We start from the raw sequence: 143957 nt of genomic DNA, 5'->3' as shown, positions 1-143957 counted from the left end.
CTTCTTATGAACATTGATAAATCAACCTAGATTGTCTTCGTCTTATGAAGAATAATGAATTACAATTACACAAGAGAAAACCGCTTCTCTTTTATAATTGCCTTTAGAAAATTTGCAACAAAACGTAATAACTACATAATATCAAACCCTATGTGCATTAGGTTAGCCCATATTGATCAGACCACAAACATCTTAAGTTATATGCTACAAATCTGTATAGCTTGGGAGTACAAGAAACTACTGTGAAAATTGGAGCGGGGCTAAATCAGATTGAGTTGACGGATCGCACTCCAATTTTAACAGTAGCTTCTGGGGTTCTAAATGAAACAATTCGGAGTGCAACTAACGTGAGATTTTTACAATTTCATTTTTTGACGTTAACTACGTCTTACGGCAATATACTGGGTGTCAATCGAAAATCTAAAATTTTGCGACCGTCACGAAATTATGAAAGATTTTGAACGCTAATAACTCAGTCATTTATCTATAGATTTTAAAAATTTTCCCACCAATCGGTCGGAAGTGTATACAGCAATTTTCTCGAATGAAGAAAACTATTGAATATCGACAATAAACTATTGAAAATTTGGAAAATGTCGACCCCTTTCTTACGCAACCAATCACGTGCAAGCAGTTTTCCACGCTTCTTTTGCGTTCCGCTTCGCACTATAAAACCAGACCGATTCCTGCTTCTTCGCTCATTCTTCTTTTTGCCGTCAGACTGTGAACATGGTCGGCGAGCAAGTCTCGAGTGCCTTTCGCATTCTCAGCTCAGTTTTCAATGGAACGCGAATGGAACAACAACACGCCGCCACGACTGAAGCCGCTTGTTGAAGCGCACATCGTCATCGCCACCGCAAACCTCATCGGGCGAGGAGGATTTCTACCAGTGCGCCGTCAAAATGGGTCCGTGTTACGCAAATTCAACAATTCAATCGGCACTTTTCAGATCCAACAAATGTGTTTTAAAGAGTTGATTGTGTAATATTCTTTAATTTGTTCGAGATGGCTGAAGCAAATTGACCAAAGCCGCCAAAATGTGTCCGTGTTACGCAAATTCAACAATTCAATCGGCCCTTTCCGGAGCCAACAAATGTGTTTTAAAGAGTTAATTGTGTAATATTCCCTAATGTGTTTACCACATGCTTGCTATAATTTCTTAATTCATCTCATAGCAGCATACAATAATTGATTTATTACGAATAATTGACAATACGGCAATTTGAGGATGTTTCCGAAGACGCTGCTGCAGTGCCGTCGGGATGCAATAACAGCATAATGCTAATCTTGTAATTCCCTTACCCAGACATCAGTTTCATATAGCCTATTTCCCAGATAAGAAAACGAAGAATTTGAAAGGAGGAGCATCACCTGCTATTCTAAGGGTATAAAGCATCCCTTCTTCGTTGAATTCGGTTTCATTCTGTTTTCGCTTTCGAGCTGGTAAGAGCTCCTCCAAACCTGCTCAGCTCCTCGCTACCAGAGGCAAGCTGTTTGTACGAGATGGTTGAAGAAAATCGACCAAAGCCGCTTGTTGAAGCGCACATCGTCATCAGCACCGCAAATCTCATCGGGCGAGGAGGATCACAACCAGTGCGCCGTCAAAGTGTGTCCGATCACCAAGCGGCGGCAAGTTTGTTCGAGATGGCTGAAGAAAATCGACCAAAGCCGCTTGTTGAAGCGCACATCGTCATCCGCACCGCAAATCTCATCGGGCGAGGAGGACGCCAGCAGTGTGCCGTCAAAATGTGTCCGTATTACGCAAATTCAACAATTCAATCGGCCCTTTTCAGAGCCAACAAATGTGTTTTAAAGAGTAGATTGTGTAATATTCCTTAATTTGTTCGAGATGGCTGAAGAAAATTAACTAAAGCCTCCGAAATGTGTCCGTGTTACGCAAATTCAACAAATCAATTGGCCCTTTCCAGAGCCAACAAATGTGTTTTAAAGAGTTAATTGTGTAATATTCCCTAATGTGTTTACCACATACTTGCTATAATTTCTTAATTCATCTCATAGCAGCATACAATAATGATGTATTACGAATAATTGACAATACGGCAATTTGAGGATGTTTCCGAGGACGCTGCTGCAGTGCCGTCGGGATGCAATAACAGCATAATGCCATTCTTGTACATCCCTTACCCAGACATCAGTTTCATATAGCCTATTTCCCAGATAAGAAAACGAAGAATTTGAAAGGAGGAGCATCACCTGCTATGCTAAGGGTATAAAGCATCCCTTCTTCGTTGAATTTGGTTTCATTCTGTTTTCGCTTTCGAGCTGGTAAGAGCTCCTCCAAACCTGCTCAGCTCCTCGCTACCAGAGGCAAGCTGTTTGTACGAGATGGCTGAAGAAAATCGACCAAAGCCGCTTGTTGAAGCGCACATCGTCATCAGCACCGCAAATCTCATCGGGCGAGGAGGATTGCAACCAGTGCACCGTCAAAATGTGTCCGTGTTACGCAAAATCAACAATTCAATCGGCACTTTCCAGAGCCAACAAATGTGTTTAAAAGAGTTGATTGTGTAATATTCCCTAAGGTGTTTACCACATCTCTTTATTCATCTCTTAGCATCATTCATTAACTGATTTATTACGAATAATTGACAATACGGCAAATTAAGGATGCTTTAGAGGACGCTGCTGCAGTGCCGTTGGGATGAGTGCTCAACATTTCACAACGATTGTAAAATAGAGTTGCATTTCAAACAGCGTCTTTGTTTTCCCATATTTCATGGGACAACTTCGATGACGAAAATTATCACATGTAACAAAATTGCACAGTCGAATCTAGTACACGACACTGAAGACGGCCTTACAGTTGAGGTCGAAATACGCGTATCTGTCAAAGGATACAAACTCTAGTGGAATTTAATGATATTGTAGTAAATTCAGTTTTATAATCTACTTCAAATTGCACAATTAAAATAATTTTGGAAATTGTAATAATGGATCAGAAATTTACCTTCATAATAAATAAAACTAATGATTATCAATAGCTAATTATTGAATATTTAGTAAATGTCAACTCTTCCAACAAATCATTCATTTCTTACGCATTAGCATTTTCTGAGATTTTCAAGTAATTCTCAGCCCAACACATCATTGGCACATGCCCATTTCCTTGATTGGACTATCAGAAAGAGAAGAACACGAAAGGGAGGAGCATCATTTGCTATTCTAAGGTAATAAAACATGCTTTCTACGTCAGATTCGGTTTCATTCCATTTTCGCTTTCGAGCTGGTAAGTGCTCCGAACCTGCTCAGCGCAATCGCAATTTTGGCAAAGAAAGCTTTTAGTTAATAACTGTGGAAGTGCTCATTGAACACTAAGCTGAGATGTAGGCTCTGTCACAGTGGGGACGTTATGCCAAGAAGAAGAATAATTGACAATACGACAAATTGAAATTTACGTTGGCGATGACGATATCGATAACTGGAGCACTTTTCCGAACGAAGAGCTTCTCACTGTTCTTAAATTCACAAACCGTTACATTCTGGAAGGTTGCTAATATGACAATTGACTTAAATTCAAATGCAGCAAATCACATGGCGTAGTTAACGTCATGCGGTCGTGTCTTGTACACAACCCCCACTGATTTTTTCTAAATAAAAATGGCCCATTCTAATTGGCACATTATCCACGTCTTGTATTGATTCCAGTTAAATGCTGTTGTGTCCCTTTACCTGAGTGTTAGCAGCGCTAGAATCTTTTATTTTATTTCTTTTCTGGGGAACGTCATTTTGGGCAATGGATTTCTGTGAAATGTCATACAATCTTCAAAATTTGTATTCCTTAATTGAGTAAAACTTTTTTTTAATTTCTTTTTGCAAATCCTGCCATATAATTTTCATGGCAGGATCGCGAGTGCATTAAAATTGCCTTCTCTTCAAACGGATCAAGAGTTTAAGATCATCGTCTATAATCACGGGTTTGAACTTAACATAACATTTTTGTATTGAATGCCCCTTGCTTCAACAATGGAATATGTTAAAGCTTGAAAAACATTTTTAGTATTAAGTTTTGTTTGCAAAGAAATGTTAACATCAAGTTTACTATCGACGAATGTTTCATATGTATTCCAGTCGGCTCGTATAGCAATTTGCAAACTTTTTTGCAATATGAACCACCCTAATGGAGGAGCTCTATGACGAATTGTGATTTTACCATTATGACGTCGGTGAAATTCCCCCTGGATCATCATTCAGATTTGATTGATGAAATGTAGAAAGGTTTCTACTTGATCCGATCATGCCCAAATAAGTGTATGACGATCATTCCCCAGTCCGCTAAGCTTCTAAGACACTTGCTCAGCTCTCGTATGGAAATTACGCAAGCAAAATTACTTGACGCGCCATAACTAAATATCGACGGTAGGTAAATAGAGGGTACCGAGAGAGACACACCGCACACATAGGTAGAGGAGGTACTGGTCAGCTGAATGATTGCCGTTGTGGTGCTGTAAGGTCAGTCTTCCACCAGGCGATACTTGTTAGGTGAGATTTCTTCGGTATATCTACGTGGAATCCAGTTCAACATACGAGTTGCGACCAATATGCAATTAGCTCAGTGCGATGCAGTCTTGCATTTGTACCGAACATTATGGATTTTGATGAAAGTAGAATTATCAATATTTTCTTGGTGTATTCAAAAGAACTGATTATCATTACATAAGAACCCTTGGAATGCATTACAACTAACACGACACACCTACATAGCATAGCATAGCAAAGCATAGACTGACTGTACATGTCACTGGTTGCTGTTTTGTGATTGATCGGAACTGGTAAGAGAATTCGAGTAAACGAAGGTACGGTGCTGCCATCTGGGAAAAGTTTGCTCGATGCGTGAAGCGCCGAAAATTTTACCCGGCAAGGTATAGGAAGCGAAATTTCAAATGCTCATATAAAATTAACTACAATAGTTATTTAAAATCTTTTCAGTATACGTTGATATACTTTTGATGGGCTACATTATAGGCATATAATTTTAAGTTTTATATTTTTTTCTCAATATGCTGCTGATTCTATAGTTGATCAATAGTCTAACCCCGTACACTTTACAGAATTTAATTAAAAAGTATTTTGAATTTTTTAGAAGCATTTGAAAATTGACTTCCTATGCTTTGCCATGTAAAATAATCGGAGCTTCACGCATAGGGTCAACTGTGGTAATTACCTTCGTAGACGCGAATTGCACTTCAATCCAAATGAATAAGGGATGGGATGGGACTTTCCGCTTACTCTCGAGGAGCACATTTTGGCCGGCGCCGGTCAAGTTCTTACAGTCAGTTGGGATGGGGAAGGAATGTTGGTGTGTAATGATTGTTGCTTCTAGAGACCGAGATGCATCTACATCTCCACAATTACCACGAGAAGGGTGTTGATTAATGAGGTAGGAAAAAACTGGGATCCATTGATAAAGGCGAAAAATACGATTCTAATTGAAACTTTTTTTGGAAGATGTACTAATAAGTAGAATTTGCATTTTATGTGCAACACTTGAATGCAAAACACTGTATATTACTGTATTCAGCATTCCAGCGTTATATATGTAAGAGATCAATGGCAGACGGTCATCAATGGAAATTCGAATATCTATCATCACTGTGGGAATCAAACCAGTTCCAGAATTGAACATCTGTCTATATTTCGCGTCCGCAATATGATGACATAATTGAAAGCTGGATGCAAAGCGTGGCATTGACCGATCAACATAGCTAAGAATGTGTGCCGATTTTATGGTTTAAAATCAAGATCAAGTATCGAATATCAATATGTTTTTGATCCTCCTCTAAGAGCAGCAGCTGTCGAAAACAAGTTTTAGTTTAGTTCTACTTATACAATTCGTTCGTGCACTATCGGGAAATATTTGCCTCCCCCAGAACCGCACGAGACCATATTTGCATTTCCTACTTTCGTATGTATCGCGTGCGGCACCAGAATCTGTGTAAACTGCAAATAGGAACAACTAACGCAGAAAAATCCCTGAAATGCACAGCGCGTAATAGATTGATCTCAAATTACTATCAACCGCCATTTCCGCCACAACAGCTTGTAGCATGCTTTTGATTAAGTGTAAGGAACGCTCGTAATGCGGAAAAAGAGCTGAAACAAAAAGTATTTGAGTGGCAATTGGCCATCATCAGTCAGTCGGATAGATGAAGTTTGGAAGAGCGTTTTCAAGTGCGTCGTAGACATCAGCCATCATCGCACAGAGGTCCAGGTTTGCACGCAACTGTCAGAAGCCAAATTCTAAACAATATCAGATAGTGTGAATTTAAAACGAACAATTTTTTATCAAGTATGGAATTTAAATAGATGCACATGTCCAAAAACTTCAATATTTGCTTTAAATCACAACAAATTCATCTTTTGCAAAATCCGTGCATATTTGGATATCAGCTTGATACACTTGCAAATTAAAAAAAAGTTCTACATAAACCAAGATATTGTCACTATGCCCAAAAAAGAGAATTAAACCTTCTTAGTATGTTCCAAAACACGTTTTATAAATAGCCTAAAATAGTAATATATTGGGAATGTGGATTTTAGCAATGAATTTTGAAATCCGAACCACTGTGCACCGGAGAGGTACGCGAATACGTTTTTGGTAACGCGGCCATTACCATGACTGTGAGGAACTATGCTACCGATGCCGGACACTCTCTAATGCCTTGGAATCGTCCATCGGCCGTTGTTGTTAGTCCACTACTGGGGGTCCGAATAGCACTCACCCCGGTTGAGGTACATCGAAGTGTTTAATTGAACCCGGTCGAGGGGTGACTGGTGCGGAAAATTAACCGCCGAGAGACCCCTGAAGGTTAAGGATAAATCGACGACGACGTCGTTGATCATTTGATCATAGAGTTTTTGTTGATGATGATGAGATGAGAGCGATTGATTCGATTCGAAGGGGGTAAGTTATGTGGAGGAGACTGCTTCAGAACACGAATGTATTGTTGCGATCGATATAATCATTTAACTCATTCGCATATTTCATATAAATAAATTTGCATTAAAATACATTTGATTTACCAACATATCTTAGTGTGAATGAATTTATCAGCTTCTTTTCTATAAGGGAGCGAAAATGTGTAAAATATTAAATCGAGTTGTTAGGAATATTGTCATATTTTGAACCTAGTAATTTATGCACGAGTCGTAGATTTATCCTGAGAGGCTTTCCAAGATGATGGCTTTAAACACTCTAGACATAATAAACAGTCACAAATTATTCAGTACACTGAGGTAAAAATACTTAGGTTTTCCATAAATCAAGACTTATGAACCAGCTATATTATGGTTCATTGCACGCTTAAACATTTCGAAAATGGAATCACAAATGAGTGAGAGCTTTGATTTTTTTAACAATAATTTCTTGAAATAATTATCATACAAGTCGCTAGAAGAACTACTCCGCTTTCGATGTTGACTACAAGTTAATCGAAAGCAGATCACGTGTTATATTGATTGATAATTCGAATTAAGATATTATCATTGCGTTATTATCGAATTTCATTAATTGGTTTATGACATTTATTACTAAAAATCTTCACGAAAATCATAAGTAAAACTTAAAAATTTCAACAAAAATCGTTGTGGCGCCAAATCGTAATTATTCGTATTAAGAAATTATTAAGTTTTTTTGCTTTAGTGTAGGTCATTAACTGACATCCAGTGGAACAGAAGGATTGAATTTATGCCAGTAAGAGGCGCAGCCAGTCCTTGACCTACTGCAGAAGCCATCTGTCTAAGATAGTGTTTCGCCGAACCACATTTCAGTCCTGGACACACTGGTCAGAATTCTGATATTGATGGGAAATGTTGCTTGAAAAATCATTTAGAACAGTGAACTTTTTAAACCAAATATGGAAGTTAAACGCATTTTTTCGGTTAGCGCGTTTTACGGCAGTGTTGCGTCTGCGTGATGGCGATGCTAGTTCATTTTTGCGGCTCTGACTGTCGATTTTTTATGGACATTGTTTGAGAAGATGGCGATAAATTGCATACGGAGTTTGAAAAAGGGAATTTGGTGAGTTTGTTCCTATCTAAAGTCAATTGGCAAATAACATCTTTATACTTTCCTGAACGTCTGTCAAACGTACACACCAAATTTTCATTCCTCCTTCCAGCAAAATGAATTGCTGGAATGGCCTCAGCAAATTATGTTTTACTGGATATTCAGTAACATCAACATTGTTTACTGAATCGTCCAGTAAATCTTGCGAGTACTGAAACAATCAGTAAAGCAAGTGTCAAACACTCATTATTTCTTAAACTATAACCTGCTTTACATTAATACCGGATCGTTGTGATTTTTTACTATTTCTTTTCAAAATCGTGCTCGAAAGTATATTATATTACTAGCAGTATTAGTATTAAACATTTCGTCATAATTGTAGAAACAAATTATTCAAAATAACTCATTACTCGTGGTAAAGATGGATAAATTATGGGTGAAATTATGAAAAAAAATCCACGTGCTCGGCTGGGATTTGAACCCAGGACTCTTGTATGCTAGACGAGCGCTTTAACAACTTGGTCAGTCGATGTGGGGTATAAAAATAAATAAATAAATGAATAGAGATGTGGTTGAACATCAAATTAGTATTTGTAATAACATCAGTTTTGAAGTGGTAGTTGTGCAATGCCAATTTCGGCAAGCCACGAAGTAGCCGAAGATGACGTCATGTTTGGAAAGCTGCGAACAAAATTTTTTCGCAGACTTGTCGTCACCATCAGCTGATCGTTTTGTTTATATCTTTTTGTCATCAATACCGTTTTGTCTCAAATTATTGATATATCAAACAAAATTCCGAACTGACTCAATTTCCGAACACTCGGTATTTGTATGGCGATTCGATTGAAATGTTTCGCTGAAATATATCACCAAATAACAAGGAAATGGCAGTCAATTTCAATTCAACTTTAACGTCTCCAATATAATTTATACCGCGAGAGTAGTGATGATTATCTAGTTTGAGACCAGTTGAACAAGCTCAAATTAACTTATTTGCGAAATTATGTATTTGAATACGATTTATTCTTGCTGTCCGGAATTTGAATCAAGGTGTTCGGAATATGAGACAGAATAAACACAGTGTTCGGCATTTGAATCAAAATGTTGTTCCACACTTTTACGTAAAAACAATACTAAAACTAATAAAATCAACATTATTATTGATACATCCAACAGCTTACAGTTAGACTTTGTAAAGAAATCAAAATTTACATACTATCAGCCAATTTATGCCAATCAGATGCATTTGAAGCCACTGTTGACCTTAAGTGTTCGGAGTATGAGTCTAAACAGTACATGGAAACGCATACTAAGAGTCAGATCTGTTATGTATGACATTGAGCGTTAGTAAAGTTGATATTGTATGTGTAAGTGAAACATGGTTAAATGAAAACGTTCATAATTCTATTATTGGTTATATTGGTTATATTGGTCATCTATGAGGCGGAGTGTTAATTTATATCAACACAGGTATATCACAAGTATGATAACCAGAGTGGTGTTGCTATTACAGAATTTTTAACCGTTGAAATAATTCTACAAAATGAAAAACTAAACTCTTGATTTTGGATGAAAAGTGCATCCGATGAAAGTTGATGACAATGCCATTAGAACTGATTGACTGGTGAAGTAATTTCATTCAGCAGACTGGAGAAGTTTCTATCGCTCAAATGATTTTAATCAACACTTAAAAATTTTAATGCGAACTACTGGCTCCAACAAAAACTTCAATCCGTTATTCAATCATGAAATTGGCGAAGCTATTGTAGATCAAGATTTACTGTACAAAAATGGAAGAATACTTTCAATCCAAATCATTTACAAGCTTTCATAAAAGCTTAATTCAAATCATCCAGCAAGAAACTGTGGAAGAATACAAAAAATACTGGGATAAACCCGCCTAGTGTGCTAACAACTAATTATTTAATGAAATCAATCATATGTTTTGCCAAAATTTTAAAGACAATTTCTCTTTGGATCAATCAAATCTTATAAATTATGTTGATCATGAACCATTTTACTTCGACAGAATAGATGAAACTGACATCAGTGTGTGCTATGAACTCAATCAAATGCTGTTGGTTCAGATATGTTACCTACCAATGAAGTTTTGAAGGCTATTTGTCCGATATTAATAAAACTGTTCACTAATTTGTTCAATTTTATTATTATCTCGAGTGATTTTCCAGATGCATGGAAGAAAGTTAAACATTATAACAATAAAAAAATCAAATTTGAATTCAATGGATAATTTTAGACCTATAAACATGCTTTGTGCACAATCAACAGTGTTTGAAAAAATAATCAAGTCAAATATTTCTTGCCATATAAGAAGATTTAGTTTGTTGAGTCGGGATATCGATCGAAACATAGCACAAAAACTGCAATGCTCAAAAAAATTGACTGTATTGGCAGAGCCGTAGCGTGGTCTCATGGCGCCCTTGGCGAACCGGCATTTCAGCGCCCCTTGTTTGAAGCTAGTTTTTTTTTTATATATATATTAAGATAAGGCATTCTTCTCTTAACTACAATACTCCAAATTCTAGCGCGACTTCTGAAAAAATGGTTCATTGAAACCCTCAAGGGTCATGATAATGCTGTTTATTAAAACTTTGAATACATACGTTTTGGATCAAGTTTTGTAAGAAATCATATACAAATATATCAAATTTTATTCTTGGAAGGACTGTTTGCCCGGAGGTTATTAATATATTTCTGATACATTTACTGTTATATGGCTAGGCATAAATTTGCAGAAATCACTGGGATCTATCAATATAGTGTATATTCCCAAAGAAATGTTTATAGACAAATGCTTTACCATGCATTTTTGTTTAGGTTTCGTAAATTATTGTCCATGGCATTGAATAAATTCCATCAATACAATTTATAGGGCATATTTTGCTGCATAAATTTTTAAGGACATTCTCAGAGGGATGAAAAGCCCACTTAAAAGTAAATTTTACTAAGATATCTCCATAAATCTCTATAAAAATGACAGCATGGAATTAATTGGTAAATTCTAGCATTATGCAATGAAAGATTCATTGTGATTCAATGTGAGAATTGTTTTGAAAATACGATCAGATTCTTGGATGAGATTCAATGAACATTCGAGAATCACGTGAGGACACCCTCCAGAACTGACAAGAAATGCTACTTAAAATGTTGTCAAAAGCTGGTATTCTGTCAAAATCCCTATGTGGAAATTTAAACCAAGATTTTATAATGGACATTGTGTCCTGGTTTGTGTGAGAATATAAGTAATGAATATGTGGAATCTTTTTATTTTAATGTGAATCAGATCAGAAACCAAATATGGCCAAAATCTAACACAATAGTTAAATTAAAATTTCACTATTTTCGAGGCTTTCTTCAAATGATTTTTGCCCTAAAAGTTTAAGTACAACATTCAATTAGTCTTTTTAACTGTTTTATAATTTCTTTGAATTATTGAGCCCTAATCTTATTAATCGGTTGGTTGATATTTTATAGATATCGAAATCCGGGCAAACATTGATCGTTTTTTTTGCATGTTTATAAATAATCCAATTTGAAAACGCAAATGGTGCAATTTTGTATTCTTATATTTTTAAAACAAGTACTGACACCTACTGCTCGGAACTATATACTGTATTTTGTGTTTTGAACGATTTAAGCATGTTCAAAAAAATGTTTCAAGTGAATTTTTTATTCTTCTGATGTGGGGTAAAATTGATCACCCATGTGAAAAACGTTCGAAAATATCGAAAATGCCATTACTTACCTAAACCAGGCCCCCTGATGCCAAATATGAAAGCCAAACTCTTACAAATCATTTACTTTATGAGTAGTTTAAAAATTAAATATACATTGAACTGCGGATTACGCCTAGAAAAGGAAATTCTACTTTCCTCTTAGTATTTTCATTTGCCCAATTTAACATACTTATAAACAACAGAATTGTTTTTGGCTGTGACTACCTAGGTCCCATAATTTGTATGTTATGTTTTCTTTTTGTCTTAAAACTGTCTTTGATAGACGGCTTTATAAAATATGTTTCTTCTAAAACTTCACCAAGTGCATTTTGGCGCCCCCTGAAGGCTGGCGCCCTTGGCGGGGGCCAACCTGGCCAATAGCACGCTACGGCACTGTGTATTGGTATTGTTGTGGATAAGGGACGACCTGTGGTACTTATTGTTCTTGATTTTTCAAAGCCCGTCGACACCATATCACACGCCACATTTTTTTAGTTAAATATAGAGGTTTTAAACCACGCGGTTCAATCACCCATGCCGGCCGTGTCTCGTGAAATCGGCAATAATGATAACGAAATAGAAGCAGAAAGAATAGTTCATACGAGTACAGACTCTGACTCAGGTTCAGATCCAGAACCAGATGATGTAGCCGGGTGGAGAATTAAATTCGACAAGCGGTCAAAACGGCAAGACAAATTTATTGCTAAGTATTGTAAATGAATTGATTTTTTTATGTATGAAATTGAATTGTGAATTATTGATTTTTACTCTGACACGAATGCTCCTGTTTGGTGTAAAGTGTCGTTAATAAAACAAACAAACAAACAACCTCTGTTTAACACGCCATGCTGTATCGTAAACTTAAAACAAATTTCTCTTTTTCAGATCATGCCGCAAATCTAATTGAATGTTCAAGGCCACAGTCTGTCTTTAATACTAGGGTTCTATCTAGCTCCCTACATGTTACTTCTTCCCAGCCAACAAATATTTTCACATAACTGAGACTGCAACTAAATAAAGTGAACACTTATACTGTAAAACCAGTTTGAAAAAAAAAAATGCACAAATTTCCTCTATTCGCACACAACTGGAAGCCATTTTAGACAATTCATTCTGATTGATACAACTCCCAACACTATGTTTACATCCAAACACGGTGTTTACTATAACTTCATGTATGACTGTGTGTTGCAGTTTATTTGACTTGATTTTTAAAAACAAAAACAAAATCGTCAGACAAGCCTCGAATTCCGACTTTTAGCTTACTCATCAGACACGCTACCATTACACCGTGCATTTGCTGTTGCAGAATCTGGTCTTTTATTTTTAGGTACCGTAAAACGGGGTAACTTTGATAATGTGGGTAACTTTGATAGTGCGTAACCCACCACATAGTAACCGAAATGTCATCATTTCTGTTAATCAGTTAAGCAAAACGAATGCAAAACTAAAGAACATTAGTATGACACTTCATGTAAGAGCGGTTTTCATTTAAATCAAGAACATTTTAGGCTTTTTATACAAATTTAAAAAAAATTACACAATTTTAGCATTTTCGAAACGCTTACAAACAATCTGTTCTACGATCACTATTTGATGTAGTTTTGAATAGTTGGCCACTTATCTTTGACAGCCTAGTTATCATAGAACTTGAATACGGTCTCAAATCTCTTAGCGGAAAGCATTTTCACAAACTGGGACCATTTTTGTAATCTAAGTCAGAAATTTCCATATAACGTTAAACGCCTAGAGGTATGCAATGCCCTACAAATGTTCGTAATTCATTCAATTTTGTTCGAATCATACTCCATTATCAAAGTTACCCCAAAACAGAAAACCAACTTTCGATTATATGAAAAATTATATATCCAATCAAAATAAATCTTTTGTCATTTTATCGACTGTAATCGATAGCTAGGATGCCAGTACTTGTTTTAAAAATATAAATTGTAAATCTTCGAAACAACATGCAAAAATATTCAAGTTTTCTTCAAAAAAACTATCAAAGTTACCCCGTTTTACGGTAGTGTTTGGTTCTTTAACTGTTGCTAAGGGTGCAATCGATAGAATGTGTATCACAATGCTTTGTGTATTGATGCGTTTATCGACTACTTGAAATATGTAAGGCGCATATATATATTGGAGCGTATCATGAATCAATGGGGACTGCACATTTCACATAGGGTAGAAGCACCGGTTTTGGCCATACGCCAGTTGTAGCCATAGTGGATTATACACCGTTTTACATAGCCAATCAGCATGAAACCTTTTGTGTGCAGTAGATCACATTCATATGATAGAGCTACATTCATTTACTTTTCCAAATTGATTCAAAACATAAGAAAAACAATTAATGTTCCTTATAGTTTTAACTCCCATGCACCTAATTTGGCCAGGGCACTCCTAATTTGGCCACTCTCATGAGAAATCAATGCAATTGGCCAATTTGGGAACCGAAGTTAAATCTCTGGCCGAAACTGGTTCCGTTGGCCTATATTGACCAACGGGATTTTCAAAGCGAAAAAATAGTTTTGGTTGATATTATACACATACAATATGGATTGAAAGCTTGCATTGGACATATTTGTTGTATAAATACGGCTTCCCATTCAGTTTATATTGACATTTTCTCTTAGGCTGGCCAAAACCGGTGCTTTTACCCTATCACTATTTTAATTGTAAGAATAGCAAGGAAGATATGGGAGAAACGATATTCATTTTTTTTTTTAATGTTGAACCGCTGATGCTCAAGCTGTCATGCTCAAAGACAAATAATTTTCTGACGAATTTAAGTTATTTACTTAAGTTGAAGATAAATCGACGTAGCGTTATGCGATTGCCGTGCGTATTGTAGAGCTCCATCTTCGTCGGTCTTGGGCAAAACTTCTCCAGTTGCCCCGAACCTTTAGGGTCGCCAGGTCCTTTTCTACTGCGTACAGCCAGCGTATTCGTGGTCTTCTCCGAAGCCGCCGACCTTTACATGGTTCCCTGCTGAATATTATTTTCGCAAATCTTTCTTCCGACATTCGCACTAAGTGACCATCCCACTGAAGTCTGTCGTATTTTACACGCATGATGATATTCGCATCTTTGTGCACTTGATACAACTCGTGATTCATGCGTCTGCGCCACACCATTTTCGAGTTTCCCACCGAGTATTGTCCACAGCACTTTACGCTCGAAAACATCGAAAGCTTTTTGGTCTGCTTCTTTCAACTTCCATTCTCCGTGTCCGTAGAGAGCCACCGGAAGAATCAATGTTTTATACAGGGCGTTGCAAGCCGCGGGACCTAAGCTGGTTACGTAGTTCGTAAAAGGCCCTATTCGTAGCCGCATCAGGTCTTTTCACTTCGCGGGAAACGACGTGTCACATGTCACAAGTGTTCCAATGTAAACAAATTCTTCAACAACTTCAAACACATTCCCATCAAATACTACCTCAGCTTCTACACCACCAAGCCTGAATCTATCTCTATCTGCAACTATGTACTTCGTTTTGGTAGAATTAATGGTCAGGCCTGTCCTAGCTGTCTCCCTCTTCAGACGCACGAGCATCTTCCACTGACCTGCGATCGATTTCAATTAGGTCTATATCGTCCGCAAAGCCAAGGAGCATGTGCGACCTTGTGATAATAGTGCCATTTCACTGCACGACAGATCTCCTAATAGCACCCTCGAGTGCAATGTTATACAGTAAATTCGAAAGTGCGTCTCCCTGCTTTAACCCGTCTAATGTCACGATCGAGGTTGACACCTCGTCTGCGACCCGAACAGCCATCCAGCGTAGCACGTATCAGCCTTATTAGTTTCGCCGGAAAACCATGTTCCCACATTATCTGCCACAGCTCATTTCTTTTTTCACTGAGTCGTACGCCGCCTTGAAATCAATAAACAGATGGTGAGTCTGCAAGTTATACTCAGGGAATTTATCTAGGATCATTCGCAAGGTAAACATCTGGTCTGTTGTCGAACGGCCCTCACGAAAACCAGCTTGGTATTCGCTAACGAAGGACTCCTCGAGCGGCCTCAGTCTGTTAAACAGGATGCGCGACAGAATTTTGTACACCGAATTCAACAACGTAACTGCACTATAATTGGAACACTTCAGTCTGTGTCCTTTCTTGTAGATTAGGCGTATGAGGCCATCCAACCAGCCGGTGATCAATTCTTCGTCCTCCCATACCTTCAGAAGTACTCGGTGGATCGATTGATAAAGCTGCTCACTTCCGTGCTCGAGAAGCTCGACCGGAATCTCGTCCTCCCAGCAGCCTTACAGTTCTTCAGCTCGCTGACAGTTTTTCTAACCTCTCCTATGATCGGTAGGTTCACAGCTTGATCGTCATCATCAATGTTAATCCTGTTCCTCGCTACATTTCCATTTTCACCGTTCAACAATTGCTGAAAGTGCTCCTTCCACGTGGCTGCCACCGCCGTTTTATCGGTCAGCAAACTCCCTTCTCGATCATTGCAAATGGTGGGCACTGGTACGGTACTGTGCCGCGCACCATTGCATTGACCGTTGCATAGAATCTCCGTATATCATTCCGGTTCTTGCTTTCTTGTGCTTCAGTTAGGTAACCACGCTTTCTTCGTGCTGCCTTTTCTTTATGTGGTGGATTCGCTTTTCTTCGGCTCTCGCTGCGCTGCACCGTTCTCTCTTCTGTCGGGTACCGGCCACAAGCATACGGCTTCTGGATGCATCCAATATTATCCAAATTTCATAAAGTTATAAGCATTTGAGTTTAGGCAAAATTGTGTCTATCTCAATCATTTTGCCTATCCCCTTTAATACCGCATCTCTGACGGTGATTTTCAAAATACCTAAAGCATTTGCAGCTTTCGGGAATTATTAGCGTTAGCGTTAGCGTTAGCGTTAGCGTAGTTGCGGTATACTTCGTAGATTGGATACTAGCAACATTCTGTTTTAATAATCTCGTCCAGATTGCTTTCAGGAACAAGGCAGGGGAGTGACCCTTGATCCAATCTTGAACAATAATATTAAAAGCATGAATATCACTATTCCCGGCCACGCCCATCTTTACCGTAACTTGGGATAGGGGAAGGATATGTTGATGCAGCACTTACTTAATGAGAGGCCACCGACTCAGCGACACCCTCGTAAGTGCTACGGAGTTGGAGGTTGGGAGAGGTATAACGTCAGGATTCGCCTTGAAAGCTGGCGATAGACTAAGAGCATTGATGTTTAGGTGTTTTAAACGACCCATAAGTGGAAAACGCATCGATCGTTTTGGATGAAATGGATCCCAAGCTACACCCTGATGAAGCTGCAAAGACAATCACTCTTCGTATGATTGATGATTTCGCTTATTTCAGCATTGGTATGAATCTTACGTGCCGTTACTGGCTCTCTGAAAAGAAAAGTAAAATGTCGCTTTCCCGTTATGTTGAAATTTTCTGGAGTTGCAGCATGAAAAAAAATCAAACATTTAAAAATTAAAAAATGAAAAAAAAACAGCAGCGTTCACAAGGATCGAAACTTTTAAATCCAAATCCTGGTTGCGCTACTGTCTATATAAAAATGTAATTGAGTGGAAAAATAATACTATTAAAATGTGAAATGCATGAAATTTTCAATGACATCTCTCTCAAATATCTTCGTTGGCATTTCAAATTCAGAACAATACACCAAAAAGAAAAGTACTGCACAGTGTCACACATGCAATAGAAACCCAGAATCCTCTCTTTCAAGCTTTGCAGCTTTCGGGAATTATTGGCCTGTTACTCGGCCGATCGGGGGGACCTAGCTCAAATATAGAGACTCTTAGGGTTGGCGTAAGCTCGTCAAGGGTTCAAGTAAAACGCACTATGTAACATTTAATTCTTTTATTAGACTGGTGTGGGTGTGAGGTGTGTCGAAGCGGCCGGCCGGAAGTGGAGCTGAACGCGAAGTCTACGGGGCTTGGATGGCTTGGTGTGGCCTAACGGTCTCCGTGTTGGAGTTAATAACGGTCCCTTAACGGGTTGCGCCAGCTTCCTAGGGCGTCGGGGTTTCCATATGGTCGGCTTCAGGTATCCTTGGACCTTAGGCGGGCCTTCAGGGCAGCTACAGGGGTTTACCACGGGCCATAGTGGTTCCCTATTTCGCCATACGTGATATCTTGAACGCCTTCATATTTTGAAAAATCTTTTGTGTTTTAGCAGTGAAATAAAGGATAAATCTTGATGTTCAAACATTCAAAAAGATTAAAAATGTAAAAGTTATCCAAATATTGCATATGGCCAAATAGGGAACCACTATGGCGATAACTGGTACACTTTCCCTAGTCATCATCTGATTCAACGGACTACATTTAGCGTAGTTCGTGCGATGATGACCTACTGTGAACAAGTAACGATTGCACAAGTGACGAGTTGCAGTATAAAAATTCAGTTTTGAAAGTATATCAGCAGAATCAATGCGCTGTGAAACAATATCGTTAACAAAAGAAACCATAGCATAATCACGACACACTTTCAGAGATTTCATATTGATAAGCATGCATCGTGATTCATATGACGGTGGAGGAAGTGCTGACCAGCCTAAATTACGTTGTGCGTATAATAAAAACTACTTTTGTATCGATTCTATACGTTCTTCTTGTTTTTTTGTGTAAGGTGATCAAACAATACTACAATATTCTAATATTGATCTAATATATGCAACATAAAGTATTTTTAATGTGTAAGCATCACGAAAGTGTTGGCCAAATCGTTTTATGAAATTGAGCATATTTCCTGCTCTATGAATTATTGCATTATAGTGATCTACAAATGATAGTTTTAAGTCTAAAATAACTCCCAAGTCTCTTATTTTATCGCATTTTTTACATGTTCGTTTCCTAAAACAATAGAAATATTTGGTGTGGTTCATTTTCTACTATAACTTATGAGGTTACATTTTTTATATTCAATTCCAATAAACTTTTGCAGCACCACGTGTAGAAAATTTGTATCTCATTTTTAAAAACATTATGATCGTCATCATTCTTTATTTCTAAAAATAGCTTCATGTCGTCAGCATATAAAAGGACCCTCAGTTTGTTTAGAATATAAGAAACGTCATTAGCATATAAAATAAAAAGAAGAGGGCCTAAGTGTGACCCTTGAGGTACTCCAGACGTAACATGTATTGGATTTTACTATTTGCTGACGGTCATTTAAATAGGACTTGATCCACTTAAGGAGACTCATTTCGATTCCCATTTTTTCAAGCTTGGAAGTCAACATTGAAATGTCAAGTTTATCAAATGCTTTACTAAAGTCGGTGTAAAGAGCTTCTACGAAGTAACCTTTATCCATTGCAGTCAGTGAGTAACTTACAAATTCCAGAAGGTTCGTAGAGGTTGAACGACCTTCGAAAAATCCGTGTTGAGCGTTTGTTATACGATTTTTTTTATTTGGGCAAACATATTGATGTTTACAATTGATTCGAAAAGCTTTTCAATACATGACCTGATAGCAATACCAGGATAATTTCGAATGTCCGATTTCTTACCTGATTTATATAAAGGTATAATGAATGATTTTTTCCATACCTTTAGAAATTAACCAGTTTGTTGTATGCTATTATTCACCACATAATGCACGTAAATCGCCTCCACATTTGTAGGTAGAAGGCCTTTTCGCGACATCTTATAAGTGAAATTTTGCACATGCAAAGCCTCCAGGTGATTTCGTTATACAGTGAAACCTCCATGAGTCGATATTGAAGGGACCATCGACTCATGGAAATTTCGAGTCATGGAACAGCAATCCTTTGGAAAGCAGTTTCTAGGGTCCTTCATAGTAACCATGTAATTTGGTTTCTAGTATGGTTCCATGAGTCGATATCGAGTCATGGAACATCGACTCATGGAGGTTTTACTGCACATACATTTTATGTGTCTGGGTAATTACACCCGATTCTGTTTTTGCAAAAAAAGTTTCCATACATTTTTTTTCCGCCAAAACCTTATGTTTGCATGAAACGTGGGGAAATGGTTTTACTTTTTTTGCACGGTTTTTGAAATTTTGAACTGAAAACTTTTTTTGCACGGTACGCATCCCCCGTGCAAAAACAGAATCGGGTGTACTGAGACGTTCGATTTGAAAACGATCTTCGGCAAAGTTGTAGCTGGTGAATATATGTATCTTACATTACCAACGTAGCTCCAATTCCCAAGAGCACATGGACAAACACTATGGCCGATTGAATGATTTGCTTGCTTTTCTCATAGTAATTGCCATATAAACTTTGAAGGGCTTGTGTAGTCTTAATTTTCATCCGAATCTGCTCAAAATTTTGGAAGAACACTCAGAATTTGATCTTGAATGGAATGAGCGGTGTGGAGCTAAAAGGATTTTTTGAACCACTCTAATACTTATGTTTTAAATCAGTGGTCACCAAACTGCGGCCCACTCGATTGTTTTATCAACTAAGTTTACGGAAAATTTGTCTTTCAAATAAGCCTGAGCTGTGTTATCCATGTTGAAAATTCAAATGATTATCTGGCATTTACATATAAGCTTTTATATATCAGCTCAGGAATAGCTTGCAGTTTTGAAATTTTCTGGAATCGGTAGTGCGGTTTGGTAGTGCAAGGACTTCAGATTTTTTAAGAATCTCTAAATATTACTTGGATTTGCAAAAACTGTTACATTAAGGTACCCCGGGGCAAGTGAGACATAAAAAGAAACGATAGTTCAAACAGATTAATCAATAAAATTTTCGAATGTCAATATTTCTCAAATCCAACAACACAATCACATTTAGCAACATATTTGCTAATGTGTGCATAAATTTGATCGAATAATTTCGAAATTGTGAAAACTTTAGAAGAAAGTTTTAGAATGAGCCATTAGAGGCAGTCACCTCGCTAAACGGGGCAAGTGGGACACATCCAGTTTCATGCGTCAATCCACATCAGTAAGTCAACCGTTATAATCATATGATTGATAAATCATACATTTTTAATTTTGAGTACATTTTTGATGTACATAAGGGATCAACCATAAAATACGTAACGCTATATAAAGAAAACGTTTGTTTAATAGTATGTCACATCGCATCTAATATTAACTGGAAATTCTTTAATAAAAGCGTAAAAGGAATAAATCATGTTCGAAATATATCATTTATAAGTTATTAATTAAAAGAAGCATATAAACTTTCAATAATTGACAAACTAAAAAATATGTTCTGTTATATTTTATATGCATGGCAGAAAACCTCTTAATGGGGTGGAATTGCTTTCCGTAACGACTAAATTTGGTAGAAATAACAAATAAAGTTCAATTGAAATAGAAATGTAATTGTTCTCATGATGCATTTCAAATTTCATCTCTGTTTTTGTTCAATTTTGAATTCGTATTTCAAAAATAAAAAATAAATTAAATTATGCAATTGAAACTGATCTTTTTTGATAAAAATAATTTGTTTGAATGCTTCAATGCTACTCTATAAGAAAATGTTTGAAACTTGTAGGAAAAGTTTTGTTTCTGGTGGTTGTTCTGATTGGTCTCACTTACCCCGGGTATAAAGATATTTTGGGGTAAGTTAGACAACCAAAAATTTCATATGAAATTAAAACAAAATACCGGTTTATCGTTAGCAGCTTGTAATAATACTTAAAATTGTAGCTTACTGATGGATATTCGATTTGTAACACATTTATTTTTTGCGAGTCATTGCGCGACGTGAAACGTGTAACAATTTATCATACAAGTTGAAAATGGTGCTGAATTGACAACTGTTACAAGAACCACATGGTAATATATACCTTGTCATTGTATCTTAAACTTTCTAGAAGAATACCCCCATGAACAACTTTTCGTAAGTGAGCTATGACGGATCGTCCCATTTACCCCGGATTCTCACTTGCCACGGGGTACCTTATGCTTGTTGATGTTATTTAATTTCTACCGAAAAAACGTTTTTCATAGTGCCCAGAAATCTAGTCAAAAATTTTCGAGGCGGGGGCCTTGGAAACCTAAGTTAAACCGGTTTGAATGTCACCATGATTTTCAACATACATTTTTGTGTTATTTATTAATTACGAGTGCAACAGTAATAGTAATTTGACTAAAAAGATTTTTTTAACGAAAAATTAGAAATTTCTTATCTGATTTTATATATGGAAGCACTACAATAAAAAATGTCTTTAACAAGCTCAATTAAAACTACAATTTTGTTGAAGGTATCATAAGGCTATTCCCTAATTCTTTTAAGTTATATTAATTAAAAAAATATATATTAATTATTTATGCAACACGAGTCGTACATGGATAAATATGACTAGTGCCGAAAAAATCGAGTTTTGCAACGCGTTGCATACAACATTTTTTGCAATTACGAAATATGCTGGTTGAGTTAGATCATTTTTAGGAACACAATCTTGTTTCAAGAGCATTCATATGGCGGCATCCACAAATTACGTAACGCTCTAGGGGGAGGGGGGGAGTAGGCTCAAGCGTTACGGTCCATGCAAAAATTTGAAATTTTTCATACAAAAAGCGTTATGGAGGGGGGGGTGTGAGGGGGTCAAAAATTTCAAATTTTAGCGTTACGTACTGACTCAATTCGGTTTGTCATACGGATGTAGCACTTTTCAGCACTGTTTTTTTTTTTTTTGTAGGAAAAGTAGGCCGTTGTGCTTTCCATTCTCTTAATTAAAAGTAGGGTGATTTACAACGGAATTGCAAAAAAATAATTTTAGTCAAACCGTTATTGCTTTTGAATCCGAATATGGAAAAATCGCTTTGATATAAATGTTGAAATTCATGTTATGTCTAGAGAGCTGTGAAAATTTCATTCAAATCAGTCCATAAATAACTGAGATATAACGCTCTAAAATATAATGTATGGAAAATTGAAAAAGTTTCAAATATATTGTCCAATACTTTACGTAAAGGAATGATCACTCACAAGATACGAAAACGATTTGAAAAACTGCAAAAATCTAAAAGTGTTTTCAAAGATATCCGGCACGAAATTTTTATTTTTTTGCAATGGTATTGGAAATTGTTCAAATAAATCATACGGCCCGCGCTATGTTTTAAGAGCATTCAGGTGTCCCGTATAATCAGTTAAGGTGAGGACCATTGTTTAAATAGTAACCCGATCTGTAGTTTATATGTTCTAAGGAAAAATATTAGAGATTGCAAAAATACTTTGCATTGTTCTGGCAAGTGGCTGAACATATAATAGATATTCGATGTATGTTTAGTAAAACGGTGTGATAATAAATGATTTATTAAAAAGTTGCAAAAAGATAGAAAATTAATAATTTTAGACAAAACTCGTTGACATCTTTTATTGCCACCAATTATAGGTTAAGTCAATTGGAAGCGTTTTTTTCTCTTATAAGCAGATGAAATTAAGAACTGCTACGCCATTCGAATGTGATGTGTTGTTAGCAAAATGTTAATCAAGACCTAATTGAGTTCTACTAAATTAGGATCATAGTGATGCCCAACACAAAACACCTAGATATAAGAAATGAATGTAATGTTTGAAATGATACTAAAGAAGGAATTAAAAAACAGCAGGTCCTTGAATGAAAGCGTGCAGTGTAAGGATTTGGCCCGCTGAAATTCTACGTTATCGCAACCGCCGGTCAAACAATGAGAACGTCTACCTGGATTTTTTATTCGAAGAATTCCACTATATTAAGCAAACTAAGTAATTGTCGCTACCCGAAACTCTTTGATGTACATACACCATTCGTTTGCGGCACATGATTTCAAACCCGCGCATGATGCAGATCCTGCACGGTTACCATCATAAGTCGCGCACATTACCTATCACCGAAAGAAAAAGAGCTATTGCCCACATTACAAGCATATCAAGCTGCTACCACCAACCACCGAGCACGCTCAGTTGAGTCTAATTGTACGCGCAAGTAAGCAACACTGGTTCACCAGGTAATGAGCGGATCAATACACCTATCGGTGAAGATGGCGCGGTGGCGTTTTTGCGACGGGGAGGCTCGCGGGTGGGAGACGCATGTGTGAGTTACTTACTGTGAGTGACGACGGCGAGTAAGTACTTGGGCAGGCTGCGGGTGTTCGCGCGCCTCAGCCACCGCAAGTGCTTGACAATGAAAATAGAATTACTCGCGTTGCTTAGTTTCGTCAATCAGCTCGAACAGTTCGCACGCACATTCGGAGTTACGGTCCTGTGTTCCGTCCTAGTTGACTAGGTAAATCGCGAGATCACGAGAAACAGTGAGGTGGATTGCAAGGTGTGGAAGAGTTGGATGGATTCCGTTTTTCTTAGTGGGAAGGATCAAAGTGACTTAAGGATGAACAGTTGTGGGGTGGTTTTCCGGTGAAGTGCTGGGGTTCAATCTAGGACCCTGAAGGAGTTACGTGACCCAAGGGATATTTGTTCAAGTGACATTCACTGCGGCGAGTGAAACCGTGTTTGAAGAACGTAGCGATTTTCCTTATTTAGTTAGCCATTCAATTTCCCCTCTTCGAGAGGACCCAGCGAGACGACGAAAGCGAATAGTTTTTAATTGTTGAAAGTGTTTGATTTAAATAAACAAATCGCGGCGCGGTCTTCGGACGGAGGGGACACCAAGTGGCCAAAAGACATCGTATGCGACACACCGACCCCAGTAAGAGTGTGAGGCAACATTAGGTGACTCTATTTACCCATATCATCAGCGTGCTTTTCGTTTGTCGTCGACGGGCAGGCATTTCTTCTTCGGCTGTGGCCACATATTGCACAGTGCTTCCTGAGGTTTGAGTTCGTGATCGAAATTGTTTTGCGCCAGAAAAGTTGGTTTCTCGAGGTATGACATGTGCAGAGAAGTTGTTTGGGATGTAGAGACGCTTCCTAAGAAGATATGATTTTTTTGTGTAATCCCCCTAGCAGAGAGAAGCAGATTTTACATTTTTACAGAAATGAAGATACAGCAATTTTCTGGAAAAGCTTTGAATCTATCTATAGAATTTTAAGAGATATCCCAAGTAACAATTTCAAATTTTTGCATTCTGCTCTTATATGTTATCTATTGAGGTTTATTCGAGGTATATTTAATCATAGTAGATTCAATTAAGTGCTTAACATTCTTTGCAGTAAACACAATTTAAAATGTTTTGTAGATACCTACAAGGGCTACTGTTAAAATTTTCAAGCCAAGGTTGTTTATACTAAATTGTATTTTCAAAAACTGTGTAGTATCTATTACGATTAATCCTTTAAACCTCACCTTGCTTGTCTTACAATGCTAATGATGAAACTCCTAAGATTGCAGTCATTCGAAAGTCATCTCATATATGAACTGTCTGATACATGTTATTGTAATGCAGTTATCCAATATCATTATGTCGGTAATCATAATCTTGTAAAACGGATAATTTAGCACCTTACAAGAAGCACAGTAAAATAGAAATAGCAAATAAACCTCTCGTAGAATTATCTGACTACCGTATGTAGAATATTTGTTCCATGCTTACTTGAACTTCCCGTTCTAGTGTGATAACTATGCTTCACACAACAGACGAGCTATATAAAAACTAGAATTCGTTTATAAGATACTCCTATCTCTTACCGTTTGCTGCAGCTAACATCTGATCAATAACGGTCTTCAGCATAACAGTTAGTTATTGATTCTAGTACTAACAGTATTTCAAAATATATGAACAAATTTAGTTCATAAAGTTGCTTCACAAAATAATTTAATTTTTTTTATTCTTTTTGACAGTGAAAGTTCATCAAGGCGCACTAATTGATCTTAAACAAGGCCAGCAAGATTTAGTTGGATGGAACACATTTTTATTGTCGAAGTTATGAGTTCTTCATTACAACATGTCTGTTAAATTTCAATTTTCGATTGATATGAGCATGAATATGCAATGGCATCAAAACGCTACAAAACTAAGAAGTAAGAAACGATTAAAGGAATTGTTTTAACAACCTCTTATTGTGTAAACCTTTAAGTGGTTTACCGAAGGTTCCTTAAAAATTAATTTGGTGCCAATTTCTTCACCTTCGCTTAGGCCGTAATCCATATTTACTCATATGGTTAAACTAGGTTTAAGGCATAAGCAGTGGTGAAGGAACCGCTTATAAGACTTATAAGTACAAAAACAAGTTTTATTGATATGGTAGTAACAGCCGCTTAGAGTAAGTGAAAAAAAAGAATAAAAAAGATATTTGAATGGACTTCATTTTGTAAAAATAAAAAGAACAAGAAGTTTTTTAGCCCTGGGTTAGTTCATCTTGGGATCAACGGCTTTACTTCCCTTCCGAAGGAAGTCGTCACTGAATTTATTTGTGACTATCTCGGGGATGGGATTCGATCCCAGGTCCTCGGCGTGAGAAAGAACAAGAAGTTGTTTAAACCAAATACTTGCCATTTAATTAAGAGAATAGTAGTTAATTTTAGTTAAAAATTCGTTTATGGCTAAATGTCATCCTAATAAAGCTAATGATGATAATGCAAAGGATTTTTTTTTTCTGTTTTGGTATTTACTTTTCTTAGGAATAACAAGAATATATTAGGCCGATACAAGTTTATTTTTTAACATGTTGTCCCATTGACCTCCGAGTCGATTTTTGAATTATTTTTTAACAGTTTCCTATTTTTAAAGACATCTTCTGATAATCTTTAGATTTTGATATTTTTTTTTAAACTGCAACCTCACAAATTTGGACCAAAAATGTTGAAGGAGGGGAAGAGACAGAAAAGTCACAAAATGTATATTATCTGTTACCATGAAAGGAACTTACTTTTTTGCAGTTAGTTGCATTCATATACCTACAGTAATGGACCAAACATTCGCAACGTTTTAGATTTTTCATACTAAATAGTCAATTTCAATGGGTAAGATTCATTATCCATGGGTTTGAGTAATTAGTGTTTGATCTTGTAACTTGTTTCTGTGGATAAACACTTGGATGGTAATCATTTATCAAAACGAATCCTTTTCCCAACTTATTTTCATATCCAAACTCCTAGTGTTTACTTGTGGAAGTGCAAAGGACTCCTCGGCTTCCATAAAGTAAGTAACACGTTAACATTTCCCTCCCATCCCAAATTTTCCTGCATTCGGACGCAGCCGGTTCCGTTTTTTTTATAATTACCCTCTTTCTTGTTTACGACGGATTCAACTTTCATCGAATACTAATCGTTAGAATCCACGGTTCACTTGATTTTCCTGGTGTAAACGGGAATACTAAACGGTTTTCGATCGAAAGAGCGTTCGAACGTAAACAAGAATAGGGGTGAATAATGAGAGCACCAGTACTTGCACATTGCAGATATACTGATCCTGAGTAGCATCTGTTGATTCCCTGTGTAAGTACAGTTGTTCTTGCAATAATGGAGTAGGAACTGCGGGCGGTCAATCAGTAACAATTTTGAGTAACTTTTCCAATCAGTTCAAAAGCAATAACGGTTTAACTAAAGCGAATTTCATCGACGAATTTTAATGATTGACATAACTAAAAAAAATCAAGCAAACAAGCTATTGCTGAAAACAGTTTTTGCGTAGAACATGTAGATTTAAGACTTTTAGCCGATAGGACTTTTCATGGTGAACACGAGTTAGAACCTCGTTAGGAGCCGGATCCCATTCTCGGCACTTTCAATTCACTTCGACAATGAGATTTTTTAAAAGCTACTGAGCGCATATTCGGCCATTATATATGTCGTATTGAAGTGCTTCATTTTGCAAGGTTCCATACAATTTGGCTGAGAAAACCCCCCATGCAAAAGTAAATCATTTATATGAAGTAGTTCTGCACTATGGTGTCCCAAAATTGCACTTTGTCAGAAAATTTAGGGGCTCAACCTCCAAATGGCTAAGGATATTGCAATCAAATTTTTGTATGGGAGGAACTCTGAGAAATGACGTTTAGAAATTGTCCCATGTATGTTTTGTACGAAAATCTTGCGCACTGTTTCTTTAATGTTCGAAAATCATGATTTTTTCAACAATTTTTTATTTTATACCGTCAAAAGTGGGTATCAACCTTTACGCTTGTATTCTTCAATTAAAGAAAAATTAGATTTTTCATAGGGAAAACCGCATATTCCTTATTTTATGCGGTTTGGAATAATTTACTGTAGACAGAAATACGACTTTTTTTAGTATTTATTACAGAATGTCAGACATATGTGATCCAATTTACAACATATGTTCCCATAAACCGAAGGAATTCGAGTGGCATACCAAATATCGCAAATATTTGTTGTTAAAGCAGGATATAATATCAAGTAGACATGTTTCACCTATTTAGAAGATTATTTTCTTCGTCATTTCACTCACTACACGCTCGATTTTTTTTTACAATAGTGTTGTTATGCTGTTAGCACGAAAACTGATAATATTATTATAGATCAACCAAACGGATTGAATGTTTTGACTAATTTCGCGAGAAAACCACATAATTCAATAATTTGTAAGATTTAATTTGATTTTCATTTTTCGAAGTTAGGTTTTGAATAATATTTGCTCAAGCCTCTATCTTTCATGCTGTACAGTAGCTGTAAAATTATTTCCAAAAAAATTGAAATAATTGGAACAATGCGAGGGTAATCGTTTTCGAATAAACATAATTTACATGAAAACGGTTTGTATAATACATTGGACATGGTGGACGTTTAATATGAAGTGAAATATATGATTTTTTTTCGGTTTATGGGGAAACACCTAGAAAGTCACATTTCTGTCCTCAGTAATCTTGAATAAATCTAAAACACGTTAAATTATGGGTATGATATCTTCGGCAAAGTTTTTTTTTATTACGAAGATTCCCCTACTTTCCATAGATAATGAATAATATGTGCATTAAGTTTGATCCCAACTTTGAACGATATGAAATAAAAATTCGTTCGAAAAATCAAAATTTTCTATCGATTAAGATATCAGTCTGCAAAATGTTTGTGCAAAATAAACAGTTAACCCTTTAATATCAAAATTTTTATTTTCGATCTGAATATCATTTTCACTTATCTAAAATCGTTCCTAACACGTTTTAGGCAATGATTTATTTTTATCCGCAAATCTATGAATTTTGGTTTTTGATTTTTATAATTTTTATGTTTGAACATCCCTAGCTACAGAATTTTAGCAATAATAAAAATTCAAGCTTTTACGATACTTTTTTTTTTCTTGTTTGTTTTTATTTTCCGTGTAGTTAACGGAAAAACAGGTTTGAAATTATTTTAACACCACCAAGCTTTCTTCTGTGATAGATTGATCGTTCAAAAATTTAAAAGGTACGATTTTTTTTTTATATTACACGTTGAATAAACCCCAGGCATTTGTAGGCTATATAAGAATACATTTTTTTTTTTTTCAAACAATTTTCAAAAATCCAAAAAAGTTTTAAAAGTCATTAACAACTTTTCTTACATGTGTGTTATGAGTCAAGGTTTAAGCCAAAAATAATAATCATTATTATAGCTTTATTAAGGAGATTTTCAGCCCTAGGCTGGTTCATCTCCGTAGGCGCCAAAAATAAAATCATTTTGATTTCTGAGCTACGAAAAAATACACAAAATTCCAAAGTATACTCCATTTGAAGGCGGGTTTGGGTATTAAAGGGTAAAATTTTTTTTTTTCTGAATGTGCGAAAATAAAAACAAAAACTTTTGTTTGACATTATTCACGAAAATCGTTGAGGTCCTCTAAACATCATTTCTCAGAGGAGTTTCTCCCATACAAAAGTTTGATTGTAGATTCCTAGGTACCATTCGCAGGTTGAGCCTCCAAGTTTTTACATAATGAAAAAAATTTGGCCCTACTACACCCTCTCACATAACGGATCAGAAATAACCTTTTCGTGTGTCTCAGAGAGAGGCCAAAGTGACATTTTGGTCGATTTTGAGATAAGTATACTAAATTATTATTGTTTTATGGCTATATCGGTCATGCGACTCAAAGGTAAAGGGAGTCTATAGAAGCAAATGATGGAAACGAATAGGTGCATAGGCGTCGCAAGGGAGCAACAAGATTGAAATTTAATTAGGTGGTGAAAATTGAGCAAGCCATTTAAAGTCAGTAAGCATCGAAGCGTCTTGTATTTTGCCTAGCTTCTCTACTGGAAAAGGGTTGGCTCAAAGCTTTGAGCTTTGCTACCAACGATGCTTACTGACTTTAAAAAAGTCTTTGATAGGCTGTTCATAGACTCAAAACACCTTGAATACAAAAAAACTTGAAACTTCATTATTTTTATGTTGAAAACCAGCTACTACTAGATTTGCCCTTCTTTAGATTGTCAAGTAGTAACTTAATCTGTTTATACTCTGTCCTCAACTAGGGTTCTTGTGACAAAAGCTTGTTTCACTGTGTTATTTATAGTATCGATTAGTTTTGTTTGTAATAATTCATGTGTCTCCAATTCGAATGTTGCTGAATAACAAATAACGTGAAATATATATTTGCTTGTTTTAAATAGCACATTAGTGATTTATAATTGTACAAAAATAGTAATTGATTTTTTGTTAAATAGTATCTTAAATTAATATTACAAATATTTCTCAACATTAGAAAACAATACACAGCTAGATGATAAATTCTATAACTGAGTTACCCTGCAAATGCTATTAGAAATTGTATGCCCCCTTTTAAGGTTAATAAGAATAAGGTAAGAGCAGGATTTTCCAGCCCTTTCGAGAAGTTATTCTTCATCACAATTAAGTTTAAAATAAATACTTAAATCGATCCTATAATTCCTATGAAAATCGTGAAGTAAGATTTATGTTGGCCAATCTTTCATTAAGATGAAGATCAAACCTGAAATTTTCAAAAACACAAGTCTGGATAACCAAACATTAGTTTAAGCTGAAAACTTGCAGTTTATGACTAATCGATCAAATTTTCAGCTTAAACGGGTGATTGGTTCTCCAGTTTTATGTTAAAAAAGAGATTTGGCGTTGATTAATCTCTACGTTAATTTTGATTTTACGTAACTTTTAATTCCAATCTTAAAAGATTTGTTTGATTTGGTTGAAAAACTTTTTTGCTTTAGGCTGTAACAATTAGGCATCTAAATGAAACTTAATTTGGTTTTTCGCCAAATAGGAGCCGGATTATATTCTTGGCACTTATGATTCCCTTCGGCAGTGAGGTTGTTTGAAAATAACTGTGCCCATATTTGGTCACAATATAGGTCGTATTGATGTGCTTCTTATTGCAAAGTTTCAATTTCAATTCGTCCGATAAAAACGCCCATGCCAAAGGGAATCATGGGAGTGCCCAAGTAGCTGCGCAAAAAAATCACGGTTTGAAAACGGCAGGACTGCTTTGGTCAAGAACTTTCCAAGCATTAGTTTTCAGTTCAAATATATGAGCGGTTTTCATTTCTACTACTAGAACTGTCGCATACAAAATGTATGGGAAAATATTCTCCGACAGAATATTTTCAACCAATTACAAAATACCAGCCTGAAGGTTAAACGTATAGGTAAAATTATCCAAGGTAATTTACATGAAAGTTCAATAATTAATTAATTGTGACACCGTGTGTATATGACTTGTAAAAATTATTTTATGACATCCACCATAACATAGAAACAAACTCAGCAGGGCATCCCCTAGATATGAGCCTGAGGATGAAAAAAGCACTCAAAATTTCAACTCGATTGGTAGCTCCTCCAGCTTGTTTATATCCAGCTCCAGTTTATATGAGATATTTGTTTCAAATTATTTGAAAATTGATTCTATGTTCCGTATACGAGTTAATATCGTTCAATTGAACCTAGAATGACAAATACATTAGTTGATATCCTCATGAACATTTGAATTGCAGATGGTTGTATCTGGATTGATACTAGTTTTCATTAACCTTTCAGTTGTTGAAAGTTGGGCTTAGATCAGCACTCCCATACAATCACTTATATGGATGCGCCTTGTGCCGCAGCTCGCCCAGTGCCATAGGTGGCTATGATGCGCTTAGTGGCTACCACCAAGCTATGTTGAAGAAATACTAAGCAGTATTGCATAAGCTTAACAAATCTACTTCAGATAGTTAAAACACCAGCTTTCTTAATTTTAATCATGATAAAACCTTTAACAATATTGTTTGCTATGATATCAAGTTGTGTATTTGATATTCTGGGTTCAATTGAATGCGATCAACAATTTTCCTATATCAAGCTGTTTCCCATATGTTGGAGCTGAATATCTCATATTAACCTCAATTCATATGTGCTAGCTCGACCAAATGAGCTGAATTTTCTAGGAAGTCTTCCTCTAACCCTAAGGAATAATCCTGAAGGGTGCCCTGTGGAATCATACAACTTTGTTTTTCTTACATGCTGAGCTGGACCAGTCTAGTGAAGATGAAGTGAAACTACGTCTAAATTTTCAAAGGACATATTTGAAGAACAAAACATTGGTCTTAATGTTAAACATCTCGGAATCCAAAGATGGCCATCAAAATGGCCGACTTATTACCCTACTCACGTTTTCAAAGGTACTAAACTGCAGAAAAAATTAACAAACGTAGCTGATCTTCTTATTTTAGGCTTTCTGTTAGTGCACAAAGCCGTAATAAAAAGTGCACTGTTGTTGAATGCAAAATCCAGATCTTTTATCTCTTATGTCAATGAAGTCAATGTCACATTTTGATTATCAGAACTTCGCTTCTACTCGAGTTGGCAAAAGGAAAACAGTATATCAAAGTTAAAAGTTTAGATATTTCAAAGCATTGGTGCAATTTATTTCAAAAATGTCGCAGAGCACCAGTGAAGAATTTGCGTAGCACGATGTGAAAACCAATAGGTGGAGGTGGAGGAATGTGATGTAGTCGATTCTTCGACATATATCTCACATAATTAAGACAAGCTAAATGATACGTTATTGAGATCATCTGGAGAAACATGTATTTCATCCATTCAAACATGTTTGTAAAACATATGAAAAATTTCATATGTATGAAAACAATCCATTAAAATTTGCTTTGAGAGGTCATTCATAAAGTTGACCCATATCTCGTAAAATTCAACAGATAAAGCATAAGCATGTTTGGAAAACTTCCCGACTAGCTGGAACTATCAAAATTATCAAGTTATAATTTATTCATTTAAGATCATTTTTGTAAAACCGGTTCTTCTAAATTAAATGTAGGATGTTGTTAAAACAACTAAAACTTTGCACTTCAGCATATCAAAATTGCAACATATTTTATTACAATAACCAATTAGGGTAAAAACTATATATTTGTACTATTTTTTTGGGTAAATGTTTTTGAATGTGTGAGTCTACTTTTAGGAAACGACAGTGATGAAATAAAAAATAATATAATAATAACGGGAATCGAACCGAGACATGTACCAAACCAGTAGGATAGACATGACGCCCCTGTCGTTGAGGCTATTAGCAAGACTCGTCATATCTAAATTTTATCAACTGGAGATAATTATATCTCAATGTATTATATATGTGTAATAATTTTGATATTATCTGATAGTCGGGTTCCATATCTGAAACTTTGTTGAAAAGAAAAACCTATCTCACTGCTAGAGGGATCAATCACACAAATAGGTACTTTCTGAAAAAAGGTCTCTCCATATAACATATACTAATAACTTTTCTGATCGGAGCATGCCTCTAAAATCTACTATTCTGCCTCACATAAATTTCGATCACAAATTTCGGCCTCGGGCAGCACTGTGCATACCGCTTGGAAGCGGCCGTTAGATTTACGATTCCGTCGTGCGCTCGCGTCCGTGTTTGCCGCCCCCGGTGTTACGTTGGGTGCCTTTTACAGAATTGGTGCTATTAACCGTGCAAGGAAACGGCAAACAGTTTAGCGCGGACGATCGCGTAACGCAATAAACGCTCCAAATTCATTTGGTTCAAGCTTCGAACCCAATTACCTGGACAAAAATCACCCACACCCCCACGTCTTCGTAGCTCGGTGGACTCCAACCCTACTTCCGACCTGCCGTTTCCAGCCCCAAAAACAAACAATTTCTATACTTCTACAGCGAACGAACCCCCCGTTTATCTTCGGTACAGATTAACCGCGCGGAAGGAAACGTTTCCACGTTGCGTACTCTCCCTGAACAAAAATCACACAGATAAGGCCCCAAAATGAGCACGGACGTGGCGCTCAACAATGACCTCACCCTGACGGAGGAAAAGAAGATCACCAGCACACCGGTGATGGAGTTCTACCGAGGCAAGAACGTCCTGGTCACCGGTGGAACCGGCTTCATCGGACGGCTGCTGATCGAGAAGCTACTGAGGTAAGTCGACTATAGTGTCCCGCATTTCGCAATGTTTGTTTGCGTGCGAATCGTACAAATTAACTGCATTCAGCGTGGGCGTAGCCAGAATTTCTGCCAGGGAAGGGGCGAACGTAATTCGTAATTCAAATTGTTACATTTCAAATATCCCATGAAGCCATTCTCAATCCTGTCAGCTCTATTTTCAATTATTTTCGAGCCAACTAGAATATATATGAGTCATATATCGATAGTAATCTTGATGTCATCATTTCTTTACAAACAAAACTTGATGTTGACAATGCTCTTGAAACTTTAACAAATTCCATTGTTGATGCCAGACGCATTGGAATACCAGAATGTGAAGTAAAATTTGAATTTGTGATTATAGACGATGATCTCAAACTCTTGATTCGTCTTGAAAACGTTAGGAAAAGGCAATTTCAACGCACTCGCGATCCTGCTAAGAAAATTATATGGCAGGATCTGCAGAAAGAAATTAAAAAACGATTTTCACAATTAGGAAAAAAAATTTTGAAAATAAAATTTCTCGATTGGATCCTGACTCTAAGCCCTTTTGGAAATTATCTAAAATTTTGAAACAACATCAGAAGCCGATTCCGGTCTAGATAGAGGGAAACTAACTAAATGCGAATAAGCTCAAAAACTTGCTATGCAGTATAAAAGCGCGCACAATTTAGATTTAGGACTTACTAGTCCAATAGAAAATCATGTTACTCAGGACGTTTTTTTTTTCAAATTCTATTAAAAAATAAATATTATTAAAAAATTCAAAAATATGAAAGCTCCTGGCGATGATGGAATTTTCTACATCCTGATCAAGAAACTTCCAGAAAGAAGTTTATTATTCTAAGTTGATATATTTAAAAATGTTTTTAACTATCATATTCTCCTGACAAATGGAAAAAATGCTAAGGCTGTACCAATTTCAAAACCAGACAAAATCCTGCAGAAGCTTCTAGCTATCGTCCAATCAGTTTGCTTTCCTCTATCAGTAAACTTTTTGAAAAGGTAATTTTGAACAGAATGGTGGTCCCCATCAACGAAAATCTATTTTTCCCACTCATCGCAACAAATTTGATACGTTCCAACAAATCTGAATGCGTTTTTATTGGTGTTGCTCTTCTAAACATGTATAAATGCATTCGACAAGCATGAGGACTTGATTGTAAAATTTAAAAAAATTCATTATCCCACATTAATTGTTTGAATAATTCAAAGATATCTGTCAAATCGTACACTTCAGGTTAATTATCAGAGCTCCAGGTCTGAAAGACTTCCTATAAGAGCTGGTGTTCCTGAGAGCAGCATTCTGCGACCAACATTATGCAATATTGTCACATCTGACTTATCTGAGTTTCCTCAGAGTTGTCAAAAATCTTTTTCAACGGATGACACAGGTCTCTCCGCCAAAAAGCGAAGCCTGCTTGTCATCTGTAGTGGATAACAAAAAAGTTAGGATATTCTTCCTTGAATTTCTCCAGTTCCTCGTGAATTCACCCGAAGATATTTCTTCGTGAATTCATCCAGGGTTAACGCCTGGAATCTCGCTAAGAACTATTTCAGTAATCAGTTTTTCCAATAACTTCAGCCAAAATTCATCTTATACTTATTTTGAGATATGGTCAGGATATTTGTTCAGGCATTATTCGTGACGATTCTCTTTAGGTTTTACTATGAATCACTACATGAAATCCTTATCGGGTCTCTTTCCTAAGGAGCATACCTCCAGAAATTTGTTTACAGATTTGTACATGTATTTCACAAAAATCCACAAATTTTCCCCAGAAGTTTTTGCAGGATGTTTTTAGATTTATTCCACGATTTCATGGAGTAATTTTCAATTCGATTCATTTAAATTTTAAATTTTCAATTCATTTTTAGTTTTTTATTGGATTTTTTTCCAATGAAACACAAAAGTTCCTTTATTACAATAAATATGTATCGAAGCTGTAGAATGGATCGTGAAATAAAAACTCTGTTAAATGTTAGAAAAAGGTTGGCGTAATTCCTGAATAAAGCCAATATATTTGGAGGGATATCTCAAAAAAAAATCTGAAAAAGTTACATTAAATAAGTATATGAAAAGCTTTTAATAATATCTTGAGAAACTACAGAAGCATTTTAAAGTGAAATACCAGGAAATCTTGGATGATATGCTTGCTGAATGTTCTGGTAAAATCGTTGGGAATTTTTTTAAGTAATATCTCGAGTGATTCCTGGAAAAATATTTAAGCGACATCGCTTAGACATTTTCTACCAACACCATTGAGAGAATAAAAGAAACGTTTCATGAAAAAATGTGTAGATAAATTTTTCAAGTTAAATTTCTGAAGAATTTCATGGCATTTTTTTAAGAAACTCTCCTCAAGAGAAATGCTGGAAAGTGTCGTCGGTAGAATGCCTGGTCCAATCACTAAGAAAATTCAGTAGAAATACTTCAAAAAGCTTGAAAATAACTTTGGGGTCGTCCATAATCCACGTAGTCATTTATGAGGGGAGGAGGGGGTCTGGCCAATGACTACGGTCCATACAAAAGGTCACTGCACAAAATTCATCTCCTCTCTTTCACTCTTACATAAAATTTGTAAACAACGAGTATACCCCATTAGGCATAAAGATGTTAGGCATAAGTATGCTAGGCATAATGGACGTTAGGTATAAAGACATTAGGCATAATGGATGTTAGGCATAAAATGCGTTAGGCATAAAATACGTTAGGTATAATTGACGTTTGGCATAACATAATTTGCGTGTGTGTTATTCAAAACTCTTCTTATATCGAAAATTGTTCGGGTCCATTTTCAAATTCAATTACGGTGATGAAGGTGGGTGGGTGTCCTTAAGATGTAACAGTTCATAAAAGTAATAGAAAATTAATACAAAAAGCGTTACGAGGGTGTGGGTTAGTTGATTGATTATATTCCGGTGTTATGAAACTTGACAATGAATCCACTATCGGAAGATATGGAAAAAGATTGTTATCATGGACATTGTTATCATTTTTAAGTCCAGTTAAACCCATTTTTGTAAGTATCCATTTATATTTGTGATGAGTAAGTGTTATTCATTTCTAGAGATATTTAGTTTGGTGAGTATATGACAATTTTTGTTACATTTTTCTTACATAATTGCGTTAATTATAAAGAAGGGAAATCTTCCATGTAATTTTTAGTACTTATAATGCAAATGATTAACTAGAGGACAACAATCTAGAGTCAAGTCAAAACTTCATGTTATGATAGGTGACATAATCTTCAACAATAATATTCTGGTAGTGTGACGCCAATAAAAACGTTACATTCCCACTCCGAATCTGCTCATCACTTTAATGTGATGAAAAACGTTCCTTTGCCTCTTCTGCCAACCATTTTCGACGATGTTCAAACAATTTTGATTGGCCACATACGCCGAAAGCACCTTGAGATTATTTGAAATTCGTTGAATTTGAAAAGTATACTTTGATTTCAAAATCAATTTAACAGTCAAGCTCGAACTTAGCGTTGCAGTATTCAGCATTTAGCATAGCATGCATTTTTATGAAAAAATTTACATCTACAATTAGAACAGCAAAGATCCACAAAACAGCATATTATTAAAAAAAGGTCCCTTTCTTACAGTCAATAGATTGATCGTATAAGTATAAAGAATAGCCTATGATTCAAAGAAGGTAAAATGTATGATGGAAGTATTAAGAGTAATAGTGACACAATTTTTCATATAAGTATGTCTCGAAAAAACAGTTTAATTATAAAAAAAAAAGAAAAATTTTCTGATTAAAACATTGGCAGCACTAGCTCCAACAATTTTGTAGACAGTATAACTATAAAGAACAGCCTTAAATTTAAAAAAGGGATAATCTCTGATGAAAAATTTGTCAATGTGTACAACCAAACTCAAAAAATGAGCAGCAGTCATAGTGTTGTTCATATCCTTGGAATTACGCCCCAACCCAAGCTATCAGCTTAGTGTTCTAAGAGCACTTCCACCATTATTCACCAACCAAATGTATGCTATGCCATTTTGCATTCCTATTTGCGCACGATACATGAGCACGTTTATACTTCATGGCCTAGGATCCTGGATCGACTTGAAACCGAACTTAAAATACCTTCAGAATGGCTTTACTCTATGGTCACAGAAGTTACCACAAAGCTAATGAAGGCAATTGCCAGCATTTTCATGCTAATCATTTAATCAAGTTTTGACCTAGAAATTGACCTCAAAGGACTCACAACTATGGGACGACTGATAGGCAATCGTATTTCAAAGGCCACACTTTTGATCTTTGAAGCTCTCCACAATTATCAAAAAAGTCAGCCAAACGTCGATTATGCCTATCGTATTTATGCCTATCGTACTTATGCCTAACGTCCTTATGCCTAACGTCGTGCACCCGTAAACAACAAGGCCAGTAAACTTCAAAATCCCATACAAAATCACAACAGTGCAGAGCCCTATATTTAAAAAAATTGTATGAACAAAAGACCACGAGAAGGAAGGGAGAGGGAGGGTTCTGAAACCCCGCATAATTAATGGACAATCCCTTTCCGGAATTTCTAAGAGATTTTCTTGTGAAATTGCTCACATCAATTTTAAAGCTAACCTAAGAGAAACTGCTTTAAGTTTGTAATTTGCTTTATCAAATAGAACTTTTTTTTTGCATTAAGCATATAGAAGAATTTCTTTCAAGAATATCGGATGGAACTATTGAAAACTTCTAAATCAGTGGATAATTCAGTGGGATAATTCGCCTTTTCCTAAAAGGCTAAAAATCTCTCCTATTGTTGAACAAATCGTGTATTCCTTATGACGTGTGCTACAATTAGCGAGCATTTTAGTAGTTCAACTATTGGCGAATAATTACCGTATTAGAAATTTAACCTTTTTTCAAACATAAGCTATTCTTCTTAGTTTGCAGTGTAGCGAATCATAGGTACGCCAAGATCGATGCTCATTTTCATCGGGTTGCCTTGGTATGAACTACAAACTCAAAAGAATAGCTCATGTTAGAAATAAGGTGACATTCACTAACTTCAATTTATTACTGTGCACCTATGCGTAATTCTAATTTCACAAAAAAAAAAAAGAACAATTCGGCTGCGCAATTTTGCAGGTTGATGTGTAAAGACAAGAAACATACTTCTGCCACTTCAATTTCTCCTATAGATGTAAAAATTCAAAAGATTCATATTCGTAGCTCACGGGATTCAAGACCAAATTGTACACTTGTAGTGTCTTCACTTTTCTGATGCTTTTATTATCTTGAGGCTGACTTTACTCTTGACGCACACTTTGTGACTTTTTTCTGTGCAAGAATAATAATATACTTTTAAAATAAGAAATGAGCCTCTCGTGTCTCCTTGTGCTTCACATTAAATTTAAATCATAACCAATATTCACCCCATTTTGTAGTAAAATAAACTAGCCTTAGACAAACATTTCAAACATTAAAATGAACCTTTTGGTTTTAGGAACAAAATGTCGAATGCCAAAACGTCGAAAAACGCGATTATTCTAGCAAAGGTTGTTGTTATTAAAGATAACTAGCGTTGTTAACGAAAAAATGGTGGCGATGCGAACGGCGCAGGAAACAGCAAAATTAACAATTTTCATCTAAGTAAGCATGGAGGAAATTTTCGGAAAAATGGCAATTCATTTCAGAGGAGAGTAGAAAGGGTTTTTTTTTTATTTTATTAGAGAGGTTTCAATCATCTCGTGATCATTCACCTCTAAGTAGAAGTAGTGCACTGCCTAAAAAAGCACAACTGTCCCATATTGATTTTTTGGTCGCAATATCCATGTTTTAATGTATATTTTACTAAGCCTATAAAAATTAAAACAGTTTGTTTGAAATTGTTGTGGTAAAATATGCAGTCCCATATTGAAAAATAAAGACATAACAGTCTCTATATGAACTTTCAACCCTAATAACGACTGCAAAATGGGAATTGCTTTCAAGTTCATAGTTTTCGCTAATCAAAAGAAGCAATATGAGTTATCTTAGCGATTGTGTTTAATGAATATGATGCGAAGAAATGTACAAGACAATTATGAATATTTGTATGAGAACACAAACTTCAAAGTTTGAATGCCATTTTCTCAATGCCTACTTTTTCCATATGGAACAGTTATGCCTTTATGGGCAGTGCAGCACTTCACGAAGCGAATTTAAATTGAAGTATGAAATATGTTAACTGCATCAGATGTATTGAAGACGACTAGCTTCTGGACTCACATAACGGCAAATGAAGAGAATAACAATAGCAGTGCACAATTTTCCTTCTCCCTAATAATCGTGGGTGAACAAATTTCTGTTTCCACCAGAGTAATGTGCATCAGAATGTGAGAATCTTAATATTTTTGTATTCATGGAACGTAAGCATTTCTTGATAGCTCATTATGTTTTACTTTAAAACAAGATAACCTCAATTAGTTAGAATAAATCTTAGTAAATTTTTCACCTATCGATGTAGAAACTTTTAAAAGGTGCGTTGAATCAAATACTGGTTAAGCTATCAAAAATAGTGAATTATTTATTCTTTTAAATTCACTCCATTTTTTAAAAAACTAGTGACATAAACTTCTTCAGATTCTGGCAATTAGTTGATTGATTAGTTTAAAATTTCTTTGAAAATATACTCGTTCTTTTATTGAATAAGTAAAAATGAATTGATTTGCTTTTCAGAAAATTCTTCAATATGATATCCAGCATTTTTGTTTGTAATATCTACTTTTGAATGGACTTTTATACATCGAATTTTTTTTTGCGTTGAAAATGTGATTTATCGTATAAACACCAAATAATTAGACAATACAAGTATATAAGAACAATTTGATTTTGGGATCAGCTTAAAATTATGTTATTACGGTGATAACATTGGACCCTTTTCCAATATTTTGCAATGTCATTGCAAAACATTGTTGAGTAATCTTATTTGACGTTACATTTTTATCCATTTTCTTCGTATTCATTATTAATCGAATAGGTTGCCGTCTTGTCAGATATTCACACTTTTTGTTTGTTTTCTTTGTGTCCTCTTGTTCGACGTTTTGGCTTTCGACATTCTGGCATTTGACATTTTGTCTTTCAACGTTTCGTCCTCCGACGTTTTGTTACCCAAACAACCTTTTGTAATATGAAAGAACAATAATATTTCTTAAATTATGCCAAATGGCCGCTATGTCCAATGGCTATTATAATAAATAGAATTATGCCAAACGGCATTATGCCAAATGGCTTTATGTCAAATGAGGTAGAGACTAATGTGCGATACTGTAGTTTTTAGAGAAGTTCCTGTAAAAATATTTGCAGGAATCGCTAAGAACTCTCTGCAGAAATATTACGATTATTTGCTGGAGTAATTTAAAAAAAAAAGTATTCCTGGAAAAATATTATGATAAATATTATAAATAATATTTAAAAGAACCTTTTCAGAGATTAATCACCTAATAAACTGATGAACCTAACCTGATAAACTGGCCTGAACCTAATAAACTGGCTTCGCCTGTGCCATCCAGTACGGCAATCCATTGGCAGATTTTATGAACCGTCTAACCACGTATTATGGCCTAATGGTGCCTATTGATTAACCTTGACGGCGAGAGCAACTGGCTACCAGGAGAACTGCTGCGTCTAGTGGTGGATAATTTATAATCCAACCCGAAGCCCGGATCGCAGTTGTCCGTGTGCCTCTTCCATCGATTATCGGATGAGTGCAATTAAAAGGCCGTGTTTTATGTTTGATAACTTTTACAATCTGGGACTATTCGACTGGCTTGATTGATAAATTGAATTATTTGCTTGGGTTGTGTACGTATAACTACCGATTGAAGCTGAAATGCTGCGCCATTGTTGATGAGATAAATTTACGGGCAAAAAATAGTTGACTCATTGTTCCCAGGATGTTTATGATCTCGTTTTTGTTTTGGCAAAGATCACTGACACACATCATGGTCATCTGAACCAAAGAATGGTATGACGTACGATACATATATTTTTTTGTGCATCATATTTCTCCGGCCTTCTTTAGCCGAGTGGTTAGAATCCGCGGCTTCAAAGCAAAGCCATGTTGAAGGTGTCTGGGTAATAGAACTTTCCTTGACTTCCCTGGGCATAGAGTATCATCGTAAAAATGGCAACTTTGGCAAAGGAAACTCTCAGTTAATAACTGTAGAAGTGCTCATTGAACACTAAGCTGAGAAGTAGGTTCTGTCAAACTGAGAAGGCGTAATGCCAAGAAGAAGATGAGTTTGTAGCTCCCTAAACAGTCGATACACATGGGTTCAGGAGTGATCAACGTTACCCCGAATTACGACCCCAAATTAAGTTCTACATCAGGTCTCTTGATACAGCAGTTCCTAAGTTCAATAACTCGCCATATTTTGACTACCGCATGAACGTATTTATTACGTCTTTCGTAGAACAACATAAAAACATTTAGTACTCATATTATTTTTACATCCGTAGTTAAAAAATGAAATACATTGAATAGAAGTAAGATTTATAAAAAAGAGAAAGTACAGCAAGACATTCAAACGATTCCATTAGAGCTAAAACAAAACCATTCCATCTAAAGCTGTCGAATAGCAACATTTAGAATTTAGTATTGTTTAATAAAGTGATCGAATAAGCCGAATGGGTAATCATATAACACAATTAGCTTTTATATCCAGCTATCATATTCATCCAAAAGATGACAAAGATCATGACACTGAGCAATTCCGAAAATTGCTTATTACGATCATTTCAATCCATCCTTTTGTTGTTTCCAGTCGCTACCTGCCACATAGTACTTACAAGGTACTTGACCACTGCAACCCACCTTGCCCTCTTATATAAATGAAACCGCATCTAATGCACCCTTTTATCCTTCCTTCAATCATCCCAACAATCTTCTCATCCCCGGGTTCTGATTCTCTCAGCAATAGGCAGGACATTGAATTATTGGCTTGGCACGCTGCTGCTGCTGAAGGGGGAATCCATCGCCTTAGCGTTGGCCAGAAGTCATTAGCATCGAGTGCCCGATCTCTGAACACCGTGAACGTGTGCATTCTTGAACTTGAACCACACGCTAAGCTGGGCCTCCGCGCACACAGCTGCAAAAAACTGAAACATACGTGAACACAAATCCTCAACTAATAAACGATCAAATATTGAAGATAGCTGCCGCGCCGTTCCTCCGCACAGTGGCTGCACTCCGAACAAAAGTCGGCCAAATGTACAAAGCGCACTAGGAATGTGCAAAAAAAACTTATCCATTGCCGAAACAAGATTTTCAATAATAAATCTTCGAGTGGAATACTTATAAATAAACGAAGAACCAAATTAAGTACTATATCATTTAATTCCGCTAGAGTTTATATCATTTGACAGATAGGCGTATTTCGACATAAGCTGTAAGGCCGTCGTCTGTGTCATGTACTAAACTCGACTAGTCTTGAAATTTTTTTAAGAAAATTTGATGAAAAAATACTGTTTCCAGTACATTTGCTATTTCTTGAATTTAACAAATATAATAGTACTTTTTGTGGTTTCTGAAATAACTTAGGAGCTGATGATGATACAAATGCGATCTTAAAAATAAGTCAATATGACTTGCTGTGGGGCCCAGATAGCCGTAGCGGTAAACGCGCAGCTATTCAGCATGACCAAGCTGAGGGTCGTGGGTTCGAATCCCACCGGTCGAGGATCTTTTCGGGTTGGAAATTTGCTCGACTTCCCAGGGCATAGAGTATCTTCGTACCTGCCACACGATATACACATGCAAAATATGGTTATTGGCATAGTAAGCTCTCAGTTAATAACTGTGGAAATGCTCATAAGAACACTAAGCTGAGAAGCAGGTTTTGTCTCAGTGGAGACGTAACGCCAGAAAGAAGAAGAAGAAAACTTGCTACAAAGGTTAAAATACGTTTGATTCATATTCATCAAAAATGCATCATGATAGAAATCTTGGAGTGCAATCAAAAACAGATTTCAGTTAAAGATCCTACCAGAAACTAATTAAATATGTTGTCAATAATTCGCAACGAATCCTTCACGGATCGTGCCAAAAAGTATCATTCTGGAATTACTCTTTTTTCTGTCTTATTTCTTGCCAGCTACTACTAGTAATCCAAACAAAATCATTCAGGATCGATTGATTTGTCAAGGAATCTCCCAAAAGCTTCCTTTCAACATTCTTCCAAATGTTTTCCTGGAGATTTATACACATTTTTTTTTGCAAAAAGTACATATTGAAGGCCTACTTCGCCTCAAAAGTCTCAAGTGTTCAGTACTCGTCTAGGAATTCTACTAATGGCACCTCCAGGCCATTCTTTACTAATAGTTTAGAATTTAACGTCCCCTATGGGAACGGCTTGGGTGTGTTTTGACAATGACACTACCAAGACAGCCGTCAGCCGCAAGGAAGGACGTTTCAAGTAATACTGTTTCATATGGTATGCCCTCTTCAACATCTAATCCAATTTCTCTCGCCGTTCCCTTACGGTACCTATCATATTCATTGCTTTCTTCTCCATGCTCCCTCTTACTTCGAGCAAAATAGATCGATATGCCGATAAACAAATTTAAAATATAACTATCACGGTCGATACCTTTGTATTTAAAAGTTACTTCAACAATTACTGTACAATGTTTTGAAGTCAATCTAGAAGAAATTCCAGAAAAAACTCCTGAAACAATGTTTGAAGAAATTTCTTGGAGATCTGCTAAAGATAACAACAAGTTGATTTCAAAGAATTTACTGAGTTTCTACATTTCTTATCGAACTTTTACAAGAATAAAAAGATTCTGGAAGAGAAATATAGACAACTTGACTGGATTATAGGTTATCACTGCAAACATACATAAGTATGAAGTCGCATCACCTAGTATTGCAACAACCCAGTTGAATATTGTAGCACCTCCAAAAAGTTTAGCATCAACCTAAACAACTTTATTATGTAATATCTCGGTATCCTTACTTTCTACAAAGTTGCAGTCTTCAGCAAAGTTGTTCAGAAGCCTTGTGGTGTTCATTGGATAAAATTTCTCATGTGTAGTTTTGCCGCTTCTTGGCGCTAGTGCTCGCATTTAATTTAGTCATGTTCTAGCAGGCTCTAGTTCATAATTCCGACCACGTAGAAAGATCGTGTCTTCAGCAAAGCTGTTCAAAAGCTTGAAAGCAATTTGAGGCAGCACTGTTAAGTTAGCAATTTTTCCGCTACGTGGCATTAGTGTGCTTGTAAATATGGTCATGTTTTAGAAGGCTCTAGCTCATGATCCTAGCCACCTAGAAGGTTCGTGTTCAGCAAAGTTCAAACACCTTTGAAGCTTGAAAGGAATTTGAAGCAGCTCTGTTTGGCGCAAATCCATCTAATCTAATCCATGTTCATCTAATCCAATTGCAAATTATATGTAATGTTTAGCTTTTCGGTAGTTGTTAGTACTTTCAAGTTTTTGATCAACTTTGATGAAGAAACGAACGAATGTGGACTAGATGAACTAGACTCTACTGGAATATGACCAAATTTACATGCACACTAGCTCCACGTAGCGGCAAAATTTCTAACCAAACAGTCCTGCCTCAAATTTCTTTCAACCTTCTGAACAACTTTGCTGAAGACACGAACTTTCTAGGTGGTCGGGATCATGAGCAGGAACCTGCTAGAATATGACCAAATTGTATGCTCACTAGCACCGCGTAGCGGTGAAATTGCGCACATTGTTCAATTATTGAGTTTTACGAACCCATTATCATCCCCATCGTCGTGGTTTTTTGTCCATACAATTTTTTTTATTTATATGAACCGCGGTCTTGAGCCCGATCCCGTGCTCCTATTTCTCGAGATAGTTTAACCAAAAGTTTCTTTAATAATACCGAATATTAAGGGATCAAGCGCATACAGCCCTGTAGGCAAATGCTTTTATATCGTAATTTCCATTTTATTAAAGGATTGTGCTACTTTGTCCTAAATAATGATTCCCCAAATGTCGTTTCCTCGAAAGCCAGTCCCTTGTATATCTAATCTCCGAATACCCCGTTTCACAACTTACTACATTTCAGAATAGTTGACGGACCAGTCATCTGGTATACACCCTGTCACTAAGAACTATTCTTGCACCTTTATGAACTGCGTCACTTCTCGAAGGAACAGGTTATTCGGAGAAATGGCGTTCGAAGAAAAGTAGGCAATCGTTTAGTAAAAAGTGTGGTAAAATAATATGAGACCAAATACAGATATTATAAACAACATATAAAACGGAAAGCCCAGATAGCCGTAGCGGTAAACGCGCAGCTATTCAGCAATACCAAGCTGAGGGTCGTGGGTTCGAATCCCACCGATCGAGGATCTTTTCGGGCTGGAAATTTTCTCGACTTCCCAGGGTCATTGGCATAGTAAGCTCTCAGTTAATAACTGTGGAAGTGCTCATAAGAACACTAAGCTGAGAAGCAGGCTCTGTCCCAGTGGGGACGTAACACCAGAAAGAAGAAGAAGAAGAAGATACACAATACGCTAATCAACATTGATCCTAATTGCATCGCTCGTTCCCCGCAAGAGCAGACGACGCAATGAAAGGATCAAACACTGCTCACTTGATTCACAATAATTAAGGTCATAAAGCAAACAAAATTTAATTGGTTTTATACAGGAGCGGTTCCACAGAAAATGACGACCCAAATTTCATTTTTATATTTTTTGATTTGGATGAAATTTTGCACATGCTTTCTTTATGCCCAAAAATGCCTTTTTGCATCATCGGCTCGCCATTTTGACTCTAGCCTTACTTTTGAGAAGGGCCTAAGAAAAAAATCCTTAATAATTTTCAAAATATTATAACTTAGAAACGGTTTGTCCGATCAGTTTAGTGCCTTCCGCAAAGTTTTAGGTTATTGTTGGGACTATCTGGAAAAAAATATACACTGTAAAAAAAATGTTGTAATTTTTTATATATCGAAAATAAAGCTTAAAAATCAATTTTCTCAAAAATCGTATTTTTGATTTTTATTTTTTTTATGTTAAAGTAGACAAAAAATGAAGTCTTTTGCACAGTGGGTCAAGATGGAGAAATCATGGACAAAAATGTTATGATTTTTTTGAAAAAGGTTGATTTTTCAATATGGTCTTAATAAACTTTTTGAATGCTTTTCAACCCGATTTTATGAAAGTACGCAAAATTTTCAACAAAAAAGGTATATGAGAAAATTTTGCTAATTGCTACCGAAACATTTGAAAAGTTTATTATGACCATTTTCAACAAATTCACCTTTTTTTTTAAATCATAACTTTTTTGTCCATGATTTCTCCATCTTGACCCACTGTGCAAAAGACTTCATTTTTTGTCTACTTTAACATACAATTAACTCTCCCTTACTCGATATTCCGTATCTCGATATCGAGTTAGAGAACCATAGTAAATGTTGGTTTTCATGGCTAGCTCGATGGTCCCTTGGATCGCAGTTGCTAACTCGATGGTCCCTTCAATATCGAGTAAGGGAGAGATGACTGTATAAAAAAAAACAAAAATACGATTTTTGAGAAAATTGATTTTTAAGTTTTATTTTTGATATATAAAAAATTACAACATTTTTTTTACAGTGTATATTTTTTTCCAGATAGTCCCAACAATAACCTAAAACTTTGCGGAAGAGTCCAAACTGATCGGACAAATCGTTTCTAAGTTATATTATAATGACCGAAAATTGAAAATTATATCATAATTTTGTATTAAAATCGCTGTATCTTTAAAACGGTAAAAGTCAGCCTGATTTTTCCGTATACCTTGTTTGTTGTAAATTTTGCGTACTTTCATAAAATCGAGTTGAAAAATATTTAAAAAGTTTATTATGACCATTTTTAAAAATTCACCTATTTTTAAAAAATCATAATTTTTTTGTCCATGATTTCTCCATCTTGACCCACTGTGCAAAAGACTTCATTTTTTGTCTACTTTAACATATAAAAAAATAAAAAATAAATCAAAAATACGATTTTTTTTTGGCGAGCCGATGATGCAAAGAGGCAATTTTGGGCATAAAGAAAGCATGTGCAAAATTTCATCCAAATCAAAAAATACAAAAGTAAACCGACATTCGAATTCAAATGGAACTGCTCACAGGGCGTTAAGATGCAGCTGATCACTTGGAACACGGTAAAATCACTTCAGGGCATTGATATTTACAGATAAAAAATTGATTGATTTTTCCAGGGCGTTAAGATCCAATTCATTAATGTGCACTGCAGGATGTTGAAAGAGCTTAGAATTTTGAATAAATGTCCTAAAGCGTGTTGAATTGTACCTGATCTTCATAGACTAAGGTAAAATTACTCCAGGGCACTGATATTGTTCAGAATGCATGCACATTTAACGTGCAATTGATGTCCTAAAAAGCGTTAAGATTATCCACATGAGACAAGAGCAATTATTTTACTGCTTGAATATTTCGATTGATGCCATACAGGGCATCAAGATGCACCTGATCAATGTGAAATAAGGTCAAATTACTCCAGCTTGGAATGTTCGATTCATGCCCTACAGATCGTTAAGTTGCACCTGATCTACATAAAATAAGGTAAAATTACTTCAGGGCCGTGATACAGTGTGGAATATTCAAATGTCCTAAAGGACGTTAAGATGCCCCTGATCTACATAAGATAAGCTTGAATTATTCCAAGGCGTTGAGAAAACTGGAATTTCCCATTGATGTCCTTGAGGACGTTAACATGAACCTAATATACATGAGAGAAGAATAAACTAATCCAGTAATTTGATACAACTGGACAACTTTGATGATATCAATCAAAGCGTTAAGATGCACCTGATCTTCATAGGATAAAGTAAAATTAATCCAGAGCCTTGAAACTGCTTAAACATGTTCTAGATCTCACAAAGATCAATATGGGAAAAGGTAAATAACTTCAATCCGTTGATATAGCTTGATCGATTGATGTCATACAAAGCGTTAAGATGTTTCTGAACTTCGTGAAATAAGACCAAACTACTCCAAAGCGTTGCCCAAGCTTAGATTTTTTAATTGTTGTCCTACAGGGCGTTATGATGTACCTGATCTACATGGAATGAGGTCAAATTACTCCATGGTGTTGATACAGCTTGTAATTTTTAATGCATAGAGGGCCTTAAGGTGCACCTGGTCTAGAAAGGTCGTAAGACAATTAATATCGAACAGGGCGTTTTTATGAAGTTGATTTACTTGACACAAGTCCAAATTACTACAGGACGTTGATACAGAATGCAATTTAATATGCACCTGATCTAAGATCTACGTGAGACAATGTCCAATCACTCCTGGGCGTTGATACAGCTTGGAATCACTCATGTCTTACAGGGCGTTAAGATGCAGTTGTTCTATATGAGACAAGTTCAAATTACTCTGGGGCGTCGATACATATTGTAATTTTCCATCGATGCAGGTTATTGAGGTGCTGTCTACGTAAGACAAGGTCAAATTAGCTAAGGGCGTTTATACATCTTGACATTTGTCTCACAGGGCGCTAAGATGCAGCTGTTTTACATAACATAAGACCAAATTACTCCAGGGCGTTGATAGTGCTTGTAATATTCAATTGACGTGAAGTCAAATTACTCCAAGGCGTTGATAAAGCTTGAATTTTCAATAGATGTCATACAGGATGTTAGGATGCAACGGATCTACATGGGACAAAGTAAAATTACTCCAGAGCGTTGATACAGCGTGGAGTTTTCAATATTGATCAACGTAGGATGAGGATAAATTACTCAAGGGCGTTGATACAGCTCATAAATTTTGATTGTTTTTTTACAATATGCTCCTTTTCTATATGAAGTTCTATATGAATTAGGGTAAAATTACTCCAGAGCGTTGGTACAGGTTGGAAATTTCGATTAATATCTTATGGGACGTAAGATTGTGGAAGTTTTTACACATTATTTTAATGACTTCTGGTGAAAAATTCTCGTTGACTAAGCGCGATTAAGCAGGGCGACAAGACAGCTGCTTATTAAACAAAAATGAAAACAATTCAAATTATCAAATGCATGTTAAAGGTATTATCTTTTTGTTATTCAATTTTGCTCGAGTATCGTCTAATGCTACAACTCTGATAACAGTGCATGATAAAACCCATCTGAACAAGCTTCAGGGAAGTATTGATCATCCCAGTAAAACAAAACACCTACCTCGTATGGCAAATGAGAGAGAGAAATGAGTTTTATCATCGCTCTCCTTTGGGGCTCTCGTTCGTTACTGTTCTTGATCACGCTTCTGACAACTTGCGAGACATTACTGATGATGGTCCGATACAGATAGGGTGGTTTTCTTCGCTTGCTTTAATCGAGCTTCGAAATCAAATTAGAACGAATTCTGCACTGTTTGGGGTCTCTGATTATTCGTAAGTTATGATTTTTTGGTGACATAAGTTAGAGTGGTCTCCGAAAAATCCGGTTTCTCTCGATACCTTTTCATAAAAAAAATGTCTAGCTTAAAATAGTTGTGAACATTTTTAGAGCGTTTGACTACGTTAGTTTTTTCCGAAGAAACTAATGATCCATCTCATATCATTGCAAATTTAGCAGAGATTTTCATTAAAGATTCAAAAAATATCTGACAGATCGAAAACCATTTGACGTTAGAGAGAGAAAATTCGCATTTTTTTCTGACTTTTGGCCAGCATTGGACCACTGCACACCGATTAGTGGAGGTGATGCTGCGCGGCGCACCTCACGTCGCAATTATCGGTAATTGTATTGTACACTTGTTCGGGGATATTTCACGGTTTTTTTCGTTCGGTGAGTGGCCCGGTCCAAGCGTCGCGCCGCCCGGTCGCTGAAGTGCCTCTTTCGGTTCAATCTTGGTGGAACGAGTTGCGGTTGAGTTCAGCATTTAAACATAGGGGGGCATGGGGCAAGAGCGACACCCGGGGCAATAGTGCCACCTCTAATTTCACGTAGTTCAAATCAATTGTTTGATGTTAAACTCAGGATAAAAATAAATTGAGTACTAATTAAGGGTTTTGTAAATATTACAGTTAAAAATGTTTAGTACAAAAAATTAGAAAAATGTCTTTAACTCACCAACGCAAAATATGCAAAATATTATAAGAATGTAAGACTGGAAAACAAGGTTTGACTCCCAATAAATACAAAACATATTGATTTTTCCGCACAGTATTGATGATTTACAATTGTTTAATATATCTGTGAGGATTTTTTTTTTTCGAAAAAGTCTTTTTGACATTAAGCTTTACATATATAAAAACAGTATGTCTTATGGGGCAAGAAGGACACCGCAATTTCCTCATATAAAATCAAATGAACTTTCATTTTTCTTGTTTTTTATCGCATTAAATCAATGTTTCCTACTAAATAAAATCAAAATAAGCCATTTTGGACATTCAAAATGGTTTTTGAAAATTATTACTATTATTGTTACAGTCAAATAAGATTAGAACTAAATTAATTTCGTAAAATTACTTGTTAACTATAAGTCAACTTTTATCCCTCAGTTTTATCTGTACTTACTCTAGAATTTATCGTTTAGGCGGGGAAATAATAATATACAAAATTTGTGGCATTTTGCTCTGGTGGTCTTCTTGCCCCATACGAGTGGCACTCTCGCCCCGTGCCTCGTTTAAAAACCTCATAAGAAGGGACATTTTCAAAAATCTCAAATCATCATGTATTTCTCATATTTTTAAAATCTATCGATAGCATCATTTAGAACACGAGGTGAGCTTTCCCCTACACTGCAAAAATCCTCAAAAATTGTGCTAATCAACCATGATTTGAACCTATCTATCTTAAGGTGTCCTTCTTGCCCCCAGCCCCCCTAATACGTATAGGTAGGTACGTGATCTTCCTTGTAGACGGGGTGATTTTTGGCAGGCAAACAAGTTCCCCACGCACGGATGCGGTGGGCTTAATCTGCCGAAGGTCAGCTGAAGATCGTCGGGCAATCACCGCTGCTGTGGCTTCCTCTACAACCCTCCCTTGCCCCTCTCTATTGGTACCTGTTTCTTACAGGTGGGCGACCAGTACTTTGGGCCATCTAATGATTTCGGTCTGCGTAATGGATTTCATTGAGAAGATATGTCAAGAAGTGTTCGTTCACGATTTATGACGACAAGGGCGACAAACTTCGTTTGAAGAATAGCGATCAAACTTGGCAAGTGCCAGATTATTTGGACAACAATTGCGCAAGGGCACACGGCTATTAATAACTTATTAATTTGTTGGTTTCACATCTTCTATTGGAGAAAACGTCTTTTGAATTGACGAGGTTCACGTGGAGAATACCAAAATTGAGTGCCTTTTGTAGATGTCGCACTATTCAGAGATACAATGAGACACTCAATACCATTCTCAATTCTAGGCTTGGTGATTTTTTTTTCGATTCCCATTTGTCAGGAATCTATGCCAACAGAAAACATTTGTCATATATATCAACCATCGTGCACGATTGGAAAACTACTTTCTGTGAGTATTTTTAAGTTTCCATTAGATGGATTAAGATAACATTGCAGCCGCTCATGGACATTACGGGAAGTTGGATGTTGTTAGTGGGAAGGTAATCGTTATATGATGCATTTGATCGACGTTCATGCATTTCAATATAAAGGACGGCAATCGGATTGAATTGATAACATTCTGTATAGCATGCAGAAGTGGCACACATTAGACCACAGACCCCGCCAATAAGATTTATATCAAAAACCAGGTCCACATGAACCAAATATGATCAAAATTCTATGTGAGTTGCATATTTAAACATATGCTTCATTAAATATCTCATAGAATGTTGGCCAAATTTGGTTCATTTGGATCTGATTCCTGATACCATTAGAAATTTTCAGGATTTTCATGTCTGGAAGTTTTATGAGAAAACTTAATCAACCAATTACATAAAATGCAATGGAAACTAAAGAGTTTAAACAAGTATGTTACAAAACAAGCCAGCTAATATTCTACTTCAGCAGAACATAACACACTTAAAAACATCTGGTGCTCATCTGCCACGTGCAAAATACAACCACCAAGAGGACGTGAAAATTCACACTTTGGTGCTATCTTAGCTCACCCTAAATAGTACCAGGAACCGTACTACAATTGAACGTCCCGGTTTACTGTCACTGATTGCAATTTCCATTTATTGCCCCCCTGCTGCTCCAATAATCTATTTACGCTTACCAGAACGCAAATGATCTCATCATCCCTCCCATCTAAAGTGGCAAATATTTACTTCGATTCAATAATTGAATAATTTACTTTGCGTTCGTTTAATTGACAAACCAACTGCCAATCCGCAAACCACGATCCAAGTTCATGATCACGATCAATTTCTATTGCGGTTTGGTTGGTGGTAAACCTCCGTCATACACTGCCAAAAGGATAACCACTTGGAAGTTGGTGCCTTATGGCTTCCGGTTCATTGTACTCTAAGGAAATTGAATGAGTTTTGCGAAAAAAAAATGCGATGAATGATGATGGTCAGTTTTTATGTCCGTTATACGATCATAAAAGTTGTCTCAGGGGAGGAAAACTGGCATTTTTTGTGATACTTGGTAGCTTTTAGAAGATAAATTGTTTTGCCGTTCCGTAGTCAAGACAAAACGTTCAACAAATGTACTTTTGTTCATTGAACTTTTGAGTTTATATTACGTGAGTGTTGAGCTGTGTAGTGGATCAAATTCTCATTGAAATCGACGCAAAACAAGTAACAAAGCAAGTTCTCTCACAGTCCATTATTTCTGCCTCAATAAAAAATATCATGACGAAAACAGAGGACATTGTCACGAACTTTTCAATTGTAATTAATCAGTTATTACGAACACAAAATCGAATTTGTTTTATGATAATGATTCAATAAGGTAGCAATGTTCATCAACACAAATAAACTTCTCCAAAATTGCAAAGCAATGCCGAAAAAATAGCTATGCATGCGATGACAGTTCATTGTCATATTCTGTTTGAGTTGTGATAAACTGTTGTTGCGATGAAATATTGTTGTAACCAAAATAAGAGAGGACCATGTCTTTGTTGCTGCGTGTATCTAGAACATGGATTCCCTGGCTTTTGATTGGTGGCTTGCTGTACAAAATACTCCCATTAAACTTTGCATGGTGACTGAAAGGGCTCAAGAAGATTTCTCGTAGCAAAGTGTGCTTATCTATTTGTGATTTATCATAACAAAATAAGGTCCGGTCTTCTACAATGCGCAGTCACGCAGTTTCAACTAATCACATTGTTATATTGCATCTAATGGAGCAGCATTGTTAGATCAGCAGATATCTGAGAAATTATGAAGCTAGTAATGCATTGGATTGGAACATGCTCTGGTAATAAGTGTGATATGTAATGTTCATTTTAATTTTGTATCATTATACAGTAGAAGTCTAATTGATTTATTTCGAAGTTACATCCTCTTCAAAACATACTTTGCAATTTTTAATAGTTATTATATTCCTTCCTTAGCCAAGTGGTTATAGTCCGCGGCTACTAAGCAAAGCCATGCTGAAGGTGTCTGGGTTCGATTCCCGGTCGGTCCAGGTTTTTTTTAATAATATAAAGCTGAAAATATTTACATGTCATCTTCGTAAGTTTTTTAACATTAAAGACAATGTTTTTATTAACAAAATTTTCCTGATAATTTACTTTTTTTTTATTCATTTTGACTCTCGAAAACTATATTTAACCTATATGAATTCTTTCTAACTAACTGAAATGTGTTGTCCAACGAATGATAATCTCCTCTGTGAAGTTTCTCGCCAGAGGGCATGTCAAATCAGATGCACATCTTGCTTTAGCGTGTCATTCTGACACATTAAATGAAGAGCGGTAACATTATTTTGCGGACTGCTTCATGCACTCTGTTGTCGTGCATATTAAAATTGTGTTGTCAACTTTTTGTAATCGTTCGCTAAACAAAAAAAAAGACGTAGACACTTATCTGGATCACGTCTTCAATATGAGAATATACATTGAAATTTTCCTTGCAAAACCGGTTGCTTAGAAGTTGGTTTTGAAGGAAGAGGATAAAGTTGTGCCTTTTGTTTGCAGGAGTTGATTTCATGTCGATGGCAATCTAAATGCACTCAAATAAAAGTTAATTACGGACGTATACTTTTTGCATCCAGATGATCCGCTAATGATCACAAGGCCGTTGGTTTCATAGCCGCAGATTTAGTCAAAGGCATATTTAATTAAACTCAACCCTTCTACGGCAGAAATCCCATCAATAAAAATTGGTTCAATTCAATTCCTCCTACACACATGGATGATGTGCACATCCACAAAAAATCTTCCAAAAATTCATTCTCAATAGGAATCCGGTAGAGATTCGTATCCATCAATTCGGTCATGGAACTACTTAGGTTGTCGCCAGAATTTAACATGCAAATCGCTTAATAGCTTATTAATAGATCTGACAAGCATCGCACAATAAATCAAAATCTGATCAGCAATTACAATTTTAGCAAGCATTCATAAACAATGTAACTATGGAGTCTTTTTTAGCCCACGGCTACAATGTAATAAAACTCTGTTCCAGTGGGGTCGTAATGCCAAGAATAAGAAAAAGAAGCTGTTATGATTTGATGAAAAATATTACCTGGAATATGCCAAAGATGTCTTCACGATATTAATAAATGTTTGAGCTGCTTGGTGGAATACCTATAAATAAATTAAACACCGAATTTAGTATTACATAATTTAATTCCTTTAGAGTTTGTATCATTTAACAAATACGCGTATTTCGACCTCAACTTTAAGGTCGTCTTCAGTGTCGTGTACAAGACTTGACATATTTTCAAAATATTGTTTTGACTCATAATCTGAAATCTAAACGTGAAGATAAATCTAAGTCAATCCCCAAATCTTCAAGAGTACAAATATGGAGAACCAGATAATAGTTTAACATGAAAACATGATCGATTGGCTACTTGCTGGTGGTAAGCAATCAATCAAAATTTTAAGTCAAACGATTATTTGGTTCTCCAGATAGAGCACAACTTTCCCCTTAAGGCTAACAGTGACCTTAAATGCACCTTATAGGCATCCATCAGCTGATATTTTTGTAAATTTTCTTTTCCTTGTAAAACTGAAATCTTAATTTATTTCAATGTGTTGATGAAAAATTATAGTAACCAAAGTCGACTGTTAACTTGTATGCAGAAGTATTTAACTGAACTTTGCTTTAAATTACAAACACCATGCTCTATCGTTCTCATATTCCTAATAGCACGAATAATAAACATTGAAATTAAAAAAAATCTCAAAAAAAAACTTTAGTCCTTAAGAGATTTGTTAATAACACAGCGTAACAAAAATGGCATTTTTGTGTGTCTCAAGGATGAAATTATGTGTCTCTAGTAGATTTGGGGCTGCTGAATCTAGTGCCATTCTCAGAAATGTTCCAGCACGTCACAATTTTTAGCTACAGGTCGCCAAAGTTGTATAAAACACTGGTTTTATTAATGTTTACATGAAATTTAAAGTACAATTTATCATACTTTTTTGTAATCTAATCTACCAAACTTTCCTATTTAAGTTGTTGGCTAAATTGTATTACTTTTGCTGTTGTTACCATGAAAAATTAGTTTACAACTGAAAATATAGAAAAAAAAAAAAGGAAAAATCTTTGATTGGATTGATGAAGCTAACAGTAACGAGTTGGGGTACAATAGATTTTCTAATATGTTTAGAAGAAATTTAGTTATATTAGAGGATTGTTTTTTAATAATTCGTTGTTAGGAAACAGATTTCAATGAAAATGGTCAAGATAAGATATTTGATTTGAAATGGATATTCGTCATTATTATCCAAATTCAAATCCATTTATCAATCAGGTGCCAGATGTAGAAAAGATTACACTTGTAATATTTGGAATGTTCAGAAAATCTAAGCGATTATTGTACAAGTTATTCAACTTTATTGATATTTCAGCTTAACTTCATTATCGTTCCCCATACTGAAATAATCTTACACAACCTATAACGATATAATTAAATACTAAAAAAAATCTTTCTTCAAATTACCGAGTTATTAAGAAAATTGAATGATAGAACAATTTCGATAAAACTCGAATCTGTTGTCCAAGCTTTTCCATCAAGTTTTATTCAGGCTAGTCCATCAAGAGCATTGATATATCAAAACAAATCGATGAGTTGATTGGGTGCAGATCTTTTGCAACCTTGAGAGCATAATTCACGGAATGAATATCTTGTTTGGATGTAATATTTGCCAAAACGAACATATTTTTTTTTAAGAAATAAGCTCTAACAGAATATATGAATAAAACTAAATCAATGTTTTCCAAGTCGTTAATTTAATTAATTAATTTATCTTTTAATTTATTTATTTATAAATTAATTTATTATTACATGAATATATTGCACTACAGAAAATCTTAAATTTTATTACAAGTTTATCAATCATGTCATATGAATGTTTTGAAGCTGAATCATCATTTTATAACCCAATTTAATAAGTCAAACAAGGAAAAAAGAAGTTTGATAAAAAAAAAATTGTGACATTTTTTTCAGCGCCTCTTATTTTAGCGGCGTGATCCAACATGCTACGTCCAATAGCTAGGACCCCTCTCTCCCCCTCGTCACACATCGTCACAAATTCGTGAAGCCCCCCCTCCCCCCTAAAAAGCTACGTCATTTATGGACGACCCCTAACGAAAAATGCTTGTGTTTTAATTTTCAACAGTTAAACAATATCTCTTAAGCTGAAACTGGGTTTTCTCATTTGTTAAAGCTTTGAAAAGAACTTTGCAACAATTGTCAAATCATTTTGAAACAAAAATATTTTTGCTCATATTAAAAAATATGCACAATTCAACTCGTAATTAAAACATGGTGCTTTATAAACATATGTTTTATAGAAAAAATGCATTTTCCGGCGAAAAAAATCAAATAATAATAATAATATTAATTTTTTATTGAAAAATCGTGTTTCTGGGTATATATTTTTTACTAAAACTAGTTTCGATTTTAGACAAATTTGAAGTTGTACAAAGTTTTCATAAATTTAATTTTGAAGGTAATGGTGTTAAAAATTTCAAAATTGGTTAGAAAATAACGAAGTTATGGTGACTTCACTAAACACCATTTTTTAAAACTCGAAAATTCACCTCCAAGACGCTTGCGTCACCTCTAAGTCTTAATATATTAAGCTCAAACTTTGAAGTAATATATGCGTTTTTTTGCGAATTTAATCAAAATTTAAAATTGTTATGATTGACCTTTAATAGTGAAGTTTTGTGCGAACAGCATTACAATGATACTGCAAAAAATAACGAACATGTAGTTAGTGCAATGAGGAAGAAAAAATAATTATAATCGCTAAAAACCATCTGCCAAACAATGAACCTAGCCTCAACAACTTTTATATGTTCCATAAATTCACCGGGAAAGTATGGAGAACCGAATGAAAATAAAACTAGGGAAGGTGTACCAGTTATGGCCATAGTGGTTCCCTATTTGGCCATACGGGAAATTTCGAGAGCTTTCAGATTTTAAATCTTTTTGAATGTTTAAACATCAAGATATATCTAAAATCTTACTACTACAACACAAAAAATCTTTCAAAATGTGAAAACATTCAAGTAATCCCGTATGGCGAAATAGGGAACCACTATGTCCATAACTGGTACACCTACCCTATCACTTTTATGTGAGTCTTTTCTTAGCATCATAATACAGCCTACTGGGTGACAATATTGCTGTTTGCATTTGAGAGCAATTCTTCACTAAACGTGCTCCAAATGCGGTAACATAAAACAATGAAAGGACAGCTAGCAACAATTTAATAAATCACCGCCGCCCTAGCAAGAAAAATCGATCTTTGACACCGCATATCTTGTGAAAAATCTTACCGCGTTTTGTGTTCCCGCATTTGATTTTTGCATTTCTAACGCATACAGTAATACAACGTTTAGTGCAAATCATACAGTGAATTACAGCTAGCTTCGGCCCCAGGGGGTCTTTAAATAATATAAAAAAAAACTTACGAACTTACGGTTATGCGAAATGTAGTTCAGCAACTACGAATATTTGTTTGACTTAACTAACAAAAATATAACTTTTTTCAAAAATTTCAACCTATAAAAAAAATTTCTCAGAGTTATCCTCATACAAACGTTTGATCGTAACATCCTTAGCTACCATTTGGAGGTTTGTTTTGATCGATTTTACCTGGTGCTTTACATTTTAACCGGTACAGTGAGAAATTTTTAAATTTTGTGTTAATGAAATTGAGGTTATTTGTGGTTCTCTGCCAAAATGTAATGCCGATTGCTCATAGGGAAACAAACGTACAGCATTCCAAAGTTGAGCATGTTGTATGAAAACCGGCTTTCACTACTATCATTATGATAGTATCATTATGAACACAGCTACGATACCCTTATCAAACTTTTACAACTATGTTTAGAAATGTTAAAAGATAATCTTACAGAATGGACAAAAAAACTTGAGTGTTGAACTAGTATATAAAATCACTTCAATAAATAAAAAGTGTACAAATTAATTAAGAGATTCCTCCCGATATTATTAAACGACTATTTGATAGAATCCTCGTAAAAGTGCCAAGAAGTATTTCTGGGGAAATTCCTACAGTAATTTTAGGCGTAATCAAATGAGAAACGCTCGGATGTTTTTCAAATCCTTAGGTACTTCATAAGGTAAATTTCTGGTGGAAGTGTATCGAGACCAAAGTCCCAAGATCTAGGAGAAATTGCTGTTAATGTTTCTGATAAAGTTCTTAAAAAAGTTTGTTGAGAAAATGCGGATAACTGTAAAAATTTACTAACTTATTTTATTTTGTTTTACGGCTATAGCGGTCATGCGACTCAAAGCTAAAGGGAGTCTATAGAAGCAAATGATGGAAACGAATAGGTGCATAGTTCTCCTATGTTTACTAACTTATTTCCCATACGAATATACAAAAAAAATCCAAAAGATTTAAACATGTTTGGGTTCTTAATGAAACCTTCACTAATTGCTTTTCACTCCGATATATTTACGAAAATAATTTAAAGGTTACCAAGTTATTATTAATTGTTGAGTTACACCATACGTAAATCTGTAGTGAGACTAATATGTGGCTACTTTTCATTAAGGGATAATCTGACTTGGTGTTTTTTTTTCAAATTTAACCGAACAAAATGTATTGTCTCGTTAGTGCTGTTAAGAGATTAAATAAAGATATATTGAAAACTGATGTCTCAACATCAAATCATTTTTGAAGAAAATGCAGATGCGATTCATGGCAGTGCACTTGCTTCCTTGAGGAATTTCGGAGAGTGTTTTTTTTGGGCGATGCAGTTCAATAACAAATCAAAAGCCCTTATTGCTTCAAGGACCACCATTTCAGGAGTTTCTTGTAGAAAGGATACTCTAGACCTCTCATAAATGTTAGGTTATAATAATTTAAGATATCGTTACAGATATGCTGGGAAAGCTCTTGGAAAAATTCCCTAATAATAAATTGATGTTATACGTTAGGAAGTTTTTGTGAGAATTCTTATTGGACTCTTTGATGCACCAACTGCATGCTCCAGAAAATCCTCCAGAGATTCTTACCTGAATTCTTCTAAAGATTCATCAAGAAATCCTTCAAGAAATTGTTAAGAATTCCTTAATTTCTTAAGATTAATTCCTCCATGGATACTATCGGTCAAAAAAAATCTAGAGGAAACAAATCTTGAGGAATTCTTGTACTAGATATTATAGAAAAAATATCATATAATAGAAAGAAATAGTAAGCGGTTTCGCTAGAGAATTCTTTTGGAAGTCCTTACTGCAATATAAAGGTACTTAGTGGGTTTCATTGTCTAATCTTTGCAAAAATTTTAAAGTATTTCTGTTCTTTTCCTTAATTCCTTAATTCCTTGAATTTCTAAAACTTCTGGTGGAGTTCCCAAAAAAGGGAACATTTCTTAGAGTAACTCCTAGAACAACTGCTTATATAATTCTGTAGTAATCACAGGAAAAAGTTCTAAAGTTGTTGATACATAATTTGAGACTTATAAGAAAACAAATCAAGGGTGTTGTCAGGGTAGAGTTAATTGACGAGTTTTATAAACGTTTCATGGAATAAATATTTCACGATCAAGCATGTGAAAATTCACTCACCCGAACGCTATCGATGAAAAATCTCGCGTTTAGTATCATACATACGTATCTACAGTGATCGATTTCTCCTTGTCGATTTTCTCTTTGGATAAGTACACGAAGCTCAGTAGATTTTGGTAACATTTTCCAATACAACATGGCAAAGGACGATTAGTTCTTTCCATTGAGTTTAAAATAGCAGTGGAAAACATTTGCCCGACCAAGAATTTAGTTACACTCCAAAAAAAATCTTCTGATTTACGTCTTTTGGGGTGCACATAAAAGAAAGGAGCCGAATGACGTAAAATTGTGTCGAATTTTAAATACGTTAGTGTCTGATTCGGGAAATGACGACCACAGTTCCATCGTTTTCGTGTCCTCTAACATGTAAATTTACATTTGTTGTTCAATACATCTTCAAGGACACAATTTTGTGACATTCCATCACTTACATCGGTTCTCCGACATTATCCGGAATGCAATTTACCAGAAGACCATTTATCGGAAAACCATTTACAGGAATGAACCATTAACCGAAAAACATTTACCCGGAAGGACCGTTCACCGGAAAATTATATCTCCATTTCTCGACTTTTTTTCATTAACTTCCTTTTAACCATTTTACGGTCATTCAGGTCAATTGACATAAGAATATTTAAAATGACCACCAATGATAAGGTTCTTATTTCAAAGTACATAAGCACCGGAGAAGAGTCTAAGATGTCTTCATACTTGATCATGTCAATATGCACCATGGTGATGCATGGAGATGCATCTTCATATATTTGCATTTCATAGATGATTCACCCTTCTTTTAAAAATATGCTGTCCATTCACCTTAACTTGACGTTTAACATTCGACCGTCGGTTCTCCAAATGTTAATAAATAAGCAATGATTAGAATTTTTAATACTTTTCACCGAGTGTCAATTCGCCGAATGTCGTTTCCACAAACGTCAATCAACCGATTGCAAATCCCCGCATATCCCTTTTTCTAGAATGACCTGTTTCGGGTCACCCTTCATTATTTGGATGGCGGTTCTTGCGAGTTCCACCTATCTCGGATTTTCGGCAAAATGTGTTTAGTCGAAAATAACCAAATATCTTTTTCTTTTTTTGCTTATTGTTCTTTCTTGTTATTACCCTGGCATTGAATTCGGGGTACATACACTCCCGTGCAAAAGTTTGGGTTCACCCCCTCAAAAACATACAAAAGTGTTCTGTCCATATCTCTGTGATTACACTCCAATTCAAACTCTTTCGCATTCGAAAGGCAAAGAGTTATTCTTACTTCGTATGTATTTTCCCAAGTACATTTTTTGAATTTTGTATACTAAATATCTACCTAAAGTTGTTACATTTTTCAAAAAACACACTGAATCTGAATATCTAATTTCCTCAACATTGGGTCGATCAAAATTTTGAATCAAAGTGTCATTAGAATCGTTATCATATATTCTTTGAAGAAACCCCACGAAATTTTGGCGAAAAAATCTGGAAAGTATTCAAAATCAATGAAACAGTCAGTCAAGTCATCGTGCAAAAGTTTGGGTTCACCCCTCAGTATGATGCAAATCGTGCAAAAGTTTGGGTTCATCTGAGCCGTTTTTGTCAATATCTCTGCCATTTTTCAACCGATTTTAAAAGTTTAAGCTTTTATGAGCGCAAATAATGGCGCGTACATGATTGGTTTGAGATTTCACAGATTTAAGTAAGTTCAGGTGAACCCAAACTTTTGCACGATACACCATACTGAGGGGTGAACCCAAACTTTTGCACGATGACTTGACTGACTGTTTCATTGATTTTGAAGACTTTTCAGATTTTTCCGCAAAAATTTCATGAGTGCTCTTCAAAGAATATAAGATTACGATTCTAATGACACCTTATTTTAAAATTTTGCTTTTAATCCAATGCTGAGGAAACTGCTGGGACTATTTTTGTAATGTAAGTCAGAAATTTCCATAGAACGATAAATGCCTAGAGGTATGTAATGCCCTATAAATGTTTTTGTAAATGTTTAATTCATTCAATTTGTTCGATTTATACAGGGACGCCAATTAAATTTTTCAAAAATCTGGAAGATTTAGAATATTTGTCTGGGAAAGTCTGGATCGCTTATGTTTTTTTTTTGGAGAGCCTTACAAATTATTTACAGAACCTTACAAATTCATTTCAAATTTTGTCAGTATCTTTCAGATTTTTGTAAAATGGGGCCTAAAAAATCTGGAATATTCCAGACCCCAAAACAGAAAGCCGACTTTCGATTATATGAAAAATTGTATATCCATTCAAAATAAATCTTTTGGCAATCCATCAACTGCAATCGATAGCTAGGATGCCAGTACATGTTTACAAAATATAAATTATAATTCTTTGAAACAGCATGCATAAAGTTTTCTTCGAAAAAACTATCAAAGTTACCCAGTTTTACGATACATAGAAGACTCCCCGATTATTTTTTTTAAACATCTTCTCTTAAGCTAACGGTAACCGATGCTTCTACTCAACTAGCACCGTTTTAGTATAATCTATTTCCCATTTGTGTACATAGCTTTTTTGAAATAAAATATTGAACATCTAGGTATATCAAGCAATTTCACATCAAAATAATTGAACTTGGAAAGCCGCCAATTAAACAATATGGACCTGTATTTATTGCACACTTCGGCAGAAGTCCAACTCATCGTTCGTCCGCTTATCAAATGACCAAACTCGAATGCACATAGCGAGTCGATGCCGGTTATGGACCCTTTGCGTATTATGGACCCCCTACAGAAAAACATAAAATTAACACTCAAAGCAACTTTATTCCTATGAAAATCCACCGGGGGAACTTCGATTACATTGTTATTCAACAGTTTCAGGCAAAATATTAGGTTTGAGACGCATAAATACAGATATCTTAACAGTTTTGTAAATGAAACCACACAAGAGGGTCCATAATACGCATTTCCAGGTGGGTCCATAATAGGCTCGTCGGCAGCGAGCCGGATTACATGGGAATCAAATGGAGGGTCCATAATACGCAACGTCAAATTTGTAAACAATCCTATTATGGACCCCGGGAGGGTCCATAATAGGCATTCGGACAACAGTTTTTCAAATGCATATTTCGCTGGAAAAATCGAATGATTTTGTATGTTTCAAAGACGTACTATGAAGTAAAGACATTGAATTTGTTGTTAGACTCCACAAAACGTATATGCGTCTGAGATATCATTGCGGAAAAGCGTCTAGAATGAATTTCAGCTACTAAGGGGTCCATTACTAGCATTGAAACCCTATATGTCTGCATCAATGTAACAGATCAAAAGGTGCGATTCCCACGCAAAGCGCATTCCAGAAGCTGTTCTTTGTTTCCCCGCTTGTAAATTTTCCATGCAAAACAGATACAAATCGTTCAATTCGCAACAAACGATTATTCGTCAAACAAATGTTCGGTCGGCGCGAACGCGAACGCCGCGTCGAGAACCAGTTGAACCAGTTCAGCTGATTTCAGTTTTCGTTCAGTCATGATATGTGGAGAGGTACTTAGGTAGATACCTACTGTTTTCCCCCAGGTTAACGTCGACGGGAATGACGCGGTTGTTGGTAGCGATTTGTTTACCCGGTTTGCCACTCAAAACAGTTTGCCCAACAATTACAAGTGCACATTGCGTCAGGGGTTCTGTGTTCTGGATCCATATTTGTGGACGTAGCAGAGATTGCCGTGAGGAGGGGGGAACGACCTCAGAAACATTGGACATTATTCAACAATTACTCACAAAATGGCATTTTCACATTCTTTTTTCGTCATTATCAATACCTTTTGTAGGAAGTGTAGCACTATGAAAGACATCAATACTCCCTATTTTATTACAGTCAATGGTTTTGAGAGGGTTATAAAACATCTGAAGATTTGTTCGGTGACGAATGAAGCCCGAAATCAACCTAGGGAAATCTACAGTAATAACTCCAGAATATCTGTATGCCCCTGCAAGAATCCATAAGGCTACATTTAAGATAAGAGATATTACTTGAAAAATTACTTCATAAGTACATCCAAGAGTTTCTGCAATAATTCGTCAATATTCAACGAGTTGTCTAATAATAACATGAATATTTTTTCTAAAAATTCGACTAATTACTCCTCAAGGAGTTTTTCAATAGATACTTCACGGCATTTTTGTTTTCCCTTTTTTAATTGTTTCTGGATTTACGCTATGTGAAATCCTCCTCTGCTCTTCTTCTGGCTACGCCCTTGTCCATCTTCTGCGCTGCTTTACCAATAGGATATTCCACCGTTCGCGCATAATGTGACATGCGTGATTTCTAATTTGAATTTCCAATAAATTAACATGACACGAACGCTAACTGCCACATCGCGTGATTTGTCACGATCAGAACGGAATATATCGACTGACATTTGTTGAGTTGTGATTGGGATTTATTGTCTGACGGAAAACAGAACCCCAGAAGTGCTAATGCTCTCCGTTATCTTTCCTATTGCAGAATCGACGTCCGCCAGATTATTCTGCTGTCGCGACCCAAGAAGGGCAAAACGGTAGAGCAGCGATGTGACGAGCTGTTTGGCAGTGTGGTTTTCATGAATCTGAAGAAAAACTACCCCACCTTCATGGATCGAGTCAAAATTCTAGACGCAGATCTGCAGCATCCGGGTGTCGGTCTGGCCGAAGAATCCATCGACTACATCGTCAAGAATACGCAGATTGTCTTCCACGCAGCGTCCGACGTCCGCTTCGATCAAGCTCTGAAGAAGGCCATCGAGGTCAACGTCCGGGGTACGCGGGATCTGCTGCGGATTTGCGAGAAAATCATCAATTTGGAGGTAAGGTATATTGTTCGGGGGAAATTCATACTTATCTAACGACATTATCCCCACGAATAGCTCTTCATCTACATCTCGACGGCGTATTCCAACTGTCCAGAGGAGACCATCAAGGAAGAGTTCTATCCTCCACCGTCCGACCCGGAGAAGATGATCCAGCTGGTCGAAGCCATGGATGATCACTTCGAGGATCACATCAACAAGACGATCAACGAGTTCATTCACCCATGGCCGAACACTTACGTCTACACCAAAGCCCTGACCGAAGACATTGTGCGTCAGTTCGGCGAGCTGCTCCCAATTGCCGTCGTTCGACCTTCCATTAGTGAGTTCTAATTAATATGTCATTGAATATAATCAATCCGGACATGAATATTTAAATACTCATTGGTAATTTTGCCCTTTCCCAAATCAGTCATCGCAACCAACGAGGAACCAATCGAGGGTTGGACGGACAACATTTACGGTCTGAACGGGGTCATCGCCGGAATTGCCCTCGGTATCATCCGTGTCATGCTGGTCAACGATGACAACGATGCGGACATCATTCCGGCCGACATAGTCGTGAACGGAGTGCTGGCCGCCGGCTGGCAGACCTACATTGAACGGTAATCACTCGAAACGAAACTCGATGTTGCTTCAACGAAGGAGCTCAGGTTAATATGAAGTTTTATTTATCACCACTTCAGGAAACACGACCGAGCCGTTGAGGCCAAGAACACCAGCACCGATATGAAGGCTGTGGTCCGGCCAAAGACGAAAATCTACAACTGCGTCACCGGAAACGATAACCCCATTACTTATCGTGAGTTTGATGATTTGGCGAGATTAGATTCGTTTACTTACTCTGCCAATTTCTATTTTTTCCCTTCCCAGAGAAAATTTACGACTATTCCATCCAAGTTGGTGAGCACTGTCCCCCGAAGCGATCGCTGTGGGTGGTTTGTCACAACACAACGACCAACAAGTACGTGTACGAGTACTACAAGTTTCTGTACCATATAGTGCCAGCGTTTCTGATTGACACCTATCTGCGAGCGATTCGGAGAACGCCACGGTAAGTACGGTATTTATAAGAACCTTTATAGGTCCTTCCATAAGTTAATAGGGCTTCTTGTGCAGGTTTCTGAGGGTAACCCACTATTAAAAGCTACGTTAGCTAACGTGATCTGACACTAGGTGTGAAGATACGACTTCGTTTTTATAGACATTTGACATTTATAATTTTTTAGGAAGTTTCTGTGGAATTCCTAAACAGTGTCCTTGAGGAACTGTTAAACCACTGCTGCACAACGAACGACAAGCGGCTACAGTTTGTGCGACTTGTGAGCATTTGAAGGATCTTATCATACCTGGTCCATTAACTGTTCTACTAATTCTAGGTTAAGTAGAATCAACCAAGACTAATTCTATTAGTTTTCGATTATTTTTTAATATGATTTACATTTACTTCGATAGGCGTACTGGTAAACGCGCAGCTATTCAGCAAGACGAAATTGAGAGTCATGGGTTCAAACCGCAAGGATCTTTTCATAAAGGAATTATTCTCGACATTTTCGTACCTGTCTCATTATAAACGCATGCATAAATGGTCGCTGTGCTCATGTACTTTATCAGTCTCAGCCTCTAGCTGTTCTGCTAGTTCAATGTTGGAGCTTAATGTCGTGAAAAACGCTGCTCACTACGACATTTATACGGTGTCTCTACGACTACTCATTAGACCTGTTCACTTTTTCTAAGGTACCCTTGCCATATCAAATTCTGAACTTATTTATCAAAACAAGTTATCTGTCCAAAAATAAGCCAATTTGGTAATGTTTTAGAGGTGTATCAAATCAATTTTGTGGTTTTTTGGACTTTTTCCCCAAAATTCGTTCCTGAAACCCAGGAATATCATTGAAAATGATTCGAAAATACCACTAGTCTTTTGCTAACACAATAGTCTATCACTTTGCCGAAGACACTAGGGTGTTTTGACCGCTTCTTCATTATGATTTTAATTTAATTAGTCAAAAAATCTCGAAAAAAGCAATATATTTTTTCAGTTTGCCATTTAATTTCGATAAAAATCTTATAATATTTTGTATCCAATTCAACTATCTATTTGATCTGAGTGTTACGAACATATCGTTCATATATCATTTTCATGTGAGAATTGAATTTCACTTCGAAATAATTGAAAGTGTATCACTCTATACCCTAAAATCTCATAGGGTTGCCAACACAAATACACTCTATGAAAACCACAGTTACCCATGATTTAGACGTCATGTCTTCGAACCCTACTGTCCATCATCATCGGCTCAAAATAGAGTTGATGGTAAGGTTTGGGTCTAAGGATCAGAAGATCCACGGTTCAAGTGCAAGGAATAATCTTTTTTTCCATAATCAACAGTAATCGTAGCTTACACAGTTAAAAATAATGAATGTTATACGTCATGTAAACTTCATTTATGCGATGTAAACAGTATGTCATGTAAATTTAAGTCTGAAATTATGTAAAAATGTGTTATATGTCATGTAATCACACAGAATCCTGCTGGATTACATGACATATAATTGAAGTTTACATGACATATCATGTAAATATCCATGATATTCCACGCTCCAATTATGTGCATTATATGTCTCAGAAATTTACACGTTTCGTTCAAACTGTGTATCATCACAATTTTCGGTTAACCACAACCCCCCTCGTAAAGATTTTTGTATGAATATTCTACAAGTTTTGTATGAGCCGTAATATCATGAAGTCACCCACGCCCCCTTTTCAGCGTCATGGAATTTGTGAATAAGCCCGTGCAATTCGATCATTGATGCGATGCTTGATAGATTATAACTATTAGCTTGATTTAGGTTTTCAGTACGATGTTGGTTTAATCTTCAAAGACTGGAAGACTCATTAGAGCTCTACTTCTCAAGGCTGTTGCTACGCTGATTTAACTTGAGTCATCACTTGTAGTTGCCTGCATATATTCAAAGGTAGTTCTTCCTGTAACGTGCTTTTTTAGAATGGTGCTGTATAAAGGAACAAAAGATTTCATCCCGTGTGAGTAAAATTTGAACATGAAAATGTTCCAAATTAGGTCAAATAGTTCCAAATCTTAGCTTGGTTTTAAAAAAAAAAGAAAAAAAGATTATCTCTTGCTGTTGAACCTTGAATCTTCTGATCCTCAGGCCCAAACCTTACCATCGACTCTATTTTGAGCCGATGGCGATGGACTGCAGGATTCGAAGACATGACATCTAAATCATGGGTAACTATGGTTTTCATAGAGTGTATTTGTGTTGGCAACCCTATGAGATTTTAGGGTATAGAGTGATACACTTTCAATTATTTTGCAGTGAAAATCAATTCTCACATGAAAATGATGTATGAACGACATGTTCGTAACACTCAGATCAAATAGATAGTTGAATTGGATACAAAATATTATAAGATTTTTATCGAAATTTATAAGGAAAATCAGAAAAATATATTGTTTTTTTTTTTCGAGATTTTTTGACTAATTAAGTTAATATCATAATGAAGAAGCGGTCTAAACACCCTAGTGTCTTCGGCAAAGTGATAGACTATTGTGTTAGCAAAAGGCTAGTGGTATTTTCGAATCATTTTCAATGATATTTCTGGGTTTCAGGAACGCATTTCTGGGAAAAAATCCAAAAAATCACAAAATCGATTTGATACACCTCTCAAACTTTACCAATTGGCTCATTTTTGGACAGATAACTTGTTTTGATAAATAAGTTCAGAATTTGATGTGGCACAGAGAGTCAGATAACTTTTTTCAAAAAGTGAACAGGTCTACTACTCATCTTACCCAGTTGGCGGTTAAACATCTCGCCGGGGCTTTCTGTTCGACGATGCATACTTCCCTTGGGCTGGCCTCCCGTCAGAGCCCTGTTGAACTATTACTGGACGCTCATGTGCATTTCGTTGCTCTACGACAACTCGTTTTCCGGTGCTGCTGTTCGAGCGCCAAGACGGTCCAGCAATTCCGGTTGGGGGTCGTCCATTAATTAGGTAAGGGTTTATGGGGGGAGGGGGGGTTTGAGATTTCTTACGCGCCATACAAATTATTTTTAATTTTCATACAAAAAATCTTACTATGGGGGAGGGGGGGTCTAAAAACCGCAAAAATTGTCTTACGTAATTAATGGATCGCCCCTTGGAGAATGTATTCCGATTCACTGGCGCTCCAACGACTGAAGCCAGTGATACGCTACATACTTCTCACTGAGTTCTCAGAGTAGTCCCCGGCGTTGGATATATCCTACTCCGACATAGATTTCCCGGCGGTGTAAGAACTCCTGAACCGATGCTATAAGGGCAGATGCCGAGGTCGGTCCTGCGATTCGGTTGGAGGGAAACTCCCGGTTCACAGGTGCCCCGTCGACTATTTGCCGGTGCAGTTTCGATTCCAACGACTTATTACCGATACTACGCTACGCCCGCTTTATTTGGTCTAGTCCCCGACGAAAGATTTAGCCTACTCTGATCGCGACCCGGAGCTCTTCACGCCATCTCATTTGCTGCAATGACATAATCTGTGTTATCCTCCTGTTCACCGCATTTCAAATACTTTTATACTATGGCACGATTTTGTCCGGATTTTGGACGCTTGCGGTTTCTGACATCATCTCGTATATCCCTGAATCGAGGGCTATTGAATATAACATGCTCCGGAGTCTCTTCAATATTTGGGCAGACCGGAAATTGTGGAGATTCTGCGTGTCCGAATCTGTGCAGATATTTCCGAAAACATTCTTCTTTCTGGCGTTACGTCCCAACTGGGACAAAGCCTGCTTCTCAGCTTAGTGTTGTTATGAGCACTTCCACAGTTATTAACTGAGAGCTTTCTATGCCAATTGACCATTTTTGCATGTGTATATCGTGTGGCAGGTACGATGATACTTTATGCCCTGGGAAGTCGAGAAAATTTCCAACCCGAAAAGATCCTCGACCGGTGGGATTCGAACCTACGACCCTCACAGCTTGGTCTTGCTGAATAGCTGCGCGTTTACCGCTACGGCTATCTGGGCCCCGAAAACATCCATGGCCTGACAAAAACTGGGTCTGGAAGAAGTTAACTTCTCCATGTTTTCTGGTCGCCCACTCCGACACGTTAGGAATGAGTCTGTGGGTCCACCAGTTATTGCACTGTTGCTGCCACTTGGCCATTGTATACAATCTGATGGTATTCCTCACATTCCTAGTGTCCCTTTTCTGGTAGCGTGCAATGTCCTCATTCCGGCAATAACGCACACTGCCTCCGACGATATAGTGCGGTAAGTACTCGCCACCCGTGTAGCCATGAGCCGGAACTTACCTGCCAGCTTCTCTCGGTTACGTTGGTTCCAAACGCTGCAGCCCAAGCCGGTACTCCGTATCCCAGTATGAACGATGATACGGTCGCCAGAAGACGCCTCATACTGATTCTTGGTCCTCCAATGTTGGGCATGATCCTAGCTACAGTGTTAGCTACTTTCGCTGCAGAGTCTACGTGGCTGTTGAAGTTTAGCTTGTCATCGATCATCACTCCAGGGTGCTTTAGAGAGCGCTTCGAGTTAATAACTGATAAAATGATTTTGAAGGGCAATGGCAGATTACATGTTCCGCTGAGTTGTGAACACCGCATAGTTCGCACTCTCGATGGAAGAATCTGCCATCGAAGTTGTAGGCAAAACGGGTATGTCCAGTCCAAGGGCGTGAAATATTTTGCTGGTCGCGGAGCGAGGAGAGATTTTCCTAACAATAAGTATCTCCCTTTACCTTCCGAAGCTGAGCCGAAGTTTTTTGATGCCACTCTTGGACCCAGAAGTCTCTGACAGATTTAGCAACCCAGCGTTTTACGTCTAGGGGTGGAATGGAAAGGGTAAAGCGAGACATTTGGTGTCCCGTATCAGCTAATAAGTCTGCAGCCTCATTTCTTTGGATACCGCAATGCCCAGGAACCTAGGTAAAGGTGACTGTCGCAAGAGCATGGGCTCGTATACTCTGTATCCACGGGTGGGACGGCCGCTTTTACTGTAAGACTGATAGAACGCTTGCACTGCTTCGGCAGAGAAAACCGAACACTGGGAAAGAGAGCCGTCTGTGTAATGGTGTATGAGCTCTTGGTATTCAGTTCGAAGAAATTCCAGTACGGACGTTCTAAGCACCGTAAAGTCATCGCCACTAAGGAAAGTCTGTTTTATCTGCTCGTCTATGTTTGGAGGGTTTACCTGCTCGCTCCATGACAGTTGACTCTAGCCACAGGGGGAAGGATAAAGTTGGAAACCTTACGGAGGATACGATCTGCTTGATCAAAGGGAGCCACCCTATCGTTTCCAGCTGTTTTTGAAGCGTCGCTTTGCGACAAATGGCTGCGTGTACTCGATGGCGGAACGGAAGAATACCAAACCAAAGATATTGCGGACGTGCTTGTTGAAAATCGGCGTGAGGATTTCTAGGAGATTTCGTTGGCTTAAGCAGGTGACTTCGATACCGTAAAGAAGCCTGCTATCTATGATAGCTTGTGCTACCTTGATGCGCGTAGATCTTGGATATTGTTTCAATGATGGTCAGACGGGAATGATAGTTTGTCTTGACAGCATTAAAACGCTCCTTAAATTGCAGATTACAATCAATAAATATTGCTAAAATTCGGACAGTTGTCCTGTCTGCTAACATTCGAATTTTGATTCCTGTACTCACTAGTTTTGTGCCGCGAGTCACAAACTAGGCTGCGATCGCTTTTAGCTGCGGAGAGCAAAAAAAAAACAACGAAAGAACCCTATTTGGGTACTGCCATTACTGCTGCTTGCGCTAGGAGTAGGACTAATGGCTGGTGGCAAACTTTCAAACACTCCGTTTATCGCTATGAGGAACAACGTAACCGCGATGACCGAGCCTTGTGGGACCCCAGTTTCCTCGGCAAAGGCACTAGAGCTGTGGTTCCCTGCTGCAACCCGGAAAGATCGATGTAGATGAAAGTTTTTAAGGAAGCCGATCAGGTTCCCAGACAACACCCATTCTGTCAGTTATTTTAGTACCAAAGGCGACCATGTTCTACTGAACGCCTTGGAAATGTCCGGCGTGACAAGGTCTGTATGCTGTCCTTTTGTCCGTGCATCGTGAAGGAGGTCTCCGAGGGAGGCGAAGTAAGAATCAGTGCCGTATCCCGGCCTGAAGGCATGCCGTCGATGTCCGAGGCGACTATCCGCTTGGAGCTGTTTTTTTTTACCGCCGATTAACCATTCTATCGACCACCTTTTACTTCATTACGGGACTCATGTATGTATAATATTAGACTGGCCCACCTTAGTATGGGAGAAAATAAAGTTGTATAATTCCACGGGGCACCCGTCAGGATTATTCTTTAGGGTTAGAGGAAGACTTCCTGAAAGTTTCAGCTCATTTGGTCGTTCCATGAGCTGGCGCAATTTAATTGAAGTTAATATGGGATATTCAGCTCCAACATATAGGAAACAGCACATCATCTTCTGTTTGAGACAGGAAAATTGTTGATCGCGTTCAATTGTACCCAGAATGTCAAAAACACTACTTGATACTATAGCAAACAATATTGTAGAAGGTTGTATGATGATTAAAATTGATAAAGTTGGTGTTTTAATTATCTGAAGTAGATTTGCAATATTCCTTAGTATTCCTTCAACATAGCTGGGTGGTAGCCACTAAGCGCATCATAGCCACCTATGACGCTGGGCGAGCTGCGGTACAAAGTGCATGCACATGTGTAATTGTACGGAAGTACTGATCTAAGCCTTACTTCCAACAACTGAAAGCTTAATGAAAATGAGCTTAAATCCAGATACTACCTTCGGCAACTATGTTCATTAGCGTATCAACTAGTGAATTTGTCATTCTGGGCTCAATTGAACGCGATTGACTAGTGTACGAGACGAAATAGTGACATAGGGTCAATTTTCAATATATTTCAGACGAATATTCCATACAAACTTTGAATTGAATGCGCCAGCTGGGGGAGCAACCAAATGAGTTGAATTTTTCAGAGAGCTTTTTTCTTACCCTAAGGCACATATCTAGGGGGTGCCCCGGCGAATTTTACAACTTTTTTGTTTAAGGACCAGTCTAGTATAATATCAATGCGACTGTTATACGGTTACAATTACCAATGTGACAAAACAACAATTACCAATGGGACAAAAGAACTTGGTACTTTTTTCGGATTTTCTAGAACAAACTCACAGATTTCAGTGAGCTGATCATTTGATGACTCTCCCCGGTATAAACTCGAAATGGGCAAAAATGTCCAATGTGTCAAATATACAGTTATGGCAGCAGTTAAGCAACAGGTTAGCGATATGGGACGATATTAAGATGTGTCCCGTGAGGCCTCGTTGGTTTTGGGAGTATAATTAACGAGACTTTCTCTCCATTGGTCCGGGAATAAGTGCTGGTGCCACATATCATTGATAAGCTCTAACAGTTCCGCTTTACCTCCGAGAGAAAGATTTTTAATGAGGGGTATCCGATTTTTTTTTCTGTTCGGAACATAAACCACTGCGACCAATATTTGATCTATTGTAGTATAGCCCGTGTCCTTTGTTAAGTCCATGTCGTGTTACCTTTCACTATTGAGAATTGATAAAGTATTTGGTTTTCTTACAGTTCCTAACTTGATCGCAGGAAAGGATTCTAATTGACAGGTTCCGCTATTTATACTCTTTGGAGAATGTGGTGGGTTTATTAGAAAACAAATTGTTTGTATTCGACTCATTTCCGTGTCTCAAGATCATTCTCGGCAACTACAGTATCCTGTTCTCTTCGTTTGAAGCAGTCAGAACTAGGGTTCACTGGTAGATCTTTACCCCATAACGCACCACGAAAAGGTGGGTAGCCGATTCCAGCAGGGCCAGTGGATTTACGATTTACCGAAACTAGACCCGAAGGCAAAGTGGGGCTCTCGCATGGAGAAGAAATAATTCAACGGTATGGTCCCCCGGAATCAGGGAAATTAAATGCCGAGGTTCAGGAATCAAGATATTCTTCCCGTGACAACCGCTTGGCTGTCCTGATGGTGGAACGACATTTTATGTTGACGGCTCGATAAATCCTGAATTTATCGTCTTTCTCCGGATTGTCGTTGGGGAGCCTTTGAAGTGCTGTCAGGGCTTTCCGGGGTCGCAAGTGGGATACTCCGGAGATCTTGACGAAGCAGACGGCATTGCATTTGCTGAGGTAACTTCATCGAAACTAGATGAAGGTAGCCTGGAATAAGCTTTGTATCCTGGGTGCTAGCGCCCAGAGCACTCTAACGATGAAGCGATGAAATTGGGCTTACAGCCAATATAAGAGCGGCAGAGGTTCCATCGGAGTTGATGTGTTCGGAAAAAAGGGGCCGGTTGTCCAAAGAAGATGATCCGGCGGTGCCTTATGATGATAGTAATAAAACGTTAGGCGATGGTGCCGGGGCTAAGGTGCTCAGAATACAGTGCGTTGAAGCTCCGAGGCCCTCTCATTGTAGCAGAAGGAATGGTATGTGGCAGTAAGACTTCGATGGCATCTGGATCCGAAACCTTGAGGGGCTTTGTGAATGATCCACTGAGGTTGGAGTTCTCGAGGTATCCAGATGAGGTGTAAGTACTCCGAGTTCGGACGTCCAGAAATAGATAGCCCAGGGGGCTCTAACGATTGCAGTTAAGCAAAGATAGGGTCCAGAAAAGGGTGCTAGCAATGTATTCAGCTTATGACGGGGTGGGACTTACCAGGAGTGCCCGGGGTGCCCTGGATTTTTCACGAAAGAACACTGGTTGACGATAAGGCATAAGGCAATGTGCTGGTATAGGCTACAGTATTTGATGAATAAAAACTTGACTTCCCACGTTGTCCTTCGGAGTAGCAGTAAGAGTCCGACGCATCCCATTTGCTTGAGAACCTTGATTTCCCACGTCTACTAGGGAGGTAGGCTTGGCGACTCGATTTCCTTTTTCCAGGTCTTCCTCGCAGCGCCGCAGATTGTCAGTTCCGAAGTGAGAAAGACCGCACCGACGGGGGTTTTAGCTAGGCAACGAAGTAAGTGAAGTGAGAGCTCTTCGTCCATGCCTTCGTCCAAAACGCCGGAATCGACCCTACAATTCCAATAGGAGTAAAACGTCCGGTACATTGGCGTTCAACTGTCAAAAGAAGCAGCAGGACTGTTATATTGGGCATGACGCCGGAGTCGAATAGGCGATTCTGGTTCGGCCGTTGCTTCCAGTTCGCTGGCGCTCCGACGATCAGTAGCCAAGAAAATGATGTTGCGTTGGGGATTGATTTGGGCTGCTACTAGTGGGCATCAGTACAGTGAGCGACAGATTTATGGCGTTGGGCTGGTGGTGAGACTATGGAAAGGTTGATGAGCTTACCTTTTGTTGGGAACTGCTGCATGACTGTCGGCAGATTTTATCTTCGATTCTTTTCTGTTTCTGGAATAGAGTCTCAGTACGGCTTATTGGCCTTTTACCGGGGGTTTTTGGTAAGATCAACATTGCTTCTCTACGTATTAGTTCTCAAGTTGTTCTTTTTTAATTATTCGATATAATGTTTCTGGCCTTCTGCTATGAGTACACCTAAAAATTATTCCTCTTCAGAAATTACTATCGTGATTTTTTCTTTCAAAAAATATTTATGAATCTCTCAAAGTTTCGATCAGAAATTTGTTTACAGTTTTTCAATAAGCCAAGTGGCCAGGACCCTAAGATATCTGCAAAACAAAAGTTGCAAAAATATGTTTAAAATAATGTTTGATGAACGGGCAAAGGGTTCTTCTCTAAACATTCGACTATTGCCAGGCTATATAATTTTATATAGTACAGGTTTTGAAAATATTTGGATGATAATACATGCGCATTCTACTCGGGATTACAGAACAAAATCACTCAAAAGTGATAAACTGCATTCCATTTTACGGTACTACATATTTGGACAGGTTCCGACAGGATTTCAGGAATAAATTCAACAATTCTGTCAGGTGATCCTCTAGAGATTCCTCCACATATTATTCCCGGAATTTCTGCAGGAAAATCTCTACAAGAATTCTTCTAGAGATTTTGCAAGGAGTTTCTCCGGTGATTGCTCCATAGCTTCCTCCAGTATAATCTTTACTGGAATTCACCCAGGAATTTCTTCAAGAGCTTTTCATGCTCCAGGGATTCCTCAACAGATTTCTTCAAACGTTTTTTTTGATATTCCTAAAGAGTTTCCTCCAGAAATCATTCCAGAGACTCCTCCAAAGATCCCACTAGAAAAATCTACAAAAAATTCTTGGCATTATGGCGGAATTCCTCCTGTTATTTCTCCAGTAGTAACTGCTAAAATTCCTGCAAGCATACTTGCAGAAATTGCCCCAGGTAGACCTCTCCAGATTCTGCCAGAAATTATTCCTGAGATTTTTGTTGTCATTCTCCCAGCGGATCCACCAGGAAATTCTTCATAGTTTCCGCCAGGATTTTCCCCAGGGACTGTAAAAGATTTGCTTTCAAAAATTCTCTGAGATATCTCTAAGAAAATCGCTACATGAAATACTCCAAAAATCCAGGAATTCCTCGAGATTTGTGTCTAGAGATTAGGAATTAGTAGAAATTTCTCATGAATTCCTCCAAGAATTCAATCAGAAATTACTAGAGTGTCCATTTCCCGGCCGTTTTCTCGTCCCGGGAGCAACAAAAATTGTTGCTTGTCCCGTGAAATCCCAGGATTTTTCAGATTTTCATTAAAACCAGTATTTTTTGTAAATTGAAAGTAAAATTTTATCAATCCATGTTTTTAAAAGGAAATAAAACGAGACATTTTTTTCGAAGACTAGTAGGTAATTTTAACACATTGTATTTCATATATGACTTTTTTATTGTGATGAAGTAATTAGAAGTAAGAAAATCAAAGCTTATTTTCAATAATAACGGCTTTGCTGGTGTATTTCCTTCAATTTTCTATAATATTCATGAAAATATGGTGAAAATTTATGTAAACATTAAACCATTTTCGTCAGCCAATCAAAAAGTCATCAAAACTTTGAAGAACAAAAGGAAAAATGTTATGCATTGTAGTACATCATGCTAAAAGCTAATTACTGAATAGTATTAAAGATAATTCAAAAAAGCTCCTTCAACCTAGGCTTGTTGAAGAGAAACGAAATATCCTTTTCAAACTAGAGAAATGAAAATATTTCTGACTTATTTAATGATTTTGCCTGTTCATAATATTTATGTTGAATTTATGCACTTCCCTTAATAGTGCCCTTCTTTTTTCTAATAAAACTTGAGTGTGACAAAATATGTCACTACAGTAATGTCCCGATTTTGTCAGCCCCATGCTGTATTTAAGGTTGACAAAATCGGGAAAACAAAATTCGACTGGTTTTAAGTTTTATTTTAAGACTTAAGTTTTATGATTTTGTTAATATAAATATTTTTTTTACTTCCATTTTCTAGGCACCGTAATCCAAAGTAACATTGATCAGTTTCTTGGATAACTATTAAAAAATTCAATTTCCAAAATCCTATCTTTTAGAGGATTGTATTTATTTCGGGAATCCCGGGATTCCCGGGACGTCAGATCTTATATCCCGGGAAACGGGAATCCCGAAATTCCTCAAATCCCGGGATGAACAACCTAGAAATTACAAGAATTGCTCAAGGAGATCCTTTATTGAAAAAGCCCAGGGCAAATTCCTGGAGGTATCGATGGAGACATATTTTGGGCTATCCCTGGAGCAGAAGAAAGAAAACTCTACAAAACTTCATGTAATTCATGTCATGTAATCCTAAAAGTAATATCTGAGACAATCCTTTGCAAAATCTCTGCCTAATCTCTGGAAGATTCCTTGGAAATCTCTGAAGAAATCACTAGAACTTTTTTTATAGAAACCAATATAGAGATTTTTGTGGAGTAATTCTTGGAGAAATTTTTGATTTCTGGGTAAATTTTTTAGAGAAACTCTAGAGAGATTTTTCTGGAATCCTGGAATTCCTGGATCCTTTTATGAATCAATAAAAGGGTTAAAGGTAGTTAATAGATGAAGGAATCTTTGAAGGATTAGCTAGTTGAATTGCTAAAGGAATCCCTGGAGGCATCTCAGGAGAAATCCTGCAAAGAATATAACTGGAGAAATCCATGTATCATCCTTGAAAATCCTTGAAATTGAAATTTTTTTTGGAGAAATATGTAGAAGAACCCTTATAGGGTTTTTTGTTGAGAAATCTAGGTTAAGATTTTTTCTTATGAAAGAAAATTTTTAGAGTATTTTCTGATAAAATTCCTGGAGGATGGGTTTATTTTTGGAGGAATTTCTAAGGGAATGAATTCCCAAACGAATTTTTAGATAGCTGGAACGAATCTCTGAAAAAATTTCTGAAGGAATCCATGGAAGATTACCAGGAAATTTCCTTGGAGTATCAATTTTCCAGGATGTATTCCTTAACGAATTCCTGGAGGAATCCCTCAAAAACTTCGTAAAGTAATTCATGAAGTAAGTTTTGTATTGCCTGAAGGAATTTCTGGTGGAATCTCTAGAGAAATCCGTGGAGTACTGAAGAGGACTACCTGGGGACATCCTTGCATGTATTTTTTGGTGAAATCCATGCAGAAATTTCCGATAAAAGGTTTAGCGTAATCCTGATGAGATCTGTTCTAGTGAAACCCCTGGAGAAAGACTTGGGGACATCTCTGTATGGATCCCTACAGAGTTTTTTTTTCAGAATAAATCCTTGAAGGAATCTCTGCAAGAATCTCTTTAAAGAATACCAGAATAAATCGATTGAAGAATTTTTTTTTCCTGAAGGAACTGGGGTAAAATTCCTATAGCCATATTAGAAATGATCCCAAAATTGCATTTTGCGGTCAAATATTCTTATTTGTCAGTGACAAACCGTATTTTTTCTTTCGAATGATGCCGATTCGCCGTATTGCCAAATTTTCCTGATTAAGCCAAACGGTTACGGGTATTCGAATATAATAATGTTATGTTTGTGAGGCCAATATAGCCGTAGCGGTAAACACGCAGCTTTTCAGCAAAACCAACTGAGGTCGAAGATCTGTTAGAGATGGGAATTAACTCGACTTCTCAGAAACTATCTTCGTACTTGCCACACGTTGCTGAGTATAGGCTCTGTCCCGGTTGGGACGTAACGCCATAAAAATGGAGTTTTTGAGAGCATTTCAAGTTAAGGGGTTATTTTTGACCCGTAATGCATAATGTGTAACTTTTTATTAATGCATTAGGAGGTGAGACCGACCTTTGCATTTGGTCCCATAATTCTAATAATTAACTTTTTACAAAAAAGTATATTGGAATATGATAGTATTCTGGAAAATTGTAGAAATTAATCTTCTTGGAGGAGTTTAAACAGATTTTCAAATTACTAGGGCAAAACGCTCCCTTAGTGGGAGTAGCTCCAATAGTGGAGGTAGTGTGTTTTGACATGTTCGCACTATTTATGGCTATGTGATATTTTTCTATGATGTACGATGCGAAAATAATACATGAAAATATTCATGAAATTTAACCGTTAAAACTAATTAAACAATTATTTTGCTTACATTTTTTGCTCCTTTGCACCTATAGTGGTGCATCGTACCCATAGTGGAGGGTCCCATAAGAAATCAATGGATTGCGCCACTAAAGGAACCATTTCTTAAAACATACCTCCACTAAAGGAACAGTGTTCCTATTATTGGTGCAAGGCTTTTTACAGGGGAAATTTCAAATGAATTCGTTGATTTTTATACATTGAATGATAGAAGGATTTGAAATCTATCGACTGATACGTTAAAATCATATATTTGATGATTTTATCACCGTGGTTTAGCAGTTTTCCCTTAGATGCACCACTAATGGTACATTTGCCCTAGTCATAACTCAAAGGTATTCATGAAAATATTCAACTAAAGATTTTACAGATTCTCCATGATTACATTGGGAAGATCGGATTCAGGAAACCTCTGTGGAAGTTCTTTTACGAAGATTTTCAATAATCCCTTAAAGTACTTTCCAATGAAGACCCTCAATGTATAAAGGAATGTTTTTTCATCGAAATACACAAACAGTAAACTTTCCGACCCAAAACAAAGCCAAACATACAAGTTTTGTCGAACACTGTTTCACCGGTGCAACTTTCAAGTGCCATCTGGAGATTGGGAATCCATCAGCTGTGTTTGCGGGGCGTGTTTCTGGACGATTCCGTGACTATATGCACATTGCTACTAGTCGTCTTTCAACGCACAAAAGTGCATTACTGAATGAATCGAATTCCATTCTCTAAAATTCAGTTCAAGCGCTCCAAGGTGCGCGCAACCGGTTTAACGAACGATCAGCCCAAGTTTATGTGGATGCACTATTATTTCCCACAAATTGTTTTGATATTCTATAAATGTGCGTAGGCGCTTGCCTTAAACCGGAAGCCTGTTCGTTGACATTTCGGTATCGGTAACTGAACCGAACTCAGCGCTAGGTAATAGCCCAAGGAAGCAATCAGATATCGCTGGAAATACCAGCAAGTTGAACAATCTTTCGATCGTTGACCGCGCCTACAATTTGATACCGTTTGTTCTCCATTTCAGCATCATGGACCTGTACCGGAAAGTGCACAAATTCGCTACGGTAATTTCGTACTTTGCCAACGGTCGGTGGCACTTCGAGAAGGAGAACATGCAGGCCCTGGTGAAGAAGTAAGATATGAGTTCAATGCACGTCTGCTGAAAATTCTAATGACAATTTCTCTGAATTATGTAACAGGCTGTCCCCTGATGACCAGGCCATGTTCCCGTGTGACATCGCCAAGATCAACTGGCCCCGACTACTTCTGGACGTACATCCACGGATTGCGGCGGCACATTGCCAACGAACCGATGGACAACCTGGAGGAGGCCAAGAAGCGGACACGGCAGATGCGATTCGTGCACTGGTTCATCCTGGCGGCGTATTACTTGTTCTGGATAGTGCTGCTGTTCTACATCTGCAAGTGGATACTGTTCTGAGGGCGAGTTCTCAGTCTTCAACGTCTTCAACCCAATCAATCAAGTGACCAGGCAGAGTGTGATAGATTGCAGTTAATTTTTTGAGTGTTAATGTGAGCGTTGATGTCTGTGTTTGTGAATGATTGAGTGTGCATGAGATGTTTGCGTTTGACATCATTGACTTGGGGAGATGAGCTATGCTCAGTAATCCCTCCACCACCGCTGCTCCTGCTCAAGATCACACGGGCTTTCTCTGGCTAAATCCCCCCACAGACGGCAACCAAACAGCAGAGGAACCTCCGGTGAACCATTTGTACATTGTATTTTATGGACCTTAATGAAAATGATTCTTTTTTTTGTTCTGACTAGCTTTAAGTCACCAAGGTGTATCTAAGTATGTATCTATGTATAGGTAGTATACGTATTCAAGTTAGGAAGTCTTCCAGTAAACCGGACGCATCCTACAGACAGGTGTTGATAGTCGAACGAATAAATGTTAACTTATTGACTATACTCTTACATGATCCAGTGGACCGAAATAGATCTGATTGCGATTGACAGCGTCCCTTTTTCTCTTGTTTTTTTTCGGCTAGATCTGTGCGCCGCCGTGACACGCCGCTGCCGTCGATACATTTAACACTTCAGTCGTCGCGCTGTTGTATATTGAATAGGGCGGTATTCAAAACTGAAAAAAACAATGGGTGGCGCTTTTCACTGGTAGTTAAAACAATTAACATAACGCTTCATTTTTAATCACTACTTTTTTGATCCAGTTTCCTGATTGCAAGTAATTTACGTTTTTAATTGTTTTCCATACTTTTTGACAGCTCTCGACTATCAATCTTCCATGCGCTTGCGTTGATAGTTTGAGAAATTTTAGAACCGAGAGCATAGCGTGATCTGTGAGTGGAATTCAAACATCAGTAGTGTCGCCGCTCGCGCGGCCAGTGAGAGAAACTGAATGTTCGAATGATTGTTGTCTGCACTTTTTGTTGCTGGCGCGAACTGTTTGCATTTAAGAACGCTGTAAACAGCCGTTACCCTATTTGATTTGACAGTAAACTTGATTTTATTTAAAAACAACTATTTTGCGTAAGTTAAAGTAAAAAAAACAGGATGGTAATCTCAACATAAACGAATTCTTCTCCGTGATTTTCCGCCAACGCCAAATGATAGTATCCATGAGTACCATTAAAAATTCAATCAGAAAGGGTTCCATCAGTTTATATCAACTGAATTTTAAAGGTTTTCTCATCTGTTATTTCTAGGAATTTAGCATATACAACAACACGAAATAAATTTTCCATCAACCACGCTTTAAACGATAATTTCGAATTTCCGATGTTACAAACCTCACAACCAGAGGCGCACGCCTAGTTTTCCTTCGTGTTTGACGTTTCATACTAGCGCCTTCTGTTGCACATAATCGTAATTCGTAAAACAATGCCACCAGATGATCATTTTGTGAAGTGAATGATCGATTTTAAAGGAAATTGTTGTAAGTGTTACGTCTGTTTGCATCAATAATTCCTTTACGTAACTAAGGTATTTCATCAAAACCAGTTCCACAAGTCCTCCGAAAAATTGTTTAAATATTCAACCAATAGTTTTTTCAGTAATTCTACTGGAGGTTTTAAGATTTTCACCAGGATATATCTGGACATTAGTCCAGGATTTATTTCTGATTTTTGATGGATTGTTTTTCAGTTATTGCTAGGTACATTGAAGAATTAATTGAGCGATTCTTCAGGATTCAAAAGCGTTCCAATTAAGTTTACTCACTATGAAGATCTTTTTTCTCCGAAGTGATATACTTAAGTAGTGATTTATTACCGTGTTAAGTGGCCGCACTCCAAATATAAGTCATAATCTATTGACAAAATTTCACGATTTTCAAAAAAAAACGAAAAAAAGCCAAAGCCAAAGTATATAAAATAAACATTAATGGGTAAATGATCATTTGAAAGCGTGTACTAGATCTGACACAAGCTTTGAGCAATAGGTTTTTTTCAAGAAGTTCCATGTTGTACATTTGTTGATATTAACAAATAGTAAAAACGTCAAAAAACAGTTTGAATCTCCAATTGTCATTTCAGTTGCGCGAAGAGTGAAACCAAATCTACCTATCGAACTGTCAAACCGTCTACCTATCGAGCAGCCCAGCAAAACAGATAGGGACTGTTTTCGAAGACGAAGAAGAGCAAGCATTCAAAGAAGTCTCTTCGCGCAACTTTGTGTATATAAACTCTGGTCTGCCCAAGTGCCCATGTGTTTCCTTGGTGGACTAATCGGCCCTCCATTCATTAGCACAGGATCGTTGAAAGCAGAGCCGACATACTGAGGTCTCCTTCCCACAAATGTCTAACTCAGAAATAGCTGTATAAATCTAGATCTTCATCTTCTCTCGGCATTAACGAACCCAGACACCTTCAGCATAGCTTTGCTTAGTAGCCGCGGACCTTAACCACTCGGCTAAGGAAGGTCCAAAGTGTAGAAAATGTAGATCTGGTTCGATTTGCATTGATAGTCTCGTTGGTAGAGGTAGTGCCAGGTGGTTCCAATCTTGGTCAGGTTTTTTTAGCCGGAATTCCAATTGGACTATTACCAAAGACAAATTAAAGACCTCCATGTCCCTTGCAGTTGCCCAAAATTTTATGGCTCATAAGGTAATCTAGAATGCCGTTCAAAGTGTACTGCGATCTGTCAAACTTGGGTACCTTTTGCACTACGAGGAACCAAATGCAGTACTAGAAGTGGTACCCAATCTGAGCCCGAGTGTGACGGACCTGCTATTACAATAGGCTTTTTCATGTGACAGGTCCGTCTATGCATTTGTTTACATCGGTGGAGTACCGCGGTGCATACACGAGGCTGTCATTTTCATAGAGGAACTGTCAAAGAGCATCCCGATCAGCTGTTTTGAAACGTCATGTAAATAGGCCTATAGACCAATCCAGTTGCCTGCCGTAGTAGTGCAATGTTGACAAAATTTTCTTTGTTTGCTGTGAGAACTGTCACAACATTGCTTTGTTTGCTGTGAGAATCGAAATATAAACAGAATTGCTGCAAAACAATCACTTCCTTGTTGGCCTGCTGTTGACCGAAAGCTCAATAACGGCAAACATCGATACGTTTTCATTCTGAGGAAATCGACTTGTGTAAGATTGATTGTGCGTTGGGTGTTCGTGCAGTTTGCTTGGGACCTCTATATTCTAAAACTAAAATAACACTCTAAAAAATTATACATCAAAAAGAATTGAAATGTACCCTAAATGTTATTGGTAACTAAATGTGTCATAATCTTATCAATATTAAAGTTTTTGTGCTAATTTTGTTACCAGTCAATGTATATTTTGTATTAATATTTGTTATTCCGTTACAAAAACAATGGAAATGAAAAAAACACAAGTTATTATTACACAACTTCTAATCGTGTTCCTTCGGGGAATCTTCAATATAAGCAAATGCAGAACAGCACAAATAACTGTACCAGTTCAAACATGATCAAAAATATTTCGGCGCGCTAATCTATCGTCAGTAGCGTTGGGCGTTTTTGAATCGATGTTCCGAAAATCGATGTTTCATTCCGATTAATCGATTTTTTTGAATCGATATTCGAGGCATCTAAAATTGAATGAATCGATTTTTCTTCATTCGATTTTTGATTCGATTCGTTTTTGTTGGAATCGATGAATATTTGTTAATAAGTTGATGAAGATGAAAAACGAATTTTGAGCTGGCCTTGAAGTAGTAAATCTCTTCTATTGAATTTCAGAACTGATTGATATGAAGGATGTTAAAATTTCATGCTAATTTATTTGGTTTCATTTCAACCTTCATAAATTGTAATTTGAATTCGATTCGAATCGATTCAAAAACATGGATTCAAAGGATTCGATTAAATCGAAGAATCGATTCTGCAGTTCAAATGTGAATCGATTCAGTAACATCGATGTTATAGACAAATTTTCCCAACGCTAATCGTCAGCTCAGTCTCATTACGGCCGTTAACAGGTGACACGGATAGTCATTACATTACATCACGTCGGCTGTTGTTGGCGCATAGTGCGCCTGCGTGTGTGTGGTGCCTTCAGGGTAATAATGGACGCCGCGCGAGCTGATGCATGTTTGCAAAAATGCGATAAACCAGATAACATGCCATTTTGCGGTAAGTATTGTGGATTTGTTGATGGGCAACATTCCGGTTTCAGATGCGGCAAGGTTAATTTCTGGTGAGGGCGGTTTAATAAGAGGGCAATGGAACAGTTTGACCTGGCGCAATGGATGACAATGAGTGAGTCCCCGGGATACGAGCTGTTATACATGACAAGTGCGATCAAATACAAGATATAGAGGGAGATCCCCCAGTACCGCACAGCGCACAATACCGGATAATGTTGAAAAATTGTGAAATCATGGCTCAATCAAAATGATGTAGGGTCGATGTACCAATAGCCGCATAGATAAGAACAAATATTTGTATAAAATCGAAAAATAACGCTAGCGACATTATTTTTAGATTATCTGAAAGATTTTTATCTTGGTTTTGTAGGAAAAATATGAGAACTACGAAAACTCATATGTTTGTGTTTATTTTCGCTTGTGCCACTATAGGAACACATGTGCCTATAGTAGCACTATTTCTAATTTCTGTTGCCATAGTAGCACTAGCATCACGGCTTTGGCAAAACACAAATCAAAACCGTATTTTTACAAAACTTTTTTATTTTTCCTTTAAAGTGTGCACTTAGTCAAAAATCCTATCGATATTCATTATTTTGACTTTTGTTTATTTGCCACAAGAAATCGGTAAACAATTCATTATTTCACCTTATGAATTTATCTAAATTATGCCAAAGCGATAGCTCGTTTATTTCATAGAATAGCATTATGAAAATTGATGTAAAATTGTATGAATCCAATTCATCAGCAGTATGAAGTACATTATTATTAATGGCGGAAATCATTATTCACAGATCGTTTTTCATGTATATTGAACTATATATTACATTCATGATATTATTAAACTTTTTAATGTATTCATCAGCTACAGGGTGAGAAATTGATTAGCCAATTAACGAAAATAAAATTTTCACGAACTTCACCAAGTCTTAGCATAGCAAAGTGGGTGAAAATTCTATTTTCATCTAGATTTTCACTTTTTGGACGTTTCATATTCTAATACAAAACAGACGTTGAAAAAACTGATAAAATTTATTTGGTAATGTGTAAACTTAACCATGCTTAAACATATAAGACCATTTTTTCATTTTAACAACAAATGGTGGTTCATGGTGCTCTCTGGTTTAAATATTAAATAGGGCGAGGCCCTAGCCGAACTGAAAGTATTAATGAATACGAAAGTACATCAGTGTGTGCTACAACAACTATCCTTTTTTAAATAAAATAATTCTTAATGCATTCAAAAAAAAATTAAACTTACCTCAGCAATATCAGTTGTTACACATCGTTTAACAATCAAAATCACATATAAAAAATGTCGACGTGACGATGCAGCTGTAAATGAAAACATTATCAGCGTAAGCTCTTTCAACACAATGCTCGTTATGTTTTCATAATAACAACCTTATAACTTTTTCACAGTAGTAACAGCAATGGGAATCATAAGGTGCGCAATGAAATTTGTATATTTCCATTAAGTTTAGTTTTTTCTTAATTATGATTGTCATTACAATGTTATGAATTCAATAATAGGCTTATGAAATCAGGTTTTATGTTTTTAATTGCTGAAAATCGTAAGGCGCGCAATGAAACTTGTATACAACCATTAAGCTTAGTTTCTTTCTTGATTATGATTGTCAATTCAATAATATGAAATCAATAAAAGTCTTATGAAATCATGTTTTAAGTATTTTCTAATGCTTCATAAGGGGAATTTGATAAATTTTGATAATTAATTTGCCTGAGTGTATTTTTAATGCTTCATAAGGAGGATTTGATGAATTTTGATAATCAATTTGCCTGAGTGTAGGTTTACTATAGGCGCAAGGGAGTTCAAATTTTAAGCAAAACTAATTATTTCTTAAATCTTTTGAACAAAATCAAGCTGTGTATCAATGGTACTTAGAAAAACAGCTTCTGACCTTTATGTCAAAAAATATTTTGAAAGAATTCATAGCCAAACGGCCGTAAAAAGCCACTAGTGCGACTATTGGGGACTGTCTACTAAGGGAACACCAACCCTATTATATGAAAAGAAAGCTATCATGGATAGTAAGTAATAATATAATGCGAAGGATAAAATATCTTTTAAATATGAATATCTTCTTGGAAAAGTAGATAGTGAGCCTGATTAGTAATTATTTTGGAAATGGAAAAATAGTTTGGATCACGTAACTTGTTTGTCTGATCCATAACATGAGTTGCGTGGGAATAAGGATCCTACTTTCCCACTGAACCACATCTGTGGGATGGACAATGTTTAAAATGTCCACAGAAATCGACACTTTTGTGAAAAGAACCGCATATTTTGAGGTGTATTCCCGAGAAAAAAAAACTATATTCTGCAGTGTCAGGGACCATTAGTTGATCCATAACTGTGAAATGACTGTATGAGATACTTGAAAATTCTCCTGTGAATCTATAACAAAAGTTCGACAGGCAAAACTTTGAAAAGACAAACGGCCAAAGAGGCACAGCGGTCAAAGGTCGAAAATATTCGATATGGAAAAAAATTCCAACCAAGCAAATCATGTTCGACCTTTTGACCATTGATGTCTCCAGCTAGGTAAACCACAACAAAAAAGTGTGAAACAATCTAAGCGTGCCTCTTATTATAATACATCTTAGCCTTTGCGATTTGTAGCTTTTCGCTAGTGTTGCGCGATATATCTTTCAACTATTACGAATGCGCCTACCGCTATGCATCCATCGCTACTTTGCCTAAATACCCAATAAAAGTGCAAGAAGTTTGTTGGACACTTGATTAGATGCGATATCACGAGAATGGGAACGGTTTTGTTTCAGCACACCTACAGTCACCCCACGTTTATGAGACTCACTGTTACAGCAATTTATCTGCATGATGAGTTAATGAAAGCATCTTCCATCCAAAACTATGATATGGCTTTTATTGACTCACAGCTATGAATCAACCCTTCTAGGAATATGGTTGACATTTTATTTCTCGAGGACACACCATATGTGTAAAAGCGCAATCTAATTGATTGCAGAGCTGTATAGATTAACAACTCACGTAGGGTAAATTATATTAGACAGGTTAAGGATATGTCTGGAAACGGCGATCGATTAACTGCATTAGACACCGTAAAACGGGGTAACTTTGATAAATATTTTGAAGAAAACTTCAATATTTATGCGTGCTGTTTTAAAGAATTGCAATTTATATTGCACTTGATAGATTGCCAAAAAATTTATTCCGAATGGATATATAACTTTTCATATAATCGAAAGTCGGTTTTCTGTTTTGGGGTAACTTTGATAATGGAGTAAAAATCGAACAAAATTGAATAAATTACGAAACATTTATAGGGCGTTGGATACCTCTAGGCGTTCAACGCTATATGGAAATTTCTGACTTTAATTATAAAAATGATCCCAGTTTGTGAAAATGCTTTTCGCTAAGAGATTTGAAACCATATTCAAGTTCTATGATAACTAGGCTGTCAAAGATAAGTGACCAACCATTCAAAACTACATCAAATAGTGATCGTAGAACAGATTGTATGTAAGCGTTGCAAAAATTGTAAAACCTTGTAAATTTTTAATATTTGCATATAAATTCTCAAATGTACTTGATTCCAACGAAAACAGCTTTGACATGAAGTGTCATACTAATACTCATTACTTTTGCATCCATCCTAAGCACCCGCCGTTCGAAGACTCCAAGGGCTTGCAAGTCCTCCTCGAGCAGCGACCACGTTTTGGCTTGATAACTTCCCACGAACTCGTTTACTACAGGTGACAGACGACGGAAGATGATCTGGGATAGTACTTCGTAGTCCGCATTTAGAATGGTGATCGCTCGGAAGTTCTCACAATCTAACTTGTCACCTTTCTTGTGGATGGGGCATATTACCCCTTCCTTCCACTCCTCCGGTAGCTGTTCTGTTTCCCAGATTGTGCTTATCAGCCGATGCCGACAAATGACCAGTGAGGACGTAATTCCAAGAATAAGAAATTGTAGTAGGTAAGTTGAAAAAGATGGGCAGTAAGGCTGGCAAAGTGATTCTTGTAGATATACTACATTCTAGCCAAAATTTGTAGTTCCGAACTTGTAGTATTTTCCACTGTATTGCGGTTTCAAGATTATTAGTACCGTAAAACGGGGTAACTTTGATAGTTTTTTTCGAAGAAAACTTCAATATTTATGCATGCTGATGCAAAGAATTACAATTTATATTTTTAAAACAAGTACTGCCATCCTAGCTATCGATTGCACTTGATAGATTGCTAAAATATTAATTCTGAATAGATATATTATTTTTCATATAATCGAAAGTCGGATTTCTGTTTTGGGGTAACTCTGATAGTGGAGTATAAATCGAACAAAATTGAATGGATTCCGGAACATTTATAGGGCGTTGCATACCCCTCTGGGCGTTTAACGCTATATGGAAATTTCTGACTTAGATTACAAAAATGGTCCTAGTTTGTAAAAATGGCTTTCGATAAGAGATTTGAGGCCGAATTCATGTTCTACTATAACTAGGCTGTCAAGGATAAGCGACGAACTCATTATGACTCCATCAATTAGTGATCGTAGAACAAATTGTTTGTAAGCGTTGCAAAAATGGTAAGATCTGGTAAATTTTTAATATTCGCATAAAAATCCTCAAATGCACTTGATTCAAACGAAAATATCTTTGACATAAAGTGTCATACTAATACTCATTACTTTGGCATTCGTTTTTCATAACTGATTGACAGAAACTTCGTCATTTCGTTTAATATGTTGTGGGTCTCGCACTATCAAAGTTACCCGCATTATCAAAGTTACCCCGGTTTACGGTAACTTTGATAGTTTTTTCGAAGAAAACTTGATTATTTATGTATGCTGTAATTATACTCTATATTTTTGAAACAAGTACTGGCTATCGATTGCAGTTGAAAGATTGCCAACAGATATATTTTGAATGGATATATAATTTTTCATAATCGAGAGTCGGTTTTCTGTTTTGGGGTAACTTCGATAATGGAGTATGGACCAACCAAATTGAATAAATTACGTAACATTTGTAGGGCATTGCATACCTCTAGGCGTTTACAATATGGAAATTTCTGACTTATGCAGCCCACAGACGCTCAGACGGTTTGACCAACATTGACTCCGCCCCCCAGGTTGATGCTCATGTTGGTGCTATGTTTGTCCGTGTGTGATGCTGCTTGACGAACCAATTTGACAGTTTGTGAAACCGATTTGACGGTTGACGAATCGGTCGGCCAAAATCAAACGAGTTTGATTTTGCTCAAACCACCGGTGGGCGGAGCCAAATGTTTGACGAACCGATCGTACCGTCTGTAGGGATGTTGCACGAACATCGACGTCATTATGTCAAATTGAAGCTTCGACGTCCCATGAACTACCGATGCAGATGGGTGGAAAGTCAAAATGCGTGAATTTACGCAGCGTCGGTGCCATAGTGATCTATCAAATGCGCGCTCTTGAGTTGTTTCTATATAGATGGTAAAATATCGTTTCCAACTATCTCTAACCGTTTTTTTTTTAGCAAATTCATCAAGGATTCTTTAATTATTCCTGAACCAATTTCTCCAGAAATATCTTCAGAGAATCCATCAGCAGTTTTACCTGTGATTCAAAAAACTCCATCCATGGATTGTATTTGGATTTGTACTACAGGGATTCTATCAAGAATTTTACCGGGAATTTCTCCAGGTAATTCTCTTGTTATATCTTTAGGAATTCTTCCAAAACGCCTTCATGATTCCACCAGGTGTTCCTCCAGAAATCCAATCAAGATTTTGTCTAGTGATTTAAGGCCTTTTGGTGCGTCATCACAAAATGGCTTCTTCCAAAATCAGTAACATATTGTTATGACAGTATTGGTATTTGCAACATCGATGAAATATAACTGCTTATCACCTGATTAAATGGATAATTTATGCGAAGAAAAATGCTTCAGGTGGTATTTCAATATTTAATCAACACTTTCAGATACAGCATTATCAATTTAGCGACAATATACATGAGATTTATATATTCAAAAAAAAATCTCCGATTTCATGCCGCATTTCATTGCCTCACACAACTACACTTGTAAATAGAAGGCGCTTACCTTTTCGATTGTAATTCAGCGGCAAGCATTTGTGTTTTGGATTCCATATTGCGTTCACTACACTTCCACTAAACAAATCTTTTATTCACTTTCCTTAAAGGAACACATTTCCACCGGGATTTCAATATTTATAAAGTTTTATCAACCGCATCACTCAAAACAATTATGGCGATGGTTTTCACTTGTTGCGAATCGACGCCGCCACCGCACACTGAGACATGCCTGTGTTTATAGTTTAAAATATTCAACTTTTTTTTCTGTTGTATTAATTTTCAGTGCGGAAAGGTTGGGCAAAGCATAGAAACTTATAACTCATACGTTGTTTGTTTTTCGATTCTCTCAAATTACAGAAACCATCTCTACGAAGCATAAAATCATACCAAGTGTTTATCAATTTGGACCACCCAAAATAATTGAAAAGCTCCACAGTGCGTTGCGTCGGGACGCGTCTATCGTGTGTGCACAATCATCGCGATCGTTGAGCGCAGTGATGTCAGAGTTGCTATCTGTAAAATCATAGCATTTAATGTGGATTGATCACAAAAATCATTAAAACTTTATTAAATCAGTGATCTTGTGATGGAAAACTATTTGCAAATTGATAAGTGTTTATAATATGCAGCAAATATTCCGAAAACAAGCATATAACAATTGCTAGAAAAATCTGTCACCAATAACCTGGCAACATCGTCATCCCTTGCAAACATAAACCATACCGATGCATAACAAAAATATGCGATAAATCCAATAAAAACCAGAGAAAGTCCGTTGCCTTTCATTAAATTGTAATGTTTTCTTTTGATATGTACTATTGAACAGTTGATTTTGATTTCCAATACTCGTCAATCTACTAAATTTTCCATATGTTTACATAAAAATATGCTTAACACAAATGTTATATTTTTTGTTTGTTTGTTTTGAAAATATACATGGAAAGGCGACACTACTACTGTTACATCAATGATGATTCTAATGATTCTTTGAGTTACACGCCGCTTCACCTTAACAAGAAATTTTTGTAAGAATTCCTTATACATTCCTACCGAAAGTTTAACTGAAATTCATCATGGGATTCTATCAAGAGTTCCTATAAAGATTCCATCAGTGATTCCTCTGATAATGATGAGTTCTTCTTCTTCTTGGCGTTACGTCTTCACTGAGACAGAGCCTGCTTCTCAACTTAGAGTTCTACTCTAGAGTTTCTACAATTTTTAACTGAGAGCTTCCTTTGCCAAAGTTGTCATTTGTGCATTCATATATCGTGTGGCAGGTGCGATGATACTATATGTCCAGGAAATTTCCATTACGAAAAGATTCTGGACCGACCTAAAATTTAACCCAGAAACCTTCAGCATGGTTTTGCTTTGTAGCCGCGGACTCTGATCACTCGGCTAAGGAAAGCCTCTAGAATCAGGGGTTATTCTAGGGAATTAAACACAATTTCATCCAGGCATTCCATCAGGAGAACTTCTAAAGATTTAATCATAAATTTCACGAAGGTTTCATTTAGCAGTTCCTTCAGGGTTTTTATCAGGACAAGCTCTAGGGATTCTAGTTCCTCTAGGAATACCATCAAGAATTCTTCTGAGGGTATCATCAGCTGTTCGGCTAGGGATTCCACCAGGAATTCTTTCAGGGATTCCATCTGGAATTCCTTCAGAGATTCGATCAGGAATTCTTTCAGGGATTGCACCTAGAACTCAACTTGGGAGTTCATCAGCAGTTTCTCCAGGGATTCTATCAGTAGATATTTTAGAGATTCCACCTGGAATTCCTCCATGGACTCTGTCCGTGTTGCTCTAGTTCTAGGAGTTCTTCTCGGGATTTCAACAGGAATTCCTTCAATGATTACATACAGATTTCCTTCAAGAATATCTTTACAAATTCTTCCAAGGATTCCTTCAGGAGTTCCCCAGGGATTGCATCAGGGGCTCCTGTATCTATATTATTTGTATTTATGTATCTGCATCTAGATTCTATCGGGAGTACCTTTAGGGCTTTCATCAGAGTTCTTCTGGAGATTTCATCAGGAGTTCCTCCAGGGATTCCATCAAGAGTTCCTTCTGAGATTCCACCCGGAATTTTTCAAGAGATTAAATCAAATGTTCCTCGAGGAATTCCATCAATGTTTCTTCTAGAAATATTATGAGGAGTTCCTCTAGGGATTCTATCAGGAGTTCTATCTGGAAACTTATCTGGTTTTCTACCAGGGATTTTATCAGGAGTTCCTAAAGGGATTCCATTAGAAGTCCCTCCAATGATTAGGAGTTTTTTCAAGAATATCTATAGATAGGAGTTCTTCCAAGGATTCCATCAAAAGGGATACTATCAGGAATACCAGAGTTCTTTCAGAGATTCCACCTGAATTGCCTCCAAACATTCAATCAGGATTTCCTCCAGAGATTATATCAGGAATTCCTTGTTCCATCGGAGTCCTGATTCTAAGGATATCATAAAGAATTCTTCTAGATTCTTACAGGAGTTTCATCAGAAATTTCTTCAGGGATTCCATCAGGAGTTCCTTCAGCGATTGCAACTGGAACTTCTCCAGGGATTCCATCAGGAATATATCTAGCAATTCCATTAGAAGTTTCTCCAGCAATTCCATCAGCAGTTCCTTCAGAGATTCCACCTGGAATTCTTTCAGAGATTCTATCAGGGGTTCCTCTAGGGATTCAATCACTAGTTAATCTACGAATTTCATCAGAAATTCCTCCATCACTAGCTCCTCCAATAATATATTTAGGATTTCCTCCAAGAAATTCCTCCAGGGTTTCTTCTGAGATTTCACCCGGAATTCCTCAAGAGATTCTATCAGGAGTTCCTCTATAGATTCTATCAGGAGTTAATTCAGGAAACTTATCATGAATTCCTCCAGAAATTTCATGTGGAGTTCATCTAGAGATTTCATCGGGACTCCTGATTCTATCAGGAGTTCCTCTTACAATATCTTTATATTCCTCCCAGTAACGATTCCATAACCTCAAATCTACCTGCCCCACGAATATAAATTCTAGAATTTCAGCAATAAATTTGCATGCAATGAGCAGAGATTTGTTAGAAAGGACGATTTCAATAATTTACTCTTTGATTACTTTTTGAGTTATATTCTAAATTTGTCGAAATAGTAATTTTTAGAACCAGAGAACAGGTAGAAAATGAGGTTACGATTCGCGATACGATATCAGGAATTCCTCCAGGGATTTCATCAGGAGTTCCTATAGTGATTTCATAGGGAATTCTTCAAGGGATTTCATCAGGAGTTCCTCCTATGATTTCATCTAGATTTCCTGCAAAAATTCTTCTTCTTCTTGGCATTAACGTCCCCACTGGGACAGAGCCGGCTTCTCAGCTTACTGTTCTTATGAGCACTTCCACAGTTATTAACTGAGAGCTTTCTTTGCCAAAGTTGCCATTTTCGCCATTTGTATATCGTGTGGCAGGTACGATTATACTCTATGCCCAGAGAAGTCAAGGAAATTTCCTTTACGAAAAGATCCTGGACCGACCGGGAATTGAACCCAGACACCTTCAGCATGGCGTTGCTTTGTAGCCGCGGACTCTAATCACTCGGATGGGATACCTCCAAAAATTCTTCAATGAATAAATATCTCCAATGATACTCAAAGGTTATCAGGAATTCCTCCTCCTAAGATTTCTCCGGAAATGTCTCAGGATTTTATCACCGGAATAACTCTACAGATTCCATCGGAAATTTCTCAAGGAATTTCTCACAAAATATCTTCAGAGATTCTTGGGGGTTTTCAGAAATTAATTCAGCAATTTTACCAAAAATTTCTTATAAAGATTTCACAAGTAATTAGGGAATCCATCAGTATATCCTCAAGTGACTCTGTGAGGAGTTCCTCCTAGGATTCAAAAAAGGAATTCCTTCAGCGATTCCTCTAAGAATTCGTCCATTGAATCCAACAGGAATTGCTTCGAAAATTTCGCTAGGATTTCCTCTAGGCATTCCAACTAAAAACCCTCCAGGAATTTCTCTAAGAATTCCACCAGAGGTTCATCCATGGATTGGATCTGAAATTCGCCCAGATAATTCTCCATGATTTCCATCAGGAAAATCTTCAAGGAATGAGCTGAAATTCTCGTAGGGGTTCCACTAAAAATTCTTTTAGAAGCTTCACCAATATTTTTCCGTTGATTTCACCGGAAATTTAAGAAAATCTTCTGAAAGTTCTTCTAAAACATTCTGGAAAAAATCCTTCGGTTCCTTCAGAGATTTCACCAGTATTTTATCTAACTATTTCTTCCGGAATGGTGTTTTTTAAGAAATTTCGCCATGAGTTCTTCCAGGTTTAAGAATATCAATAGAGTTTCGCTAGAATTTTTTTACCAGAAAAATCTAATACAGCTTCGCCAGAAGTTCTATCAGAAAATACTTCAATGATTTGATTAGGATTTTCTATTTTCGAATTTTTCAGGATTATCAGAAATTCCTCCAGGGTATCAAAAAAAAAAAAACACAAGTTCAATTGACTATTTTTTTTTTCTGGAAAACCACAAGAGAATCGACCAGCAATTCCACGAAGGGTTGAACTTCAAGTTGAATTCTTTGAATGATTTTTTGGAAAATTTCTGCATGGAATTATTTATACTGAAATCATTGGAGGAATCACCAAAGAAAACACTGGAGAAATTCACTGGGGAAAATCCTTAATATATCTCCGTAAGAACTTTTAAAGCAATCCCTGAAGGAGTTTCTACAGGATTCCCTATGGCAATTCCTGGTGGATTCCTTTGAAAAAATCCTCCAAGATATACTGGAAGGAATTGATGGATAAATTCCTTTGGGAATCCTTGGAGGAGAAATATCCGGTAGATTCTTGAAGTAATTCCTTCGAAAAATCGAGGTAGAATGCCTCGTAGGTTCCCTTAAGGGATACAAAGAAAAATCTTTTAAGGAAACACTGGAAGAATTCATAAAATAATTTATTGAAGATTCCCTAGAAGAATCCCCTGAAAGTAACCTGGGGGAACCTCTCGAAAAATTGCAAGCGGAATTGCTAAAGGAGTTCCTGGTGAAATCCCGTGTGTGAAATTTTTTTTTTTAATTATTTTGCAATATTTCTTGCTGAATTCCCAAAAGCTTCCTAGTGGAATCTCAAGAGGAATTCCTTAATGAATCCTTGGAGAAATTTTGGGTGGAATCACTGTAAGGGTTCCTGAAGTGAATCTCTACATGTATTTCTGTAGGAATTTTTGAAGAATTTCTAGCGAAAATCGCGTAGGAATCTCTGGAAGAATGTTTGGGTTAATAGCTGAAGGATTTTTTGGAGGTATTCCTAGGAAAAGGTTTTTGATGCATAGGAGAAATTCCTGCTGGAATTATTGATGGAATTCCTGTAATAATTTCTTGAGCAATCTCTATAAAAATTTCTTGAGGAATTCCTAGTAAAAGCGCAGGAAAAAAATCCTTATATAATCTGTATAGAATTTCTTGAAGTTTCGATGGAGGAATTCCTAAATACATCTGTGGAGGATATTTTGGAGGAATTCTTGAAGGAAGCATTGTATGAATAAATCCCTCGGAAGTTTTTGGGTAAATCTCTGGAGGACTCTGTAGAGAATCGCTGAAGAAATGCCTTTTGGTTGAATTTAAGGAGGAGTCCTAGAATTTAAGTTCTGGTGAAATCCTTATGGGAATTTCTGGTTATAAATTTATTGAGAAGTATTTGAAATAATTCGTTATGTGATTCCTGAATAATGATATAACTTTTAGAGGAAATAAAGGAATCTTTGAAAAATTGTGATAGCAATCTCCGGAAGAATTCTTGAAGTCAGCCTTGATGTAAACTCTGAAAAATTACTGAAGAAATCACTTGAGGATTTTTTTTATTTTTGAAGGAATCAGTAGAGGAAACCCTGAATAATTAGCAGAGGAATCTTTGAAGGAACCTCTGGAAGAAAGTCAGCCTGAAGAATTTTCCTCTGAGGAATTTCTGGATAAATCTGTGGATAAATTTCTAGAGGAATTGTTGATGAAATTCCTGGTAGAATCCCAGGAAGACTTTCTGGTGGAATCCCTAGTATAATCAATGGTTCTAGAAAGACTTCAAAGTAGAATAACTAGAGGAAACCGCTAAAGACTCCGGATACAAACTTTGAATAAATTACCCTAGTCATTCTCATATCGATGACTGCTCAGAATAATCCCCGATGGAGATGCCTCATAGTTTTAGAGTTCTGCCGGAATACTTCGTGCAAATTGTAATTGTAATTCCTCCTCAATATCCATTCCTTCCGGTATTTAAATTCTGAAAGTTCTGCTCTTTCTCACAACGATTATTGCCATAGAAATATTCACCCCCACAGCCACAGAAATTGAAAAAAATAACAATCACATATTCACTAGGCTTGCCAAGAGCATTCAAAACATGCGAAGAAATATGGTGTTGCTGCAACACACTTTGACAGTCGGTCAAACGGTTGCAGCAACATAAATCGGTTTGACTAACTTGGGGGCGGAGTCAATGTTGGTCAAACCGTCTGTGGGCTGCATTAGATTACAAAAATGGTCCCAGTTTGTGAAAATGCTTTTCGCTAAGAGATTTGAGACCATAGGGTGGCTGATCCAATGGTAGTGTGTGTACCAATAATAGTGGTAGTGCGATTTCAAGCGTGTTATAGTCAATTTTTATTTTTATGTGTATTTTTCTAACATGGTCCTTGTTAAATTGCTATGAATGTGTATAAAATTTGTTTGGAAATTGGTGAGGACATAGTAGAAAACAATTAAAAACCTTAACTTTTTTGCTCCTTTGCACCAGTAATAGTGGGACGTTCCTATAATAGTGGGTTTCAATGGGAAATCAATGTAAACCACTATTATAGGAACAGCCGTTAGCAAATACCACTACTACTGGAACATGTTCCAGTAATGGAGGAAACACTTTTTTGGAAGATTGAATAATTTTATCATTCTAAGATTATTTTTTACGTATAAAGAACAGAAAAGCTTTCGTATGACGTATTCAGATGAAAAACGAGCTTCCGTTATTTGCTGACGATTTTTTGTTTCTCAACCCGTTACTATTGCCACTATCACTGGTACAGACGCCCTATTCAAGTTCTATGATAACTAGGCTGTTCAAAACAACATCAAATAGCTATCGTAGAACAGATTGTTTGTAAGCGTTTCGAAAATGCTAAAATCGTGTCAATTTTCAATATTCGTACATAAAGCTTCAAATGTGCTCGATTCAAGTGAAAACAGCTCTTACATGAAGTGTCATACTAATATTCTTTATTTTTGCATTCGTTTTGCTTAACCGATTAACAGAAGTTATGATATTTCGTTTAGTATGTGATGGGTAACGCACTATCAAAGTAACCCGCATTATCAAGGATACGTTTTACGGTACTCGTAGAAAAGCAACTATTGTCAATTCGTCCATATACGTTTTATTTATTCTTTTTTTTTTTATTTAACTTTTTTCCTTCTACCATCAAATCAAGATTCGCTAGCCGGACAATTCTCGATCCTGGTGGATCCCTCGCCATACCTGGTTTGCAGACATGTGCCGTCCATTGGCGCCCCGCATTTTACGCATCTTGCTGCTTTTTCGTTTTCATCATCAAGTGCACGGCAGCAATGGATCACCTGCTTCGCTCTTGTCCACAGTTGATCAGCAGAAGCTTTCTCATTTTATTTTTTATGGGGAAAGGCATCTAACGTCGAATATCTTGTGAGTTGAAGCCCTAATCGAAGAAATATTTGGTAAGCGTGACAGTCATTATCATTACGAACAACCGATAACAAATAGTTTTTCGAGAATAGTTCCCAATTTTGAGAAATAATTCATTAGATGCATTTCGCCATATACATATTTTTTACGTTGCTTTTTAGCGATTTTTTGTGCATAGACGCAAGCGCATGTGCGTTACTATGTGGTGAGTAGCGAATCAGGTCATGTATGCAGGGATGCCAAGTCATTTTTTCTAAATCTGGTAGATTTTGAAAATTTGTCAGGAAAAGTCTGGATCTCCTATGTCGTATATGGAGAACCTTACAAATTATTTACTGAACCTTACAAATTCATCACAAATTTTATCTGGATCTTCCAGTTTTATGTAATAAGCTTTGAGCTTCAAAAATCTGGAATATTCCAGACAAATCTGGAAGGTTGGCAACGCTGCAATGTATGTAACCCATTGAAGCACTCCTTTTGATTCTCCACGGCTTTTTGGAGCATTTCGAAAAGGTGGCTTCTCTCTGCATCCGCATTAAACTGAGTTCTGAGTGTTTTGACGCCCGTAAAAATAGTTTCATATGAAGTTTGAAATATTGAAATAATATATATTTCTTTAGTATGATTTGTGATGCAGTCTGTCAATGCAATCCATTGAAATTTCTGAAGGATCCACGTTCAAAGTCAACCGTTAATTTCACCTTCCTCCCGATCAAAATAAAGAAAACTCGGAAAGCAACTTCATAACTGGATGTGTAATGAGTAGTAAACGCTGGTATTCAAATTTTAGAAATCAATTCAAATTTCAATTTTTCTTCGCCTTTTATTAGTTTTTCTGCGAACGTAGCTGTATGGACGCCGCAGTTATAGTTGTCTCGTTGTTGTGCACATTTAACATTTTTCAACACCCATTCGTTTTTTGCAGGCAAGTCCAGTAGAAGTCCTGTTCTGCTAATGACTTCTGTACCGTAAACTCGGGTGAAATTGATCACTGTTTCACACGATTTTATTTCCCTCTTATAGAGCACAGAAATCAATGCAACCTATGTAAATGAACGTTGTTTATCTTTACTATTGTCGAGTTCCATGTTGTGAAGCTTTATGTGTTAAGGAATGTTTATTTCTATGAAAATAATAGAAAATTCCATAATCGTGTTCAGTGTGGTGTTGGCAGACATCAATAAACTTATAGTTTTAAAGAAGGATTTGGACATGGTGTCAACCTGAAAATTTGTAAGGATACTTGAAATATATCCCCGAAACGAATTTTATCATCAAAATTCGTACCAATTTGTTCATTTTGTTGTAATAATTGAATTTTTTATAGATATCAGAAGATTCCTTCGGAGATGGCCTACATTTAGGCGTTTTCTGCGGTATTGTTGAAACTTAATTGTTTATTATTTCCATAAATTTTGCATTGTTAAGAATTTGGCAAGCAGTTTTGGATTCAGGAGGCCCAAATTAAATAAGTAAAGTTGTTTTCAAAACTATCAATAATTGTTTTGACAGGTGATCAATTTCACCCCGAAATGGAATTCCTTGATTCATTACTTTAGAGACGATTTTCAGCACTAAAATCACAAATGTATGAAAATTTGAGTATAAAAACCAATGAGGCTCACCGTCGTACTTGTTTACCTGGATTAAGTTATTTGGAATTGGCAACATCATAGAAAACAGACATGAAAAACAGTGAAAAGTGATCAATTTCACCCGAAATTACGGTACCTGACTTGCGAATCTGTTATACAACTCTGATGCAGTTAAATGCGTTTCATTTATCATTGAATCATAAACTACAATACTGCATCCTTGCGCTTTTGTCAAATCCGTTTTCAGTGTAACCAAATAAAAATGATTATTATGACAAATAGCAATCAATGATTCTTTGACACTTGAAACCATTTTGACGAAAATTGCACCTAATTGGTGGTGCAACTGTACGTCAAGATCATCAATATTATTGTAGAGCCCCATCTGGAATATTTTTGCTGCAGTTTATGTATCCACAATGTTGACAGTTTGATAACTGTTCAACAGCCACATTATTGCGTCTACACAACTGTCGTAAATGTGGCTAAAACGAAATAAAAATAAGAGTTAGTTTGGAGCTGATGCCAACAACGAACGATTTTGACGTTGGATAACGTCTTACGGCAACATACTGGGGTACAATTTCGAAAAAACGAAAAATCGCTCGCGTCACGAAAAGTGGTTAGATTTTGACTGTTAATAACTTACTGACGCCGGGATAGATTTTCATGGTTCATGCACCAATCGATTGGAAATTTTTCTACGAATCGACTCCAACAATGGAAACTATTGATTTTCATGACTAAACTGTTGAAAAATTGGGAAATATCGAGGTATGTCTTATTTTTCATAGAAAAGCACATTTTATTGCTGTTATAAGGTTTTGACGTTTTGTAGTTTAATGTACCGTAAAACGGGGTATCTTAGATAATGCGGGTAACTTTGATAGTGCGTAACCCACCACAAACTAACCGATATATCAAAATTTCTGTTAATCAGTTAAGCAAAACGAATGCAAAACTAAAGAATATTCACTTCATGTAAGAGCGGTTTTCCTTTGAATCAAGAACATTTGAGGCTTTTTATACGAATATTTAAAATTGACACAATTTTAGCATTTTCGAAACGCTTACAAACAATCTGTTCTACGCTCACTATTTGATGTAGTTTTGAATAGTTCTCAACTTATCTTTGACAGCCTAGTTATCATAGAACTTGAATACGGCCTCAAATCGCTTAGCGAAAAGCATTTTCACAAACTGGGACCATTTTTGTAATATAAGTCAGAAATTTCCATATAACGTTAAACGCCTAGAGGTATGCAATGCCCTACAAATGTTCATTATTCATTCAATTTTGTTTGAATTATGCTCCATTATCAAAGTTACACCAAAACAGAAAACCAACTTTCGATTATATGGAAAATTATGTATCCATTCAAAATAAATCCTCCGGTAATCTATCGACTGCAATAGAGAGCTACTTATTAAAAAAAAAAATAAGTAAGAGGTTGTTTCCGAGATACAACCGCCAAGTTGACGTTGGATAACGTTAGCTTCTTCTATTGCCTGGCTTGAGACCGTCACAAACTTATGGAAGATTTCTACTGATAAAAATTCAATCAATTTTTATACTATTTGTTGCATGTCAATTATTGGTTCGGTTAACACTTTCAACACCGATAGAATCGGTTAATGGACGAAGAAGCATGAGCGGTAACTCTTGTTTCCCAAACAAATATTCCGGTTGAACGTTAGGTCCACGCGTGGTCCACTAAGAATGGTTGCTTTAGTGGGTTCCGAAGCCAGTTTGAGGTTGAGGTACTTCTCCATGAAGTCCGCAAGCTCCATGTTCTCCTCTTTGCTCAAATCGATGTTAAAGTTGCCAGTCACGATGATTGGCATGACCTCCTTTTGATACTCGAAGAAGTTCCGCACGATGAAGAACTTCTTCTGCTTCGTCGTGGTATCCGGGGAAATGTAGAGGCAAATCTGCGATGCCAGAGCTCAGCCATCATGGTCCTGCAGGAAGTGAGTGGCCTAACTGATCGGTTTGTTTGAGGATACCAACCTGTGCGCGATCCACGCCAAGCGTGTCAGCATCATGCCGAAAGACATCCAGCAGACTCGTCGTATCCGTGGAGAACGTGCTTAAATTGAATTGCAGCACAATTTCAAACAAAACGGCCCTTTTCAGGGTCACAACAATGCATTCGACGTAAAAGAGATACAAGCAGAGACATTTCATCTACTGCTATTAATTGATTAACTAGTTTATTTATTTATCAATTATAATTTTGCTTGGTTAGTTTTCAATGGAGATAAATGGTAAACAACATTTTAATTTCCGGCGCTCGGGTCGGGCGGCGGTAGCTTTTTTGCAGTCTTCTCTGTGTGCATTTACATGTAGGTAGCGACGACGACAACGGCATTATTCAAAGTTTGTAAGGGTGCTAAAAAGATATCCTCAAGCCCGATTTCATCTTCTAAACACGTAGCTCATACGGTTGAAATAATTAAATTTCTGTTAGATATCTGGGATTTCCTTAGGAAATTGCCTACATTTAGGCGTTTTCATCGCAATTCTTGAAATTAACTATTCATTATTTCTTTAAATAATGCATTATTAAGAATTTAGTAAGCATATTCTGATTCAGGGAGCTCATGTTCATTATGTAGAGTCGTTTCAAAAAATAACAATAATCGCATTGACAAGTGATCAATTTCACCCCGAAATGGGATTCCCCGATTTTTAGCACTAAAAACACATTTGTTAGAAAATTTTGGCACATGAGCCAAAGAGGCTGATCGTCGTACCGTAAAACGGGGTAACTTTGATAGTTTTTTTTTCGAAGAAAACTTGAATATTTTTGCATGCTGTTTCAAAGATTTACAATTTATATTTTTAAAACAAGTACTGGCATCAAAGCTATCGATTACAGTCGATAAATTGGCAAAAGATTCATTTTGAATGGATGTATAATTTTTCATATAATCGAAAGTTGGTTTTCTGTTTTGGGGTAACTTTGATAATGGAGTATGATTCGAACAAAATTGAATGAATAACGAACATTTGTAGGGCATTGCATACCTCTAGGCGTTTAACGTTATATGGAAATTTCTGACTTAGATTACAAAAATGGTCCCAGTTTGTGAATATGCTTTTCGCTAAGAGATTTGAGACCGTATTCAAGTTCTATGATAACTAGGCTATCAAAGATAAGTGGCCAACTATTCAAAACTACATCAAATAGTGATCGTAGAACAGATTGTTTGTAAGCGTTTTGAAAATGCTAAAATTGTGTAAATTTTTTAAATTCGTATAAAATGCATAAAAAAATCTTGATTCAAATGAAAACCGCTCTTACATGAAGTGTCATACTAATATTCTTTAGTTTTGCATTCGTTTTGCTTAACTGATTAACAGAAATTATGATATTTCATTTAGTATGCGGTGGGTTACGCACTATCAAAGTTACCCGCATTATCAAAGTTACCCCATTTTACGGTACTTGTTTTCCTGCATTCAGTTCTTTGGCATTTTCAACATTATTGAAAATAGACATGAAAATGATCAATTTCACCCGAAATTACGGTACATGTAAAATTCAAAACGTCAAAACCTAACAACAGCAAGAAAAATGTGCTTCTCTATGAAACATAAGACATGCCTCGAAATCAACCAATTTTTCAATAGTTCAGTCATGAAAATCAATAGTTTACATTATTGAAGTGGATTCGTAGAAAGATTTCCAATCGATTGGTGCAAGAATCTTGAAAATCTATCCGGGCGTTAGTATGTTATTAACAGTCAAAATCTAACCACTTTTCGTGACGCGAGCAATTTTTTGTTTTTCGAAATTGTACCCCAGTATGTTGCCGTAAGACGTTATCCAACGTCAAAAATCAGAGGGGGTTGTGTACAAGAAACGACCGCATGACGTTAACTACGCCAAGTGATTTTTTGCATTTGAATTTTAGTCGATTTTCATAGTTGCAGCCTTCTTTTAGTTCAAACTCTAACATAATATCGTGACGGTCCCAACATTTTAGATTTTTAGTTGACACCCAATATATCGCCGTAAGACGTAGTTAACGTCAAAAGAAGAATGCGCGAAGAAGCAGAAATTGATCTGCTTTTATAGTGCACTAGCCAACCCAAAGGAATCGAGGAAGACAATATGAATGACTTTGGTTGGGTAAGAAAGGGCTCCACATTTTCCCAATTTTCGACAGTCTATCGTCAAAAATCGAAAGTTTTCTCCATTTGAGTAAAATGTTGTATAAATTTCCGACCGATTGGTAGGAAAATATTGAAAATCTACCGATAAATGGCTAGGTTATTACCATTCACGTTGGACCTAACGTTCAGCCGGAATCTTTGTTTAGGGAGCAAGAGTTACCGCTCATGCTCCTTCTTCCATCGACCGATTCTATCGGTGTTGAAGTGGTAACCGAATCAACCAAATAATAACACACAATGTCCATAATACGTCAGAATTGACATGCAACAAATAGTATGAAAATTTATTGGATTTATATAAGTAGAATCTTTTATAAGTTCGTAACGATCTCAAGCCCGGAAATAGAAGAAGCAAACTTTATCCAACGTCAACTTGGCGGTCGTATCTAGGAAACAACCTCTTACTTTTTTATTTCCAAATTGTCCACATTCTAATTTAGGACTTACTAGTCCAATAGAAACACCGCTAGCGCATGAAGGCTCACCATAGTAGCATGTCCGAAAGAACTTGAAACTATTGAGAACCAGAGCTACAGGTCCAAAGCCCTGATAAAGGTGGATGGTTGAGATGGCTATGACCGTGGTCATCATGTAAAGAACAAGCGGACGATGCTGTATCGGGTCAGCATCGAGGAGGCAGCCCCTCTAGTATGATGTAGGTAGCGCAACCCTGGTTAGGTGGCCTATCGAAGACTCTTCACCAACCAAGAAAGGCAAAAGTAGAGCAAACGGATTGATTTTACGGCAACGAATAAAGGACACCGATTGGAAAGTTGGATCTTGGAACGTGAGAACTTTGAATGAACCCGCGCGTGTTGGGCTCCTGGCTCGTGAACTGCGGAATGTTGGCGTGAACGTGGCAGCTATCCAGGAAATACGCTGGCCGAGAACCGGAGAACTCGAATTCCGAGCGGTGGACCCCATCGCCAACACTTCATTCAAGTACCACATCTACTACAGCGGTGGCGACAGAGCAGAACGTGGGGTTGGCTTCATAGTGATTGGGAAGCAGATGAAGCGAATCATTCGGTGGAAACCGGTAAGCGACCGAATCTGTGTGTTGAGAATGAAGGGCAAGTTCTTCAACTACAGCCTGATCAGCATATATGCGCCAACGAACGATAAGCCCGATGACATGAAGGATGAGTTCTATGAGAGCCTGGATAAGGCCTACGGAGAGAGCCCAAAACAAAACGTCAAGATAGTCATCGGCGACGCAAATGCGCAGATCGGGAAAGAAGATTTCTTCCGACCCGTCATTGGAACGGAAAGCCTTCATTCCGTTACCAATGATAATGGCCTGCGGCTAGTAACCTTCGCTGCTGCTAGAGGGATGGCAATCAGCAGTACATACTTCGCGCGAAAGAATATCCGCAAACACACCTGGCGACACCCGAGTGGCGATGCCTGCTCCCAAATAGACCACGTGCTGGTTGATGGGCGACATTTCTCAGATGTCATTGATGTCAGGACCTTCCGAGGCCCTAATATCGACTCGGATCATTATCTCGTTGTAGCTAAAATTCGGGCGCGGTTATCCAGCGTCACGAGTTCCGCAAGACACAGAACGCTACGCTTCAATATACAACGCTTGTCGACTGATGGGGTAGCTGCGCAGTACCGTCAGCAACTAGACGAGAAGTTGGGAAGAGTCAACGTTGCTGGAGACGTCGACAGCCTGTGGGACCCTATCCACGAAGCTGTGACAACAACGGCGCGGGAAGTGATCGGCACTGGTCAACGACGAAGACGGAACGACTGGTTCGATGAAGAGTGCCAGAGGGTGACAGACATGAAGAATGCCGCCAGAAGCCGTATGCTTGTGGCCGGTACCCGATAGAACAGAGAGCGGTACAGGGCAGCGAGAGCCGAAGAAAAGCGAATCCACCGCAGAAAGAAAAGGCAGCACGAAGAAAGTGTGGTAGCTGACGCACAAGAAAGCATGAACCGGAATGATATGCGGAGATTTTATGCAACGGTCAATGATGCGCGGCACAATACCGTACCAGTGCCCGCCATGTGCAATGATCGAGAAGGGAATTTGCTGACCGATAAAACGGCGGTGGCTGCCAGGTGGAAGGAGCACTTTCAGCAATTGTTGAACGGAGAGAATGGAAATGTAGCGAGGAACAGGATGAACATAGATGATGACGATCAAGCTGTGGACCCACCGACCAGAGGAGAGGTTAAAAAGGCTATCAGCGAGCTGAAGAACTGTAAGGCTGCTGGGAAGGACGAGATCCCGGTTGAGCTTCTCAAGCACGGAAGCGAGCAGCTTCACCAGTCGATCCACCGAGTACTTCTGAAGGTATGGGAGGACGAAGAATTGCCCACCGGCTGGTTGGATGGCCTCATCCGCCCTATCTACAAGAAAGGGCACAGACTGGAGTGTGCCAATTACAGAGGAATTACCCTGCTGAATTCGGCGTACAAAATTCTGTCGCGCATCCTGTTTAACAGACTGAGACCGCTCGAGGAGTCCTTCGTCGGCGAATACCAAGCTGGTTTTCGTGAGGGCCGTTCGACAACGGACCAGATGTTTAGCTTGCGAATGATCCTAGACAAATTCCGGGAGTATAACTTGCAGACTCACTATCTGTTTATTGATTTCAAGGTGGCGTACGACTCAGTGAAAAGAAATGAGCTTTGGCAGATAATGTCTGAAAATAGTTTTCCGGCGAAACTAATTAGGCTGATACGTGCTACGCTGGATGGTTCGAAATCAAGTGTTCGGATCGCAGACGAGGTGTCAACCTCGTTCGTGACATTAGACGGATTGAAGCAGGGAGACGCACTTTCGAATTTACTGTTCAACATTGCACTTGAGGGTGCTATTAGGAGATCTGGCGTGCAAAGAAATGGCACTATTATCACAAGGTCGCACATGCTCCTTGGCTTTGCGGACGATATAGACCTGATTGGAATCGATCGCAGGTCAGTGGAAGAGGCCTTCGTGCCTCTGAAGAGGGAGACAGCGAGGATAGGCCTGACCATCAATTCTACCAAGACGAAGTACATGGTTGCAGGTAGAGATAGAGTCAGGCATGGTGGTGTAAGTGCTGAGGTAGTGTTTGATGGGGATGTGTTTGAAGTTGTTGAAGAATTTGTTTACCTTGGAACACTTGTGACATGTGACAACGACGTTTCCCGCGAAGTGAAAAGACGTGTTGCGGCTGCGAATAGGGCCTTTTACGGACTACGTAACCAGCTTAGGTCCCGCAGCTTGCAAACCGAAACAAAATTCGCCCTGTATAAAACATTGATTCTTCCGGTGGCTCTCTACGGGCACGAAGCGTGGACGTTGAAAGAGTCAGACCGGAAAGCTCTCGGTGTTTTCGAGCGTAAAGTGCTGCGGACAATACTCGGTGGGAAACTCGAAAATGGTGTGTGGCGCAGACGCATGAATCACGAGTTGTATCAAGTGTACAAAGATGCGAACATTATCAAGCGTGTAAAATACGACAGACTTCAGTGGGCTGGTCACTTAGTGCGAATGTCGGAAGAAAGAATTGCGAAAATAATATTCAGCAGGGAACCAGGTAGAGGTCGGCGGCTTCGGGGAAGACCACGAATACGCTGGCTGTACGCAGTGGAAGAGGACCTGGCGACCCTAAACGTTCGGGGCAACTGGAGAAGTTTCGCCCAAGACCGACGAAGATGGAGCTCTACAATACGCCCGGCAATGGCGTGATGCTACGCTGTAGCCATCAAGGTAGGTATTGCACTTGATAGATTGCCAAAAGATTTAAGGTACCGTGGGGTAAGTGGATACAGAAAAATCAATAGTCAACTTCATTGTTATGCACAGCTAACGTTAATAATGTCATTCAAACTTTTTTTTCTGTGGATAACAAATGAGGGACTATTAGACTTCAAATCGTCATTTATTTCAATGTTTCTGTTTATCATTTTTTGAGTATGAGGGACTTGAAAATTTACGCCAAATGATCCACTTACCCCACCATGGTGGGGTAAGTGGATCACCTATAAAAAAAAACTTTATTCTCAAAACAAATGTGATGTAATCATGTATAGTAAGCATGATATTATTGTCATTCTTGTTATAAGTGCTATGTTAAATATTTTGATAGCTTTAAAATTAAAAAAATCTTTATTTTTTCAAAATATTATGAAAAATATTTGTACATTAGGTTACACTTATTCGAACAAAAACAAACACTGTAACCAGAATATTTTGGAGAAAATTCATCCATTTTATACACCTAAGTTGAAAAGAAGAATTGAGGATTATTCCTAACGATGTTTTTAAATGACTCTCGTAGTTTAAAAATATTAATATCGTTTAATTTTGTTTAACATACTGAAATCTTTTTATTCTATTTATGGAAATATTTTTATCATCTGTCAAGAACAATCGATATGGTCAAATAACGTACGATAATATGCTTTCAGTTTGTTAATTTTGTGCATTTTAGTCTTTTGCACTTCAGCTTAGATAAACCACGAAAAGTGTGGTTTGAATTTTTCAATTGCATTTTTTATACTAAAAGAGACTGTACAACACTTTTAGGTGGATTAATTAAAATTTTCTCAATTTGGCAAATTCAAGCTAGGAATGAAAAACGTAAAAGAAAAACAAGACTTGATGACTAAAACTAATTTAAATCCGCGTAAGTAGTCTGCCAATATATGATAACAATAGTTGATCCACTTACCCCATCCCATTAAAAAGTGCGGGTAAGTGTATCATGACCAATATATCGGTATTTATTTACAAAAAAAATGATTTATTTTCATTGTGATTCATACAGTTAGAACTGAAATGTTCACCATATGTTGAAAAAACTAATAGTATTCGATTTTAGGCAGAGATACAATGGATTTTTTATCGACAGAAAACAACTTTAAAATGAATTGATTTTTGCAGTCAACAAGTTTGCTTGTGTTAGTGCACGTGTAGTATCAGTTTTGCAGTAGTATTAGTGTGTGCGTGAGAATATAACCTAAAATGAAGCAAACGTGTGAAAACATTAGAAATATTCAGGTATTTATGCTTATTACGGACAAATGATCCACTTACCCCACTGCTACACTTCCCCCACGGTACCTTACTCTGAATGGATATATAATTTTTCATATAAACGAAAGTCGGTTTTCTGTTTTGGGGTAACTTTGATAATGGAGCAAAAATCGAACAAAATTGAATGAATTACGAAACATTATAGGGCATACCTCTAGGCGTTTAACGCTATATGGAAATTTTTGATATAGATTCCAAAAATGGGTTTCGCTAAGAGATTTGAGACCGAATTCTTGTTCTACTACAACTAGGCTGTCATGGAAAAGTAATGAACTCATTATGACTTTATCAAATAGTGATCGTAGAACAGATTGTATGTACGCGTTGCAAAAATGCTAAAATCTTGTAAATTTTTAATATTTGCATATAAATCCTCAAATGCACTTGATTCCAACGAAATGAGCTTTGACATGAAGTGTTATACTAACACTCTTTACTTTTGCATTCGTTTTGCTTAACTGATCAACAGAAACTTTGTTATTGCGTTAAGTATGTCGTGGGTCTCGGACTATCAAAGTTACCCCGTATTACGGTACTGGCATCCTAGCTATCGATTGCAGTTGATAGATTGCCAAAAGATTTATTCTGAATGAAGATACAATTTTTCAATTTTCAAGTCGGTTTTATGTTTCGGGTTACCGCAATAACAAAGTTTCTGTTGATCAGTTAAGCAAAACGAATGCAAAAATAAAGAGTGTTAGTATGACACTTCATGTCAAAGCTATTTTTGTTGCAATCAAGTACATTTGAGGATTTATATGCGAATATCAAATTTTAAAAGATCTTGCAATTTATGAAACGCTCACAAACAATCTGTTCTACGATCACTAATTGATGGGGTCATAATGAGTTCGTCGCTTATCCTTGACAGCCTAGTTATAGTAGAACATGAATTCGGTCTCAAATCTCTTAGCGAAAACCATTTTTACAAACTGGGATCATTTTTGTAATCTAAGTCAGATATTTCCATATAGCGTTAAACGCCTAGAGTATGAACCGAACAAAATTGAACTAGTTACGGAACATTTGTAGGGCATTGCATACCTTTAGGCGTTTAACGTTGTATGGAAATTTCTGACTTAGATTACAAAAAGGATCCCAGTTTGTGAAAATGCTTTTCGCTAAGAGATTTGAGACCATATTCAAGTTCTATGATAACTAGGCTCTCAAAGATAAGTGACCAACTATTCAAAACAACATCAAATGGTAATCGTTCAAGAGATTGTTTGTAAGCGATTCAAAAATGCTTATTGTTTCAATTTTGAAATTTGTTTCTCAATTCAAATAAAACAGCTCTTACATGAAGTGTCAGTGTCGTACTAATAAACTTTAGTTTTGTATTCGTTTTACTTAACCGATTAACAGAAATTATGATATTTGCTTTAGTATGTGGTGAGTAACGCACTATCAAAGTTACCCGCATTATCAAACGGGGTATTTACGGTACTTGTTTTAAAAATATAAATTGTGATTCTTTGTAACAGCATGCATAAATATTCAAGTTTTCTTCGAAAAAACTATCAAAATTACCCCGTTTTATGGTACCTATTTATTATTTCCATATATATTGTATTGCTAGCAATATGGCACGAATAAGTAAAATATTTCCAAAATCAACTATAATCGCATTGGCAAGTGATCAGTCTCACCCCGAAATAGGATTCCTCGATGTTTTATGCTAAAGATTATTTATATCAGTGAAATCAACTATAGTGGGAAAAGGATATACGAGTCCAAAAATAACATACGTGGTACGTGTGAAAAATAGATGCCGTCCAATTTCATCTTAAAAAACATGTTTTTAATAAATTACCATTTTCTTTATTGTACTACGTGCCGCAACAACAAGTGGCTTATCAATACCAGAACCAATCTAGGTCAACTTTTAAAGTCTCACCAAGACAGCATGCATTATACATAAAAAAACAACAAAACATAAGAGTCTCGATATAGCAATACAACCACCAAATCGCAACCCATTATTCATCGCCCAGATGGTTCCATATCATGTGGAGTATGGAATCGCCGCGTGTTTATGCCCGCGAATTCAAATCAACTAAACAAATGAACCGGCAGACTTCAACCACCACCGTGCCTCCTTGCACTTTGCGTTCCTGCATGTCGTCGTCGTCGCCTTAAGACTTGTTTTGATCAATCTGTCTCGGATTCACCACACTCTTTACTATTATCATCATTACCCGTCTGCTGTTTTGCATTTAGGGACTTGGCGGCGACGGTAGACAGCGATTGCAGTTTTTCATGAATTTATATGAATTCTAAATTGCACGATCCGACGAAGATTAGCCTGAAATCTTCTGTTATGCGATGGAGGATGAAAGGGGTGTCCTGCTAAACGTGCATTTATTAGCTTATATAACTTTAAAGTGTGTCACATTGTCCCTCTGGCTGTCGATAAGGTTTACTACTGCGTAGTATCCCACAGCGCATTGGGACCTTGGATCCTTCAGGTCAGATCTATTGACACATGCTCTGGTTCTGTATTTAGAAACAGGAATTACCAATCAGGGTCTCCAATTGACGCAGTAGACATGGGGAGAACACGTGCCATTCTGAAATCACAGATTATACTATCAGACTCAAGAACGTGTTTACAAAAGATTTTCAAAAAACATAAAGTTGAAAACAGGTCGTATTCCAGTATGATTACAACAAAAAAAGAAGAAGATTGGCGCTAAAACTACTACATTCTAGTATGTCTGAAATAACTCTCCCTGAAATAGTTGGACCAACCCAAATGCGCAAACAGTCATAGTCTGGAATACGATTCCTGTCTACGACAGTCGCTCTGTCTCGCCAACAAATGCATCCAACGACGACAGCGACTTCTGGTTGCTCCATATTCATCGGGTTAGCCTCCCAGAGTGTGGTGTCTGGTGCAGTGATAACGAAAACAGATATCCATCGTTTCCTCCTTCCTTGCCGAAACATTTGCGAGAAGTTCCTTACATGAAAGATAGAAGCGCAGTGGTGTTCAATGCATTTCAACATTTTGTTAGCCACATATTACATTTTATTTGCCGTAGCAGTTCAGATTTTTTACAGATGTACTGACTTCATCTGCTAACGAGAAAACAAAATTGTTTTCCAATAAACCTGACCTCAGCTAAGCAACATATAAAAAGCATTGATCGTGGCAACAGCAGTTTAAAATTGGTAATGTCAAATACATTTGTTCCTAAGTTTCAACATTGGATATTCTAGGTAACTCATTAGTACTATACCAGGGAGGGAGCTCCAGAATCATTTTCAAAAATTTACTTTAAAATCTCAGCAGAGCTTTTTTCCTGGTATTACAACAGCTAGCCCATATTAGTACAGCATACAACATGGCAGGCCTGGAAATTTGTTTGAAGATCAAAAGCTTGTTCTTAAGACAAAGTTTTGATTTTTTGTTATTAAGCGGATACAGACACTTGATATATTTGTTACATTTGGGTGGAATGAAAATTTTGCAAAATCACGATTTTTTCTGGTCACCCTATTTTGGAAATGGTCACTTTAATCAAAAAATCCACAAACACGTGTAGCCTCATTTCGGATAAGGAACAAAATAGCAAATTTTCACGGAATTTGGTGACCCACTAGATCGGTTTTTCACGGAATGGCTGAACTGGACGATAGCTAGAATCTTCGGCAGGATTTTTGTCTAGATTTCAGACTGGTATAACCTTTGCTTGCTTCCATTTGTCAGGAAAATATGCTAGCTTAAAACATTTGATAACTATAACAACCAAGAATGATTAGCTTTTTTTTTGTAAATTTCTTGAAGAGAACGTAAAAAAAACATTAAAATATGCAGTGGATAATCTATTAAGCTCACGTCAGGAACAATTTCTAGAGAGAACCATGTAGAGATCATCCTGGAGCAATCTTTCGTAAAATTCCAGAAGAAAACGCCGAAAAAATCTCTGTAGGTATTCCTACAACGATTTGCCTAGATAAATCCTAGACGGAATCTCCGGAGGAACTCTTATAGGAATATGTGAAGAATTATCTAAGTTAATTACTGAAGGCATCTCTGGAAAAATCCCTGGAGAATGCTTGGAAGTATACCAGGAAGATTTACTACAGGGTATTGTCGGTGGAATCCGTAGAGGATTCCCTGAAGAAAAACCCTGTAGACATTTTTCTTAAGAAATCCCTGGAATAGTTCTGGGAGGAATCCATAGAGATATTTCTGGAGGAAACCCAGGGGAAATCTTTGGAGGAATCCGTGGAAAGATTTTCCAAAAGAAATTTATGTAGAGATTTTACTTGATGAATTTTCCTAGGAATACTTAAGGTGAAACTCCTTTGAATCCACTAATAACTGTATAAAAGTAATGGTACACAAAAAATATTCTCCTATTTATTGGTAATAGTAAAATTATAATTGATAAGACGTTGTTGCCAGTAATCGCTACTTCAATTTGAGTCTTTTCCCCTTCGACTAAATAAGATTGCTTGATGTCGTACGTAACCATCAACGTATCTGACAGCCCTGCAAGCGAGCAGCCGGCGTAAAATTAGAAAAATAAAAAAAGCGAAATGATATGATCAAGTGATTGTTTTTAGCACGGTTTGGTGAAATTTTAAGTTGTTTTCATCAGAAATCCACCAGTAATTGTTCTTTAATTAACAAGTAGTGAAAGTAAACTGTGTAGGAGGTTCTATGTTTAGTTAAAGTGCTAAAATTAGGCGAAAAGTGTTCTTCGTTTGCAGGCGGATAAGTGTAAACAATTGTAGCAAAGTTAAACGTCCGTGTTGGAAATTAGCACGGTTCATGAAATTTCCACCAGCTACTAGTGTTAAAACTACGGAAATCGTAAGGTAATAGTGTTCTGATGTCTCGTTAGCAATTTGGGAGTGAACTTAGTGCAGGTAAGTGAAATATTTTGAGAAATAATGTGGACTTCCAGAAATGTGTTTGTATATGTGAGGAAGCCATTTTCACTGCCATGACAGGGATTCCTTCCTATATGTCCTTAATGTAATCGCTGGATAATTTCTGATGAAATTTTTACAGAAACTGATGGGAGAATATCTGAAAGAATTTCAAGAGGAGCTCTTGGAGGAATCCCTGGAGCATTTTTTGGAGACCGAGAACGAAACCCTGGAGAAATTCCTGGGGAATCGTTGGAAGTTTATCTAGAGAAATCCTTGGAGTTGCTCATGTAACGATTTTTCTGGTACTAGCTCTTGGAGGAATTCGTGAGTTGCAGAATACCTGGAGGAATTCCACGATTACATCAAAATTGTAGTACAATTATACCAAAGTTTGTTATAATTAACAAATTTGTTTTATTGTTGATAGAAGCACTTTGAGTTGATAGAGGAAATTATAACATTATTAAAACAAAATCAGTTCTAACAAAGTCTGTTTAGAATTTGCTTCGATTTAAAACATAATTTTAACACAATTTGTTATAAAAATTATGAAAAATAACAAAATAAGTTATATTTTTGTTTGATTTGAAACATAATAAATTACATTTTTGTTAAATTATAACATATTTTGTTTCAATTGTGTTTAGTGTAGAGGAAATTGTGTTATAATTTTTGTTACTTTAACTACTAACAAGCCAAAATTATAAAACATTTTGTTAGAAAAACGCACTAACTGAGTAACAAAATCTGTTACAACTCTGTTGTAATATACTGATCGGGTCCTGGTAGAATCTTTGGAGGAATCCTGGATGAAATCTCCGGAATAATTACTGGACGAATCTCAAGAGGACTACTTGGGGGTATCCATCAAAGAATCCTGGGAGGAAATCCTGAAGAAATCATTAGAGAAATTTCTTGAGTAATCCTTGAAGAGGTTGTCTTTGTGAAACTCCTGAAGGAATTTCTGGAGAAAGCCTTGAAGATATCTTTGCAATAATCCTTGCAGAGATATTTCCGGAGGAATCCTTAGAAAAGGCTCTGAAAGATGTTCTAGAGGAATCTCTGAAAAAAAAATCTGAATAAATATCCAAAAAAAAAATCGCTTGAAAACCCCCTGGAGCAATCTCCGGAGGATTTCCGGAGCTTTCTTGGAAAGAATTCCTGAAACAGATCCTGGTTACTGTGGAGATTATTTCGAAAGATTTTCTGGTAAATCCCTGGAGGAATCTTCGAAAGAGTTCCTGTAGAAATCTCTGGAAGAATCTGTGGAGATATATCTGGAGGTTTTCCTGAAAGAATTTCTGGAGCCCCATTTGAACAGATCCCAAAATTTCGATTGCTGTTAAAAGTAATAACGTACAAAAGCATGAATTATTACTTGTCAAATGAGGCTGATACCTTATATTATTTTTTTCTAGTTATAAAAACACTAAGCCAAGAAGTAGGCTGAGTTGGGACGAAATGCCAGAAGCAAGAAGATGAGTTTTGTAATTCATTTTTGGCATGGTGTCTAATTAGATCTGTATAGAAAATCATAACTTTTAAGCAGTCGCATGGTGGAACTCTATGGTGGTCTGAAAATGTTCACATTATTCCCTACCGGAACCGACTCCGGAATAGTCCGAGCAAATCCAGCCAAATCTATTTGGTAGTCATATTAATGCTCCAGTAAGTCAGAATGAAAAACAATTTTGAACCGTTGTACCATACATGCGTGTGAACTGCTGTATATAACATGTGCCAGTTCCTTATGAAACAGGCTCCTGCCGTTGTGCCGCAAGCCCAGAATGGCCATACTCACAAAAATGTCCGGGGTTTTTTTTCTAGAGATCTATATCTTTCACCTAAAGCTAAGAGAACGAAAATCAGTTTTAAATGTATTTTTTGAAAGCGTTTTAAAGTCATGGGTCATTCTGGACCCTTAATGCATAATGTGTAGCTTTTTCTCAAAAAATTAGGAAGGTTGAAAGATTGAATAACACGATTGAAGTGAAGAAAAAAAACATTGATAATAAAACAATTGCTGAAAAAAATGATCATTTGGCAACACTGTTGTGAACCTTTTTAGCGGTCTGTTGTATGCGTATTTTTTAATAAACCCAAAATAACTTAACTTTGCATTGAGCAATAAATTCTTCGCCAAGTTGCGTTGTCCTGTATATTACGACTTAAACCAGCCGAAGATGAAAACCTGAAGATGTAGGATTGTGAAAGAGAATATGGAGTCGTCACGGACTTTGGTTTCAGGTTGGTCGATTGCGCTGCAGAATCGTTACCCGTTCTGTGGTGTAGGGGGACTGGGGGTAGTTTGCCCACGTTAAGGAGAACAGCGATTTTAGATATGAAAAACATTATTTTATGCTCTTTTTAAATTATGGTTGGATAGACAAACATGTTTTCTACAAAATAGTAGAAACAGTTATCCATTTTTATTTTTCTGGGGTTTATAAATTAATTTTTAAAAAATGCTTGCTTAACTGCATATGTATTGTTTTGCGGGGTAAAACGCCCCGCTTGAGTTCGGCGTTAGCCATGCTGTAAACGAACGCACACAATCATGCTTGTATATGAGTTGCATACATCCGGGCGTTTGTTCAGATGTTATTGTTCAATAATAGTATACATGCTGATGCGAAAAATGTACATTTGTAAGGTTCCAATTTCTGCGTAACTTCAACGTGTCATTACGTTTGGTAGAATTTGAATTCAAACTGCTGTTTTGGTGTTATGAAATAGGGGTGGGCGTTTTGCCCCCAGAGTTGATTAAAGTTTAGGTCCTTCAATAAGCTTTTTGAGGGCAAATTTAACATATGTTTTGCACGTAATACAAACTATGACAGTGCACAAGTTGGCTCTCGGCAATAGTTTCAGAAATTTGGTTGTTTATCGACCTAAAAAATGACATTGAAAATCGCACAAAATTGCAACGAAAACAGCGAAAAACGTTTTTATACGATTTTATCGATTTGGTTGAGAAAACCATATATTAACATATTAGGAAAAGCATTTCTATCCATTTTCTATGATCTATGGTGAAAAAAAGCATTCTAAAACACATCGTTCGGCCAAATCAATGGTGGCGCGTTTTGCCCCCTATGGGCATATTATCCCCAGTTCCCCTACTTGGTTAACGCGCCCAGTCTAGCGTATTGGGAGTCGTGGAATCGAAGCCCACCAAAATCATTCCATTATTTTTTCACAATTTTACATCTCAATTTGTCCAAGTTGACTTTCGTGTCTACGAACTTCAGGTTTTTTTTTCAAAAACACCGTCGGCTGGTTTAAGCCGTAATAGGGTAACCAATATAATTTGGACCCCTATATATTTTGGACCCCCTTGGCCATTTTCCTGCAAATTTCCCAGTTTAAATCGAAAGACCAACTCAATTTGCATGCTATTTAGGAAGATAGGACTATTCCGCACTTGCATCAACCGTTTGTACAAAGAAAATGTGTTTATTTTATCTGAAATTCATTTAATTTAATCGTTGCATCCATGCAGCCGTTACACCACGTTACACACAGAAATTGAAGCCGTCATAAATTTTTCAAATGTAAACAAAAACTTTTTTTCAACTTTCTGGTCAAACAGCGAAGAATTTCTTCGGTTCTCCATTGTCGATCGATTGATTAGGCTATGGGCAAGCATATAATACATCCAGTGTCATGGACTTTGTCGTCAAACGATAAAAAAATGCCGAGGGTCCAAAATATATACCTTGAGATTCCAAAATAATGAAAAACAGTGCTTCACAATTCAATTATTTTCGGCGGTTTTTGAATCCTACATGACCGTTTGGGGATTTTTATCTTGTAGAGGAAGTTTTTCTCTACATTTTGACATATTCTTTGACTTGGTTGCGCTGTGCAATTAATTAATTGGGACACAAAACTAAAATCACTTCCTTAGGGGGTTCAAAATACGACCGTTACTCTAGACACGACAATCCTAGTTACGTGTTTTCGAGTTATTCTCTATTTTCGCCAGGAAAACATTTAAAAATGTAAATAGAGAAGCATTTTAATACATTTTCTATAATCTAGGGTGAAAAACCACGTTACAAAGCATTATCGTTCATATCGAGGGTGGTGCGTTTTACCCCAACGGCGCATTTTATACCCAGTTCCCCAATATGTTGCATACATTTGGGCGTTTGTTCAATAATAGTATACATGCTGATGCTAAAATGCGCATTTGTAAGGTTCCAATTTATGCGTAACTTCAGCGTGGCATTACGTTTGGTACAATTTGAATTCAAACGGCTGTTATGGAGTTATGGAATAAGGGTGGGCGTTTTGCCCACACGATTTGAAGTTTAGATCTTTTAATAAGCCTTTTAAAGACAAATTAAACATTGTGTTTTGTATGTACAACAGTGCACATGTTGGCTCTCGACGATAGTTTCAGAAATTTTTGTTATTTATCAACCTGCAAAAAGAACTTGAAATCGCACAAAATTGCAACGAAAATAGCGAAAGACAGTTTTATACGTTTTCTACGATTTTCTTGAGATATATTTAGAGATATTTATAGACGCATTTTTATCCATTTTATATAAAAAAAGCATTCTAAAACATATCGTTTGTCCAAATGCGCCACCCTCGATTTGGGCAAATTACCACCACCACCTATAAACAAATTACCCTCAGTTCCCGAATGTATACCACTCCCCTGAAAAGACTATTAATAATAATAACGTTTGTTACAAATATTTATTTATTGCTTGCGATCTTGCTCAGATTATTCATCATCTCCAATACCGTAAATTCGGGTGAAATTGATCAGTAGGGTGAAATTGATCACAGTGTCACACGATTTTATTTCTTCCCAATGGAGCATAAATATCAATGTAACCTACAGTGAATGAACGTTGTTTGTCGTAACTATTGTCGAATTGTGTGTTGTGAAGTTTTTTGCGTTAAATAATGTTCATATCTATGAAAATAATGTGAAATATCAAAATCATGTTCGGTGCAGTATCGACAAACATCCATAAACTTCTTGTTCTAAGCAAGGATTGGAACATGGTATAAACATGAAAGTTTGTAAGGATGCTTAAAATATATCCCGAAACCAGATTTCATCATCAAAGCTCTTAGCAATTTGCTCATTCGGCTGAAATAATTGAATTTCTTTTCGATATCAGGAAATTCTTTAGGAAATTGCCTACATTTAGGCGTTTTCCGCATAATTCTTTAAATTTAATCATTCATTATTTCTATGAATATTGTATTGTTAAGAATTTGGCAAGCATATTCGAATTCAGGGAACTCTAATTCAGTATGTAGAGTTGTTTTAAGAGCTAACAATAATCGCATTGACAAGTGATCAATTTCACCCCGAAATGGAATCCCCAGATTTTTTTATTTTGGATATGATTTTTAACACTAAAATCACATTTGTTAAAAAATTTCGGTTCATTAGCCTATGAGGCTCACCGTCGTACTTGTTTCCCTGCACTTAGTTGTTTGGCATTGGCAACATTATAGAAAACAGGAAAGGAAAACCATGAAAAATGATCAATTTCACCCGAAATTACGGTACCCTAATTTATTTTTTTGTGAAGAATAAGTACGATTGACTGAATATGATCCAGAAGGTGTTTGTCAGGAAACTCATCTCTGGAGTCAACGGCAAATTTTAAGTTTTCGTTCTTTAATAAGTATTTTTTCCCGGTTCTCGACGTTGCAGCGAATCTCCTTGAAGGTGCCGAAGATAATCGGCCAAAGTTGCCTGTCCCTCCTGTTGAAACACCCTTACTACCCGATAGAATGGTTCCTTTCTGTCCCCATCGACGAATCGGTTATTTTTATTGCGATATCCTTCGATTGCATTGAACGGTCTGGGTAAATTATTGTTTGTCAAGTTATAAACGGACCAGAACTCCGGCGGAAATCAAGCCTTGTTTGCCGTTCCGTTCTATCAGCTTGCGCGATAATCCTACCAACATATTTTTTTTTCAAAATAGTGAAAAAAAACCGTTCCATCTCTCGTGGTGCTGAATTACGGCTAAACCTTTTTCAACTTCTTGTGACTTCAAGAAGGCTCAAGCTTCCGTCCGCCTGAATTCCATTTGAACTTTAGTCTTACGATTGAAGGAAATTGCAAGTCTAAGCTTCTGATTTTTTTTCCACATGTTTTTGACCAGATGGAAAAAACAGCCACACTGGGTCGAACTCGGGAATACCCGTTTAACAACGTTAATTTTCGCAGGCTCAAAATCCTTGAATACAGTATCCGGGTATGAACGAATCTTGTTCTCCTTTGCTAATCGTCGCTCACACAAAGCTTTTCAATAAGTTTTCTCTGCCTTGTTGGGTAAAAGCGTATGGAAAAAACTTTTTTCCTACACGTTGAATAAATCATGATTCTTCCATTTTCCGTTTCAATATTATTCAACAGAAACTGCTGTTCATCGAAAGTCTTGACAAAAGTGGCATCAATTTCATCGTAATCGCCCGGGTCATTTGAGAATTCCGTTTGGCGACATCATTGTTTGATCCTGGGAAATTGTACACAATCAATTTAATTACTTTTTTCTAGAACTATTTGAAATTGTGTGCAAGGTTTAATGCAGAACACAAACTTACCTCAATATTTCTTATATCTCACCTGCTTATCATTGAAATACAGATATCCTTCGTGAGCCAGCTTTCCGCCACTTCTGGTAGAGTATATGATTTCACCTCTCATTTCATCTCCAGACTCGTGGCCTTCTGAGCAATCATAAAAGTCTTCACCTTCACTTGGCATTCTATTCTATTCTTTTCTTCGTATCAATTGTCTCTTGTGGAATTTGATTCTTCCGACTTGCACTATATGAGTCTTGAGGGATAGGAATGCAAACTTTGTAACATATGATATCATTAGATCCTGATGTTTTGGATAGTTGGTGTCTTCGGAAGAGTTGTTCAGTAGCTCAAGGGTTGTCATGCGGTGGTCATTCAGATACGGAATTACGCCACCAAACCATTGTTTTGCAAATATCGCAGGATCCTGAACGCTTGGAAAAGTGGCGTCTTTGGCAAAGTTGCTCAGTAGCATAAGAGCTAACATTACTTCTCCCAAGACAGTACTATGCTATCTCTAAACGCATACGAGATATTCAACAACACCTCCGAATTTATGAAATCCAATAAGCCCTGGGTCTCCTATAACGCGGATTCCTAAAACGCCTCCCAACCATGTGTCTAATAGGAAACCTAATGTAAAAGGAAACGGCAGTGAATGTGAAGAAATGGAGCAACTTCATCGTTCACAAGAAATGCGAAAGTTCTACGAGAAACTTAACGCATCCCGAAAAATCTTTGTTCCATGAGCCGAAATATGGAGGGATAAGGATGGAAGCATCCTAACGGACGGACGTGAGGTGATTGAAAGTTGGAAGCAACACTACGATCAACAACTGACCTGGGTGGCACGGAGAGTGTGGCCTGAGGCGCATAGGTTCACGACAGCGGAGAATATGCTAACGTCAGCTCGGCTGATGAAGGAAACCAATCTGTTCTCACATTTGGAGAAGCTAGGAATGCCATCATCAGCTCAAGAACAACAAGGTGGCTTGTGAGGATGTTGACTAAATATATTAAATCAACATCAAAATCTCAAAATTATGCAATAGATTTACAAATCTAGAAACCCCTTTCATAAATTGAGAAACTCTGAAGTAAAGTAACAGGCAAGTATTCTATCGAAACGACAAGCCATAAACTGCACTCCTCATAGTCATAGTAGTTCGAGGTGTTCTCGGTTCCAGAACCGGGAAGAAAGACCTGACTTCAAGGAATGACATTGCAGATGCACATATAATGCATAAGAAATCCGACTGCCGCCGACTAAGAGGACAGTGCAGACAGTGCAAAACATATTTGCATATGTAGGTCTGGCAGATAGAGGTAACAGCCCGTCTGTCTCATATAGGTATGCACATACCTAAACTGAATTGTTCGGACCAGATGTGCTTTTTCACCGAGCGCAAGAGAATCGTAATCTTCGTTCCGCTGTTCGGCAATAGGGCTTCCAAACAATTGGCCGACAATTGATGGGTTCCTATTGTGTGCTTGCTCTGTATGATGCGGTTCCGGGCATTTGGCCGAACGCCATCGGACCGAATGCTGTTAAGCCGAAAAATGACACTAATGAGTAACTGTAGATAGCATGATATAAACAAGATGTGAAGCTCATATATATCGATTTAGCGAGCCACACGTTATGAATAAAACAGTATAGAGTGCGACTGTGAGTCTTCTCAGTGAATGACATCCCTTCCTAAGTCTTATTACTGCTGGCCACTTTATGCAGATAAGTGGATAATGCTAAAAATAAAAAAAGTACTTAGCAACAAACTTGATAATGCTTTCAAGTATCCAATTTTTTTTATGCTTTAGATAAGAAGAATTGTGTATTGAACCATAATAAAGTTGGATATCGAAAGTTTACTTTTAATGTAAAAATTTAGAAAACCGGTAGTTTAAGCATTTTTTTTGTGTTCAAGCTCAAAATTGTGAAGAGCTGGAATATTTTGGGAGCGGCATTAGATGCAGCAATCCCCAATTTACTTCAGACACATGATTTGATCCTTGAGAAACGCAAAAAAAAAATGTATGAGGCTGTGTTATAAGAAGTGTACAATTCGAAATAGCCTGGGGATCTACCTGCCTACGGCAGAAAATCCCTTCGGTGAAAAGTAGCTAAATTCAAAATCATTAGCAACCAAAATAATTGATAGTTCGTAATTCGGTCAAACAACTCAATCGGCTAAATGTCCGGATACCGTTTGTTTCTGATGTGTCTATAAATAGGGACCCTGATAGCCGTAGCGGTAAAAGCGCAACTATTCAGAAGGGTTAAGTTGAGGGTCGTTTGTTCGAATTCCGCCGATTGAGGATCTTTTAAGGTTATCAATTTTCTCGACATCCCAGAGTACATATATAGTGTGTTCCAGCTTGTCACACTACATAACATACATAAATGGTCAATTAGCAAAAAAAACACTCAGTTAATAACTGTAGAATTCCTCATAAGAACACTAAACTGAGACGCAGGATCTGTCCCAGTGGGGCGTATCAACAGAAGTAAGAAGAAATCTGTCTACGAAATAAACCCACATAAATGTTAGAAGTGCTGCGCGACGAAGTAGCGCAGCAGCAACAGAGAATGGGAGGATAAAAGTGCATCGTTATAATTCATTGGAGACTGGAGAGAGAGAGCATTAGGAGTCCAGTCGGCGTCATTGTCAACACACAGGCTTTGCCTCCACTACCCCCTTTACCTTTTTTTCTGGTGGCTGTTGCATAAACGATTTGGACCAATTTGCCGCCGTTGAAATGTGTGTTAGTATTATACAATTCTTATTCGAATTCTTCGCGATTATGCAATCAAAGCAATTACCAGTCGAAAAGAGCCCAGGAGCGCTCAATTGAAATTGCACCACCTAGATGCAGACGTCTGGACTACGGGAAATGTGACACGACCGAATTAAATTCGAGACAGTCCGGAATGAGTTGACGATGGGAGGTATGGCGTTGTACAACGTTCGGAGTGGTCAAGAAATTGTGGGTTCAGGTATTTCAAATATGCGACTATGTACTGACAATACCTGTGGAAACTCTTTAAATCCGTGCACGAATTGTTTTTGTATACCGTGAAACTGGGTACCGTAATCCAGGGGCAAATTATTCACTGGGTCGGTACCAAATAGCATTTCCTTTCAATACTTCGATGGCATCACAGACATTGCATATAGCTATTATAGTTCATAGATGTCTAATGATGATTTTAAACTATTTCATTTTTTATTAAGGTTAGTTGTTGCAATTCACTTTAAAATTTTTGGTAATAAAAATAATTTAATAAAATCATTTCTCTTCATCGTTGCTCTCTTTGCGTGATTGGAGAAAAGTGATTCTCGTTTTGCAACATATTTTTGTGCTGTAGGCTGAAGAATTACTGTATCTTGCTTTATTAACAAGAAATATTATAGATTTATCTAATTTAGCGAAGTTGTTAGCGAAAAAGAGCTTCGATGAAGAGAAATCACACGTGTCAGTTGAGCCCTATTGAAGTAACAGTGCAGAAATATTAAATTTTATTTCATAAAAAATCGATAACACAAACTGATAGAGATCAATGAAGTACTCATTGTGTCAAAATCAATTTGACAATATTTGCTTTTTAAAGGATAACATTACAAAAAGTTGTGAAATAGTGATCAATTCGTTTTTTGGGCCTGCAACTCGAAGCGATCAGACGTGTTCCAGAGGCTAAGAGTCAGTGCTGTTTTTTTGTGATTTCGTTTCTCCGGAAACAATAGTGCTTTGTTTGAAAGGGAATTATTTCTGCCAAAATGGAGTACGCTCGGAAGAATACCGTCAAGGTTCGCTTTGGAGATCAAGCCATATTTCCGTCAGATGGAGAAATGGTGATTTTTGTCGCCAGGAGTTTGGGCATCAAGCCAAAACAAGTGTCCCATCTTTATCACGATCCGTACGAGAAGTACATTGTGATCAAGTTTGCAAATGAAACATTGATGAAAATGTGCCTCGAGCAGCACGTGGGTGAAAAATCTTTCGGGTATACAAGTGGACAGTTCACCAAGGTAATGGTCACAGACAGGAATGAGGAGATACAATATGTGAGGCTGTTTTATCTGCCTCCGTAGATACCGGATCGAGAAGTCGTGGAATTTTTCAAAAAGTTTGGAGTAGTGAAAAAAATTGTGCATGAGTAAAGGTTACTTAGCATCGGGATTCAATTATTTCTCCGGTACGCGGGGTATCTACATGGATGTTACGAAGGAGATACCGCCTCAGGTGTACATCTGTAACTACAGGAGCCGCGTGTATTACTCCGGAATGCAGGAGAAGTGTTTTATCTGTAGGGCAACGGATCATCTGAAGCCGGATTGTCTTCGCCGTATGGGTTCTGAAACCAGTAAGAATCTGTGCCCCAGGGAGCGTGTTCATGAGAAGAAAGAGTCCTTGAAGCTCAATTTCACGAATCTCAACACTCTGGCGAAGGGGAGTAAGGACGACAAACCAGACAGCCACAATACGGGTCCGTGTGGCGGAGACCAGGAAATGCAGAAGGGTTTTCGTAATGGTGACTCAACAGACAAAGCGGTTTCAGGCGTAGGTAGTGAGGATGGTCACACGACCGATGCATCCAACGGTGAGAGCGGCTGGAGCATGGAGTGGCAGTGAACATTGGTTCATCCAATTTGGCCACTCATAGTGGTCAGCAGATTCAAGCATCAACAAGTAAGTCAGCAGATGTATCGGTGAGTAACGCGTTCACTGGTTTGCTGGACGATGCGGATGGAAGCGAGATCTCTGATCTAGATCCGAAAAAGCGAAAGTTAAGTTCGAAATTGAGTCAAAACTTGAATGAGTAAATATACGATGAAAATTGCCACCGTTAATTTGAACGGGGTTGTTTGTTTAGCTAAGCAATCATTGACCCGTGATTTTGTAAATTTCAATGACCTTGACATTGTATTTTTTCAAGAGATGAACATAACTTCGTCATCGTTTTTACCGAATCATGAAGTCGTTTTGAGTATCAACCATATAAATCGATCAACAGCAGTAGCTATACGTAAGAACTTTGCGTTTACAGACTTGCTAGTAGACCCAACTGGAAGGATTATCTCATTCATGCTAAAAGGAATCAAGTTCGTCAACATATACGCATAATCAGGATCACAGTACAAGAAAGAAAGGAATGAGTTTTTTACTGAGAGTTTAGCATTGCATTTAAATTCGAATTTCGATGGTTTAGTGATTGGAGGAGATTTTAACTGTGTTTTGTATGAGGAAGATAGTAGAGGATCTAATAACTTCTGTCAGGGTTTGCAATATTTAGTTGACCAGTTGAAACTTAAACGCGTCGCTAAATCATTCTTTGAAAAGACAAGTTTTACTTTTTTCAGGGGAAAAAGTGCAAATCGATTAGATACATTCTATAGTTCTAAGGAAATTTTAAATAGCACGTTGAGTGTTGAAACAGTACCCCTTGCGTTTTCAGATCATCACTCCGTAATAATGAAAATTGAAATCAACGAACTTCCCAAATCAGAACAGACAAAACCTGTTTATTGGAAGCTTAATTCGGCTATACTAAAAAATGAACAGTTGATCATCGATTACAGGTCTGAATTGAACCATTGCAAGCGAAGAGCTAAATATCAAACCGATTTTAACGCGTGGTGGAATGTGGATTTCAAATGTACAAAAAAAAAACAAAAAAAATATTAAAAAGCTATATCGAGCGTTACAAGAATTTTCAACTAGGCTCAATGGAGGGGAAGATATATTTTTTGAAATTAACTTTATCAAAAAAAAATATTAGTAGAAATAGAGAAGCAAAAACTGTTGAAATTTTCCCATATTTTTCAGCCGAACTCGTTGATTGAGGAAGAGATAATAGGAATTTTTCAAATAGCACAACATAACGAAAAAAACTAACAACGTCAAAGTTAAAAATCAACGGTGAAATAACAACAGATAGCAGTAGAATCAAACCTGAATTCATCAAATACTACACCTCTGTGTTCCAGGATAATATTCTATCAGATGTTTCCAATTTTCAATCACTAGACAAGGTATCAAATCAATGGAATAATGAGCAAAAAGAATGTTTAACAAAAGTGATAGAAAACCAAGAGTTGTTAGAAGTCTTAACTAACGCATCAAGAAAAAAGTCGCCCGGACTCGACGGTCTATCGTATGAATTTTATTTGAAAAATTACGATTTAACCAAAGATGATCTTTTAAAGCTATTCAATAATTATCTTCTACGTGGCATCAAGCCACCCACAAGCTTTAAGGAAGGTGTCATTACTTTCATACCCAAAACTAGCAATCCAACTGTTCAAGATTTTAGACCCATATCTCTATTGAATACAGATTACAAGTTGTACTCGAAAATTTTAGCCAACCGCATTCAATCAGTCCTACCTTCCATAATTGGACCATATCAGACAGCATGTCATAAAGATAAGTCATGTGTTGATAATTGGAAAATTCTGAGAAATTTATTAGCTTTGTCCAACAAGAAAAAATCTTTTAAAATTGCTTTCCTTAGTCTCGATCTTCAAAAGGCTTTCGATCAAGACGACAGAACCTTTCTTTAGGCATTACTTGCCAAATTTGGTTTTCCAGCTGTGTATATTGACGCAATAAAAAAATTGTATGAAGGAGCCTTTTCTAAACTTCTAGTATCAGGTAAACTTAGCGAATGTATGTAAAAAAAAACCGATCAGTGCGGCAAGGATGCCCACTAAGTATGGCGCTCTTCGTTTTATATTTAGAACCCTTAGTTGCAATGCTGGCTGAAACTATTCCAGGTATTTTGGTTGATAACAGTTTTATCAAAATAGTAGTCTATGCAGATGACATTTGTATTATAATTAAAAATCAACAAGAATTTTTGAAAATATTCGAGGTCGTCGAAATATTTTTGAACGATGCAAGAATAAGTTTAAACTACAAAAAGTCTTCTTATATGTGTTTGAATGGATTAGAAATCTCGAGCGATAGAATCAAACTAAAATTTTTGGGCATTCTTTTCAAGAATACTTGGGAAAATACGGTTTCAAGTGTTCATGATAACCAGTTGGAAAATATCAAAAAGTCCCTGTTTGTAACGAAATTTAGAAATTTGATTTTGATTCAGAAAGTTTGGATTCTGAATAATTTCATTTTGAGCGATTCTCGCTGAAACCAGGCCGCCATCGTCACCCATCGTTAGAATTCCAATTTTATGTCACTGATCGCTAGTTTTCGATAAAACTTAAGGGTGGTCCTTTCTGTTTTCTCAAATTGGTGGACCCCTCGTACGCCAGCTAGCTGAAAAGTTTGCGAAAAAGCCTATTTTTTGATAAATTTTGATAAATAATTTCCTCACGTGATATGTCTCATATTTCACTTGGAACACATAGCTAACTTAGTGGCATCGTATAGAGAAAGGATATAACTTTCATTCAAACCTGAAAAAATTTTGGCGACCATCTTGAATTTTGTTAGAAAAATCGTTTTTTCACCATTAGCGCACCGCTAGTTTTGAATTCTGAGATCACCATCAGATAGCTGAGGAAAAATTGCGTAAGATAGGCTACAAAAACTAGGTGAGCAATGGTATTTACCCTATGATATGAACGATTTTCTAAATCATGTTCTACTATTTTGACGTGTATGGCGAGTGCAATCAATGCAAACATTATTTTTTGTACCCCAAACAAACAAGTTTTCAACCGTTGGTGATGGTGAAACAAAATAAAAGCATCATTCGTAATGTATTGTACAGTTCAGCTAAAAATGGTTCAGTTCCCTCACAAGATTATCTATTTGAAAATAGAAACAAACTTAAACTAGGAAGAACCTTAACCCCTTTTTAAATTGTACAAAACAAATTTACTTACATTTAATTGATTCCATGCAAATTCACCCAGTCATAGAGCTGAAGAATACTAACGTAGTATGGCAAAGAATTTGGACTAATCTGAATATGAAGTTCATTGATTCTAAGCTTAAAACAGTGCTTTATTATTATGTAAATGGAATTGTTCCAACTCACAGCAAGCTATTTAAAAATAATATTCGTGGAACAGAGGATAGCACTTGTAAAGTTTATGGTAAAGTTGATGATGCAGAACACCGTCTGAAAACATGTAAAACTTCAAAATATGGATGGAATTTCGTTCAGGAAGTAATTACGCATCCCTGTTGCAGACCCAACAGAATTTCTAGATAAAACAATAAGTAGGAACAATGAGAAGTTAGGTCTTTGGATTGTTGTAAACGCAATTAGTTATAATTTGAAACATTTCACATCTAGCAATGTAATGTAATTTCAACAGATAATTAACGAAGGATTATATCAAAGAACACAATATTTTGAAAAAGAATTTGGTAATCATGTATCCTTAATTAAATAAGTTGTAATATTGATTGTACTGAATTGTATTAATTAATTGAATTAATTGTAGTTAATAAAAAAAATGTCTTTACTTCATAGTACGCCTATGAAACATTAAAAAAAAAAACTTGTTTTATGATCACTATACGATGAAGTTTTATATACTTTGTCACTTATCCTTGACGGCCTAGTTATTGTAGAACTTGAATTCGATCTTAAATCTCTTAGCAAAACGCATTTTTACAAATTCGACCCATTTTTGTAATCAGAGTCAGAATATGGCATACAACGTTGAATATCCAAAGGTATGTAATGCTCCAAATACTTGTATCGTAATCCGGGGTAACATTGATCAGTTTTTTTTTTATATTTCTTAAATATTTCGTTTAAACATGCGAATGCCGCTAGTTTTATATTTTTGAAACAATAACTGGCACCCACCGCTCGTATCTCTTACAAGTCATTTACTTTTTGAGTTATTTTAAATTGAAAATACCGTAATCCGGGGTATCATTGATCAGCGGGGTAACATTGATCGGAATGACTCATCTCGTAAAAAGTTCGTGTCATCATTTATTGATGAAATATTTTCAAAGCATGAATTGCACTTCTCCTTCTTATATTCATAAGCTAATGAAATTTAAGATGCTTGCGAAAATTGCATTTACTTCATGCGTAAATTTAACAACTTTTTGAAACAACGATTTCAATGGTTAAGGATGACACTACCGAAAATTCATGTCTCACATAAGTTGTGCAAACGATATGAGCAAGGAAAATATTATTCTTGCTAAAAATGGCATCGCCAAAAACGATTCCGTTGTCAAAATTTTCAAAAGAATGTTCAATTAGGCAACATTAACGAATTACTGTTAGGAATGTAAAATTTCTTTAGGAAATTGCCTACCTTTAGGCGTATTCCGCGGTTCGAGGTGTTTTTAATTTTAAAATAACTCAAAAAGTAAATGACTTGTAAGAGTTTGGCCATCATATTCGGCTTCAGAAACCATGATTTAAGTAAGTAACGACATTTTAAATATTACCGAACTTTGTTTACTTGAGTGATCAGTGTTACCCCATATCAGCTGAATCAAAAAGTCACACATAACATTTTTGAAAACATGCTTAAATCTTTTAAAAAACAAAATACAGTATATAGTAATGAGCTATTGGTGGCAGTACTTGTTTTAAAAATATAAAACTTGCAACATTTGCATTTTCAAATGAAATATTTTAGAAATATCCTAAAAACTGATCAATGTTACCTCGGATTACGGTACCTTAAACTACGAAATATGCCTAAAGGTAGGCAAATTCAAAAGCAATTTCTACATTCTTGAGTAAATCGTTTATTTCACAAATTGAACAATTTTTATTAACTTATGGATAACAGAAAGAGAAGCATCATTCATACATTGAAAATGTTCCATCCATGAATGTTGATTCGAACTTTTTCCAAGATGGGCCATTCCATTCAAGGTTACCTCGGCACCCTCCAGGATTATTCCTTTGGGTTGAAGGGAGACTTTCTGAAAATTTCAGCTCATTTGGTAGTGCCATGAGCTGGCACATTTGAATCAAAGTTAATATGGGATTTCCAACTCAAACATATGGGAAACAGCACATCATTTACTGTTTGGTTCAGGAATATTGTTGAACGCGTTAAATTGAATCCAGATTGTCAAAAACACTACTTAATACCATAGCGAACAATTTTGTAGAAGGTGATATCATGATTAAAATTGAAAAAGTTGGTGTTTTAACTATAGGAATTAGATTTATTAAGCTCATGCAATACTGCTTTGTATTTCTTCAACATGGTGGTAGCCATTAAACGCATCATAGCCACCTATGACGCTTGGTGAGCTGCGACACAAGGCGCATGTATATACGGGAGTGCTGATCTAACCCTAAATTTCAACTACTGAACTCGAACTTGGGAATTACTCAATATCTATTCTGAAATATTATTTTATACAAATTCTTATAGACTTGTGATGGTGCTCGTCATGTTTGTTTCTGTTTGTGATGGTGCTTGTCATGTTTGCTTTTGCATGTGTTTTTTTTTTCTATAAAATTTGCATTTTAATGTTTTCAAATTTATATACGTTCCCTATCACCATTATCCAATTCAGTTCCAACTGCAAGAATGTCAAACAGTAGTTTGCTTGTGAATTTATATGTATGCAAACCCATTATCAAAGTTACTCCAAAACCAAAAAGTGACTTTCGATCATATGAAAGATTATTAGTGCATTTAAAATGAATTGTTCTGCAATCTAACAATCGCCGTAGACAGCTAAAATACCAGTAGGGAAAGTGTACTAGTTATGGCCATAGTGGTTCCTTATTTGGCCATATGTGAAATTTTGATGACTTTCACATTTTTTACCTTTTTGAATGTTTTAACATCAAGATATATCCTTTATCTTACTGCTAAAACACACATTTTTTTTTACAAATGTGGAGAGATTCAAGTTATTACGTACGGCGAAATAGGGAACCACTATGGTCATAACTGGTACACCTACACTACTTGTTTTAAAAATACAAAATGAAAATCTTTAGAACATTATGGGGAAATAATGAGATTTTCTCCCAAAAACTATCAAAGTTATCCAGTTTTAGGTACTGTTGCAAACCTACCATTTGCAACCCAATACTTTTCAAGTCCCAAACGTCGTAAGTTCTCATGTGTACGAAAACTGATTTCCCTTTCGTGAATTTCGACGACATCGGCAATCAACAAATGATCGACATTATCGCCCGTTTGCAACACATTTCATCCAAGCTAGCTTGGTTCTCGATTGAAATTTCTTCGCAATTTTTCGGCGACTTCCCTCCTTCTTGGATGAATGAATTATACGATAATGTTTCTTGAATGGCTTTGGCCACTCATTTGTTATCCGGACGCAATTCGTCTCATTTGACTGCCTATTGAGTGCAATTGATGGTTATGCTCCAAAATTCCCAGAATTTTATGCTGATCATCAGGGATTATCGATCTTGCCCTGGCCGACCATTTATCATTACTCCCGTCAGCATGGCAGTGTACATGAAACTTTAAATAATTGATAAGGTTCAAACCTACAACGAATCAACAGAACAAATGCTGCGTTGTGATATAAACTCAACGAGTACTTACTATACAAACCATTTCACGATTACAATGAAAAAACTTCTTCAGTTTCAGCAGTAAAGTTGATGGTTAGCAAGCACTGTCATTTTGCAAAGCTTAGGCTACACACACATTAGCCCACAGTAATATGTACCGTAATCCGGGGGCAAATTGATCAGTGGGGCGAATTTGATCAGGTCGGTACCAAAAAACATTTACTCCGAAGGATGCTGAAAGCTTCGTTGGCACCACAGACATACCATGTTTTCTAGTTTATAGATGTGTAATGATGATGCTGCACTTTTTCATTTTTATTAGGGTCAGTTTTGTATAAAAATATTCACACTTTTTTTTAAGGTGTAAGCAATACCTTTGGATATGTCGGTGATAAACAATATACTGGTGCTATGCTTACATGTCAACTTTGAGTATTTTAAATGTTGTGGAAGCTTAAGTAGGAAATACTGAACTCATTTTTGATATCATACAGCATAGCAAGTAAAGTTTTTTGCTCATAAAACCGTTAATTCTAAAAAAAAATGTGCTTATATCAAGGGAAATTGCCTACATTTAGGCGTATTATGCCGTTTTTTTTTTCAAGATTTAATTTTTCAATAACATGATTAAATACTCGAGTTGTAAGAATTTTGACATCATTTTCAGATTCAGAAGACCTAAATTTAGTAGATACGGAAATTTTTCATTCTTAAACATGCTTCGTTATATGATGATCAATTTCACCCCATTGTGTTATTTTGATTTTTTGATTTAAAAACTATTTTTATAATATGTTACATATTATTTCATGAAAATTCGATTACATAAACTGATAAAGATCAATGAAGTACTGATTTTATCGAAATTTATTTGACAATATTTGAATTCCCAATGGTAACACAACAAAAAGTTGTAAAATAGTGATCAATTTGCCCCCGGATTACGGTACCTATCATCACATGGCAAAAGAAACAATACTCCGGACTGAAATACGCGATTCAGCGCGGTAAAGCATGAAACACAATGCAACGGCATTACGGCGAAACGTCAACACCAATTTGAATGATATGCAAATGTTTTGATCAATTGCGACTTGGACAACATGGACTTGACAAGTGTAGTGTAGGGCTTGCCGTTTTGCCGTTGTACCGTGCTGCCGTTTACATTGTGTTTGGGGCTCAATTTGATCTTGTACAGAGTAACCATTTACGCGCACAATCATGCTTGCTTATACGTTGCATCAGGCTTTGAAAAATTTAACGATCATTGACACACGAGCCATAAATTCATCCCATTTATCCTGCATTCATAGAACACGCATTCATCGTTCGTGGAAGAAAACGAGCCATGACCTTAAGCAAGACAGACACACGCCGCCCACTGTTTGGCGCCGATCACTGTGTGTCAACACTTGTAACATTCGCTGACCCACTCTCATTCTGATCAAGAAACAGAGGCGAATATTTTCCATTTTTTGTGCTATATTTGCAACCAAAGGGGTGTTCAATGATCCAATAGATTATAATTAGGGACCGTCCATAAATGGCATAGCATTTTAGGAGGGAGGGGAGCGTCTACGATTTTGCTACGATCTATGTATTAGGTATGGGAAAATAGGCAACCATGGGGGAGGAGGGTGTCGAAAATTGGCAAAAATATGCTACGTCATTTGTGGACACTGTCTTAGGTTGTTACAGGCTGCATTACTAGAAAATATGATAGTTATTACCAAAACATAAATTACCCGAATGGCTAGATACTGTTGCAGTGTGTGAGAGATGCTGCTCTTGAACGCTCTCGTGCCACGAACTAAACGAGAGAGTGAATGTTTACATTCATAGGTCTCTCCAATTGCGATGTGCCACGAACTGTTATGGTTCGCGAACTGTTACACTCTCCGAATATGGTTCGATCGGCTTATTCGGATCAAAATCGAAACACACATTTGTAAGGTTCAAATTAGCACGTAACTGCAGCGCACTGCTGTTGATTGAAATTCAAGTCCTACAATACAATCGAGGGTGGCGCGTTTGGCCCCGACGGCGTTTTTTACACCTATTTACCCCATTGAGAGTTCGAGGGAAAAAATGTGTGTATTGTCTGTTTCATTCACAACAAAACGCGCCAGCAAACCAATCAAAGGAGGTGCTTTGCTTTTGTGTTGGCAAGACTGGGGAAACGTCAAATGCCAGAAAATAAATCAAAGGAGGTGATTTGCCATTGTGTTGGTAAGACTGGTGTAACGTCAAATTCACAACGGTTGCTTGACTGGCGACGATTTTGGCGACGGTTTCACCGGTGAAGATTAAAAGTCGTCGCGTCCAATAGGGTGCAAAATTTACAATAAATTGTGTAATTGCAAATCTATTTGATGAGAAATAGAGTAGGTGTACCAGTTATGGACATAATGGTTCCCTATTTCGCCATACGTAATTACTTTCATGCCTTCAAATTTTGAAAAATTTGGTGTGTTCTGTAGTAGTTAGATTTAAAATAGATCTTGATTAATTAACTCATTACGCGTGGTAAAGATGGACAAATTATGGGTGAAATTATGAAAAAAAATCCACGTGCTCGGCTGGGATTTGAACCCAGGACTCTTGTATGCTAGACGAGCGCTTTACCAACTAAGCTACCGAGCCACTTGGTGACCCAATAACTGAGTTTATAACAAGTTTAGAATTCAAATCCCTACAGACCAAGCGGACCCCTTTCATAACCCATATCCATCCATCTCTTGCGAGAAGAGCGAGTGCGATTTATTTAGTGTTGAAACTGTTTACCTATCGTACCTACATCTCTTTCACATTAACTGTATTGAGAACGACAACTTGAGTGCGAACGACACGTTGATAGCCTTCCCACATCTTTACTCTTCCACAATACAGTTGTTGTGGAAGCGATGTAGGTACAGTTACAGTTTCAACACTAAATAAATCGCACCCGCTCTTCTCGCATGAGATGGATGGATATGGGTTATGAAAGGGGTCCGCGTGGTCTGTAGGGATTTGAATTCTAAACTTGTTATAAACTCAGTTATCGGATCACCAAGTGGCTCGGTAGCTTAGTTGGTAAAGCGCTCGTCTAGCATACAAGGGTCCTGGGTTCAAATCCCAGCCGAGCACGTGGATTTTTTTCATAATTTCACCCATAATTTGTCCATCTTTACCACGCGTAATGAGTAAATTAATTTAATAACCATGTGGATTGGATTACCGAACAGCTCAATATAAGCGTCAATTTATAGATCATGATGTTAAAACATTCAAAAATATTGAGCTTGAGCTTGAGCTTGATTGGCCGCCCGTGGATGCACTCCAGTATTGCCAGATCAGCTGCACTTACACAAGGAACCAACCGAATGACTGCTTGGGATTAACAGGCATCCTCAGTGTATAAGTGCTGGTGATCTTCTTCTAGGCAACAATGGCACCTGCCACGTCAGAATGCAGACCAATGAGGGGAAGGGGGAGGAATTGATGATGCATTGAACTGACTCCCACGTAGACCGTATATTCCACTGCATCCACGTCAGTTCATGCGGGAGTGTATGGATTGGGGGAAAGGCATGGCAGAGAGGTTTGCTTTTGTGGTTAGCAGACTGCCTATGTATCAGGCGTAAGAAAGGCGTGCGCGTGGAAGTAGGAAGCGTTAGGGAAACGGTTTCTTGTCCGTCTCTGGTTCTAGCGTTTGCTATGAATGAATAGTTTGAGCGTGATATATTTAGAATGGAAGATAGAAGCAAGTGAGAGATATACAACTACAAAGTACGAGGAAAGGGACGGGCCTGGGATTGAACCCATGACCTTCTGCATATGAAGCAGAAGCGGTAGCCATCAGACCACCAACCCCGTCTTGTTAAAACATTCAAAAATATTAAAAATGTGAAAGTTATCAAAATTTTACATGTGGCCAAATAGGGAACCACTATGGCCATAAGTGGTACACTTTCCATACCAACACTTTCATATTTGTGGGTTATCCATAACTGTTGGCGACTGTAGTTGTTGAATTTCTGGCATTTGTTTTATGTGTAGACAACTCTGCAGAAAAAGTCATACCACGAAACGTTAATTCTTTCTTCAAACACAGTTATGGATCAACTAAATGGATCAGGATGGATGGTAACCCTATTCAGAACAGATATCCTACCTACAACGAAAAGTTGGAAACATAAATTAACGCATATTAGATCCTAAAAATTAACCATACCTAAATTAAGGTACAGTCGTCCATAATACAGTCGCCCCACAGTTATGGATAGCACACAGATATAGATCAAAGTCGGATTCAATGGACACAATCTCATCGAATAGAATTCCAATTACACAAAACACAACACACGACATATGAATCATGTTCATGGTTTATCCTACATGGAAGTTTGATTCCAATTCTACATGCTTGGTGGTGGATCAGGTTATTAGATAGTTTGATACACTCCAACCTCTTTTTACGACCTTTTTTTACCGACGGTTCTTTTTACGATCACTTTTTTACGACCACTTTTTACGACCAAAATTCAGATTAACGACCGTTTTAATAAATGATCAATATCTTAAAAAGTATACAAAATAGAGGGTCATGATGTTCGGCAAAATTGTTCAGTAGTTCAAGGGCTAACATATGGTGGTCATTGGATTGCGGAATTCTGCCACTAAATGGCGCTAGTGAGCATCGAAATTTTGTTTTAAGGATATCTCATCCTGACCACTTAAGAAGATGGCGTCTTCGGCAAAGTTGTTCATGCCCAAGCGCGATCATTATAAAAGCCATGAGATTCGAAATTTTGCCACCAGGCGGCGCTAGTGAGCATGAAACATTTGTTTTGCGCTTATCTCAGGATCCTGACCACTTAGAAAAATAGCGTCTTCGGTAAGCTTGTTGAGTAGCTCAACTTTGCCCAAGACGCCATGTATATGTGGTCAGGATCCTAAGATATAGGCAAAACAAAAGTTTCATACTCACTAACGCCGCATGGTGGCAATACCTTTTATCTCTTGACTAGAATAATGATAGCGCTTGAACTACTGAACAACTTTGCCGAAGACGCCATCTTTTTAAGTGGTCAGAATCCTGAGCTATCCGGAAAAAAAAATTTCTATGCTCACTAGCACCGTCTGGTAGCAAAATCTCGAAGCTCTTGGCTAGAATAATGATAGTTCTTGAGCTACTGAACAACTTTGCCGAAGACGCCATCTTTCTATGTGGCCAGGATGCTGAGCTATTCGGAAAATAAAAATCATATGCTCACTAGCTCCACCTGGTGGCAAAATTTCGAAGCTCTTGGCTAGAATAATGATAGTTCTTGAGATACTGAACGACTTTACTTTGACGAAGACGCCTTCTTTCTAAGTGGTCAGGATCCTGAGATATCCGCAAAACAAAAGTTGCATGCACATTTATACTGACTGGTGGCGCAATTTCACTTAAGCAGTGTTGCCAACTACGACAAAATTCTGAATACTTCATGAAAAACTGGATTACAGTTGAAGAGTATTGTTATGTTGTTAAGCATTCCATTTTTCTATTCCGCTCAAGTTTTATGGTTTTGATCTTTTCTTTATTCTGATTAAACAGTGTTGCCAGCCACATGAACTTTTGTGATTCGGCCGACTGTATTGCACGCAACACTTCCTTCAATTTTGCTGAACATTCGGTATCGTTATCTTAAAAAAAAATGGGTATTTGCATATCACACCCTCATGAAACTGGCTCTTTTGATAACAATCGAGCAGTGTTGCCATCTATTACCAATATATGAAAACTTGAACGGCCATTTTGGAAAGTTCCCAATCCATGATTCAACCTTGCAGAACATCTTAAATCAGTATTACCACATCTAGACGTTATACCTGATTTTTTTACGACCCCCCGATAACGGTCGTAAAAAGATGTTGAAGTGTAAATCATGGTTTAAGTTTCATGTGAATATTAATTAACCAATATTATATATACCTTTGGCAACCTGTGTCTCAAAATTTGGACGTGGAGGAACATCAGATACAACAACCTCAAATTTACTAGAGACACATGATTTGGTTACACTCATAATGTTTTTTCTAATTCTGTGTAATGATCATTTGCACCTCAAAATGAAGTAGTTTTATTTGTTTTTTTTTTTTGTTTTTTACAAGGGGGAAATCTGCAAACAGATCCCCTGAGAAGATAACTCAGGGAATGCGGGGATGACGCACCAACGACGACCCGCTAAAACCAGCCTATGCACTGTGCATGAGCAATTAATTTAGAATTGCTCAAGTGGTGAACAGTGCATCGACATGACCCTTGGACTCAGACCCTCATCTCCCCTGAACCACCTTACGGTATTTCTTCGGGAAGGGACCAGTGCATATAGCACAACACGTGTAGCAGAAGTAGCCTAGGCAAACTGCTTCTCCTAGCCGACTTAAACAATGTTACAAGGGACCAGCCTCGGCAGGGCTAATCCTCTGCAGCCAACTCTTGGTCGGCGCGCCATAGACGCTGCAATTCTAACATAATGTGAGTGCCAGCCGTAGTTACTGCATTCCAGCACTCGGCATCCGCACACATTCTCTCTATAATATTGTCGGGGGACGTGTCCCCTCCGCATGTAGTGAGCATGCGACCTCTCACAACAATGAAACGGGGGCAATCGAACACGACATGCTCCGCTGTTTCCTCTACACCAGCACAATTGGGGCACGCAGGAGATTCTGAGTGCCCGAACCTATGCAGGTACTGTCTATAGCAACCATGTCCTGACAGAAACTGCGTCAGGTGGAAGTTCACTTCCCCATGGCTTCTACCGTACCAATCTGACACATTTGGTATTAGTCGATGGGTCCATCTACCCTTAGTGGAGTTATCCCATTCCTGCTGCCAGCTTCTGAGCGTTTCCTCTTTACACGTGTCGCGGACTCCTCTGGTACCCCTTTGGTTGAAGCATTGAACATCTTCCTTGATGATGAGCCCGATGGGCGTCATCCCGGCTATGATGCACACGGCCTCTTTAGATACCGTCCGGTATGCACTTGCTACTCTTAAGCACATTATCCTGTACGTGCTTTCCAACAGCTTTAGGTTTCTGTTCGTTCTAAGCGCTTTTGACCAGATTGGTCCTCCATACCTTAGTATGGATAGCGCCACGCTTGCCAGCAGCTTGCGTTTGCTGGCAATTACAGCAGAGCTGTTAGACATCATCCTCGAAAGCGCCGCTATAGCCGTAGATGCCCTTTTACAGGCATATTCAACGTGGCTAGCGAAGCTCAGCTTGTCATCGATCATTACCCCAAGATGCCTAAGGGATCGCTTGGACTCTATGGTGCAATCACCTACCGAGATAAGCGCTCGTTGCTCGGACTTGCGGTTGTTGACCACCACCACCTCAGTCTTGTGACGGGCCAGTCCTAGTTTCCTAGACTTCATCCATTCCTCAACCAGGGAAATAGAGTGCGCTGCTGTCAACTCTACTTCCTCCATCGATTCACCATAGACCACTAGGGTGATATCGTCGGCGAAGCCAACACCCGTCTTAACACCCGTCGGAAGGGGCAGCCTCAGTACGTCATCGTACATCGCATTCCATAACAGCGGGCCCAGGATTGAACCTTGAGGTACTCCCGCGGTAATTCGAACGCTTTTCTGCCCCTCCTCTGTGTCATACAGTAGAATCCTACCATCAAAATAGCTTTCTAGAAGCTTACACAACTGCACCGGTACCTTGAGGCGGTGAAGCGCGTGTGCTATTGCTTCCCAGCTTGTGCTGTTGAACGCATTCTTCACATCCAGAGTGACAACCGCGCAGTAACGGATGCCGCTTCTTTTATGCTCGATTGCCACCTCAGCTGTTTGAACGACCGACTGGATGGCGTCCAGAATAGATTTACCTTTTCTGAATCCAAACTGGTTGTTGGACAGGCCGTCCGCACTCTCCGTATACGGTACTAGTCTGTTGAGAATCAACCTCTCCAATAACTTGCCCGACGTATCTAGTAGACAGATAGGTCTATACGCCGACGGGTCACCTGGTGGTTTCCTCGCCTTTGGTAGTAGCACCAATTTCTGTCGCTTCCATACATCCGGGAAGATTCCTTGATCAATGCAGCGTTGCATCGTGGTTCTGAACATGTCCGGATCCGTGTTCACTGCCGCTTTTAAGGCAACATTCGGGATACCATCGGGTCCCGGTGCCTTGTTTGACGCGAATGATTTCACGACTTCTGCCAGCTCTTCGTTCGTCACTCTCGCCACTTCTTCTCCTTCATCTGCCGCATACGGCGCTGGGGGCCATGGGCTTATGAGATGGTGCGGGAAGAGTACATCGATTATCGATCGCAGCAACTCGGGCGATTTCTCTTGGGGCGCTATGGCTCCTTTGGTCTTAGCCATTACCACTCTGTAGGCGTCACCCCATGGACTAGAATTGGCACTCTCGCATAGACTTTCAAAGCATGCCCGTTTTCGACTCTTGATTTCCTTTTTGAGAGTCAACTTTGCCTCTCTGAATGCTGCACCGCGTTCCTCTCTTTGTGCTTCTGTGCGAGCGCGTTGCATTCTTCGTCTAGCCCGAAGGCAGATTGCTCGAAGATTTGCAATTGATTCGCACCACCAATACACTGGCGGCCTGTTCTCTCTAGAAGGGGCTTTTCTCGGCATGGAAGCATCACACGCTCGTGATATCATAGCAACTAGCTCTTCACCGTTTAGGTCCAGAGTGTTTCGTTCGCGCCTCAGGGCTTCAGTGAATACTTCGCCGTCGAAGCGCGCTGTTTTCCATCCTCGGGCTTGGGTCGAGTTACATCGCGCTGTCTTCTGCCCGTCTGGTATTATACTATAGCGAATCGATTGATGATCGCTATGAGTATAACCGTCATCAACGCGCCAGTTCATGGTACCTAAAAGGTTAGGACTACAAAACGTCACGTCGATGATCGATTCTGCACCATTTCTGCGGAAGGTACTCACTGTACCCACATTTGCCAGCTCTACATTTAATGCGGCCAGGGATTCCAACAATAGCTGGCCTCTTTGATTGGTGCAGCGGCTACCCCACTCCACTGCCCATGCATTAAAGTCGCCAGCTATCACTACTGGCTGCCGATTAGCTAGTTCGGCCATCATCCTGTCAACCATGTGGGAAAATTCCTCAATCGACCACCTTGGGGGCGCGTAACAACTGCAATAGAACACGCCGTTGATTTTTGCTATCGCAAAACCGTCATTTGAGCTAGAGACTACTTCTTGGATTGGGTATCGTCCTGTCGTCCCTATAGCTGCTAGCTGTTGAGACCTATCCGCCACCCAGTTCCCGTTGTTGGCTGGTATGCGGTATGGGTCCGATAATAACACCACGTCAGTCTTGGTTTCCGAGACTGACTGCCAAAGCAGCTGCTGGGCTGCATCACAGTGGTTTAAATTTAACTGTGTTACTTCCGTTTTGGCTGCTTTGATACTCCGCTTGTGCCTGGACATTTGGGTCCGCCCGTTAAGTGTCCGTTGTCTGCTCTGTCGACACATATTAGGCACTTAGCGATTTGCTTACAATCGCTTGCCCTATGGCCTTCAGCGCCGCATTTTCTGCACATCTTACTTCTGTCGGGACCATTGCAATTCCACGACTTATGGCCCTTCCCGAAACACTTGAAGCAAACTTCAGGAGGCTGTTGTATGCTCAGCCGGCAAACCGACCAGCCTACCTTGAGTATGCCCAAGTTCTTCGCTTTGTTGGCCTCTGCGGCCGGCAGCCTGATCGCCGCCACCTGGGTGCCCTGCGGGCCCTTTCTACAGGGTGTCCGCAAATTATCCGAACAGCTAAATATTGGAATGATGTTCTCACATTGATAACAATGAAAAATCAATGTCCATGTACCTTTCATAATACATCTATATGTTAACACAAAATACAACTTCAAATAATTTCGAAATGATTGCTTGTTACTGAGATAGGCAAATTCAAATTCTTCTGAGACGGTTTTTCTAAGGGCCGCAAGTCATACTGGAGATGTGTTTCCCCTAAAATGTAAAAGAAATGAATCCAAATGCCATATTATTATTTGCGGTTACCTACAGTTTATAGGCTTCAAGTTAGACTGGAAATAGACAATTATTCGATCTAAATCCAGTGAGTTCTATGAACATTTTTCTTCCGTAATAAAGCTCGAAAATTAGCTCCTTTTAAGACACCTCAATATATATGGCTTGGTTTTGCAAATATTTAAAATCGGAAATGTGTCAAATTTACTCCTTAAGAATATTATAAGCCAATGTTCAAAACCATACAAGAATATTGAATTTATTATGCTTGATTGTATAGAGCCATGTCTTCGAAGTTTGTACGGATAATTTGCGGACACCCTGTAAGGTGGATGGCCTTACTGGCTACGTTGATGTCACACTGCTCTTTGAGGG

The 143957-nt window shown here is 37.4% G+C and overlaps 1 protein-coding gene across 5 annotated transcripts; it reads left to right on the top strand.

The window, feature by feature from the left end:
- The first annotated feature begins 23801 nt into the window (after nt 1-23801).
- On the top strand, nt 23802-82365 carry LOC5568896 (fatty acyl-CoA reductase wat). 5 transcript variants are annotated; one of them, XM_001658169.2, is made up of 9 exons: nt 23802-23942; nt 33724-33953; nt 65547-65883; nt 65944-66208; nt 66299-66491; nt 66573-66688; nt 66760-66940; nt 81446-81553; nt 81621-82365. In XM_001658169.2, the coding sequence occupies exons 2-9, from the start codon at nt 33799-33801 to the stop codon at nt 81907-81909; spliced, it is 1644 nt and encodes a 547-aa protein (XP_001658219.2). In that variant the 5' UTR covers nt 23802-23942; nt 33724-33798; the 3' UTR covers nt 81910-82365. The 5 variants fall into 5 exon arrangements, with proteins under 5 accessions (XP_001658219.2, XP_021696991.1, XP_021696994.1 ...); XM_021841299.1 differs by having other exon boundaries at nt 66552-66688; XM_021841302.1 differs by having other exon boundaries at nt 23857-23942; nt 33693-33953; nt 66552-66688.
- Nucleotides 82366-143957: the final 61592 nt, after the last annotated feature.

This window comes from Aedes aegypti, chromosome 2 (genome assembly GCF_002204515.2).
Source record: "Aedes aegypti strain LVP_AGWG chromosome 2, AaegL5.0 Primary Assembly, whole genome shotgun sequence".
NCBI lineage: Eukaryota > Metazoa > Arthropoda > Insecta > Diptera > Culicidae > Aedes > Aedes aegypti.
The sequence above is the reverse complement of the archived record's forward strand: the minus strand, read 5'-3'. Positions and strand labels throughout refer to the sequence as shown.

Coding starts and splice junctions, on each gene's coding strand:
- LOC5568896 (XM_021841299.1), top strand. CDS start 33,799: ATGAGCACGGACGTGGCGCTCAACAATGACCTCACCCTGACGGAGGAA. Junction 66,492..66,551: donor TGGCAGACCTACATTGAACG/GTAATCACTCGA, acceptor GTTAATATGAAG/TTTTATTTATCACCACTTCA. Junction 81,554..81,620: donor ATGCAGGCCCTGGTGAAGAA/GTAAGATATGAG, acceptor ATTATGTAACAG/GCTGTCCCCTGATGACCAGG.